The sequence below is a fragment of the Lacerta agilis genome, chromosome 5 (genome assembly GCF_009819535.1).
Source record: "Lacerta agilis isolate rLacAgi1 chromosome 5, rLacAgi1.pri, whole genome shotgun sequence".
NCBI lineage: Eukaryota > Metazoa > Chordata > Lepidosauria > Squamata > Lacertidae > Lacerta > Lacerta agilis.
The window spans coordinates 61,119,470-61,234,061 of NC_046316.1; the positions used below are offsets into that span (position 1 = coordinate 61,119,470).

Consider the following 114,592-nt stretch of genomic DNA (forward strand, 5'->3'; position numbering starts at 1 on the left):
TAATGGCTAGTGTGGAATCTCCCTTGGTTTCTTCAGAATAGTTTATTTCCTAGAACTCCAGAGTATTTGCTTTTCTCAAGCCAGCTTTATGATGCAGACTGTATAATTTTCTCATACACACCTTTGTTTCTCTGAGAATCATGATAAATAAGCTTTGGGTTGGCACCCAAAGCTATAGGATTTGAGAAGACGCCTTGGGTAAGCCAACATTTGATTCTGCTGCGCTTGGCAGCTGCCTCTGAAATAACCACAGTCATAAAAGGCACAGTTTGCTATTGCTATATTTGGTCTTCCCTTAAAAATGGGAAATGGTCTACCTCCCTGCAAATATGTATACTGTACTTGTTGCAAGGAGGTATTCCAGCCTGTAATTTGGACTTCATTGTGCTTGTTCCTCTACTGATCTTGATATTTTTGTGCTGCAGTCACAAAATAGTTAAAGTAGCATAACAGGTTTTGAAGTGGTAGATGCACAAGGAAATTGTGTGCTCAATTTTCTATGCTTTTCATAGAATGTCTCATGCCCTTCTGCCATTATAAAATGCATCAACTGTTCTCACATCTGGAATTTCTACATCACTTGGGATGTGCTTATGCTCAGACATGGGCTTCTGCTTCAGGTATTACACCCAAAGTGAGAAAAGCAGGTGTGTGATATATGCACACATTGGCTTCCTCCACTTGAGTGTCACAGTCAAAGCCACTATGAGACACAACAAGGGCTAAAAAAAAAAAAGAGAAAAATTGAAAATGATCCAAAATTGGGCTGACACTGATAGAACATGTTGGGCATTCCTGCTTCTACCATGTGTCTTTGGTGTATGATTTGAACTACAACTCCCATCAACCCCAGTCAGCCCAGCTGGGTTGGCTGTGGCTTAGAGGAGCTATGCTTCAAAACATGTAGAGGTAACCAGGTTGGGGTTGGGTGCTTTAGGGAACCCAGTCTACAGGTGGGAAAATAAGGGTCTGTGCTTATTTTTTTATTTTTTTATTTATCTATCTATCTGAAACCCTTTTAGCCTGTTCTTTGTTGCAAGAGACAATTTCATGGCAGCTCACAAGTAAAATATAATTTAACTATACATACATCACACTCAACTAGACAACTGTCTAGAGCAGGCACCCCCAAACTCGGCCCTCCATATGTTTTGGGACTACAACTCCCATTATCCCTAGTTAACAGGACCAGTGGTCAGGGATGATGGGAATTGTAGTCCCAAAACATATGGAGGGCCGAGTTTGGGGATACCTGGTCTAGAGGAACCCCAGACAATGGCAACGCCATGGCAATCTCATTCAGAACAGGCAAATCTGCCTGATGCCCAGACCTGAGAACTACCCAACCACAGGACTGCCATCTTGTCAGGGTTCAATTTCAACTTATTGACCCCTACTTAACCCACAATTGCTTCTAAACATCAGGATCTACGTAGCCTCACTTGGCACAGATAGTTAAAATTGGGGGTCATAAGCATATTGTGCATACTGGAATCACATCCGTGGACTTCTTAGTATGACTTGAACATTTTATTTCAATTTAATGATCTTACAAAAATATGCATGGAGAATGACGCTGTGTTATCACATGCAGAGTTGGTTGGAGCAACTTGGCAGAAACCTGGGAGAGTACGCATTCATTTCATCATGTGATGTTTGCTGGTTCCTAACTATAATAGTGCCCCAGGGGAACTAGCAAAGGCATTATTCCCCATTAGTAGTGCTTCATTAATAATGTGGCAAATTCCAGGCAGCTCCTGGTTAGTGCCAACAGAAGGCAATAAAAAAAACAACAATCCTGCATATATTACCTGCAGACAAAGTAGGCGGGACAATCCAGATACACGTCTCTAAGAAGAAAAGAAAAGCATATTTGCTTTATACTTTTGCCCATCTCAGAGCAACCTGGGTTGATTTTAGTGAAGAAGGTACTGTTTCTGTGCTCCATAAACCAAACCATGTGCAAACTTACAAGAACCTGGATCAAGTAAGTGCCTTTATCTTAATATTTTATTGCTGGGGGGGGGGGACAATCTAGCTATGGGAAAGGAGTAAACTTGTGCCATGTGCCTCTGACACAAAGTGCCGTTGTGTTGCATGCTGGTGGTAGAGAGAAACTTGGCGCCAAGCTATAAGAAAGGTTCAGATTGTGGGGGGAGGTTTGAACTGGAAACATTTTAGAGTGATTTCTCACTACAAGGGAGAAAATCTAGGAAGACTGTGAACAAATAAGGCCCAATAGGCTACTTCTCTGGATACATTTTTTTTACAAGCACAGCGAATCTTCCTTTTGGTTTATGGCCTCTGTTTCATTGATGAAAACCTCATCTTCATCACCAGACCCATAGACACTCTAGGTTTTCCTTAAAAAGTTTTTTAAAATAATTAATAATATGCAAGATGGGGAGAGAAAATAGATTGTGGTTTCTGGTGGACTACCTAGTTCCAGCTAGTTACCGGAATTCTTACAAAGAAGAAAAGAGCTGGATCTGACTGGATGCCACAAAGCATTTCTTTCACATTTTAAGCAAAATGCATTCTCACAATTCAGTGTGTGTTAAATATGAAAATATATTGTGTATGCACACATATGATTTGCAAATTAAAAGCATTCCATTAAGATTCTAGTGTAGGAAAAGTAGAACGCACAACCAACCAAGTAGAACATAGAACCAGAATGGGGTATAGGGCAGAGCTTTCCAAAATTTCCATGTTGGTGACACAGTGATTCGGTTTTACTAGCAAACTGGAGGTTAAGCCAACCCCTTTCCAACCCTGAGAGGAGCTCAGGGAGCATTCATGTGACACATATACACACGGCAGTCGACAAACTAACATGTTGTGACACACAGTTTGGAAAGCTCTGGTGCAGGGTGTTTTCTACAAAAGAATTGGTTCTCTCATTAAATAGAGTTTTACAGGGCACAGTAGGAGATCTTATTGCTGTTTCCTCCTGATTTCTGCAACTCATCCTTCCCTCAGCCTGTCTGTCAGTTATTATTTTTATTCTGTTCTGTTTAAGGTATTTGTACACTGATTTTCAGACAGACCTAACAGGTTTACATAAAATTATTGAAACAATAAGCATCGAACTGTTGTTAAAGAAGCTTCATCTGCTCTTTAAGAAGATCATCTGGTGGCTTCTGTGAGAGGGAGGGGCCACAGCTAGGAGCTAGGCATAGGCAAACTCAGCCCTCCAGATGTTTTGGGACTACAACTCCCATCATCCCTAGCTAACAGGACCAGTGGTCAGGGATGATGGGAGTTGTAGTCCCAAAACATATGGAGGGCTGAGTTAGCCTATGCCTGAGCTAGATAGTGGTTGCTTAGCAAGCTATTTCTCCTCTTCTCTAACAAAATGGTTAGCGATTTACAGCACAATCCTATATACATGTCCAGTGATTTTGTGAGAGGGAGACAGTACTTACTGTTAAGGAATACCATCACCTCTTTTTTTGCTGCCCATGGGAGCCATTTTGTACTGGCACCTACAACACTTTTATTACGATGTGAGTATTGCATTAGTAGTGGATTTACAGTGGACAGTGTGCGCATCATTGCACATTTAAAGTTGTTTTGTGATGCTTCTCCAATGCTATGGCATTATTGCTGTCAGGAGGGGCACTATGGCACAACAAAAGCTGGAGTGGGGAGACCCCAGAACACTGGTGATATGAAAAGTTACAGGATTGTTGTTGTTTTTTACAGAAAACTATTGCACACCAGGCAGTATGACTGCCCCACAACTTGTGCAGATGCAAATGGCATGATTGCATATAACTGCCCCAGCAACATAATGACCCCAAATCACAATGGATGCTCAATAAAAGACTGGAAGTCTGAAGGCTGCTACAGCAGCAGAGAAAGATGGTTCACTATGAAGTCATATAGTCCTGGTACACTGGGAAACTAAAGTTGACATAGCATATCTTGAATCCTATGTCCAAGCCACAGGACAGTCAACAGCATAACAATAGGTGTAGAAGCAAAAGTTATGTTAACCATACAGTGGTACCTTGGTTGCATGTCAATATCCCGACCCCTTCCGTGGTAAAATAAAGACACAGGACACAATAAGTAAGGTTAATGGGCATGAAAAAACCACAACTTTATTGGTTACGGATGTTGAGCAGTATTGGCTTAGGCATTGGACCTAACCGACTATATCTGACTCCAGTCCGTCGTGCTGGCAGTCCGGGAAGGGTTAACCACCAATGGGAGAGCCCTGCTGCTGCACATCAGCTAGGAACTCACCCTGGGGTCACCAGTAAGGGGTGTGCCTTAGGCCCTCACCTTCCACGGCTTTGGACAGGGCCATGCCCTCCCCGGACTCATTTAACGAAGTACCCTTCAGCATTTTGGGGGAGCTGATGGCCCAACCTCCCCCCCACCTTCAGCCTTCCTGAGATAGTCCAATGCCTAACCTCCCAGACCAAAGTTGTGACGAGTTGCTACGAGGTAGGCAAAAACCACCAGGCTGGAGCCAATTTGCCAAGTGGGAAAATTCCTACCAGGCCCCTCAATGGCGACCAACCGTGGTCCATAGCAAGGTCCAGAAAAAATGCTGCCTAAAGGGTGGGTGGGCGGGGAAAAACCGTATCAGCTGGGAGCAGGAAATGAGAGGCTGAGCCCTGGTCTGCTTAAATGTAGCAAGCCATGCCCACCGTCTGACCTGATTGGTCAGTCCGGGTAGGCACCGTGCCCAGGGCTCAGCCAATGGTGCCAGGGGGTGGCAGCCATCCCCTGAACACGTGAAGGGCTTGTGATGCCTGCAACCCTCCCTCCTTACTATGGGCAGAAGGGGCTTTGTCAAACTTAATCTGTTCCAGGATTCCATGTGACTCCCGGAACTGTTTGAAAACCAAGGCACTGCTTCCGATTGGCTGCAGAAGCTTCCTGCACTCAATCAGAAGCCGCGGAAGCTGCATCGGACATCCGGCTTCCAAAAAACATTCGCAAACACTCACTTCTGTGTTTGCGGCGTTCAGGAGCTAATTTGTTTGGGAGCCAAATCGTTTGACAACCAAGGTACCACTGGTACTGGCAAGATCTTCCCACCAGATCCCTGGCAACTCTACTACCACCCATCCACCACCAATTATGGCACTGTGCGCCAACAAGACACCCACATTTCTCAAGCACTCCAGGCACTTACGGTGACTGCAAAATGACCCAACCTAGTGCATACACACAATGCACATCCAGTCAAAAAGAGAGTCCATAGATTCTCCTCATGCACAGGGTCCTATGTGGAGAAGAGGGATGGCCTGCATGAAAAGCCTTTCCAAAGGGAAACGTTGAGTCTCAAGGTGAGAAAAATACAAACCAAGTCCACAACATAAGGTACACAGTGTTTCCATTGCTGCCTTTCCCTCAGGATATGCCTGAAGGAGAGTGGAAAGACCAGTGGGACGAAGCCCACAGCAGGAAAAACCATGACCCAACAATTAGCTCAATGGGAAAGGACAATGGAAAGGGATCTAGGAAATGACAGGAAGAGTCCAGTCTTGGGAAAATGTCAATGGGGCTTCAACAAGGCATAGCATGCTTTTGCTGGATCCTGCTGGCAACAATAACTTCAAATGGAAAGAGAGGCAATATTTTTATTTATTTACGTACCATGTTTATATCCTGCCCTTCCTCCAATGAAAGCACAGAGCATGGAAAATACAGTAGGAATTAGAGCTGAGGGAGAAATTTGATTCAGTTCAGGTTTAAAGGTGAAACTATATTACAGTGGTACTCTGGTTACGTACGCTTTGGGTTGTGTACTTTTCGGGTTACGAACTCCGCTAACCCAGAAGACAACCCGACACGCATGCGATTTGCACATGCGCAGAGCGTTTTTCACGGTTTTTTCCCGTTTTTTTCCGGGTTTTTCCGGTCTGTGCATGTGCAGAGTGAATTGTTCAGGTTATGTCCTTTTCGGGTTACGTACTGTAACCCGTAACAAATTAAGTACGTAACCCAGGGTACCACTGTATTTGCAGTTTCCAGACCAAACCACAGCTATGATTCAAAATTTGCACTTCTCCAAATTTTGCAGCCAAGCAATATGTGTATAATAGCTATGCATATAGGTGTTAAAATAACATACAAAAATGCATAATATTGCTTTGCAGAATTGCTTTGCAAAATATAAATATAAGACAAAAATGCACACAAAAAATCTGTATATTAGGATAGATTTGCACTGAATGATTGCATTTCCATGACGACTTAAAATAAAAAGCCAACAGATGTAAAAGGTGGAGAATTGAATTTAAGCCTGGAAAAATGAGAGACAAATTTGCATATTTGCCCATTCCTAGTTTAATCATGTGCTCTGCCACTGAGCTACTGCCTTTATCCCACAGTCATGCAATCTGCAAAGGAGCCCTGGGAAGACAAGTTTGGCACAGAAGCACAACCTCTCATGATGTCTTCTTTGTTTTTGTTTTATGGTTTTGCTACCCCAGGCAACACGTCTTGGGCCAGCCCTGGGTGCAATTCTTTCCCATGCAGAAAACCTAACTTGAGGCTATTATCATTCTCTCAGATGCTTTCCCAACTCTGTTTCAAAAAGTAAATCGAAATATGCACACTTAACCTTTGTTTAAACAGGCAAACAAAACTGCTTATTGAAATGTGAGATCAGGATGCTAATATTTCAGTTACAGATGATTCAGAGCCAATGCACACAATCCTTGTTGTACAGGACGAGCGTCATTTAAGAAACGATTTAAATGCAATCCAAGCACAAAAAGTGTGTTCATCTAAGCAGTTCATCCCAAGCACGAGACACAGTTTTGTATAACTACAGATCTTCATCCTCCAACAAACGTCTTATGTTCACTACAGCACAACACAATATTCAGGACTACAGTGTACCCTGTCTATCTGTATAAATCTATCTATTTATAATCTTAAAAATAAAGTTTTTTATTCAACTAACTGCTACTCAGAGTAGACACATTGAAATTAACTTCAGTGGGTCCACTGAGTAGGACTCGCATTGGATACAATTGAAAAATTATGCAAGTTATTAAAGGTTGTAGGGGCTGATGGGAGTTATAGTTTGAAACATCTGAAAGGCACTAAGTGGGTGAAGACAGCCTTAAAGACTAGCATATGTATCATGACATAACCATTTGTAGACTAAAGTCCACTTCATCCAATACAGAATTTTCAAGTGGGTGGAACTTGCTGCCCGTAGAAAAACACAGTGAGGACCCAAAACACATACAGTGGTACCTCGGGTTACAGACGCTTCAGGTTACAGACTCCGCTAACCCAGAAATAGCGCTCCAGGTTAAGAACTTTGCTTCAGGATAAGAACAGAAATCGTGCTCTGGCAGCGCAGCGGCAGCGGGAGGTCCCATTAGCTAAAGTGGTGCTTCAGGTTAAGAACGATTTCAGGTTAAGAACGGACCTCCGGAACGAATTAAGTACGTAACCAGAGGTACCACTGTACGGGTGGGGACTAGAAAGGCCTGGGACTTTCTTGCTAATGCAAATTGGGGCTGTTATCATAGGACAAAAACCAATCGTCCTTGACTGTGTGTAAACAGGGGTTCCCTTCTCCGAGTGTAACCTTTTGCTTACAGAAAGAAAGTGCACGAAAATAAACCCAACCTAAGCCTGCTTGACATTTGCTTTAAGTCCTGTCGTCTTCACTTAAACTTGTGCCCATTGCATAAAATGCAATTTTAAAAAAAAAATCAAAAGCCCAGATTATTAGGCTGATGTTTTTCCTTCCCTGCAGGAAATGGAAACTTTCATGTAACAACCAGCTGGGAAGACTCTGGGTTGCCCTTTTGCTCCTCTTCCTCCTCTGTATCATATTCCAAGTCGCAGAGAGGTTCCAATGTACCAGGTAGGCTCAGTGGGACCTGCACAGGATACCAAATGCTGTGTATATATATATATTTTCCAGGAATACAGACATGGACCTGCCCAGATACTGATGCTTGCTTGCTGCCACCAGTTCAGTTTCATTGGTGACACCATCAATGACACAGTGCCGGTTGGATAATTCCCTACCAGTGAAGAGAGCAACTTCAGTCTAAAGGTGTCATTTTTGTCAGGAACACAGCAGGCGAGTAAATGGTTTAATCTCCCCCAACCCTGTTGCAAATTTAAAAGCTTATGCCATAATAAATTGTTTAGTCTTTGAAGTGCCACAAGACCTTTTATCAGAATAAATGTAGACATTATACAATGTACAATGTAGACCTGTCATTATACAAAATGAGAGTAGCGTCAGTGTATGAGAGAGGGAGGACCCTTAGCTCTTGTCAAAGATTGATATCCAGGAAGAAATACAAATGTTCAGGGAAAATTGCATTGGTGACATCTGAAAAAAGAATTCCAAGCACAATTCAAAGTGTTGTTGTGCTGACCTTTTAAAGCCCTAAACAGCCTCAGTCCAGTATACCTGAAGGAGCGTCTCCACCCCCATCGTTCTGCCCGGACACTGAGGTCCAGTGCCGAGGGCCTTCTGGCTGTTCCCTCACTATGAGAAGCCAAGTTACAGGGAACCAGGCAGAGGGCCTTCTCGGTAGTGGCACCCGCCCTGTGGAACACCCTCCCACCAGATGTTAAAGAGAAAAACAACTACCAGACCTTTAGAAGACATCTGTGTTTTTTTTTAAACAGAGTTTATTAGCATTTTCATAATATAACACAAACCCAAACCCACACCTACAAATACAAAAACAAATACAAATACACATAATGCCAGGATTCTTCTTCTTGTTTGTATACCTTAGATAAAAAAATTTCTAGTTCTGAATCTTGACTTTTGACTTCCCCCGCCTTTTCACCTTCGGTTTTAAATCAATATACTACTTTCTTAACATCTTTTCTCTATAAAAAAAAAATTGACTTTAATTAAAAATAACACAATTATCTTAATCTTTCTATTATAACAGAAATCTTAACCAAATATTCTTATAAAAACTAAACTTATTTCTTCTGTCCTTTATCATGCTGCTTTTAACTTAAAATTCAATATCTCCTTATTTGTTTAAAATAAACTTGTAATTAACAGACTTCACTCTCCGATTTCAGATACCATGACAGACCATTTGGAATATACATTTAATACTTCAACCCACTCCCCCTCTGTCCATTGTCTTTCTCTGTCTTTCACCAGAACCGAATCTCCAGCTCTCTTCTTCTAAATGTCCACAGATCCAGGCAGCATTCACAACAAACCTTGCATCAAGCTTCAGGGTGTCCATCACTTCTTTTTCGGGCTCCTCCGTTTCTTTGTACCATACTTCTTCTTCTTGTAGAAATCTTAATTCCATGTCCCTTACCCCCGAGCTCCCACCTCGGGGTCTGGATATTATAAATTTTCCCGTTCCAGGGCTGCCACCCCCAGAAAACGGTTCCTTTTCCCGGAGTTGCCCAGCCATTTCAGACCATTCTTCAAGCACCCCTTCCAGCTCTTTGCCAAGGTTCGATTCCATTGTGTAAAACTTTTGAAAAGCCTCCTCTGTGGGAAGTAAATTCTTTTTATTTATAATCCCACTCAAGACTTGTAATTTCCGATCAAGCAGTTCCAGCTTCAAGACAGTGAGCATTTCCTCATCTTTTAAACCAGAGTTCAATACAAGTGCGAACACAAAGTCCAGCATTTTGGAAGGGAGGGTGAGTATCAAATTTCAACTCCTGTCTCTTCCTTCCTTTGTTTCAATTTTTTCCGACAGTCCAAATCGTCGCCATTTCTCCGAAGCCGGAGTGTAAAGACCAAAACTTCAAATGGAGATATTTTTTCCCCAGTTAATCCCCAAAGGGAAATCTCAGCAGTCTCAGTTTTCAAATTCCAGATACTTTCTATCGATTATTGTAGCAGCAGTCACTTAAACTGGTTAGTTTCTTTCATCTCCCGAAGGGAAGGGAGGCGGGCTGCCTTTCCTCTTTCCCCCAGATCGTTCCAAGATTAAAGAAAAAAAAAAGTCAGTCAAGTACTCACAACCACTGGGTTCTTATCAGCTCGTTAAAAACAGGTAGAACTTAGACGCTCATCACAGGCTTTGTCGCCGCATTTACATCCCGGTTGGGGCATGTCCCCTATAGCCCGGCTCCGTCGTCCCTTCACCCCCACTCCCCCTTTACAGGGGGAGCGGGGGAAGGGTTCGGAGCCACAACGGGCACAGCCGGGGAGCCCAGGGTGCGGGACGCTCTTCCCGCACCCCAACCGGAGCCCCGCTTTGCGGTAGCGGGGCTCCTAACCCCCGGGATGGACTGGGCGCTTCGCAGCCGAAGCAGCCCACGACCACCCGCAATGGCGTCGCCGCCGGAAGTCCCTTTAGAAGACATCTGAAGGCAGCCCTGTTTAGGAAGGCTTTTAATGTTTAATAGATGGTTGCATTTTAGTGTTCTGTTGGAAGCCGTGCAGAGTGGCTGGGGAAACCCAGCAAGATGGGTGGGGTATAAATATATTATTATTAGTAGTAGTATTAGTATTAGTATTAGTATTATTATTATTATCTACATTGCCTTAATTTAGAGGGCCCATAGATTTTGCAGTTGTGTGGTGGGGAAAGTCCCTACTGAACGTAAGAGTTTGCACAGAATTACTGCAATGGGTAATACATAGGGCTACCTCTGAAGACAAATAGGCTCGGAAACTTCAGCTGGTGCAGAATTCAGCAGCCAGGGTGCTCACCAGAGCAAGACGGTTTGAGCATATTACACCGATCCTGGTCCAACTGCACTGGCTACCAATTAGTTTTTGGGCCCAATTCAAAATTTTGACCTATAAAGCCTTAAACAGCACAGGACCGCAATACCTCAAGGACTGCCTCTTTCCATATGAACTTTTCCAGACCCTGAGATCATCTTCTGTGCCCCTTCTTTGTGTGCCTCCTCCTCCTCGAGAGGTCTGGAGGGTGGCAACACGAAAACGGGCCTTCTCTGCAGTGACTCCCCATCTGTGGAATGCTCTCCCCAGGGAAGTTCGCCTAGCACCTTCATTATACACCTTTAGGCGCCAGGCAAAAGCGTTCCTTTTTAACCAGCCCTTTGGTTGACCTGATCAACATCCTATACCCTTTTAAAATGTGGCTCTTTGGGGGGCAGTATTATTGGGTTATTGTTTTTATTTTTATTTTATATACTGTGATCTTTTTTGTGAACCGCCATGAGACCTCTGGGTATAGGGCGGCATATAAATTCAATAAACAACAACAACAACAATAGAATTTCAGCGGAAAATGCCAGCAATTATTCAAAACCATGCCCAGATGTGGGTAGCAAATGGGAAGGGAAGGCAGCCATCAGGAGCATAGTCCAGTGTCCCAGGGCTCCCGTGCAGTGGCAGTGCTGGCTTTCCTTTAGCCCCTTATTCCTGCTCACAATCTTGTTTTGCCTGTACACTGAGCCGCTTCACACCCAGCAACTCACAAGCCCAAAGCACACAGGGTGCTTCCTTTAAAAGAAAACAACCAAGTTTCACAGATCATTTACAAAATGCAAATAGCAGCCATGAGTGGTGGAGGTGGGGGAGTCATCAGGTATAGATAGGACCATGGGAAGGGGTAGTTTAATCCTTCTTCTCCCACCTCACCATCCAGCTGCCATAATGCTGACTTAACCCCCCCCCCCAAGCTGCTATTTGCATTGAGAAGGCAACATCCTGTGTATCTTGGCTCACAGTCAGTGGGTATAAACATTTGTATGTCAAGGAAAGCTGGAGAAGCTGTCTAGATTTGTTTATAATGGGGGTGGAGGATGCAAGAGAATCATGGCAGGAGATTATGGGACCAAAGTGTTCTGTCTGTATGGGGAGAATTATAATGTTACTGTGTGTACATAACAACCATGCTATTTTATTTTTAAAGAATGAAACACTTACCTGCAGTAGTGGCATTAGGGTCCATACAGAAAGGAAATGCATGTGAATTGGGTGGAGTGGAAGGGATCCAGGGAAAGCAAGCAATGGGAAGTGGTTTTTGGAAAGTGGACACAGAGGGCAGGAGATGTCATTGTCAACCCCATCTGAAGGATCTGATGTTTTTCCATAGCAATTGTAGATGCAATTTCAAACAGAATCAGCTTCCCCTTGAAGAAAACAGAGCCAGTGAGAATTCCATCCAGGTTCAAAGGAGCCCAACTTATGCTCAACTTCTGCGAAAAAGCACCCCACAAGAGAGGGAGCCCAGTCCCAACCCTGCAGAGAAAAAGAGGCTAGCCACAAAACTGAACATAGCCTTCAACAAAACCAAACTGCTGGCTGCCAGCTTGGGCAGCGAAGAAGAGTTCTGGCAAAAACCATTTGTGGAGGTTGATGAGAGGGTGAAGGCCCAGCATACAGCAAAATGGCTGAGGGACTGGTGGAACCACAGCACCCCAAAAGATCCTGGAGGAGACCAAGTAGTGGTGAACTTTGCTGATGATCAGACATCTGCTGCTGCAACAAAGGATGGAAGTTCCCTGATAAAGGTGGCAGAACCCACAACAAGGATTTCTGCAGAGGATCAAACAGCACATGTCAAAGACCCAGAAAGACGCCCCTTTCCAAAGCACACAACAATGACTCAATCAGAGGCCTTCAGTGCTGCAGGAGACAGAAGAACAGTTGGGATGGCATCAGCAAAACCACCAACCATGAAACCACCTCCACCAGAAAAAAATATTCTTCCCAAAGTTGGAACAGCAAAGGAGGGAGGGAGCACTTCCAGCCCCTCTCAAGGTTCAACATGCATGCCCAAGACCCATGTTGTTTTCCTCAAAGTGCACAAGAGTGCCAGCAGCACCGTCATGAACATCTTGTTTCGCTTTGGCGATACTCGCAACCTTTCTTTTGCCTTGCCGGGCAGTGGTGCCAGTCAATTGTACTATCCTCATTATTTCATGGCAGCAGCTGTGCAGGGGTTTTCTCCCAAAAAAGACCCCCAGTTTCACATTATGTGTCATCATATGAGGTTCTTTCAACCAGAGGTAAGAGCTGAGCAGCTTTTTTCTCTCTAAAATTATGGGTAGGAAACTGGTTATTTCTAGAGGTGGACAAGAATAGATTTTGTAAGGAGTGGGAGGGGAAGCTGAGTGGGGCAAGGGAGGGATGCTGGAAGTTGTGAGTGGGTGAGAAGAAGGACTAGGAGTGGGGCCACTTAGATGCAGAATATGCATCTTTCAATTTATGAAACTGTGACCAGCCTTAATCTACACTGAGCAGGATGGCATCGTAGCAATGTAAAATGTTAAAGGCCATCAGTCTCTGTTAGAAAAGACTGGTGATAAGTAACAGGATCATACTGAGTCTCCCATGCTGATTACAGGAGGGATCAACAAGGTGAAACACCAAAGCATCTGTAGGATAGGAGACAAATTCCTTAGAGCAGGGGTGGGCAGAAGCTAGGATGCAATGGAAAATCTCTGGGTGCTTTGTAGTAGGTTGGCAAGGATTTCCGAATCCTAATTGTTCCACAACAGCAAGAACAAAATGACGCACACACCTGATCTAGTGGCATATTTTGAAGTGCAGAAGCTCATCATGACAGCCCTGATATTCACAGCTGCAAGGAGAGTTTGAAATGCAGAAATCACACCCACATATCAAAGAACTTAGTTCTGACTGCATAGGTTCAACCTGGAGTTTATGGGGTGTTAGGTGAGGGGTAGTACCTCTGGTAAGGGAAAAGTTGTGTTCCTTCTGGGGTATTTTGTCCACCTTTGGTCCCCACCTTGCACTCAGCTCTCACCTGTGGCTCCTAGAAGCTGTCAACACCCTGGGAATGGGCTTGACTGGCTAGCTAAACCAGTCAAAGATTTTGTTGTTCATTTGTTCAGTCGTGTCCGACTCTTCGTGACCCCATGGACCAGAGCACGCCAGGCACGCCTATCCTTCACTGCCTCTCGCAGTTTGGCCAAACTCATGTTAGTAGCTTCGAGAACACTGTCCAACCATCTCATCCTCTGTCGTCCCCTTCTCCTTGTGCCCTCCATCTTTCCCAACATCAGGGTCTTTTCTAGGGAGTCTTCTCTTCTCATGAGGTGGCCAAAGTACTGGCGCCTCAACTTCAGGATCTGTCCTTCTAGTGAGCACTCAGGGCTGATTTCTTTGAGAATGGATAGGTTTGATCTTCTTGCAGTCCATGGGATTCTCAAGAGTCTCCTCCAGAACCATAATTCAAAAGCATCAACTCTTCGGCGATCAGCCTTCTTTATGTCAAAGATACCGGTAGTCAATGGGCCTCAAACCCTTGGTGAGTTAAGGACTGCATGTGAAGACAGGCTCTGGCGGGTTCAGCAGACAAGATCAATAGTGGGTTCAATGGTCAGGAAGGCAGTTTCCGCACATGCTGAAGAGGCTTGTCATCCTGTCAAGGTAGCCCATCTGAGAGAAGGAAAACTCTGGTCCTAAATCCCCCTAGTCTTGCGAGATATCTTCAGGAGAATAAAAGGCTAAGGAGTAACCCTATACAAATCTGGAGTGGCGTCTCTAAGAAGGTTGAATGGCACCATGTATTCCTCCTTCCAGCAACTGCTGCAGCCAAGCTGGTGCCAAACATATTGCTCTGCTTTCTTTTGGACCACATCAGGGAGGCCAAGAGTGGGGGTCTTGTTGTCTGGGCAGCCCAGGACCTCCATACGCACTGCCCAGGCTTGCCCCCCAAGGAGGTCACTTTGGTGTTGCTAACACAGCGTTTTGACTTCACCCCCGAAGACACACACCATTGTCTCTCGAGACAGATGGATGCCAACAATTAGGTTCAAATTGTAAAACACATTGAGCTAGCTCAAATGCAACCTTCAACTTTTAATTGGCAACACAAACAATCTTACAAGGAGTTGTTACCATTTAAACTGCTAGCAAGAAGAACTCTGGGCCCCTCCAGACATGCTTTTTATTGCACATTCTTTATGATTTGTGTTCATTATGCTATTGGGACAGTCACATGCAATCCTGCTTTCAGTACTGTTTATTATTTTATTTTCATTGTTCATTTCATTTCTATACCACTTTATATTTTTAAGGGGGGGAATCTCAAAGTGGTTTACAGCCTACATTAAATAAAACAATCCAGAAAAACATATTACAGAAAAAAGACAAATATTAAGTATACATTCAAAGCAACATACCGTATTTTTCGCTCCATAAGGCGCACTCTTTTCCTCCTAAAAAGTAAGGGGAAATGTCTGTGCATCTTATGGAGCGAATGCATGGTCCCTGGCGCTGAATTGCCCGGGGACCAAAAGAAGACCAAGCTTTTTCTTTTATAAATAGAGAAGGGGGTGTTGAAAGGCTGCCGCTTTACAGCTGATCAGCAAGAGATGGGGAGATAGATAAGGTCGCTGGCTCCCTTTCTGCAGAGGAGGCTGTTGGTTTCCCCAGCGACATGTAACTGGCTGATTAGATTATCTGTCTGGAAACTGTAGAAAGGGCTTTGAGCCGCTCCTTTTGCAAATGGGTCTTTTTTGCTTTGCAAAAGTAGCAGCACAACAACTTTGAGCTGCTCCTTTTGCAAATGGGGCTTTTCTTCTTCCAAAAGAAGATACACAACTTTGAACTGATCCTCAAAAAGGGGGGCTTTCCCCCCTCAAAAAATTAGGTGCCTCTTATGGAGCGAAAAATACAGTAATTAACAGGAAGCTAAAATATTGTCTTAAAGATTTCAAAATAAAATATTACAAATGAGGTCAAGTCCCTATGATGTCTGAGCCTGGAGAGTGGTTTGTTTATTAACTAGCTAGTCAGCACGAGTCAGCATCTGAGAAAACAGTTTGTTTGTTTGTATGTTTAATTAATTAATTAGTGGGAATAAGCCAGGATCAAACGACAGTTTCCTGAGTTCAGATATCACAGGGGGAAATGTGGTTAGTGTAAAACTGGGAACAGACAACCTTGGTTTCCTGAATCTTCTGGTGTATAAAAGAGAGGGGAAAGGGAAGTATGTAAGCCTGATGTTCAGTGCAGCTTGTTCACATTGTAGCAGGGAGTCAAGTTTTCTGTTATGGCGAAATCAGGCAAATATAGCCTTTGTTTCCCTTGTAGAGATCAGTAGGTCAGCTAGGCATGGGTATTACCATTATATGCTGAATGCCAGGAGTACATACCCTCCAACATGATGAAGTGAAAAACCGCAACACAGGGCCACACTCCTGCACGAGATCACAGCTCCAGAAAAAGCACCATTTGGGGGGCAAGATTGAATGAGATTGTGGCACCCAAAATGACTGCCAGGCTCTCACATGAAAAAACAGGATGTCCCTATTTTATCAGAACAGTTGAGGGCCACCCCATGCTGGAACTCGCCGGAACTCAGTTCTGGCACCTCTCAGGTGGGCACCATTGCTTTTATAAGAAAAGAAGGAAGGCATTCATGGTGAGTTCCGACACCTCTTTTTCTAGAAAAATGACACTGGTTTGAGGGGGATGGGAGCAGACAATGTAGTGCCTCCAGATGCCACAAGACTAAAACGCCCATAATCCCTGACCACTTGCTATGCTCGCTGGGGCTTCTGCTGTTTGTTCCTGCAAAAGTGTCAGGGTGGTCACACTGTTTCATTTCCAGTGTGCTTATCCTGCAACCTCCTGCTGAAATCCCACACATTTTTATACCACAACTATTCTGGTTTACTTTCTTTGTACTGCTTTTCTTGCACCATAGCTCTTCCAAACAGCAATCATGTGGCAGCATTGGGGAAGCTTCACAGAACAAAGTAAAGCAGAATAAATTCACCACTGATGTGCTATTATTGTGTCAGGATCAATAATAAGCTGCACAATACACCCACCATTAAAGTAGCCTGGCATAGCATATGGACCAAGGAGCTGTGACAAAAGTTCAATGAAAAACGTGATTTGGATTATTAATATTTTTTTTCAATGTTTCCTCTGCTTGCAATCCCAGGTTGCTCGAGTCATGCCAAACACAAGCTTTTACTTTTCTATCCTCCGGAATCCCATTCATCTCATGGAATCATCCTTCGCCTACTACAAAGGGGTCTCTGCCTTTGCCAAAGCCAAGAACTTAGAGGAGTTTCTCAACGACACCTCCAAGTTTTACAATGCCTCAACCAGTGATAGTCATTATGCCAAAAACCTAATGACGTTCGATTTTGGCTATAACCACAATGGGAACTTCTCGGCAAAGAATGTCCAGCTCATGCTCAGAGCCATTGAGGCACAATTTGACCTTCTCCTCATCTCAGAGTACTTTGACGAATCCATGGTGCTGCTGAAGGAGGCCTTGTGCTGGGACCTGGATGATGTGGTCTCCTTCCCTCTCAACAGCAGAGACAACAGCACAAAGTCCCACCTTTCCAAAGATACCATAGAGAAGATAAAAAGCTGGAACAAGCTGGACTGGGAACTCTATGTGCATTTCAACAGGACCTTTTGGGAGAAGATAGACGGTCACATGGGCAGGGAGCGCATGCAGCAGGAAGTGAGGGCACTGAAGCAGAAGCGGGAACAGCTGGCCAAGATTTGCCTTCAAGAAGGTGGCAGTGTCATCCCTAAGAAGATTGCAGACCCAGCACTGGCCCCGCTGCAGTATGGCAGAGCAAAAATCCTAGGCTATAACCTAAAGCCTGGGCTGGATAGGGCAACAAGGCAGATGTGCCGACATCTAGTGACACCTGAGCTTCAGTATAGTAGCCTTCTGTATAGGAAACAGTTTCCCCAGAAAACTTTGACACCCAGAAACCCAGCTCACTTGCCAAAGCTATACAACCGCAGAACAGTTTGAGAACAAATCTGTGAGACATGTAAGAACTAGGTTCTGATCCTCGTCCACATCAGGACTAAAACATGGTCTGAAGGATAAAAGGCCAGCTGCAAAATATGATAATGTCTAGCATAAGTCATCTATTACCAGGGCCTTTAAAAATGGTATTTTGATCCACATGGGAACCAAAATCCACATAGTCCTGTGCTGCCTCCCACCCTTCATCTGTAATACCAGAGTCCCTACAACTTCCCCTCTTCTAAAGAGCCAGTGTAGTGTTGCCGTTAGAGTACTAGACTAGGACCTGGGAGACCAGGGTTCAAATCCCCACTTGGGTGGTCTTGAGCCAATCACTGTTTCTCACTGTAACCTACCTCAAAGGGTTGTTTGGGGGGTTAAATGAGGAGGGGGGAGAACCATGTCAGCCACCTTGAGCTCTTTTGAGAAAAAAAACCGGGCAATAAATAAATAAATAAATAAATAAATAAATAAATAAGCAAGCTGATTGTAGGAAACAGCTATACAAATGTAAAAAAATACAAAATAAAAATGCTAGAAGTAACCAAGCAATAATCAATTCACATTAAGTTGAACTGTACATAAATCTATTTTATTAGCAATTGGCTTATCACCAAACATCAAGCACTGCCAATAGGGAAGGAATTTCTAAGAGATATAAATAATACCCCCAGCCCCAAATCCTGACAACCTACTTGAAATTTAGTTTTGTGTGGGTCAGTACATTACAGGATTTCTCATCATGTGTGGCCAACTCTACTCTGATGACTACTTCCCCATCTGCTATTAGAGTATTGGTTCTATTTGACACTTTCAATATGACCACAAGGTCTTTTTTAAACTATCACAAACATGTTCCTTGGGGGGCGGGGAGAGATAAAGCAAGCACAATATGGAAAGGACACTTTTCAAAGGCAAACTGATTTCAAGGAGACAGAGTTAAAAATGGATTTCCATAGATAATCAGGGCTTACTCCCAAAAAACCATGCATAGTAGGATTGTAGTCTTACAGAACAATCTTAACCATGCTTCATCAGAAGCAGAAATGAGCCCTATTGAATTCAGTGGGGCTTCTTGCCAAGTACGTGGAGTTAGGATTGCAGCCTTAGTGCTTAAAGTAATTTAGCTGGCTCATGTTTCTAATTTGTAATGACGGCAATCGGTTGGCATTTAAGCAATTGAACAAATTGTTTACCTTACTCATTGTTTACAGAGAGATATGTGCTTTCCCCATTGCAAATGACTTAATTCAGATCAGCTGATAAGAGCACATTGTTATGAGTTATGCAAGGAATATATTGAATGATTGTGTATTTATTATCCCTTATGTACTCAAGGATAGAGAAAGTGAGGATGCAAAAGGATACAAGGTAAGTTCAAGGTGCAACACAGGTGCAAGGGGCAAATTCCAGATGGAGGTTGATTGTGAATTGGGGCTGCTCACTGACACAAATTTTCAACGCTGTCCATGTGATGTCGCCATGCCTGTACTCTTCCCCCTGCCCAGATTGAATATGGATTTCTCTTTACCATAAAAAGCCATTAAGTCAATATTAGCTGACAATACAAAAGAAAGAAAAAAGTTTGTAATATGTATTGGCATTTTATGTGGATTTTTAAATTTTTAATAAAAATACCTTTTTTTTAAGCCAGTAAGTCAGCTGTTATACATCTGCTGTCACCACTGGAAGCTTATTAGCACATTTTGGGGTGAGGGCACCCAGTTCTCTTGACTGTGGTTTGTTTAAACTAATTTAAATATTGTGTTTTTAAATTGCTGTAACCCACCCTGAGACCTCATGGTAAAGGGGAGGTGAGAAATCTAATGAATAAGCAATTGCACACACACAAAAGCTGTTGCACACTTCCAGTGCATTACACAAGTGCAAAAAAAATACCTGTGCATATACCCAGGGCTTTTTTTCAGCCAGAACTCACCAGAACTCAGTTCCAGCAGCTCTCATATGAAATCATATGATTAATGTGAAATCAAATATATGATTTAAGTGTCAAACCCTTATTAATACATACAGAGGAATCCTCACTTACGCAGGGGTTCTATTCCTGGCTGCGATATGAGTCAGTGGGATGCATGTAAGTCCTTTCTGATCCAATCTGGTCCATTTTGCCCCCACCCTACCAAATTCTGGTCCCATTCTGGAAAACCCCCCCCCCCACCTTTCAGCACCAAAAACGTCGCACATGTGCATGGTCCCACACAACTTGAATGCGTGTGAGTTGCGAGTTGCCTGTACATTCAAGAATGCCAAAGATCCCACCATATTATATAATGGAGCTGGGGAACTTGGGACTACAGCTTCCATCATCCCTTCCCATTTCGCCACACTGGGTGGGGCTGATGGGAGCTTGGGTCCAACAACATACAGAGGGCCACAGGGTCCTCCCTTATTTATCCCATGTCACAGAACATAAAGATAGACAGTGCTTTTTTTTCTTAGGGGTACTCTCATTTTGACTCCAGAAAATAGTTCAAATCGGGGGAAATAAATACAGTAAATTGACAAAAGTACAAAGATTCATAAAATGTTTAGGGGTATGCATACCCCTGCGTACCCATAGAAAAAAAGCACTAAAGATAGCTAACTTTCTCTGGGTGGGGGCCACAAGATACTACATCATCCCACCCATTCAGAAGAATGCCACAGAATGAAAAATACCCAAACAGGGCACTAAGAAGATGACAACCTGAATGTATGGAATGTTAAGGGTCTTAACTTCTACAGACCTTTGCAATGACCTAGCTCACTGCAACACACTGGTGATATGGCAGCACATGAGAGATGACTTTTTGTCCCTCTTTCCAGCCAGAATGCACTACAAGTGACCTCAGGAACACAGAGAGATGCTCAAGGTCTTCTTCCTCATGCCAAATAATAATAACAACAATCAAAGACTGAAAGGACCCCCAGTGCCACCCACCAGTGCCTATCTCTTTCACTCTGTTCTGTCAGATGGTCCTGAGCAGCTGATCGCCTTCTGTGTTTTTGGCTGTCTTTGTTCAGCACCAGACACTGAAACTGCTTTTCCCTTGGGGATCCTGTATTTGCTCTTTTGACTGTACAGCAGGTTTGTCTGAAAGAGCCGCGGGATGTTCCCCCGATACACAAACAGAGCTACCAGCATCCCTGGAAGAGAGTCAATAACAAGGAAGACTTGATCAGTCTGCACAAAAAGTCTGATCAGCTTATTGCTAGAATTACCTTATAATACCTGCAGGGATTGCAACTATTTGTGAAAATACTCTGAGGCCTTCATACAAGGGCACCTACACTACAGGCAAGCTTGCTCCAGATTAGAAGAACCTAATGGGGCACCAAACACATCTTATCTTGAATTGGGGAAGAGAAATAAATCTTTCTGAACTGCCATCCATTTTGTCCCCATTCATTATTTATTTAATTAATTATATTAGTTTGCTTTTGTTTTAGAAAACAGTATGTTGATTTTGTCAAGGACTTTCTAAGACAACATTGCTGGCAAATAAGATAAGAACTATAAACTTGCAAAGACTTTAAAGGCAGAACAGAACAATGCTGTCTATGTTTAGTCAATAAGGGGAAGAGAGCAGAAGCTTGCAGGCTGGGGAAGAATGATGAAGATTCCTGGGTCATGGTCTGTTACATGTTCATGACTGTGGCTGCCTCATAACATATAGAATTTCATTCTCGGCTTTTGGAAGTCAGAATTTAGCTGGTAGGCAGCAGGATTTTAATTGTAACTTTTATGTTTTAACTTGTTTTAAAGCAGTAGTCTTCAAACCTTTGCTACCAAGGAGTGTGGTGGAGTCTCCTTCTTTGGAGGTCTTTAAGCGGAGGCTTGACAGCCATCTGTCAGGAATGCTTTGATGGTGTTTCCTGCTTGGCAGGGGGTTGGACTGGATGGCCCTTGTGGTCTCTTCCAACTCTATGATTCTATGAAACTTTTCAAAGCTATGTCCCATCTCTGGCACAAACACACCCCACTCCTCCCCAACTTTTTTAAAAAACCAAATCTTGTTTTTCTTGATCATTCCACCTCCTTAAATAAATAAACATAATACTTTTTTATGGCAACAAAACCAACTTTGTTTCATTTACTGCTTGCTAGTTTTTGTTAAGAGCAAGCCTATACACACACACACACACACACACACACACATCTTAATTTAATGTTTCCAAAGCAGTTGAAAAATTCCCATGTTCAGGGTCAGAAATTCACAAATTGCTGCAGAAGTGTGGAGGACTGAATTTAAATCTGGAAAAATTAAAAACTGACAGAACCAAAACTGATGGATCCATTCATTCCTACTACTAATGGAGTTTGTCTTTTCTTTCCCAGGGATTAGGGAGATGTATTTCAACAGATGCATTGCTAGCTTCCTAGAAATGTTCCAACTCATCCGATCTGACTGCTTGAGATGCATCTCCCAACTTCTTTCAATTTTTCTTCTCTTGCTACTTTGCCCCACCTCCCAAAATGTCTGCAGCCATTTAGAAAAAACTTCTTAAAAAAATTATAGTGATCCCCCACTAGTCTGCTTGAGACCCACTTGTTTCAGTGAGATAAATTACAGTCAGATATAAACTACCAACCCATGGCCTGGGATTTAGAATAACACCAAATAAATCAAAATAAAGCTAGTTTGCCAGAAGCGGCTTAGTCATGCTGGTCACATGACCCAGAAGCTGTACACTGGCTCCCTCGGCCAATAAAGCGAGATAAGCGCCACAACCCCAGAGTTGTCCGCAACCCCTGGACCTAATGGTTAGGGGTCACTTTACCTTTTAGGCATTATTCGTCTGTACTACAAAATTTTGTCAAAGCTGCAACCATAGTTGTATCTTCCACTGACTTGAAATCTGACTTACCTGCAGTGGGCCCCAACCAATACACTTGCATATACTCTGGTAAGCTGTTCCCAGAACAGGAAAAAGTCACAGCAAATGCCAGGGCAGGGTTAAAAAAGGCTCCTGTGAAAGGTGCAGCTGCAGAAAGAGAAATGCAAATAGTTTAATCCAACTAATCAAATTGGCTTACACACCAACATGTGCATGATAAGATCTATTAAACTGACATGATGAAAGGTGTTTAGTTTGAAACAAGAACAGAAGAATCTGAGAATTTAATCTGAAGTATTGAGTTGCAACTCTGCTAGGTAGCGATTCAAGAAAGCAATATGCCCTGGGCCAGTGCTGTCTCTCTCTGGGAACATCCATACCAGACAAGCACATGATGTCCCCCAAAGAATCTCAGGAATTGTAGTTCTCCCACCCCCAAAGAGCTGCAATTCCCAGCACCTTTAAACTACTTTAAGGATAAGATGGTCCTGCCGCACCCCATCACCATTTCCATGTACAGAAGCAGACAGCACTCATGCCCTCTAACATTCTTCAGATGAAAATAGGGATATTTCTCACTCCCTGTCCAATTGACCCTCTTCTACCCCACATTTTGTGTATCACCCCTGCCCAAGAGCCAGAGGTGTAGGAAGGTCAGGTGGTGCCCGGTGCGGAAAATTTCTTGTCACCCCCCTGCAAAAATGTTGTTTGCCCCAAAATGGAAAGAATAAGTCCTGACGAAAGAAGAATGGCTACAGAAATTTATGGATTATGTAGAAATGGCAAAACGTACCGGAAGAATAAGAAATCAAGACAACAAATTTTTTATAAGGGAATGGAAATGGTTTATTGAATATTTACAAACAAATTGTAAACAGATTAAGACATTGGCAGGATTACTGTAATAACTTGCAGTTTCAAAATCATATATGAAAACAGATTAATAAAAGAATAAGTTAAGATAATTTGGAATATGTAGGAAATGATGAAAATAAATTTAAGGAACCGCAGAAAGAGGAGGAAGTTGAGATTTGAAATGATAGAATTATTGTTGTTATTGTTATTATTAAAAATTATAAATAAAATTATATATATATTTTAAAAAAAAGTCACGCAAGCAAATGACCCTTATTTACTGCATGGCCAATTCCATTTATATACAAAAGCAGAGCACAGATTAAATTGTTTGGTTAAGTTTCTAAACATATAACATTGGGAAGAGGAGGAGACTAGCTTTGAATCCTTACCTGTGTAGGCCAAGGCAGTAACAGTGAGTGCAATGACAGGGGCTCTGTACATGGGAGAACTGGATCGGAACCTGAGAATCGCTACGTTGAAAAAAAATGAGCATGTGGCTTCCACAAAGATGCCATGGGAGATAGATGTGTTGAGCGATGAGCTTCAGTCTTGAGCCATTAAGTTTTGAATCATGTGGAAGTCTGTCAGTTCCCTGGACCAATATAGCTTGGTAAAGGCACCAGCTGCTATCATCCCCATAAACTGGACCAAGAGTTTGGCAACTGTGGCCACAAAAGAAGAATCCAAAGCTAAAAATTCCTGGAGTGAGATGGCAGGGTTGGCAGAAGCTCCATCAAAAGAAGCACCATGAACCAAGAAGAGGAGGAAGAGGAGTGTGAAGCTCACATCTGGGCCAAAGCCACCACCCCATGGGCCAATCTCCACAAGCATCTTTAGTTCAAGGCAGCAAGCACATAGCTGGAATGAGCTGGCCAGTTCGCTAGCAAAGCAAGAGTACAGCTTAGGTGGAAAAATTCTCTTGGAGAGCCTCCTGGTCACCTCACAAAGGGCGACAATGGAGAAGAAAAAGGCTATGGAGACGTTCAAACCAGCCATGCTGGAAGTCACACAGGAGATGGGAGGTGCCCAGTAACGCAAGGATCGACACTGCTTAAAAGAGGGGGAGGGATAAGGATTAGACCACATCTGCTGTTCTTCCACAGAAAGGCATTTTTAAGCAAACGTGGCAAAAGCTGACAGGTCAGTAGGGTCACAGAAATCTCTGGGAAAACCAACACATTTTGACACCATAGTGCAACTGCCTCGGACAGAGCTACTCCCTTATCACTGCCACATCAGCAATAGCCAGGATTTCATTTTTACTCTTCTATGATTACCACCAACCCAGTCAAAACACAAAGAAACTGGTTCGGAAAGCAGTAAAACCAGTAAGTAATTTAATATTTCAATCCAGCATAGTGACTCCAGGAGCACATTTGAAATCTTTGCTCTTGAAAACAAAGTTAATTTTTTACAGCTGAGGACGATATGCTCCTGGGGCTCATTTACCTTCATTCTTACTGCCTGGGTTATTGGCTAATATCACGTTACACATACACACAGCCCAGGCATTTAGGTTCAACTGTATTTAGGTTCTTTGGACTGTGGCTTTTATTTTTAGTTTGTCTCTGGTCACCTTCACAATGTTTTCTTCATACCAAACCACTAAGACACACAACTAAGCATGAAGAGTGAAGAAAGAGATGAAGTATGAACCCACAAAATTCAGGTCCTTGAGTAAACAGGAAAGCAACTCATGCCATGATTAGAGTGCCTGGCTGAGCAGGAAGATCCAGGTTCAAATACCTACTCTGATATGAAGCTCGCAGCTCACTGGGTGACCTTGTTCTATCTCACACTCTCTTCAGGAACCAACCACAAATGGTTATTTGGGGATTTATGTAGAGGGAACCACATAACAGGACCCTAGGCTCCTTGGATAAAAATGAAACACATGGAACAAAAATGAAATAAATATGTAGTAAGCAAGATGCAGCTCTGTAGAATTCGCCTGAAGGTGAGAAGCAAGACTAACTTCTAGTGATTGTTCCTCTACATGATTCAAACTCTGAAATTCTTCCCCACTTTTCGCACTTCATCCTTCTTATCCACCTCATTGGCAATTTATAGGTATTCACAGCAAGTACAGAACATGGGCCCCATAAAACTGCCCCCTCCAGTGCTTAGTATGTTGTAAACTGAGAGGACACCTTGTAAACATGACTTAAAAATAATGAATTGCTATTGCTACAATCTAGTATTTTATATGGTTGTGTTCTTTCCACTCTTCATTTCTCCTACCTCGATTAAAGTCAGTGGAGGAGGGCCTATTGGGGCAACAAAGGCTTAGCCCTCCCATGTAAATTATCACACAATTTTAAAGAGAATTTCCATCAAAATCTCAAAGCCAGTCTTCTGTGAATCTTCAGTTCTCTGGTCAATCAGTTTTCTGCATCACCCGGGGGGGGGGGGAGCATTGCTCCATTTATCTCCAAGCAGGAATAAAACATGATAGTAAATCTGTATAATTTTAAAAAATTGTCCAGCAGCACCTTAGAGACCAACTACGGTAAGTTTGTTCTGGGTATAAGCTTTCGTGTGCATGCACACTTCTTCAGATACCTTCAGATATTTGTATGTTGGAGCTACTAGCTCTTAGCCCCTAGTTGTGCAGTTCTCCCCTCCCTCCTATTGTCATGATGTCAATCGAGCCACATTAGCAGGTTACTTTCCTGGTAGATCCAGGAGCCAATGTTCTGAGCATGCTCAGAACTGTTTCCTTAAATGCTACACTTACACAGTAGCAAAGCTCAGAGCACCCAGCTTCCCATTTGATTCTTTATGGTCCTTTTCAGGATCTTGTTTGTAAAGCAATTAGATTAGTTTGTTAATTTTTTTACTTACGCTTTTTTTAATGGATGGGGATGGAGACAATTTACTTTTCAAAAAGTGTGTCTGCCACATTTCCTGTATCAGTTAACCTCATTAGAAGCTGATGGCGTTAAGATCACATAATAACACTAAAAAGAGGGGGAAGAGGATAGAAGGAAAAAGGCGGCAGGCAAGCTTGCTTTCTTCAGGTGCATGCTGGGATATTTATTTATTTATTTATTTATTTATTTATTTATTTATTTATTTAGCTTTCGCTGGATGCTGTGTCACTTGCAACTTTTTTGTAAAACTTGGACTGGAACTGCTCTAGGCTCTGGTGAAGTAGAACGCATAAAACACTGGATTCCCATAACATTACATGAATTCTCTTAACATTACAGTGACTACTATCTACTGGTGCTAGAAGCACTTGTTTGGGGGTGGTGTCCCTTGGCATTTTGGTAAAAGAATGGCAGTAACTCCGTGTATCACATGACTGACACAGGCAATGAAGGGCTGTATCTAAAGCGGATCCCAAGTTAGTCATGTTCAACAATTTCAGTGGGGCTACTGTAAGTAGGATAAGCATTGGATACAACCCAGTGAGTTTATATTTTAGACTGAAGTTGTCTGTGGTGGAATCATTTTATTAAATATAATCAGAATCCTCATTGGGAAGGCAAATGCACTCAGGGCAGGCCTGTTCAATTTATTTCTGAGGATCAACACAGTAGGAGCCATATCCAACTGTACAATCTCTGCACACTCATTTATGAATCAAGTAACTGGTGTTGGGATGCAGACCCATCCAGAGTAAATCCAGAAATGGGACAAAAGTCTAAGCAGGCCTGGGGTAATCACATGGTGCTTTATCTTTTCTGACATCTTGAGCTAGTCCCAGGGTACTAGATATAATGGACACTCCTGATTCTTAACAAAACTGACAGTATCCAGAGGCAAAGGTGTGTGGTTGACTCTGTGAACCATAACAATAGGATCATGCACAAAACATTGCAATCAAGTTATAATTTTAAGCACATCTTCAAAATATCTAAGTTGCCAAACAGAGGGCTAAAATTCATCTCCAGAAAGTATCCATTAAGGGCTTTTTATACAGATGCCGAAGAATCAATTTGATCCATCTACTTGTATAACAACCTTAACAGCACAAAAAACATGGAGCGAAATGTTCATGGCTGTTTTTTACAGAATTGCTTTGAAAACAGTGCTTAGTACAGAAAAGTTGCAGCTGCTCGCTGGGTGTTACAAAAGCTTTGAAGACAAATGATAACTAAGCTGCAAGTCTACATCAAATGAACCATCACATTATATAGTACGAAACAAAAATTATTCTCTGTCCCTATTAACAACTCAAGTAGGCCTCTGTATTTGGGGAGGGTGGGAGAGAGAATGAGAACCATCAAGCATTTTAGAAATGTTTATTTCTAGCCCTGAAAGAACAAAGTCATTAAACATAGTCAAATACAGTAGTTAATATTGCAGTAACAATTAAATAACAGAATGGGATTAAATTAAACAAAAGGCAACAAAATCTGAAGACAGGGTGGGAAACCCTGAAAGCTTGCACTACTTTCATTTCCATCTGATGAAGTGAGAGAAAGGGAACAAAGAGAAGGAAACAATTTCAAGATGATGTACTTAATTCCAGCTATGAAGACAAAGAAATTCTGTAACCCTTAACAGCAGAGTTTAATTGACTCCAAACTACTCCAGAGAACACATATGGTGATTGCTTAAGTTAATCAGTTATATTCTCAAGTTGTTACTGTCTCCATTCAAACCAGCAAATGCTAAACTTATTTGTGGTAAGTAGTCATGTCTATTTCAACTGGGTTTTTTTGCAGGGGTGGGGCAGAATTGGGAATTCATCATTCCAGGTAGCCTGCTTTCATGGAATGAGATACCCTTCTCTATCCTTCTCTCCTCCTTGTAGGTTCACACCAATAACCATAATGTTTTGCAAACCATTGCAAACATGCCCAACACTCAAAGACTGATTCAACCGAGTATTTGGGGAGGCCATTTTCAATACATGGTGATTTTTTGTAAGCTCAGACTGAATATTGAAGCTATGAAGTGGTTGCCCTGAACACTTCAATACATGCTCAGCTACGACTATTTCAAACTCTACAAAACAGTATTTTGCAGCAATGCATTGAATTGGGATCTGGTACCATGCTGGAGTATTCAGGATACTGTTTGAACAGCTTAACATCTAATCTAAGTCGACCATGTGAGTAAGCCGTAACTATGTGAATGGGATCAATATTTACTCACATTGGTGCCTGGAAATTTGGTTAAGGCATCTTTAGCAGGAAGAGCAGTTAGGAGTCAATAACCTATGCAATTTTATGCTAAGTGTTCTTACTCCTGTGCTCATAAACTATACTGAAGTGCCCAGAAGATACAATCTTGAACATTCAAACCAGAAATTAGAGGGGACGAGGAGAAAAGGACTGCCACTTTTCCACTTCTAAACCAAGCTTTTAAGACATTGGCAATACATGTTCAGTCCGTGTACCATACAAACCACATGCATCACTGCGCAATGATCAGGAACTTCCTGATGACTCACGTTACACAGAGTTCCCATTCAGTTCATGTCTGCTTCTATCCCTAACCCTTTATCGCAATAGTGGACAGGGAAATTAGATGAACGCACTGCCGTAGTACAAAGCTGCTATACTTAAGAGCACCCATGCAGGCATGCTGTGATAGTACTCATGATCATGACTGGCACAAGAGTTGCCAGTGGGTCCTGCTTCAGCAAGTCCTGAGCCAACCCAAATTGTAAGCAACTTTTAAAGGAGGATTTGAGAACCCTCATGACGAGGCAGTCACTACTCATTTAAGATAATTTTTAATCACATTAAAAATCAGTAAATGCTGTTTTTTGTTTATTTCAGAAGTGTTGCCTTTAATTGCTACCATAAAAACACCAACATACACTTATCTCACAGCAGGAGTCATGGGTTCCACATATTCTATTGCCAGCAACAGACGACAGCTCAAAGGTAAGAAAAGGTAACTGTAGAGAATCCTTTAAATCTCTTTGTTTGACTCACATAAATCAAATTTAAGAGCATGGCTATTCTATACTTTATAGTAACTGTATTGCAAGTTATGGCCAGAGGAAGAAAACCACCTAAAATACCACTCAGACCAGGACACCACATTTCTTGGACTAAACCAAAACACATTCAAAATGATCTGAAAGCAACTGGACTGCTTTGTTACAGTTTTCAAACGAATACTTCTCATAGGACACAGGACTGCAGGTTGGAGTATGGCACTGCTTTCATCAGCATTAATAAGGCATTTGTTGGTACAGAGCAGGGTGCAAGAAGCTCCAAGATCTGAGGGAATGGAGCCCTTTGCAATGCAATGACTCAGAACCCAGAATTTTGTAAACCTGTTCATAAAACCCAGCAGAAATGATGCTCTTATGTCAACACATATTAATATTGTTCACAGGTAAGAAACAGGCTTTTCATTGACCACCAGGCATTAAAGGAATTAAAGACTGCCTCTTAGCTAGGGTTTTAAAACGTTCTCCCAAGAATACCACATAGGAATGCGACAAAGCTATAGCACCAAATTAATAAGTCTGTTATGTTACTGTTTGGCACATCACTTAGCAATTCTTGATAAAGAGCTGCACATAAAACGCAGTGCTTCTAGAAGGCTGATGTGACTGAAGAATCCCCACGGTGCACCTGGCCACCTCAATCAGCTCCTCTACAGCTCCAATCACTTTCTTTCATTTAGGGAGGCACTTTATCTTGTGTTTGTCTTCAGCCATAACAGTTGGTAAGTCTTTCAAGAGAAAGGATCACCACGAGAAGGCAAGGTTCTGCAGCCACTCACAAGCCAATTCAAATAATGTTGAATCTAGACTACTTTGCCATCTCCAATTGTTTGTCTCCACAGAATAGCACTTTTGGTGTTCAGAAGATTCAGTTGGCTGAATTATACAAAAAAGTCTTGGATCTTCTATTTTCGGAAATCTGCTGGGTCTTTGTTAGTAGAAATGGTGAACATATACATTTTTATACATATAAAAAGGAAGAGAGCTCTAATACTTAATCCTGACAGCTCCAAAGTTGCTTTGGAGGGGAAATGTACAACATATACAAAAGGTACTTAAGACAAAGAAGAGCAATTTAAAAATTCAGAAGGCACCAGCATAAAGCCCAAAGCCCAAGTCAGAACATGGATACAACACTTTGCTATAAAACCACACACTTTCAAGACATCCCTTTAAAATGTTACCAACAAGCCTACACAGGCAAGGAAGGAATGGAAGACAAGTCACAGGGATGGAGTTCTCTCCCCAAGCCCAAGGGATGGTTTGAGCATTAACCAAGAAAAGAAAAGCAACACTTTTTTCCTCTTCCCCACATGTATTCAATCTCCTAAATTCAGAGGCATCATTCCCTTATGTTAAAAAGTCCATGCAACAAAATTCTGTATCAGACGTTGCTGAACCTTCTTCTTCCCCTCTACTCATGTTCTTCTGTCTTTAAGAACAGTCATTGGGAAAAAATTACAGTTCCTTGGTGGCTGGGTGGTTAATGCTACAATACAGTTATAGCTAAATTGTATGCTAAGAGATAGGTGAATAAGAGGAATTTTCACATTTCTACCATATCTGCCTTTTAGTAACTCAGAGGTTGCAATATTTTGAATGACTGACAAATGTAAGGGAGAGGGGGGAAGGTCAGCCGATCAAGGTAATGCCTCCCTCCAAAAGCTTGAATCTGTTGTTCAAGTATTGAAAGTGCCCAACAGAGCACAATGAATGGGATCTGGTACAGCAAAGTCATAAAAAACACCTCCCAGGCATAGCAAAATACATATGAGTTGTCTGCAAAAGTGGTGAAAAGGCCAGTGATTCAGTTCACAACTTCTTCCAGAAGAGTTCACTACTACCACCACCATTTTTTCTTCTCTTGTGTCTTCCAGGTGAGAGATCTTTTTTTTCCCTTTTGCAGACTTTCAACCTCCCTAACAAGAGCAACAATTTATATATTATGAAAAACTTTAAAAACAAAAAACAAAAATAAAAAAAAATGATGAAGGCCACAGCAGCAATGCTAACGGTTACTCTTCATTGCTTCTTTGGCTGCTAGGATCAACGGCGTCAAGCTTGACAAAGGTTTGGCCAGTTTCAGGAAAGGATGCTATCAGAAAAGAAAAGAAACAACCTTTTAATGAAAGAACACTTAAAAGGAAATTCCAGCAGCAGCAGCAGCAGCAGCAGCATTTTGAGTCACACACTTACCGGTAGCAAACAATGCAAAGGGAAGATGACCAGGGAGACAGGTTACCTACTGTGCTTAGGTCATACTGAAATAGGATCAGCATTAGTGGGTGGTATTCAGCAAAGTCTTACTCAGAGTAGCGCTATTAAAATTAACTTACCAATGGTCATTGCCTTCCACAGGTCTACTCTGAGTAAAACTTAGCTGAATCCTTAGTCAATCCTTTGCTATTACTACTACTACTACTTTCTTTTAAAAAGTTGTCCAGGGAACATGCATTGATCAGTGGTCATATAAATCTACTAATAAAATTTTAAGATGTGCAAAGATACTAGGTTGGATTCTGCTATCTCGGTGCACTAACAGAAGCCAATTAAAAGCCTCCTGCTGGCCCAACAGGACTCCCTCCCTTCTCCCAATGCACTCTATAGAGTCAGGAGAACCCCCAGAACAATGCAACAGGGCAAGGAGAAGGGAGATTCTTCCACCTGGCAAAGAGAAATGCTTGTGCTGACAGAACCACTGTGTTAGCATAATGTGGAATTTAACCATTCTTTTTTACCTTTATGTTCCCCGTTCTATCCCATTTTTTTCTGAATTTGCTGATCATATATCAGTCTTCCTTTACAGTAGCTTGACTTGTCAACAGAAAGCACTGTCTACAACTGATGCCATTTGCAAGATACCAGCGGCTTTACCTGTAACAGTTCTTTGGCTGACCCTCTTTTCTCTACATCCATTTCCAAACAACTATTTAGAAAGTCACGAAATATTGGGGACAATTTCTCTGGGTTCTGCAACTCTGGAGTGCCGTTTGTTGCTATTAAATATAATGCCTGCAAGAACAAATAAACAAACATTGGCATTATAAAAAACAAAAAATGTGGTTTTATGAGCATCTGAGTTTAAATCAGAACTGAAAAGGACCTGAAAAATCATTCAAAATTTGTGGGTTTTTACTGTGCTTTTGCTATGTTCCAGGGAATCGAAAGTTCTTGAAAACTTATGCCTTACCCTCAAAGGGTTTTCATTGAGATATGGGGGTTCGCCTTCAACCATTTCAATAGCCATGATACCCAGGGACCAGATATCCACTTTGGGGCCATAGGCCTTTCGTGTGACCACTTCAGGAGCCATCCAATAAGGTGTTCCAACCATAGTACTACGTTTGCTCTGTTCTGGAGTAATCTGTGCACAGAAACCAAAATCAGCTACAAAAAAGAAGAAGAAAAGAGTGTAGTTATTGGAAAGTTAAATTAGTAGTAAGTCCTACACTTTGGGGGACCCAGGTGGCGCTGTGGGTTAAACCACAGAGCCTAGGGCTTGCTGATCAGAAGGTCGGCAGTTCGAATCCCTGCCACGGGGTGAGCTCCCATTGCTCGGTCCCAGCTCCTGCCCACCTAGCAGTTTGAAAGCACATCAAAGTGCAAGTAGATGAATAGGGACCGCTCCAGCGGGAAGGTAAACGGCGTTTCCGTGCGCTGCTCTGGTTCGCCAGAAGCAGCTTTGTCATGCTGGCAACATGACCCGGAAGCTGTCTGCGGACAAACGCCGGCTCCCTTGGCCTATAGAGCGAGATGAGCGCCGCAACCCCAGAGTCGGACACGACTGGACCTGATGGTCAGGGGTCCCTTTACCTTTACCTTTACCTACACTTTGGGTGTATCCCTGTTACCCAATTATGCTTCCAGAAAAAGCTACAGATGTCTCAATGCTCACACGATGCTACTTCAACACACACACACACACACACACACACACCAGAAGGCATCCTTTTAGCAACGGAATCCACCACCAACAATGGTGCAGTTCATTCTACCACTTATTGCAACACGTGTAGCAGAATGAGGTGGTAGAGTGGACTGTACCACTTTAAATTGTGAGTAGCAGATTCCAGGTTTGAAATAGTCCCCTGCATTTTTTTTTCTTTTAAAGCCTAATACATTAAAGACACAGTAGCCCAGACCATTCTATGTGTGCTAGTTTGGCAGGGCCCTTCACAAACGTAACCTCCGCACACACCTGCAGTGAGAAATGGTTTGGCTCATTCTACCACTTCATAGATTTACCATCTTATTTATACCTCACACTATTGCACATTCAGCCCAGCTGCAACATGATGTGGTGAAGGAATTCAGAGCTCAGTTTATCAACTATTACAAAAGGCATGGGACTTGTGAAAAAGGATCTCATTTTAGTGCAAGCCCCCACCCTCAGTGAAGTTTTAAACTTATAAGACACAATTTTTAATGGAATCTGTGGAGTTATTGACTAAGCTCATAAATCTATGATACAGCGTATTTGTTTTACTAATCTATTATTGCAGTGCACAAGTTAAAATTACTGAAGGCAGCTGTTGCAGTATTTAATATTCTGTACTTCTGGTTTCTTAATTATCCCAATCTTGAGTCTTAGCTGTTTTACTCAAATCTAATTTTAAACTGAAGCGGAAGAGAAGAATGCTACCGGTACTGAGGACTCTGGCCAACTGAACAATTTCAAGGTTAGTCTAATCAAGACTGCCATCTGCTGGTTCAAAAAAATGCAAACTTGCAGAGTATGTGCAAAAGTTCCAGGGGCCAACAACCTTTTCCAGCAGGGGCCAGTCCACTGTCCCTCAGACCTTGGGGGGGGGGGCGGACTAAATTTTGAAAAAAATATATGAACGAATTCCTATGCCCCACAAATAACCCAGAGATGCATTTTAAATAAAAGCGAACAGATCTTTTGTTTAGTTTAAAGGCAAACAGGTTCTCTGCCATACCATCTACAGCTTTTACTCTTATCTAAATGGCACTAGAAGCCAGGAGTCAATAAAAATGCAATTAAATGCTTCCAAAGCCATATTGTGGGCATTGGAAGGAGTGTGTAAGCTCATGCATGTGGCACTAAACCATGGTTTAACATGATGTGTGAATCAGTCCATTGTGTCAGTTTCAAAACAAACCAATTTCAAAACATGGGTTATGAAGCTGACTTAGTTTAACCTATTTTATACTGCAATCTGATCTATACATGCAAAAATATTTATGTGGCTTGCGAATAATATATTCTCTCTGTCTTCTCAGCCACATAGCCACTCTAGTGGCAAAGACTTGTTGAGCCCAGAATTATATTTGTCACTGCAGCTATTACACTAAAATTCATACCGGTGAATTTTGCTGTGAAACTTCTGTGCAAAGTAACACCATTCAACTGTTCAGCCACATATTTCAAGTTTGGAAGTAACTGACATGCACTTACTCAGTTTAACTGATCCATCCATTCCCAATAGGACGTTGTCACTTTTAATATCTCTGTGGATAACCTGATTGGCATGTAGGAATTCCAATGCCTGCAAACACTGTATGGAAACAATGGGAGGGATATTGTCTAGACATGTTCAAAATTCACATTGGCTAGATAGAGACAGTTTAGTAACCTCAAACAATTCTTTACTTACTAGGTAATAGATTATTTGTATAGTCTAGCAATTTTAAAATTTATGTTCCATATTTACAATCTTAAGTTTAATACACACAATATGTCCATGATAGAAATCTTCACCCTTTTTTAATATCAAAGGAGTTTCCAGATAAAAACATCAAACAAAACCATTAATAAATATTGACATAATTATGGTCAATCCACTGTCTTTCAGTGAAAGATCTTTCATGTGCTTACTTCAGAAGGAAGCATGATCACAGTATAGAAAAATACGGTGCCTTTCCAGTGGTCTATAAAACAATGTGCACCCTCTATCTCAAAACTTGATTTATGCTGTCTTCCTTCTCTTTATCTAATACACTTTGTTATTTTTGTCAATTGTGCCATTTGCCATACTTTGCTTAGTCACTCTCTTATTTAAAAAGAATGAAAGAACTAATCGCCAGCTGAAATCTCTGCTAAACCTTCTCCGTAGTTTTTGCAGTTCATTAATCTTGCAACAGTAACCTAACAATAGCTGCATACACCAGAATCATCACCAAACTCTTCAAACTACTAACCTATGTTTTTATGGAGAGTGCTACTGCATCCAGTATGAGTTAAATCCCTACAACTGGATCAGCAGCTGCTCTTCTCCAACGTTGTTCTCTATGTGTTCAAATCTTTTTCTTCTGTGAAGAGCATTTCATTATATAAGCCCTCCCGTGGTCTGAACTGGTAGACTAGATACACGGATGCCACCTTGGTGAAAACTAGACAGTGTGTACTCTTAAAAAGTTGTGGTTTGTATCTCAGAAGATGAAAAGACATGCATGGCCACTGCTACTTCCCAAGGCTCAAACCCAAATGTGGACTACAGGCTTCCCACTCCCAGCCTTGATAAACCTGCCTCAATAATGTAAATGCAATTATAATAAAAGTCAATTAGCTAAGGGAAGCAAATTTTCTCTTTCTTCGATCAATCACCTACCTCTCGACAGACAGCGGCAATCTGTGCCTCATCCATGCAAGTCTCCGTAACGACATCTGTGAGGGATCCACCAGCCAGATATTCCATTATGACAAACAATTCATCTTCCATTAGGAAACTGAAGGTAGAAATTGATGAAGTTCAAACATAACAAATTATTGAGACAAGATAATTATTACTATTATTACAACTTTATGTATCACCATGTACAACACAATCTCAATGTGATTTACATCACAGAAAATATACAAAAATATTTATTGAAATTATTTATAATCAGCCCTTCACTTGAAGGTCTCAGGCTATCCAAACCAAAAACAAAATGATGAAAAACAAAATGCAAAATAGTTGGAAAGACCAGAGAAAATATACAGTGGAACCTCAGTTGTTGAACGTAATCCGTTCCGGAAGACCGTTCGACCGCCAAGACATTCGACAACCAAGGCTCAATTGCTGGTTAGCAAAATCCATTGGAAACATAGAGAAACACGCCTCAGAAGCCATTCGACTTCCAAGGCACGTTCAAAAATGGAAGCATTCACTTCCGGGTTGCCGGCATTCAAAAGCCGAAACGTTCGACTTTCGAAGTGTTCGCCAACCGAGGTTCCACTGTATATGGAAAAGATCCAAAATTGAAGCAGTATTTGCAGCAGGAAGGTCTGTGTGCATGTTTCCAGGAACATCAGTCTTGTATCAGACACTTCCCTTGTCTACAAAATATAGGTCTGGTAAATCCATGAAGTTATTAATATATAAAATGCCTCTATTATCTGGACTTCTTAAAAAGCTGAACTGATAACCTGACTTACGACAACAAATGATACAGGAAATAAGGAGTTATTTCAGGCTATATTACAAAAGTATCAGATATTTAAATGTGTTCTGTACCTTAGGAGAGAGACCAGTCTACTATGTATTGCATATTTATCCCACCCTACTTAGAAAGACTCAGAGGAGCACCCTGGTCTCTCAAAATTTGCAAGAGATGGAAAAAAGGCAAAAGCAATTTGTCCAAGGATGTGAACTTCACAACCTAGTAAGGCTTTGAACTTGGGTTTTCATGTCCAAACTGAACTTTCTAGCTGCTATAGCATGTGCTTCATTACCTGTCCAAAAAGTTGACTATGTTTGGGTTCTTCAACTCTTTCATTACCAGGATCTCATTGATAATTAACTCCTTCTTCGGTTGTTTCTGAAGATTTATCTGTTTAATAGCAACCTAAAAAGGTTGAAAAGGGATTCAACAGAAGTTTATATTCAAAGAAAGACAATTGTAGTATTAACATTTCCTAATGTTACAATAAAAAGGCAAATGGGTAGTTTCTTTGCACTCCTTTTCCCGAGACAACCATTTGGTTGCTGTTGACAGATCAACTGATCCAATTAACTAACATAATCCTCACAGACAAAAGTTGGCAGGATGTTTTGGCAGCAAAAGAAATGTTCACTAACAACAAAGTCTGAAACTACGAGAGCCAAGAATGTGCAGGGGTGGACATAAGGTAGTTCTATTGCATTCAGAAGAAGGAAATAAAAACAACAGCAACAAGTCTACACAATTAAGCCTGATAACATATAATGCTGTGGTTGGAAGTGTAATATTTGGAAGAAAGGGAGTATCTATGATGGATGTGTAATGAGCCAGGTACTAAAATTAGCTCTTATGGTTTGAATCTGAAACAAGGGCACCAGACAGCCAAAAAGAGGCATAGTGGTGTGTATCCATTTTTTCTCACCCAAAAAATGGGGTCTACAGTATTTGACACCAATTTTGATTCACATTTATATTCAATATTCAAGAAACTCAATTTTCCACAATTTAAAAGTCATTATTTCAGTTCTTACTAATTATGAACTAACAGTGACAGATAAGACTCTATTGCAAAAGAAAAAAGAAAGCACTAGCTCTCCCACAAACTTGGGAAAGGGGAAGCTCTCACAAACATCATAGTCACAAATGCTGGCAGCATAACGAATTATAAATTATAATTTAACTCTTTAAACAGAAGCAGCTTTCTATGATAAAAACATGGGAGAGTTTAACTAACAACTTAACTTTCTTTTGGAATTTCAAACAGCCTTCCCAAACGTGGTGCCCTCCAGATGTTATGGACCATAACCCCATCAGCCCTAGACAGCATTCTGGGATGATATGAGTTGTAGTCCAGAAGATTTGGAAGCCACTTGGTTGCAGAAGGGTGATTTAGAACCAATTTCATGCAATTGATTTTTTGCAAAATGTTATTTTAAAATTTATCATCTGATTCTACAGTACAAAGCAATTACTTCTGCACACAGCTATGAGGAATTAATTACTGGGAGATGAGTCTTTAAAAAAAAAAAAAAAACCAAAGCACAGTAACATTTGATTTGACCACTCTAAAAAGAAAATTCAAAGGTGGTAGAAGGTATATTGTTCCTACCTCCTGTCCTGTTGCTACATCAATGGCAATGAAAACTGTACCCGAAGCCCTATGAAAAGAAAATACACAATTCTATTAACATTCACATTTCTAATGCATATGTGCATGAGCAGGTAAAGAGGCTGCACTAACTTTCACTGTGCTTTGTTTTTATTCCAGCTCTAGGTTAAAAAATTCAACAGAATAAGATCAATGCCTATAAAATAAAAAATAGGAAAAGCAAGACTTTCCTTTTAACAGAGCATTTTGCAATATTATCTAGACACAGACTACTAGTCAGATAACTGATGCTTAAGATAAGTTAATTCCATACTCCACTGCCCCAGTAACAGCCCAAAGATAGACAGCAAATAAAGGGCAAGCTGACTGGAATTCTTTTTCAAATGTTCCTCCTCATCCCATAAAGTAAAGGATAAGTAGCAAAGCACTCAAAATAATTGTTTCAAAATTTAAACTTATGTTGGAGGTTGTTGTTATGTATACTAATCTATTGTTGACACTTCTGGTTTTGTAAACAAAAAACAAATACCAAATAAGACAAAGAAAATGGGTCTTCCACTAACTCATTTCATAGTCAGTACTCACCCCTGTCCTATTTTTTCGTATCTCGTATATTTTTTCTTGGGATCTCCTATACTCACAATAGTTCCTAAAAAGAAAATTCCATATGGAGTATTATAAACCAGCTAAGATGCACTATTGACTTTCGTTGGAAAGCTAATACATAACATTTCAACCAATACAACAGTCAACGCTGATTCAGTTCCTAAGTTTTTCCTTTGTTCAATTAAAGGGGGCAAGGACTTTTGTCAACTCCCTTTTCAACCTGATGCCTCCTGAGCCATCCCATATACCACACCATATTCCAAGGATACTCCAAACCTCAGGAGCAAACTTTCAAGAGGTACAGGAGGCAACAGAAGGAAGGAGGAAGCAGGAAAACCTTGTTCCATGAATGCAAAGTGTTCCGTTCACAGAAAGAAAGTTAAGTTTCCACACCATTTTATCTTCTTCAGTGATCTAAACCTTTACAAGAACCTCAATTGTACATATCACTCATGGCATATACTGCTTCATTATGATTAGCAGGTGTAATTATGAGCATTCGGAAGTCAGTTTTTGCTTACTTTACTTCTGACAATGGAATTTGTATGAGCAACATATACATGCCTGGAAGATTATTGAAATGCTGAAACTTCTATAACAGGGGTGGCCAACTCCCAAGAGACTGCGATCTACTCACAGTTAAAAACTGGCAGTGATCTACCCCCTTTTTGGGGTTCAGGTCAAAGTTGTTGAGCTTTTTTCAGGGAGAAGGTAAAGGTACCGCAGGCGTCCAGTGATCTACCGGTAGATCACGATCTACCTGTTGGACACGCCTGTTCTATAAGATCCCACAACTATTCTCATAAATCAAACTACTTCACGCAAGTTATTATTTTAAACAGACGAAGACTCTTCATGATCATCTCAAGCACACTGCTCTAAGCAGCTACCAAATGCAGCGTAACAAAATATTGATAAAAGCCTTTCTGTTAAATATTCACACTTTCAGAAGTGGATAGTAAAAGCAGTTTTCAATGTAGTACAGACAGCCACTTTTTCATTACTTTCTAAAACACTGTCATATCTTGTCCCTATCCTGGATAGGAAGAGCTGTACCTATACAGGTCTATTCATACAAAAATGTTTGCTTCCTGTGAAAAATAATGTGAGAACAGTGCAAACACAGGATATGCTCCTTAACAATACATCAGCTATAAGTTCCTGCTTCAGCATTTCCTTAACTCCTGGATTGCTAGCTAGCAATAACAATGCTGACACCATTCACACAATGCCTCTTTTCAGCAGAATCTGCTCACAATTCCTACAAAGGCGTGAAAAGATGCCAAAATAAGGTTAAATACAGTGTGTGACTAGAAGGGACAATTGCTGTACATATGACTTTGGGCTAATCATATACATATCCCTAGTAAAGTGCTGACTTAGAATTTCAACTTACGCAGCTTTTCCGTGATTTCTTCATCTGACATCTTAACTTTCTTTTTCTGCTTATCTGCCGATTTAGCAACTGTGTCACCTGTGTCACCAGAAGGTGCTGGGATGGGATCTATTACGGATCGCGTATAAATCTGCAAGGAAATATCAGTTATAAAGCCATTATATTCCTGTAACAAATCTCTTTTCAGGTTGAAACTGCCACAAATACTGAACATCTCTCATGAAAGATTTATGGCTATCCTTTTAGTCAATTACAGGTGGGTAGCCGTGTTGGTCTGCCATAGTCGAAACAAAATAGAAAATTCTTTCCAGTAGCACCTTAGAGACCAACTGAGTTTGTTCTTGGTATGAGCTTTCGTGTGCATGCACACTTCTTCGGATACACTGAAACAGAAGTCACCAGATCCTTAAATATAGTGAGGGAGTGGGGAGGGGTATTACCCAGAAGGGTGGTGGGAATGGGTGATCAGCTGATAGGTGTGGAAAATGTGGGAATGGGTGATCAGCTGATAGGTGTGGAAATGGGTGATCAGCTGATAGGTGACGACTCTTAACGGCTGCAATTAGTCTTGCAGGGAAAGGCAAGGGGTGAGATGGCTAAAGATGGCTTTGTTATGTATAATGAGATAAGAATCCAATGTCTTTGTTCAAACCAGGTTTCTCCATGGTTTTAAGTTTGGTGATTAGTTGTAATTCAGCCACTTCTCTTTCCAGTCTATTTCTGAAATTTCTTTGTATTAAGACAGCTATATTTAAGGATCTGGTGACTTCTGTTTCAGTGTATCTGAAGAAGTGTGCATGCACACGAAAGCTCAAACCAAGAACAAACTCAGTTGGTCTCTAAGGTGCTACTGGAAAGAATTTTCTATTTTGTTTCGACTTTTAGTCAATGTGGCTCCACGGCTACTACAGCCTATTGGCTGATATGAATATCTATAGGTTTTTGTAGCATTAGGGACTTAATTACAACAACTGACCCAACTGACTGCTGTATATTACAGTAGCATACAGTCATATGAATCCTTTATAGAACTAAGCTCTAAATGGAGCATGGTAGATAAGAACTTTCCTAAACAATTTTGCAAATTACAGTAACATTCCCTTGTATACAACTACTAAAACATTCTTTGCAAACTCAGAAACAACTATTCAAGCCAAGCTATCACTGCATAAGTTATGCTGTTTCAGAGTAAAAGCCAGTCGCCCCCTCTAATAGGAAACTCAAGTGGGGAGTACTAACAGGAGATGGAACCAAAGTGGAGGCACTGAACAACAAGAGGCAGGTATCAACATGCTCAGCGAAACAACCCCACCTCCCAGCTCAATGGAAGGAGAGAGGTAGAATGCTCAATTTGGAGGAAATGGCTGGCTGAAAGCCTCCACAAAGAGTACTGCTATTATGAGAAAGGATTCTACCACTACTTTATATATTTATGTAACATTGCTGCCTCCCTTCAAGAGCTTCATATATACCACATAGGTCAATATTATTTCCAAGCTATAGATTAGGACCACTGCTGAAATCTAGGGATTTTTTTTTCTGGCTAAAGGGAGATTTGAATACAAGACTCCCAAATCATGTTCCCATTGTACCTGGAGACTGGTACATTATGGACAGAAACTATTAGATGATCGCTTCTCGGCCTTTTGGCTAAGATCAAGTGTAGAAACTATTAGGTGAAATATAATGACTCACTGATTTTGTATGATCTGGTCGTGGGGCAATAACCGGAGGAGCCACTTCATCATCATCTTCCTCTTCAGGCGCTGCAGGCTCTGACCCTTTTGCATTGGGCTAGAAGTTTTGGGTTTTGTTTTTTTAAAAAAGAAAAAGAAAGAAGTAAAAGAAATTAAGCCCTAATATAGAACGTTTAGAAAGTTCATTATAATGAATTATACAAAACTATAATAACAGAATAGTATGGAGTGGGAAACTTTTTTTTGGGGGGGGAGGGTTGCATTGCCTCTGAACTAATCTATTGAGGGTGGCATACCTGCAGTAGGTGGGGCCAGAACCACCACTTCTCTCTTTTCTCCATTGCCCAACAGGCTGCTAGGAAAGAGGCAGATCACTCTTGCCAGGGGTCTGAACTGATTGCTTGCAGAGACATTTTAAAATTAGGCTAGGAGCTGCATGCAGCCCTATAGCCACAGTTTGTCTATCCCGATAATAGCATTTCAAGCAGTTCCTCACTGCTACTGCCTTTGCACTCCCTCCACCCACTCCCCAAGTTCTCTGTGGAGTGAATAAAGTATATGATCTCTCCCCCTTCCCTACAGGCTTTTGCAGGAGGCAGTAACAGCAGCACACGAAGCCAGCAAAAGCACTGGCCAAAGAAGCCCAACTTAAAAGGACAAAAAATAACCTCTCAACAGCCGAAATGAGGAAGGAAAGGAGAAGCAATGTTTTGATGCACACTGGACCGGGGGGGGGGGGGGTGAGTGGTTGGGTCTTTCAATTGGCAAGCAAGGGAGTGGATACATGGAACTTTGGTTTTGATACAACAGCAGCCTCTGAACTTGTCAACCATGTGACAAGTGATGTCATAAATTACAGGAGTGGACCAAGAAAGAATCCCATCTACTGATGTATCCAGCTTTAATTTAAAAAAAAAAAAAAAGTCAGGTGAAGTGTCTCTCTGGTGACTCATACCTCAAACCAGACTATACTTGAAAAAGCAAAGCTTGAAAGCTACTGTTTCTCACTAGGCTTGATTCACATCAAGAACTGCAATTAAGCAGTGTGAATACTTCTGAGAAATGTAAGGAATGTAATAATGCACACTTACTGCTGGTGCTCCTGAGGGGAATCCATCTTTGTCTAAAAAAAGAGAAATTTGAAAATTTAACCAACAGAAACACTGAAACATTTTAAAGCATTTTACAATAGGAGTAACAATGATAAATGAAAAGTATTGGGGTCTTTCTATAGGAGAGATTGAAATGTGAGTTAAGAACTCTATTCTTCTTTCATGCTCTCAGTAGAATAGGTTCACTTTTTTAAGAACCCAGCTTTCTAGATAAATGTGGATATAATTGGTGCCTAAAACATTTAGAGTCAGTTTTATTTTCTATTAAACAAAACCTCTACATAAACAGAAAGCCAATACCAAAACTGTTACATAAAAATAAGGATAATCTGTAATAGCAAAGTTTTATATGTGTAGGTAAACCGAACTTGTTGACCGTTAACCAATGTGAATTCAAACCCCAAATTAAGGGCAAGCCAAGTCTTCATCTCATTTTGGTATTATAAGCCTCGTTTGTCTGTTTTTTTTTTAAATTTACATGTTCACGTTTGATGTTAGTTCACAGCACTTTTGTGAGCCTATCTTAAAACTGTGTGATATCAAATTCATTAGTAATGTGAGAATATTCTAACTATTCTGAAAATCTGTCCTCATCAAATACAGAAAATACCTGAAAGTATCAAGTAGCATATGGGTTGTATCCAACTCAACAGAATCAGAGCAGAGTGAAATCCGTAAACTTGACTAACTGCACTGATTTTAATGGGTTAACATTGAGTATTACTTAGGGTTGTATCCAACTATGTCTGCCTGAAAGCTTAGCTAATGAGCTTTAGAATTTCAAGACACTTCCCCTTCAATATTGTACAAGGGCTCACTACAATTACCCATCCTACTATTAATGACAACATATCAAAATATAGAATGATTCCTGCAAGTTTTTTACAACCCTTCTTCTAAACCTCCATCCTTTGGGAATCAATTGTGTGTAACTCAGTTTAACTTTCTACTAAAAACGAAAAATTTAAGAATACCAAAATATGAATTGTAGACTCAAAAATGTTTAAGGAAATTAATGGATATTACTTATCCTTTCACAATCAAGTACTTCAAATAAACTTCTTCTAACTATTTAAACTAAAGGGACAGTAATGGATCTTATCCATCATTAGAACCTTGGCCTACTGAACACTGCCATTTCTCCAAAGCACTATACATTGAAGAGTTTCACTGCAGACTGCTTCTTCATTTTAGAAGCAAATTCTTTAATGCTTCTCAAGAGCAATCTGAGGCTCCCCCTGAATTTGCCCACAGTATTCTGAAGATTACCTGTAGCAGAAAAACTCAAATATTTCTGTCTTGCTGTGTCTTTAGAATCATAGAACTTCAGCACATCAAGGACAGCCTGAGGATTCTTCTTCTGTTCTAGCTTGGTGATATTTGACGTCTGTAGCAGCCGAGCCCACTGCTCTGGCATTCCCTAGGAAAAGAATACAAAATTACATCTAAAGTAGAAAATCCACAAACTTAAATAATTCATATGGACACAGGACAAAATCACTATTTCAAGATCGTACAGACAATACAATGAAACAAGTCAGCATAATCAAAATTTCATAGGGAGGTCCAATTTGTTGTTAAATTGAGAAACAGTAATTTGCAATATAACACCTCTTTTAAGTTAAATTTACCCCATTTCATTATTTCAATTTTCTACAGCTTTCCTATTGGTGCAACAGGAGAAATATGTATTGAGGATGTTTTTAGTGATGAAATACACTGATAACAACAGTGCTTAAAAAGAAAATATTCTATTTCTTATCAACCATAAGTTAGTACACAATGAACAGAGAGAAGCTTGGCATACTTACAGTGAATTCTCCTGTAACTGCATCAAAGCCAACATGAATGGTATGTTCAAAGTCTGATGGGGGAGAGATTTCAGGCCTTTCTTTTTCCTTTTTCCTACTCCCTACAAGAACAACAGAATATTCAGCCTAGGAAAACAGCTGTAAAACAGCTCTTTTAAAATTTTGTAAACCTAGCCAGCAAATATTCTTTAAACATAACTATTAGGTGCACAAATATGTCCCATGATTCTAGTAACCAGGAAATCTTGAAACAGACATGTACCAAATTTCAGCTAAGTCATGTAGAAGGAAACTCAAACACCCATCCTGGCACTCACTAAGCCCCCCAGACCCTCTCAATTTTTTATTTTAATTGAGGGCATTTTGTTGTTTTCAGGAGGGGGCTTCCTGCTTTTTTGGGGTCTGCTTTTCTTGCTTGGTAGGTTGAAGGCATTTTGCCTAGATTTTCCTGCATCTTTGTGTTTGCAATTCAAACTGGAAAGTGACCATTTGAAACTAGTTTCTGCATGTTGGCTCTATAACATTGTACATGTGTGAGCTAAGTACATTTGCAGCCTATATTTTTCACCTCAAGTCTAAGCTTACAATTAGGTGGGCAGTTAAAGGCTATAACGAAGATTAAGATGTAAGCATTTTCATTTTACCCAGCCATTTTCTCCAAAACATTTGTCTAATTTTCTCAAATCCTCCAAACTTTCAAAACATTAAAGCTGCACAAGTCTGTAACACAGCTCTACTAATTTTAGTCAAAAGTGGGCTTAGTGAAATTTACAAGACAATCCTAACCATGTCTACTCGGAGGTAGGTCTTATTAAATTCAATAGGGCTTGCTCCTAGACGAATGGGATTATGATTGCAGCTGTCAGTGACAGTAGGCAATGCTGAGCTAGATGGGCCTATAGTCTGACTTCATGTATTAAATTTGTTTTAACAAAAATGAATCCAGGGAGGATTGCCTCCTGCCAACTAGACAAGAGTGTACAGTATGTTCAGTTGTGTTGTAATTCTATAGGCTGCTTCTCTTCCCATCCCCTCATAAAAAGAAGGGTGATTCTCCATTTCATAGACTACATACCAGTCTGTTTCTCTCTGCCTCCCGGAGAAGGGGGAGGAAGAGAAAACAGGCATACGGTAGCTCCAATGTGCTGCCTCCAGCTAGACCTCTGTCACAGGACTCTATTTGGATCTACCCTGGCTGGAATGGCCTGCTTTTGGCCAATCTCTTCTTAGCAGGAAGAGGGACAGAGAGAAAACCTGCATGTACTCAACCGGATGATTTCCCCTACTCCTAGGGAGAGGGACCGACAGAAAGAGAACACAAACCCAAGGAGTCCCACAGCATTTGCCCAGCTGAGTAACAGTGAAGCTGGTTGCTAGTTTTTTGCGTGCCAGTGCAATCACTGAAATGAGATCCATGTTGCACTGTTCTGTAAGGCATGTGTTTCCTAGCTAAAAGAATGCATATGGCACAATTGAGTTGCAAAGGGAAGAATGTCTTGAACCCACACAATGCAGCATCTTACCTTTTTCAGTGCCAGAGAAAATAGAGATGATTTTGTTCCTAGGCTTTTTCTCTTCTGGAACAGAGGGCAGGGGTTTCAAGCTATGATTAGCAGATAAGGGATCTTTCCCTCCTGAACTGAAGATAGTGCTGCTCATCCGAACAGGTGGAGCTGGTGGCTTATCTTCGAGTTCTCCGTTGTCAGACATGATACTTAATGGCTAGTCAATGCACTGCAATTAAATAAACACACAGTCAGTAGAGATAGCAAAAGCATGTTACACCTTGTTTACTCTTCTTGAATTCCAAGTCTTACACACATTGTTAATATTCTCTATTGGGTAAAGAGATCTTATTAGAAATGTGCAACAGATTCAAATGAATCCTGAACAGAAGCATGGTGTTTCAGACAGATTCAGGGAAGTAGTATCTTCCTGAGGCATCTTAAACCAAATCAGGGACCTCTGAAGGAATCTGCGGCATCTTGGAAATTCAGACATTGAAAAAAGCACTGAAGATAGTACACCTGCAAAAAGTGAAACATTTATACCCAAGTTTGCACATAAGAAAAATACTTGGGCAGAGCGGGTGGGAGTAGGGGGGATACGGTATCTCTGTCACTGACAGTTCTAGTTTCTAATCAAAGATACTGAACTTAATTTATCAGGGTTCTCCAGTCACAGTGTTTTGGGGGTAGGACACTGAAGCAAGACATTACCTTGATCTTTTACCAATTCTGCTAGCTTGCTGCTTGTTTGAAAAATGTTGACTGCTCAAGTCCTTCTGCCTCTGTCACATGCCCTCACATCTACTACAGTCAAATCCATTTTGCACTTAAATTTCTATGCCTTTTGCTGCCAACTGAGCAAAGCCTATGCCTGAAGCTGGTTTTCTGCCCTTTCATATTGACAAAACCAGCCCTTCCACCTAGGCTTCTGAAATGTTAACATTATTTTCCTGGTGGCACCTTAATAAAGAATGCCATTTTCATACTAACATCACTGCCCACAAAGCCACAGAAAGAGAAAGAAATGCCTTTGAGTTATTCCAGCACCACAAAAGCATCAACTTTAAAGATGCATTGCACCACACACACTAAACAGAATCCAGATTTTATTCTGTATGTTGTAATCTCCCAAAGAGATTATTGATACATGATACAAAATTTGAGTACATTTTTTGGCAATAGAGGTATTTCTCACTGCAGCACTTCATACCTGCAATCCTCCAGTAATTCTGCAAAACAGCAGTGAGTAGAAACAAACAACTTTGATCATTCTGCAGCAAAAAGGTAATATGGCAGTAGACTCTGTGAAGTAAACAGGACTGAAAAGAGCCTAGGAAATGGCTTGCAATTAAGTCTCTTTCTATTTGCTTGATGGTGGTTTTCCAGTGCTTCGTTTTGGGTGGATATAACATGACCCCTCCAACAAGGAAAGGTGCTCTGTCACCCAATTAACATAGCCCATGAAATCTTCTTATTCTTTTCTTTTTAAAAAAAACACCAAACATTTATCTTGCTAAATGAACATCAGGCTGGATTCAAAATAAATGTGTATATATGTTTGTTTCAAACACTCTCAGATGAAGATGACAGGTAATTTGAAAGCCGTTTCCAGATGTAAGGATGCAAGGGAAGACTGGTCGATTTTTTGTTTTGTTCTGTTTCTGTTCTTTATCTGTTGTTTTTGTTGTTGTTGTTGTTTTTCTGTAAATGATTGAATGTTAGTTTACTTTGTTTGTAAAAATGAGTGAATGTAATAATGAGTGAATGTTAGTTTATTTTGTTTGTAATATGCGAATGTATTAATAGTTGTATTGGCGAATAATAAAATAAAGCTTTTTTTTTTTTAAAGAAAGCTGTTTCCAGCATTTGGGTCACTATTCTAAATTTTTTGTTTCAAATATAGAATCTCCCTTGCTGTCGTGGGCCTCGTTATTTCATTAAACTGCCTAATGGAAGTCACAGGTGCACAAATAATTACTACTCATCAAACAAGACTATTTTGATTAGAACGGTGACTTAATTCCTGCAACCAAATAGATACCAGGCAAGTTCAAATCAATGTGAATGAAATTCAGCACTCTGACACCACCCTGCCATCAGTAACAATAGATGCCAACAACTGGCATATTTCCCCTGTCAGGGTGTTAATGTAGCAAAACTATAGCCACCCCCCCTGACCCAGACTCTGCAGCCCTACAAACTCCCTTTACCTACAGTAAGGATAAAAATAATGATTTTGTAAAAATAAAAAAATAAAAAAGATTTCAAATCACATTTAACTATGTAGGTTTCTCATAAATATTAAGTTAATATAAGCATATTAACCTTGCAGTAACTCTCTAAACTGAATCAGTACATTGAATTGGTTCACATACCACATTAAAAACTAGCTTTTCAGCTATGGTTTAATGTGAATGAGCTGCATGCTGTCCCACACAGCAGAAATTGCAACTGCTTTGCTCTTCCCCTCTTCCTGTTACACTCCTGGAAAATAAGCTATGGTTTGGCTTGTTGAATCATGCAATTTAGGTTTGCAGTTTGTTTCCTCCAAACTACAAACTTTAAACAAAGACCAAACATTGGCTTCTGTTCTGGTTTGTTTGGAGAAAAACCAACCATGAGCCTGAATCCAGATGACATTTCTCAGCAGCACAACAGGAATGGGGATTAAGCTAATTGTCTGTTATTCTGCAGTGTGCACCAGCATGTTGCTCGCTCACATTAAACCACAGCTTATTTTAACTATGGTTTAATGTGAAGCATGAACCAGGCCATTGGGTTAAAGGAGCTTTTCTATGTAAATGAAGAACTAATTTGATCATTTCTAAAATGTGGGTAGTTACATTCTACCTACTAAACATAGGCAATTCATCTTCATTGGATGAAAAACACTTAGACTAAAGTCTAACCATTAGACTTTTTTGTTTGTTTGTTTGTTTAAAACTGCACTGGTTTAAATCCATTAATCAATCCACCTTGCTTGCAACTCCTGCTTTATCCTCCTGACTTTAGGCCCGATTTATAGTTTTGCCCAAGTCCAACTATCTTCCTTGGTCCTTCTAGTTAACCACACAGTTCTGCCACCCCATATTTGCTCAAATTCATGCTTTTCAGTCCACTGCCTATTTCCACCCTCCTTCCTCCAGGCACCCTGCTCTTTGGATTGACCCACATGCAGCTTTAACTCCAATCTATTCTCACTTCTTTCCACAGAAACTGGACTATAAACCATTTAGTTCACTGATCATTCCATCCCACCACACCACCTAATTCTGTCTATGCCAGAAGCTTCACTGTCATAAACATATCAGATTTTGTTTATTCACTGTCTAGAGGAGTTGGGACAGATTTAAGTGCCTTAAAAGGTCCCCAAATAAGAAATGTCATAACTAAAATACATTTACATTTTCTGTTCAACTTAGCATTTGTTAAAGAGTGCAACTGAAGTGCAATCTAGGCATGTCTACTCTGAAGTCAGTCCCACTGAGCTCAATGGGAGTTAAAAAATTGCAGCCTCAGTTTTCCTGTTAACAAAGGAGCAGCTTGTCCCTCCAGGCTACACACCTTTTAGTAATTCCATTCCACTCCTCCCATCTCAACCAGCAAAGAGCCAAGATGAAAGGTTACTTGATAGGAAGTCCTGAGCTACTTAAAAGGCACTCTGGCTTAGAGCAGGAAAGGTATTTCTTTTGTTACTGGCACTGGTGAGGATTTACTGAATAATGATACTTGCTTAGCATCATTTTTCTTTCTATTTTTATGCAAACCCATAACAGTTTTTTTAGCAAATAATGTACAACTTAAGAACGCCTTTGGTTCCTTTCCTCTCAAGTGTCTCTCCAGTAGATTTAATATGATGCAGATTTAATATGATGTTGAATTGTTAAAGGTAAAGGTAAAGATACCCCTGACCATTAGGTCCACTTGAGGACGACCTATAAGCCGAGGGAGACAGCTTCTGGGTCATGTAGCCAGCATGACTAAGTCGCTTCTGGCGAACCAGAGCAGCACAGGAAACGCCGTTTACCTTCCTGCCGAAGCAGCACCTATTTATCTACTTACACTTTGACGTGCTTTCAAACTGCTAGGTTGACAGGAGCTGGGACCAAACAACGGGAGCTCACCCCCGCCACGGGGATTCGAAATGCCAACCTTCCAATCGGCAAGCCCTAGACTTGGTGGTTTAGACCACAGCACCACCCAGAAAGTTAGAGCGGTAACTTATTATTATTATTATATAATATTATTATAATATTAACTGATTAATTGTAATGAATTCTTGTAAAAGCAAGAAGCATATTTTCTTCCATGAGTAGCAAAGCAGGAATCAGAAAAGAAAAGAAAAGAAAAGAAAAGAAAAGAAAAGAAAAGAAAAGAAAAGAAAAGAAACTTTACCTCCTATTTTAAAGGAAAGGGAGAATACTTTTTAAGATGTTTGCCACCTGCAAGGGGATGCTCCAGAGGCCTCTTTGTTGCAGAAACCTGAGGGTGGTCCTTCTCAGGCTGGTGGGATAGTGGGGTAGGAGAGCTGGGGGGGGGGGTCACATCTGGCAATCAATGTGCTCCTTTGGTTTCAGATAATACATGTATAGAGGAGTCTAAAAAGCCCAGGACACAAATTTTCATGGCCCTCTTGCAGTTATGGTGGCTCATTTACCAGAAGTAATGTATTTAGCATTAATTCTGGAACTGTATACTCTATATTCTGACCAAACTAAGCCCCAGGCTTTTTTGACTGGTGTATCCATGTGCTATCTGAAACCAAAGGGAGTACACTGGTTGCCAGTTGTGAATATATTGGCATTATTTTCAGCTCTCCTACCCCACTAGGAGAAGTACCAACTAGCTGCAAGATACACCAATACTGCCTGGTCAGTAGCCCTCCTGAAGCTTTTCAGGGACAGGTGTCTGCCTGGCCAAAGGGAGAGACGTGCTTCCCTGCTGTAGCACATGCACACAGTACTAACAGGGAGGAAGGAACACAATGAGGACCTTCAAATCAGCAAGTAGAGACAATTTATCAGGGATTTCTTCAATCAGTTGTGGCTCAGCTGGTGCTAGAGAAATAGTTTCTGCTTTTATCCAACAATGAGAGACATTTAAAAAAAGATTCTGAACATGACCATGCTGACCAAAACACAGGGCAAAATCAAACAAGGCTCCCATATTCTGTATATGTTTTGATGGAATAGCTGTTACTCCATTGACCTCAAACCTTCTCCCTTAAGGATACAAGGAGATCTAATTAGCATCACTCCAGTTTGTCTGGATTAAAATTTAATCTGTTCAGAATTGTGCAAACTACCCATAGCTTCCAGACGTGTTTTGTGCTGAAGAGTCACACTATAAACTGGGGGTTATAGTAACAGCAGCAGTCCTGTAATTTACAAGTAATTATCCAGTGACCAGAGCAAACAGACATTGAAACAAAGTGCACTGAACATTTAACAGAAAGAGAGTCACTCACATACTTCATACCCAATATGGAACTGTATTTCTGACTCGGCTTTGTGCCTGCAGTGAAATAGCAAATGATTGTTAACACTCATAGAAAAGCGAGTGATAATTAGCAGGGAAGGAAAGGGAGCGTTTGAGCCCATGGAACCCTCTAAAACCAACCATGTCAACCTAGAATTATACTTCCATTCCAACTTCATTTTTTGAGAACCAAATTACAATGAACCCAGACAAGGCAGAAACCTGGCCTGCTTTGAGCAAAGTTATCAGACAGTCTTGTTAAACTTGAGATATTGACTCAGCAAAGCATGTGCAAATTTGTAGTGACATAACCAGAGGATAAAAAGAAGCATCCAGGATTGATTAATTAAAGCAATGTTCATTCCTGGGAAATTAGATGAACAAACTGCGTAGAGTAATTTACAGGGAAGCCAGGTTTACATTAAGGGAGATTCTCATTAGCTTCCAGCACTTCCAATACACGTACCTGAGATCAATAAAGATATGGGCCTTGTCAAGTATAAAATTTACAGGCATTCTTTTCACCACATTCCCTTAAAAACATACACATAAAGGGGGAATATCCAACTACACATAGTCAAAGGAGAATCTGATCTATGATTCACTGGGGGGGAGCTGTAGTACACAACAACAAAAAGAGGATTGCTCCTTCTATTCAATATTATTGTATAAATATATAAAAACATTTATTTAACATCCCCTTTGGCTCTAAAAAAACAGCTTCCACATATTTTTACAACAGTAAAACAGTACTGTAATATACCTCAAGGACAACATTCAAGCCATAATTGTTCAAATAAACAAAACTGCAATTAGATCAAGTCAACAAACATTAAGGGTCTGGTGGAACAAAACTCCCCTAACTGCCCACCTAAAGGACATCAGCAAGTACCGGTAGCTGTTCTGTATTGCCATTTACCTTGTGCAAGAAAACTGGCAGACTATTTCAGGAACTCTAGTTTTCAGCTTCTCTATTAGTCATTGCTCAAGTATCTATTAGTCACTGCTTAAGTGATTATTCACAGGCAAGCTCTTATTTCAGATGGAAACAGAATGGTCCCAAGTTCCATAATAATACAGAACAGGGATGCGAACACAGTGAAGGCACATGTGAATCCAAGTTAGAGAGTTATTCTATGTGCATCTCTGCTCCAAAAACAAGTTCAGAGAAGTTCAACAACATTAACCATATCCCAGATATATTCCAGGTTCCAACTAAATTCTGTTTGTAATGGGTACCTACTTTTTTCCCCTTTTTGAAAGAACATGGAGAAAACCAGTTTTCATTAAGTACCAAAAATCTTAACAGCAGATAAAGTTGTTGGCATCCATCAGTCTCAAGAGACAATGGAGACGCGCATCTTTGCAGGTGAAGCCAAACAGCAAAGTAACCCTAACTCAAATTCTTCCCTCTTCAGTAACTATGCACAGAGCAAGGAAAATGACAAGAAAACCTGAACCAAAGCATTAATGCTGAAGTATAATGGCCTATGAGAACTGCAGTTTGCCCAGCTTACCCCATTCTCCTCCATTTTGGAGGTTCTATAGAGGTGAGCACACATGACCAATTCCAGCTACACGTGTCTTTCAGTTTCTCCACTGAACTCTACAGGCTATGTCCCTGGGGATATTTTAAAACAGTCTCTCAGTCTCAACCAGAAAGTGAGTGATCTACAATGAGATGGCACTTTCCACTTTTTTCATATCTGTGTGTCTTCTCCTTTCCTTGCCACTACTCTATTCAATTTCCCCTTCTATCCAGTTACCATTTCAGCCCCCCTCAGTCTCACAAGATTTCATGGCATAAGTTCTTATGTGACTGTTTGAGTTGCACCACCCACCACCTTTTATACTCCCCCTACAGCTTTTGAGAATGTGAAAACATTGGGGTAATGCTGAATCGACTGATTCCATCTCTTGTGCATGGGTTTTGGCTACTTAAATATGGGCACAAGAACACTTACCGGCTATGTGGTCCAGTATTAAAAAGAATTATGTTTCTTAAATTAACGAACTTTTAAAGTTACAGGTGGGTAGAACTTTTAAAGTGCAAGCAGATCTCCCCTAAGGAGGTTTGTGCAGCTGCTACATTAAGAGTGCATTATTTATTATTTCACTGAAGCTGTATGGCGAGCTAACTCCTTACTTTTCAGCAAGGACAGTTAAGCAATCTCTCTCCAAGCTCCACTTTCACTGTCTAATGGAGCACTGGAAGAAATAGCAACTTCTGCTTCCTGGTTGTCTACACTCTGGTTTCTTTAAGAGTACTATGCTTTTTTAAAAAAAGCCTTTAAAAAGCCCTGCATAAAACAAGCCAAACTGAAAAAAAGTGTTTCCCTTTCAGCTGCTAGGTTTGAGATATGAAGGTGTGTGGTCCACCAGTCTCCTTTTATTAAAATGGGAGCCTTACAGCATTTGTCTTGACTTTTGACAAATTGGAACCCTTGCTTTATGAATGCACTACTCAATATGTCCTTTACCAAGCTTGTTCATGGTGTAAGAGGAAATCCTCTTTTGTACTTTATAGTCATGTTAAAAACAGGAAGTGAATTACTGCAAGCCATTTCAAAAGCAAAACAGAGCTGAATTTTTGCACAAAGCATGGCAGCACTGATTAGGCATACAGACACAAGTTACAATATATCACAATTAGACAGCCACAGCAGAATATCTGGTTGTTTGTGTATTATTTGGCACCACACAGGCCAAAACAAGCACAAACATTCTCAAAAAAAGATGGGTCAAGAACAACAAAGAACTCCCCACCATTGTGCTGGAGAGGCTGCAAGAGGCTGGTATGTAAATTCATGGATATCAATGACTCTATTATTGAATAGACATACATTGATTTGTCAGAGACTGTAACACTCCAACAGAGGACTTCCAGCAAATATATATTTTCCACCAAAAGGTAAACAAACACCAAATCACATATTTCAACAGGCCTAGAAACCGGGGGGGGGGGGGGAGAACAGCAATGTTTTAGGTCAGCAATAGAGCATCCTGGGAGCAAAATGTTCTCCCACTGATAACTGCATTGATACAATCATAAACTGATGATCTGCCAGATTTGCGTCCTCTACTCTTTTCTGTAGACAATGACTTGTTTCTCATATACTGATAGTAGTAAGCATTGTTGGCAAATACTGTCACTTGCTATTTACATTTTCTTCTCTATGACCCACACATACATACATACATACCCCTGCAAACAATATATCACAAAAGTTAGTGATACATAAGCTGTTAGTTCATAAGGTGCTAAAAGGTTTTGCAGCAAAAATCATAACTATCTCTATGTAATTTAGAGACATGTTACTTCAGGAAACTTAAGTCTGGTTTCTTCTGGAGGCATGAAGTTATTCTGTCAACGATAGTGTTACACGTACATGTAAAAGATTAACAAATGTAAAATGTGAATGTGACAGAAATGTGACTGCAAACACACACATATCACGTGGCAGATAAATCAAGAAGCAGTAAAAAGACAATACACACAATAGGGAGCTTCAATCAATAGCAAGTCATGGTTTGCTTGTATGTAATATATGATGTAGCATATTTCATTAGTATATATTTCAGAAAAATTACAAGCAATTCAACAATCACAAGAAAGTGTTGCGGTCAATTTTCAAGGCACAAAGTCCCATCCTCACCCAAGAAGATCCCTCCATGCAGCCCCCATTGAATGTAGAGCACAGGCAACTCCCATTTTGCTGTGTTCAAGGCACGTGCAACCACTGACATGCATGCCATTTTCAGCCCTGTAAGGGGGTGGAATGGGTGCAGGCTAATGTGCACTCTGCTGACATACACTATGACCCGGAACGCAACCCCTGTGCAAATGGGGAGTTGCCTGTATGTTTCTTTTGCTTTACATAGTGGATAAAGCAAGATCAGTTTGGGGAGGGTGGAAGCATCCCTTATGTTCTCTTCAGGACCAGCACAACTGTTCACAGATAGATTCCAGAACAAATTACAGTAGCTAGAACAGCACTTCTATTTTGTATTCCAAAACGTCCCAACTTAGGTGCCTCAAGATGGAATATAAAAAGTGTCAGCATATTATACACAGAGCACTATTTCTAGCCTGCAGAATAGTTCCCATGATTCTGGCAGGAGTCAATTTTAACACAATTATGTTTACTGTTGACTCAAGGTAATGTCCAAGCTTCTATGACAAGATTATCATAGCAACTCTTTATTTGGCCTATTTTGGGTTGTATCCACTAACACAATGAGACTTCCATTCCTCCCCTTCCCCTGGTATGCCCCCAAAATCTGTTCTGGAGGGTCCCCAACCCGAGAGAAGAAGAAAAAGCTCTGTTCTGTGGACCAAAGTCCATTGAGTCAGTCCTTTGTTGTTTGAATACAGCCCTTTGTTTTTGCTGTTATTAAACACATGAAGTTGATGCAAGTATGCAAAGCCAACAGAAACTAGTCATCCTGCAAAATACACCATCCACTATTATTCAAGCAATTGTAACTTAAACCTCTTCAGTATTTCAAAGTAATAGATAAAAAGGAATTTTAAGCACTCCTCCAAAATCATATTTCAATCAAGTGTCTTAAGAAGAATTCTACCAATGTTTCTAAGTAGTAAATGAATCATCTGGAGATTATTTAACTTATGATCTATCCTTATTTTATGCCCTTCTAAGTCTTTCATCTTTATAAAATTGCTGCTTAACTCTGGAGATTTAACTGCAGATATTTGTTGCTCATGTCTGAAAGGCACTATATTTAGAAGGCTTCTAACATAAACATGAGCTAGTTACAATGGCTCCAGACACTAGATAATTAGTACTTAACCTGTATACAGTAACATAAGACTGATGTTTTGATATACAACTAGAAAGGGAAAACATTATTACACAGTAAGAAGCAACCCAAGAGGCAATGAAAATGAGAGGTGACTTCTTCCCCACGCTACAGCTACCAAAAGACCATAATATTCTTTATGGAAATACTTAGACAAAGCTCTCAATCATCAGTAGCAAGGCAAGAATTACTTCTACTATTACAGACACATAAGATTTATCTCCTTCCTACACCAGAGGACCACCTGTTCCCCAATACTACCCTTAGAATTTACAGGAACTTCCTCTTCCATCAGAAATGGTGAGCAGCTACTTATTTTCAAAACTTCAACACCTTTCCAAAAGTGCACAGTTTTCTTAAGGTATTTGTTTTATAATATGGCTACTGCAAATTCAGATTTGCCAGATTATCAGATCCATACTGCTAGGATCTTTCTGTACACCAAACAAGTCACAAGCATGACCACCCTGTTAAATTGAGATGATGATTAAAGGTAAAGGTAAAGGGACCCCTGACCATCAGGTCCAGTCGTGTCCTGACTCTGGGGTTGCGGCGCTCATCTTGCTCTATAGGCCAAGGGAGCCGGCGTTTGTCCACACTTTTCATTAAATAATGTTTCTATAAGCCAATCTATCAACAAAGCAGCATGTAAATCTTGTTCAATAAATAAGACACAGCACATGTAAAAAGAATTTAATTATGAAGACCTGAAATGAAAAGCCAGTCATTTAAACTATGAGAACAACCAACATCCTAGACCAGGGGTAGGCAACCTAAGGCCCGGGGGCCGGATGCGGCCCCAATCGCCTTCTAAATCCAGCCCACGGACGGTCCAGGAATCAGCATGTTTTACATTAGAATGTGTCCTTTATTTAAAATGCATCTCTGGGTTATTTGTGGGGCCTGCTTGGTGTTTTTTACATGAGTAGAATGTGTCCTTTTATTTAAAATGGCATCTCTGGGTTATTTGTGGGGCATAGGAATTCATTCATTTCCCCCTCCCCCCAATATATAGTCCGGCCCACACATGGTCTGAGGGACGGTGGACCGGCCCACAGCTAAAAAAAGGTTGCTGACCCCTGTCCTAGACTCTCTCAGCAATTTGGCTGACTTCTCCCGGGGGGGGGGGGGGAATTGCAAGCAACACTGATGAACTTTGAGGCTAGGAGTATTTTGTACTAGCTGTGCTTGTGAGAAGCTCTACTTGTTGAGATGACCAAAGCTTTTTCTCTTAGGTGAACACCAAGCAGCCACTGCTCATACCTTCATAAAGAATACTGAACTTTATGAAGCACTATCCTCGATAATATTTTGGAAACTTTAGCCTATTCCATGTTCAACTCAACATGCTGGCAATGACCCACAAAGCCCCAGAAAGGCTGGGACTGACACGTCCAAGAGGCCAGCCTGATCCTTATGGCAACATCGTAGACATGCTCAACCAACTGAGCTATCCATCAAGCTTAACATATTACTTGTCCAAGGCCCCTGAGATGGAGCAGGATACAAATATATTATCAAAGTAGCTTTGAATGCCATTTCTGCTACTGCTTACTGTATCCTGCAATATATGCTACTAATTGGCAGGTAAGATGACACAAACATCATGCCAACATTCAGAAGTGCTTCAGAATGTTACCAGAGTGAAAACTAGGGCCGGTCCAAGAAATTTTGCTGCCTGAGGTGAAGGACAAGATGGAACCTCCCCACACCTGCATCCCATATACTGAAGTCAACTGGATGGTAGCTGAATCTTACTACAGCACTGGTGACAGGTCAGCATTCTCCACCACAATGAGAGCAGCAGGCTAGCTTAGTGGGTTGCAGAGCATGCCAGGTGACACTCACAGCTCTGTTCTCCTGCACTGCACTGCTGCTGCTAACCACCCACCCCAGCAACTGTCACCTAAGAAGACTGCCTCACTCTGTCTTAATGATAGGACTGGCCGTGATGAAGCAACAGAACTGTGTAAAAAGAGAGAAAAACGGGAAATGCTGTGGGGGGGGGGCACACTTTAGCAATGGCTGGATGGTACAAGGCTGATGCTTCTTAAAAAAAACACACACACACCACACCCTGCTACTTGCATAGCAGAATAGCATTAACATAATTTTTTACAATATGTTTTAATAAAAATAAAGCACAGAGATGTTAATACAGAAGTAAAAAAGTTAATGTTTAAAAAGCACAAGTGGATGTAGGGAATAAACTCTCTATGCTTCCTGCTTAATAGTAGCTATTTCAGGAGGATGTCTATTGCAGATAGTTGTGAACATTTTTTCCTGGTTTCAGGTTTCTTCTTGCCTGTGGCTTCCTCTGAAGCATGCAGTAGCAGTCATTCCCTGAAGTAGCACTTGTGACTAAATCAGCTACAGATGATTAAACTATTGTGTCCTATTTAATTTCACATAATAGGTTGCCATGTCAGTCAACTGATTGGTCAAATATTGTCCACTGATCACCTGTTATCTGATTGTGGTCAAGTACTGTCAAATATTCCAAGACTGTCACAAAGTAGAGGGCAGCTTATTATTCTTTTAAAAAAATATGCTGTCATTTGTTAACAAGGGAAGGAGTGAAGACAGCTTTACCCCCAGCCCTGCAGCAGTGGGGAAAACCCAGTAATGCAGCAGAGCATCTCCCTCTAGCTACCTGCTATAACCTGTAAGCATCTCTAAAATGGAACACAAGCATGCATCATTGCAGAGGTCCCTGCCTAGGTGGTAGATAGTCCAGACTAGGACCAAAGGTACCCAGGTTGAATTCCTTCTTTAGCTATGAGGTTTAATAGGTGAAATGAAGCCGGTCCATACAGGTGAAACTTGAAAAATTAGAGTATCGTGGAAAGGTTCATTTCTTTCAGTAATTCAACTTAAAAGGTGAAACTGATATATGAGATAGACTCATGACATGCAAAGTGAGATATGTCAAGCCTTTATTTGTTATATTGTGATGATTATGGCGTACAAGCTGATTGAGAAACCCCAAATTAACAATTTCAACTTTGGGGTTTCATCAGCTGTACGCCATAATCATCACAATATAACAAACAAAGGCTTGACATATCTCGCTTTGCATGTCATGAGTCTATCTCATATATTAAACTCCAGTAGCTAGTGAAAACAATCGCTTACATAAATGGACTTTTCCACGATATTCTAATTTTCGAATTTCACCTGTACAGTACACTCAGTCCAACCTACCTCAGAATTGTTGTAAGATCAAATGGGTGAAGGACAAGGAGAGAGAAATGTATACTACACTGAGTACCTGGATTTGGGCGTGGAAAGGACCCATTTAAAATGTAATAAAACTAAGAATGAGAGTCAGTGTGGTGCAGTGGTTAGAATGTTGGACTAGGGTCCTGGGAGACCAGGGTTCAAAATCAAACAGCTCTGAAGCTCTCTGGCTGACTTTGAGCTCTGAGACAGAGAGATCTGTCTCTCAGGCTAATCTACCTCACGGCAATTGTGGTGAGGATAAAATGAAGAGGGAGAGAATAATGTATGCCATCTCGAGCTCCTTGGAGGAAAGGTAGGATATAAATGTCATAAACAAATACTTTATTATTTGACCAGTCAGTTAACCAAATACCTTTTGATAAGTCAAATGCCCATCACTAGGAAACATCACTTAAAATAAGAATCTCCCAGGTATTTGATGGACTATGATCCAACTGTGTCAAGGCTGTATGTTAATGTCCTCCAGATTGTTGATAATTATGTAATGATTTGTTGTTAAATGTTGATAGAAAATGGCTAAAAATAACACCTTTGTTTTAAACTTGATTGCAAGTTGCCTGGAAACAATATGGCAGTGTTTCTGATTAAATAATAATATAATAACATCAATATTACATGGACAATGCCACACCAATAGTCACCTAATCTCACTAAGATATAGGGGCAGTTCAGATTAATTATTTTAAAATTATTTTACCAATTTACTTCATCATGTCTCCCAATCACAAGTTACAGACATGCAATTACACTTCCAAAGAACTCGAGTTACTTCCATCCCTAATTTACTAGCAAGAAATTAAGGCAATTAGACACTGGTGGATATCTTGTTCAAAAACATACTTAACTAGCACAACAAGATAACCATAGTCACAATAATTCAGGGGGTGGGAGGGAAGAGGTGGGTCTTCAGCAGACAATCCAGCCTCAAGTTTAGAAACCAGTGTAATAAAGAATCAACGCTTGATAACCAACCAATCTTTTCACAGTATCAACAAGGCAATTATAAAACAAGCAGGTATGGTGCTATAGACCACAGAAGATATAAAAACAATTCAGTATGGAAATGATCACAGCAAGCAACAGTAGGTCATCCTGTAAGGTTATACAGGAGAGTATGCCATCTACCTGTTCTATTCACACAGTTTGGGCAATTATCTGTTGCAGTCTGTTTGCACAACAGACTTGTGATTGCACAAAGTGGATTTTGTTTTTCCTTCCTTCCCTCTACCTCTTCATGCTGGCAAATCTGCCCTAGAGAGTTTGGGGCTCTCTGGAATAGACAGGGGGGCATGGGCAGAGAAAAGGAGACCTTGCTTGCACTGGCACATTGCTTGCACTGGCACACAAAATCAAAGTTTGAAGTTGAAGTACTTACAATGACTTTAAAGTACTGGCTAAGATGTACAAAATGCTGTTGGAATGGAACTTAAAAGATGAAGAAGTGAAATCGGGTGATGATTCATTGGGCAAAAGATATTGGACATAACATTATGCTAGAAGACTGGGAAAAACTTGGAGGGAAGGAATGAAATTTACGGCATGTACGTCAATAAAGAAAATTATTGAAAATGATGTATAGATGGCATATTACCCCAGTTAAACTAGCTAAGATGTATAAGTCAGATAATAAGTGTTGGAAATGTAACAAAATGTCGGCACCTTTTTTCACATGTGGTGGGACTGTAAAAAGGTGAGAGTGTATTGGGATATGATATATCATGAGTTAAGGAAAATGGTGAGATATAATTTGTTAAGAAAACCCGAAGCTTTTTTGTTAGGTATTGTAGGTACAGACATTGAAAAAAAGGACATCAGACTTTTCCAATACGCAACGGCGGCAGCTAGAATCCTTCTAGCACAAAAATGGAAACAAGAAGAATTACCGACGAAAGAGGAATGGACAGTGAAATTGACTGAATACGCAGAAATGGACAAACTACCGGGAAGAATCCGAGAGCAGCGGGACCGAAATTCATCAAAGACTGGTTAAAGTTACGAACTATTGAAAGACAATTACATTTGAATACGTTAATAGGATTTCAAGAAGTTTTGTAGTGAATGTGTAGAACTATTATTGTAAGTAGGATAGTAAAGTAAGGGAAATTCTTTTTTTTGGAAAATGTAGCAATGGTTGATTAAGAAGTATAATATCAAGTTAAAATTCAGAAAACCATTTGAAGGGACTGACGGAAGTCACGGCTTGGTAGCCAAATGGAAAATATATAAAATGTTTGTTAAGGACTATTGTAGTATTTTAGTGTAAAATATAAAAATTATATATATAAAAAAAAAAAAACAGACAGTACTACTAAAATTGACAAAATGTGGAATTATTAAACATCAAATGCCTTGACAACTGTATTTATAAATGTAATAAATATCCAATACACCTTGCAAGCAAGAAAAATGCCAAGGAAGGGGACCAAAACTTTGATAGCGGGAAACAAACTGGATGATGGTTATCTAACGATCTTCTTTAAAAATATATATTATCCATAAATTAAAGATTTTCAAGCTGTGTAATAGGAAATTCTGAGGTCCTCAGAGAAAATAAGTGGTGGCGGACAAGTTTTGCTGAAGAACACTTAACTATGTTATAGGTTTCTCATCACAATACAAAGTCACTGCTGTATTCTAGAGCATGACATTAAGACAGACTAATCAGTGCTCGCCCACCACCATTGATAATGCACCTTATAGCATGCCACCGACTCCTCTGTAATGGGACTGAGAAGCATGAGTAATCAGGGATAATCTCTCTCCACTAGTTCTGCTATTCATCTCAGAAAGGTTGGACTTATCAGAAAGATGAGAACTGACCTGCAGTGTTCCACAAGGCTCAGTATTAGCCCCAGATAATGCTCAACATCTCTATGAAGCTGCAGAAAGAAACTGAGCTTTTGAGTTAGATGCCATCAGTATGCCAAAGACATATTTAACTAATTATGTGTCTAGGAAGAGGCTTCTAAGTCCTGAGCTAGTTAGTGTCTAGCAGTTTGTGAGCAAGTGAAAGAGTCAAACTGAAACTGAATCTAGACAAGGTAAAAATGATGCTACAGAGTAATTGCAATGCACAAGGGAGTTGTCATACCTGTTTTAGAGGTAGTGGTATTCACCCCATTGAAACAGCTTAAGAGCCTGGGGTGCTTTTGTCCCAATAAGCATGTACTGGCAATGGCCAGGAGTGAATTTTACAGCCGCACTTGTTGAACCAGCTCCATTCTTTTCTAAAGCTGTGAGATCAAGTCCTATTGATCTATGCTTTTGTAGATTCAAGATTGGCAGGAAGCTACCCTTGTAGAAGACTCAAAAGGTATAGCTGGCTCAGAAGCCACAGCTCACCTTCTGATGTGTAAGGAGGGATGAACTTGTACAATTAACTGTTTTAGCAACAGCACAGCTTCATGTGAATTTCTGGGCCTAATCCAAGGTGCCAGTGCTCATCTTTGAATCACACAATTTCCAGCATCTGCATAGACACGATTTCCGGCACTGTGGAAGTGAGTCCCCGCTCCACACCGGTTTAGTGCAGCGCACAGGGACTTGCCGAGCGGACAGCTCAGTTCGGGGGTGCTTGTGGGCCATTTAAACAAACCACGTGGGCCACCTGTGGCCCATGGGCCGCAGGTTGCCGACCCTTGATCTAGAGCTCACGTGGAAGAAGAACATGGAGAAGAGCTTCAGACAATAACCACAGGTTCTGGGCCTGTTCATGTGGGGAAATATGATTCTTGAGGTAGTGGGGTCGTGAGCACATACGGCTTTACAGGTAAAAAGTAGTTCTGGAGGTCTGTTCTTAAGCCGAAACCGTTCTTAACATGAGGCGCACTTTCGCTAATGGGGCCTTCCGCTGCTGCCGTGCAACTTCCGCTCACATCCCAGGGCAAAGTTCGCAACAAGAAGCATCTACTTCCAGGTTAGCGGAGTTCATTACCCGAAGCATTTGTAACGAGGACGGTACGTAACACGAGGTTCCATTGTAGTAAAATGAGGCTTGGAAAAAAAATGCTCTGATTTGTCGGGTCAATCAGGAAGTTGTTAGCAACATTTATGGTGCTGGATATATTTTTTCAAACTTTAATATGCATAGCAAATGGTTCACATATATCAGAAATTTCTGGGGCCAAATACCCTTTTAGGAACTAATTTGTTGTCTGACTTGGCTGCCCAAATTTCTATGCCACTCTTAATCTGAGGATCACAAAGAGGTTTGCAATATAAAAACACAAAAATACATACCAAAGTACAACTAAAACAATACCACCACAGTTTAAAATGCCATAGATAGTTTAATTACCAGAGTTTCTCGAACTTGTGTCTCCAGCTATAGTTGGACTACAACTCCCATCATCCCTGGCCACTGGTCCTCCTAGCTAGGAATTATGGGAGCTGTAGTCCAACAACAGCTGGAGACACAAATTTGAGAAACACTTAGCCAAAGGACTGGGAGAAGAGATTTTTTTTGCCTGGCATCTAAAGATATGTAACAAAGGAAGCGCCGCCTTGCCCTGTTCAGCTATACCTGCTGTTGCTGCCACTTCTCCACCACACCTTCCACCTCCACGGCTGGCAGAGAAGTGGTACCAGCATAGGCACTAATTTTGGCAAGTTCTCACCAACACTACAGATACCGTCCTGCTTCTGCTTCTGCACCAGCAGCAGGATACTCATGGGGATGCCAGCTAGGGTACTTCTGTTGTCTGAGGCAGCCCCTCAGTCTGCCTAACGGCTGAGCCAGTTCTGCCAACACACACTGCTAGTGTGTTCAAAATCAGAGAAGAACACCCTTCCCATTTGATAATCTGAGACCAGGAGCTGATGTGACACTCCCATTCTCTAGTGATAGGCTCTGTAAGCAACACCAACAAATTTCAGCATATGCAATGTAAAATTATGAGCAGTGGCCTTATTTTAATAAATAGGGATGTTGCAGATATTTGAATGGGAAAGAACCTCAGCAACATTCCTTTGTGTTGTCCCCACATTCAGTCCAATACTCATCATGCCACCAAGAGGGCAACACTCTCTATGGGCAGTGTGGTGGAGAGAATAATACTGAGAAATATGGAGGGGTCACCTGACATCTCAACCTGCTAAGCATCCTCTTTCTTCTTCATGATACTTCTCTCTGTGACTCCAACAATAGGAACAGTGCAGGGACAGAACTGGCAGAGGCAGCTGTTCATACAAAGCACAGCCACCTCACCTTCTTGCTCATTACTTGCCCTCTTCCTCTGCACAGTACAATGACAGAGATTACAACCCATCACTTAATACTCCCTACCATGCTAGAATACCCACAGAACAAGGGAACTAAGCAAGAGGTGGAAGATCCAGCAGTCTTCTTTCCCTCCTAGCAGAGCATGGAAGTTTGGGGAGGTGATGTTCTTCTCTAGAAGCCTCTACTTCCCTGTTAGCCATATTTTTTTCAGCAGAGTGACAAGAGGAGGATTGGACCCCGTGAGGCTGCAACCACATGTTCTGCTTTCTTGTCCTATATCACACTCACTCTGGATGGGGTAGTAGGAATGATTGGGCTTGCTGGGCCAATCCTTACTACTACACAACCCAAAGAAAGATCACAGAGAAGCCAAGCCAGAGGTTGGACAAATGTGCAAACAGCGAATTGCCCTCTTACACTCCTGTGTTGCTGAGAGCGACAAGAGGGGGAGAGAGCAGACAGGAAAGCGAACAGACAAGGGCTGTAGCCCAGGCTTTCTCCACCAGACAGTTAAGAGAGAAGATCAGCGAGGAGACAGGAGGTACTACTGAGCTCTCTGATTCTTCATAGGCTCTCCCTGGGCAGTAAAACTGGTTCCAGTTCTCCGTACTGAGTTTGAGGAGAGAGGGGTTGGGAAGGCAGAAGCAGGAACCGCGCCCGCCCCCTCTTGCTCGACCTTTACCCCAACACCTGCTGGAAGGAGCGGGCAGGTGAGTAGTTGGAGACAACGGCGGCAACAGCAGCAGCCCCGTACGTCACCTGCGCTTGAGGTGGGTGCGGTGGGAGACGGAAGCGCTGCTCTCAACTGTACAAGTAGGGACACCCAAGCGGCCTGGCCAAGAACTCAAAATCCCCTATGAGTGAAGCACCAAAGACCATGAGGAATTTGTCTGCCTGCTTCTGGGTGGATGGAGAGAGGAGTGGTTTTGAGCTCCCTTACTGAGGAACCCTGCGATTAAAAAACATCCTCCTCCCAAGCCCGTTTTAAAACCGCGAAAGCGCTAGGAAGGCGTAACCCCGAACCGGTTTGCGCTTTTCAACGTTACGGAAGATGATTCCTGTGCAGGGCGACCGCCCTTTGTCCGTCAGGTAATGGGGAGCTCCGCCGCGGCCTCCTCCCCGCCGCCCCGTCTCCTCGCCCACCTGCTCGCAGCGCCGCAAAGTGCAGGGGGAAAAAACCCCTTTGCCTTTCTTCCTCCCCGCGGCCGCTTCTCCACCGCCCCTCGGGCACTTCCTCCTCAGAGCTGTGGTGGGAGCCTCCGGGAAGCGCAGCCTCTGGGCCTGCGGAGCTCGCTCGCTCGCTCGCTCTTCCTCCTGCGAAGGCGAAGCGCCGACCACACTCGCTCACTCCGTCACACACACACAACACACACACGCCTCTCCCCCCCCCCTCCGCGCCTAGGTCTCCGCTCCTGCCCACCTTCTGCCAAGAGCTCCCGCAGCCCTCCAGGCCGCTTCGCACGCCTCAGGCACCAGCCGAGCTCGCCGCCGCCGCCGCCGCCGCCCCGTTGGCTCGCTGTCTCGAGATCTGCAGGGCAGGGCGCGGCCTCCTACAATGGCGGGAGGGCCACCGGGCGGCCAGAGGAGAAGCAAGCGGAACCGCCGCGCGTGGCCACAGCCCGGGAGAGGAAGGGGCGGAGCTGGCCAGGCGGCTCCTGGCGCAGACGGCGGCGCGAAAGGTGGGCAGGGCCGCCGAGCGGGCGTGGAAAGAACGGCGCTGAGACCACAACTCCCAGCATGCACCGGGGACGCAGCGGCGCCTCCGCTTCTCCCCCGGGCCGCCTGTCTAGAAGCAAGTCTTTTCGCAGGGAGAAGAGAAAGCTAGAAGGGGAGATGCGCTTGCCGGTGACTTGGGGCCCCTGGAGACAGCTTGCGGTTTGGGAAGAGCAGAATAACGGGTGTCTCTTCCCTCATAGAGTGTGTCTGTTGCTTTTAAACTGTGTTTCCTATTTAAAAAATAAATACCATGTTAATTTATTTATTTATTTATACTCGCTCTTGCCCATTTTAAATTTAGGACATTGCTGGATATTGTTCAGTAAGTAAGAATTGCAGTATATTCGGTGTAATTTTTAGTAGGAACTGGTCAGTGTAGCGTTTCCGTTTGGTTGTTCGGTTCTTGGGGAAAGGGGAGTACAGTATATGGGACGTTATTGCTGCTTAAATTAACTAGCATTCGTAATTATTACCTAAGTTGCTTGAAAGTTGCAACTTGAGCTTCTTTGTAAACTTCCCTAAAAATGTTACTAGGGAAGCAGGCAGGGGAAGACCTCAACATCAGACTTGTAAGGAACAGCGCTTGCTGAGCAGCTCTGTTTCTCTTTCAGGCTCAGGGCCATCTCCTCCATTGGGCTGGTGGCGCACTGCGCCAGGGCGCAATGGCCTTGAGGGCGCTGGTGGCAGCGACCGCCGGCAGCGCCCTCCGGCTGCCCACCTCTTCTCGGGCTGCACTCGGCAGGTGGCTGAACATCCGCGCCCGCCCAGAGGATTTTCCGCGCAGTGACCACGTGATGCGCGCCCCAATCCCTCCATGCGGGAGACGTGTCAGGCTTGTTTGGCAGCGGCAGCACACAGTGGCCCGCGCCGAGAGGCTGGTGGACGTAGCTGGGATCACCTGCCCACCTCACCTCTCCTCCTTGGTGCGTCCCGCCCGGCAGGGAATCCCCTCTGCCAGTCTGTCTTCCGCTCCCCGCAGCACCGCATTCCGGGGCGCCTCAGGGGCCGCTCGCTCTTTCGCGGCTCCAGAAGCCACTTGCTGGGCTCCCACCGCCCGCCGCCTCGCTCTCGGGCCGCCTTCCCCATGCTGCCCACTCTGCAGACTGTGCGATAGTCGCACAAGAGGTGTCCGGCGTGGGCCCTCGCCCTCAGTGCCTCCCCACAGCGGGGCTTGGAGGGGCTTACTTGCTGCCACCACCCGCCACACCACGCCACACTCTGGCTGCCCGCCGCGTCTGGCCCTGCCCAGTGGAGCACGAGGGGCGCTGGAGGGATCTTGGCGCCAGGGCGCTGAATATACTTAAGACGGCGCTGTTCAGGCTCTCTCCCTTGGCACAACTCCAGGGCAGCTTTTGATACAGGGACAACTTTATTAAACTCAACACATACAAACACTCAGTAGACTCCCTCTTGTGTTGACACAGATGACACAATCCCTCCTTGCTCTAACTGAATTGTCTGTATTATTATTAACTGTTCTTGCATCTGGCCCTTCCTCACGGAGCCCAGGATGGATAACAGACATAACATTAAGAACAAAGTTAAAATCATTATCTAAAAAGCAGTAATGTACTTAAAAACACAAAACCATCAGAATTTAGTTATACCAGTACAGTACTTTCATTCTTGCTAGGCACCCAAGGCTTGCACACACAGAAAAGTGTGTTTGCTGTTGCCTCTGCAAAAATGACCTGGGATCTGCAGATATCCACAAACCTAGACACAGTTCCTGCCTCCTTCCATCCTCCTAGCCCTCTGGTTTAGATAATGAGCTAGCTTCTGATCAGATCACAGCCAGCAATCACCAAACATTCAAGCATTCTCATGCCCTCCTTACCCATACAGTAGAGTATGAAAGACTTATCTTCAAAAATGAACACCTCAGTGTTATGTATTGAAGTTCTCACCCTAGGCCACTAGGGGTGTTGTGTATATAGTTTCACTCTGCCCACCGTGACTGCAGTTCTCACTCAGGTCCACATGCAAATGAAGGATTGAGAGTGCCGTTCACGGAATTGGGTAGCTAGAGAGTTATTGTTGCATGTTACTGAGTACTATATAAGCAGGCTGGCTCAGCCCTTCTGTTCAGTTCTGTTCCATCCTGAGAATTATGAGAGCTGCTTGGAGAATCACTGTGTCATCTGCTATGTCCACCCACTACTTAATACTCGGTATCACCATTTTTATTTAAAATACATGTATGTATCATTTTACTGTCTTTAAAGTCATTCACATCTGCTGAATGGAAAAGTATTAACCATAAACACAGAAGCCTGAAACAATGCTGCCAACATACCGTTAAATTCCAGATAAAATCAGTGATACACTTCAAAAACAACTGCAGCAGCCACAATGCCAAAGCAATTACTAAGTGATTGACTCAAACCAGACTGGAAAACAAATTAAACCCAACCCAGATCAACAGGAAAGAATTCCCCTAGTACCTGGAATACAGTCAAGGTAGTGCCAAATCAATCTCCTTTGGGAAGGAGTTCCATAACTGAGGATGCAACCACCTAAAATCTGCCCCTACAAAGCAACCAAGTGAATTTCAGTTCTAGATGAAAAACCAGATTGAAGTGGGTTTACAGTTTCATTCAAAACTTATGATGGTATAAGCTAAAGTGGATATTTTCATGTTTACTTAACACTTAGCCATTCTTTTAACAATACTGAGAAAGTCATGATGGGAAAAATAAAGGCCTAAAAGCCTGGCTCATTCCACATTTGGCATGTTTCTCTGGCCAATATCACTAGATGTACTGATTTCTGCAAGCCAAACCCAAAGAAAGTTAACAATGAATCACCCTCTAGGAATCAGAAAAAGCAGTGTGAACATACACCCTCCCTAGTGACTATACAACATGTAACACTAAAAAAACAGAACTCATAATACTGACACTGGTGCAGCGTCTCTTTGCTTATATAAACACCAAGGCCAGGCTGGCATAGAAAAAATATATCTGAGGGTACAAGAAATTTCCCATGGGACAAGTTCTATCTTGTATGATCAGCTAGAAAGAAAAAACAAGCAGAGAGCTTGCTTGCCCATTCAGCATTTCCAGCTCAAGGCAACAGCTAGTGCTGCCAGGGGGACTCTGCAGCAGCATATTATATTTCCCCCCCTCAGTTCCTTGTTTGTGGAAATATTAAGCAGAAACATCCATTCCTTTTTTTAAAATGTGCACGTTTTTATAAATTAAAAGTACACTGGTCCTTGAGAGAGATTGCATAGCGTTTTCTTTAAAAAGATCAGCCTCTTTGCGATAGATGGTATTTGGGAAATCTGAGCCACAGCTGGCTGCAGATACATCAAACTGGCTGCATGCTAACCACCCACCCAATATAGTTACCGATATACACATAACTTGTCACCTTCTTCCAAACAGCCCTTTTAATGTTATCACTTTAGCACTACAATTATGTTTTGAGTGGGTGGAGGAGAGAGATGTACAATAATTGAATGGGAGCCAGAGCAAAGAGTGCAAGCAACAACTTTATGTCTGCCTTCCAGCTCCTACAGAAATTGATGCTGACAGCTGGAATCCTTCTATTGACCTTTCATACTATTTACATATCCTGAGGCTTCGGCCTCTCACTTCACCTCCAGTTCCATACAACAGTTGTTTTTCCGTTAAACAAAACTAGCATCACCACCAAAAGACAAAGCTGTCTGCAAACCCTTAGATATCATTCCTAGATGTCCAGGCACTTTCCAGTAAGTGTAGAAAATAAACTAATTTCCGGTAAGTTTCATCCTGTCAAAATAATTTACACATTGAATAAGCCAAGCAACTTGTTTGTACACTGTACATGTATTCTCTGGACAGACTCAACACACAAATTCTGCCATTTTTCCAGGACACAAGCTATTCTGTGTTGGAAAATGTGCTCATAATTTAATGTTGATGCGCATTCATATGCTTTTTCTGCTGCAAATACACAGATCCAACTAGCAAGGTACTGAAGGACCTGTATTGGGAAATATAATTGTGCAGCACTTTTGAAAAGGATCTTTTGAATAAATCTATGACTTCATGGAGAACTATCTTCATGCTTTTTCTATACGATTTTGTTAGGCATGCTTCCATTTTGATTTTATCAATACAATTTTTTGCATGGAACTATTTCTATTCCATCATACCTAATGAACAAATCCAGACTTGCAGTTCAAAAGTCTTATGTATCAAATGCATCTAATCTTACCAAAAGGGGAAACATTTAAACATGAAACTTCTTGATGACATGATTAAGAGGACCAGCTTTGGATCCACAGTATGCAGTATAAAACTGTCAAGTTGACATTAAACCAAAAGGAAACAAGGATAAGATAAACAACTGAAGCTCACAGCTGTCCTCCCATTATGTGCTACAGCTGCTCATATATGGAAAGTGGAGAAACAAAAATAACCCATCTGCAATTGTTTTCTGCAGTGGCTCCCTTCCCCCAAACAGATGCAGAGCAATCTTCACAGAGAACCTGAGGTAGTAGCTGAAGTATTGCCTCAGCGATCATCATTCAGCACTTTGTGCGGGGAGAACAAAAGGCCAGTGTTAAAAGCATCTCATCAGCTAGCGAAAGATGCCACAGAACAAGTCTTTTATATAGTTTTAGTGGAGATCCAAAGAAAATTCTTGATAATTCAGAGAAAAGACCAGTACAGGTAAGAAACAACCAAATGACATAAATTCAGCCATAAACTGCAGCTGTACATTAAAGAAAGAGGCATTTTCTTTTATTTATGAATTGGTAAATATTTTATGCTGTCCACAAATATGGAAAATGGCACATCTTTCCCTTTGAACCTATTTTGCATACTAGCAGCCACTTGATGTGTGAAGTTTGTTGACAATAGAAAAGTTAAGAATCTTTGGAGCTGCTCACTTTTTCCATTAATGAAGCAATTTCCTCCCTGTATTTCCTTGTATTTTCAACGCTCATGATTTACATCCAGTGTTTTCTCAGAACTTGGAATAACTCCACCTGTTCTGTTATCTTCTGAGACATATTTATCCAGTTCATGGTTTAAAAATGAACATTTATGAACTTCCTTCCAAAGTATTATTGCCACTTATAATTGTTTCTATTTGTCTGATATGTATGATTGACTACACATGAAAAAAGAACCTGTGTTTGTTTGTTTTTAGAGATCAAAAAATTCTCCATTCCCCCCTTTTATTGGTGATATCAGAATTGTTAAGTTAGGCAAATTTCACTATTTCAAATTTTGATTACATGGCAATTTTGAAGGCACATATTTAACTGATACTAGATCAGCCTATTCAGGAAACATGTACAAAGTTGGGGGGAGGTGGGGAGGAGACTAGAACAGATCAAAAGCAATGCAGCCAAGCATATGATACTGCACAGTCAAGTAAGAGGCACTTGGCCTGCTCCCAGTCTGTGATGCTGGGCCAATTCTAAGCCTTTTCTTCTGTTCCTGTCTCTGGTTTGTCTGGTGTATTTAGAGAGTTTTTCCGTGATGATTCAATAACCTTGTTCGGTTTTACTGTGAGCTCTGAACAAAGGAGAAGCATCCATGCTTGAATAAAGCTGAAAGGATAAGACTGGAACACAATATTGTGGTAGCAAGAGTCACTGTGCATACCAACATGAGATGGTGTTTGAGCCCAACTGGTATCTGCAGTTTCTGTTCTTCGGTTACCTACAAAAGAAGAGTTGCACATTAGAAGTCAATTAAGGCCACTTTCATTCAAAATGTATATTCCATACATGTCATCACAATTTAACTGTAATCATTTCTCTTCCTATATTCTTATTCTTATTCAAGATTTTCTTGATTTACAAAAGTGTGTGCAATGCCTCTCTTATTCCCCCCCCCCATGTAACATTTTTACAAATCAGTTTTGGTTGTTGAGACATTAGGGAGAAAAGGGGGGAAGAGGTGGTTGGGATGGGGGGATGGGTGAGGTGGGGGGATGATGTTTCTATTTTCCTTAATATATGTAGGGTTTGCTGTCAGCGTTGTTTGTGTAGGTTCTCTGTTGTTCGCTCTTCCTATATTCTTTAATTTAAAATGTATTGCAATCCAGCCGTCCCATACCTTTCAGAGCCCGGGGCAGCTGCTCCTTGATTCCTTCAGAAGCAGGCAACATAGCCTTCTTGGTCTTGTCAGACCAGAGAAGAACTTCCTCACATCATCTATCTTACCACTCATTTCCAGTTATTTTATCCACAAGAGAAAATCTCTGCCTCTTTCCCCTTCCCATGATTCCTTCTGAGGTTTATTAGTCACCAGGAACAGTGTGGAAATTCCCACCTTATCAGCCCCACCCTTATCTACCTACAACCTATACTGGCTGCTTTCTGGTCAGGAGACTCACAAGCAAGCAGCTTATTAGCCTAGCAGTCTGTTTCAGCATCTTAAAAGTTGCCTTGCACCAACCAACTTTACAGAGCAATCCTACACATGACTATTCAGGAGCAAGTTCCAGGAAGTCCACTGGAGTTTCCTCCCATGTGCAGGGAAGGGATTGTAGCCTTAAATCATTTTTCCATATAGCAATGTGGTGAAAAATCTGAAGATTAGCATTTCCAGCCAAACAGCCTTCTCATCTGGAAACAGGAACTACAATCTTATGAACATTTAGGCTACTTAAAATCCCAGTGGAGCCTATTTACCAGGACCAAGCAGTGACAAAAAATTAAAACAGATGAATAAAAATTGTTACAGACAGATCTATTTCTAGAAAAACTAAGAGATGTAAGAAGTATGAACACACATCTTTGAACTTCATGCTATCCCAATGGCATGTGTGTGTATTCTTCTGAGAACATGGAGCTTCTATTTCAGTTTCTTTCAAACATTCCAGTGAAAGGAATACTAAAAGAGAGGGGGGAAACAGAACATAAACAATATTCAGGAAAGAGATCACTCATATTTTTCATGAAGTATGTCTCTCAATTCTGTATCTATCTTTACACATCACCTTAATGCTTCTATAAAAAATATAACATTTTATCCCCAAATTTTTAATGAATCTATATTGCCCTTTTTTATTCTTCTTCCAATTGTTCCCATTTTCATTCCCCAAAGAAGAAATCAGTCTTGCTTACATTTTTGGCAATGCATCAATAGATCTGGACTTTTCAGTACAGTAGAGATTTTCCCATCATTCTCTGCCGGCCGATGATACCGGCAGTGCAGAGGTAATAATGCTCTAAAACACGAAAAGCATTCAGGGTCAGGTCTCATATAAACGAGGACAGAAACGTCAGCAGCTAAGTACTCGGGAGCTTCCAAATCTATGTTATCTGCCATCATCAATGCCTGTAGAAAAAGTATAACAACATAATTAAAAGCAGGGCATTATTTCAGAATATAATCCCATTATAGGCAGTAGCACCACAGCTATCTTGCAGAGGAGCCCCAAGGCTGGTACCAGTGACATATTCATGTACAGTACTCGTCTGTTAGTAATGCAGTACAGTTGACTCCCCACTTATGCGAGAGTTACATTCTGTGAAATGTTACAGGTAGGTAGCCGTGTTGGTCTGCCATAGTCAAAACAAAGGATTTTTTTATTTTGTTTATTTTGTGAAATGTTCATAACTGGGGAGTCCTCTGCAGTACCTTTATACAGACACACATACATACACAAATTTTATTTATTTATTTAAAGTGTCCCCGGATTCATTGAAAAAAAATCTGGTAACCTTACTCATAACAGTTTGCTTCCAAGAAGGGACAGGTGCTTGTATGCCATTAGAAGCCTAACTTTATGTACATCTAGCTATTTTGTGCCCCATTAGCTTTCCCTGCCCACAAACGTCATCCCAAAAACCTTACCTCAGTGAGATTGTGCTTTTGTAAAGATGTCAATTCATAGGGGTCCACATATAGTCCTTTTGGTAAGTGTACCTTAGTTGCCACCATGCAGCTTCTGAGGCTTTCATCAGCTGTACTGATATTTACCTGAATCAGCAGGTTTCTAATATTTAAAACAAGAAGCTTTTACAAGGGAATGCCATCAAAACATACCAATCTCACTTGTGTATAAAGTACTTTTAAAAGACTGTGTTACTATATATTTTTAATCTGAAGGGTTTTTTTTCCTACAGCTACAGGGCCCCACATACTTGGGTGTGGGGAAACTGAGAATGTTTCTGAGAGATTTATCACCAACGTTCAATTTTATGTGTTTTAATTGTTTGGTTGTAAGTTGCTTTGTGTTGCCCTGGGCAAGTTAAAGCAACTAACTAACGAACCAACTAGTGTTTTAATTGTAGCTGTGTGTCTTTTTCCATATTTCTGCTCTGAGACCATTTTCTGGTATGTGGCAATAAATAAATGGTAATAAACCCCACTGAAACTTGGAAGAAACTCACAACATATAACTTTTTCATCTTTGTATTAATGGACAGTTGAAGCTGAGAAGTCTCAATCTAATTGGCTCTGCATCGCTTTAATTGCACTAAGATTCAATGCAACTAGGTATTGGTCTGAGTTTTCTATGAATCCATGTGACTTAAGATACACTGCAACTTTTATTAACAATTGTTCAATAGAGTACCAGCATCCCCCACCATCCATAAACATGCCACTAGTACATTTAGTTTAACATATCAGTTCACTTGACTACATACATACTGCCATGGTAAAGCAGATGCAAAAGTCTGAAGAATTCAGGTCTTAAGACACTAATAACAGAAGCACTAATCAATATCTGTTTGTCATAAACCCACCTGTGAAAGCCATCTTTCAAAAGCTGTTGCCTGACCTCAGGACACATGTTCTGTGCATCTATAAAAACAGAAAATACATGAGAAACTGACATATTTTAAAGCAATCTAAAACATCATTTCAACACAGTCAGAGTTTGTTCTTCTGTTCTTTAGGAGCGCCTTTTACAGGACAGAGGAACTGAAGTAATTTTGATCAATAAAAAGATTATTCTCTCTTGAAGCCATGGCAGACAACAGACTTTTAATCCAGTATTGCAATTAGTTGCTGACTAATAGCCTAAATAACTCAGTGGCAACCACACTAGCCTTTCCACTTCCCTACCACCAATTCTAGAAGGCACAGCTTACAGCTAAATAAAAACAAAGGATCTCTGTTTGCAGTGAGCCTCCCACTATAAAAAAAACTGAGCGTTCCAACAACCCGAACACTCCACTGTTTCTGACAGTGTTCCCTCTACGTCAGAGAAAGGAAAAGAAGCTAGCAACAATCAGAAATCATCATTGTGTTTCCCTGGGTAGAGAAGCAATGCATAAATCAATGGCTGTGGATTTCTCCTCAGGGTGGAGGAAGACATTCAAATGCAGCAGAAGAAGGGATGTGCTAGGAGTAGATATCAAAACACTTGTTTCTAATTAGGCAGTTTAAATATTGCCATCCAACCACTCACAATGGTCCACTCCTGTGGACTCAGTGGACTGCTCAACAATGTAAAATGATTGTACATAAAGGAAAAAGACATAAAACAAGCTTATTGAATGTGTTAGAATATAGCCAATAAAGCAATGAAGTGGATTTGCATACATGTATTAAAAATGCAAACACAATATCAATAAAGGACAGTTAAGCACTATGCAACACATATGGTATCCAATAAAAAGGATAATGTACAACGTTTTTTCACCAACTAGCTTCAGGAAAATAACGTGGATTTCAACTTACACAAGCATTTTGGTATGCACCCCCAAAAAATGATCCAAAATAAGTGGATACTCATGTGAAGAAGCACATTCTTTTCCTGCTGAAACATCTCAGAATAAAACTGCAAGGAAAAACAAATCACATTAAAGAATAGGAGCTTTTGTCCATGGCTTAGAACTTGAGACCAAACTGTGTGGAAGTAACAGTAACAATTAATTCACTCTAAGAGAAGTCTTTAAATGGAAATCCCCATGAAAGAAAATAAGCAAAGTGAAACATTATTGCTTTTAGGGTATGTGCATTTTTCCGGACCTTCTCAGGATTATATCACAGCGTGCTTTGACTCAAACTATGAATGTTTGTGTCCCAGTTACACTGAAAGCCTGAGATAAGGTAGAACTTTACAACAATGGAGGAATATAAGATATACATTGCCATGTCCATATGGGCCCTACAATTATCCATCTGAAGGGCATGTTTAAATCAATGTCATCCCCGCTTATATGTCTCTGAAACCCAGTGTCTCTAACAAAATTAACAAAAGTGTAACTTAGAATCACTTAACTCAGTCATGTGAATACTCTGATCATATATATATATATATATATATACTGTATACACACACACACACACACACACACATATATATATATATATATATATATATATATATATATATATATATATATATATATACCAACACACACACACACACACACACACACACTGCAACCAAGACTGGAAAGTTAGATTTCTGTATTTAACTTTTTAACTTATCTAGCCTAAACTGCATTAAAAATTTATTGTGTAGTATTTATTGTGTAGTTAAAAATTTATTGTGTAGTAGGTGTTCATGATAAGCAATGCACTCCCATCCATATCCTCAGACAAGAAAAAAGAATGTGGCAGGTGGGCTGGGTGGGGAAATGACTCCTGCTTGGAAGTGGAAATTGGCACTGTGGGAAGATAACCAAGGAAAATCAACACTCTATTCATGTCAAGATAATGGCACTGCGGCACCTAAGCCACATTGTGTCACAGAATCAGAGATCACAAGTGTATAGCCTGTGGGAAGATCTGTGTATTCCCCATTCTTTCCCTTTTTGGAAGAAAACCAGGGACAAAAAACCAGGGACATAACTACTCCACCCTACAGCCTTTTCCATCTACTGTTGTGAATGTTCTTTGAAGGTGCCTTGACAGATACTGTCCAATATGCGGACAGTATTCTACCATGTACAGTATATGGATTTATAAAGCCTTAATGTGGCCGAACAAATAATATGTATGTTACTTTGTATGTATTAATTATTATGTATGAACTGGCACTTTTACAAGTGCCACATGTTTGTTCCACACTTGCAAGAAACCAATACTCCAGTGTGACAGTGTTTATTCTATAGAACTCCCTCCCCACTGATATTAGGCAGGCACCTTCACTGTATTGTTTTTGGCATCTGCTAGATTTTTTTTAGGCAAGCTTACCTATACTTTATTTAATTATGTACATTGTTAAAAACTGCTGGTTTTACTTATATTTGCTCTTAACGTTCAGTTTTATCAATATCTTTGTTCCGTTTATCATTTATTTCACAAAATGTACATACCACTTGAATGTAACCACTTTGGGGTTATGCATGATTAAGCAGTATACAAATTCTGTTAAACAAATAATATAAATAATGTGTTTCCAATCTCATGCATGCTATATATTTACACCATCCATACAAGAGGGCTCCTGTTTTTGCCAACTACGTTCTCTTGGGAGCCTTGAGCTTCACAGCCAAGAAGCCTGCCCGAGCCATCAACAGACTTACAAGGAAATAAGCGCTAGTGAAATAATATATTTTTTTTCTCCGCATAGAATAGGAACCATATAAAAAAAGAAGAGCCTTTTACTTGTCGTGTTAAAGACGCTTCTGCCAACAGTTTGGAATCTTAATTTAAGCAAATTAAATTATTTTGCAAACTCGCACGAGGCAGGAACATTCAACCTTCCGAGGAATACCTATCTCAAGCATTTGGGGACACAAAGGGAGAGAGGGGGATCGATCCAAAAACTAGTTTGGATTTGGATTTAGTGAGGGCGAGTGCAACTTTCTGAAGCAGAAACCACCCAAGGCTCCCCCGGAGAGAAGATCTAGCGGTGCCCCAGGACGCAGCTCTTTCGCTTGGTCTACTCTAAATGTCACTCTAGGCGACGCTGCTAGGCGACCATTCCCACGGCCCCTGACCAGGGGCTCTGCGAGCGAAGGCTGGCGGTCCGCAGAGCCACTGAGCTCCCCCACCCGCTTTCCGAAAGCACCCAGTCGAGAGTATCCCCTCGGACATGTTCTTCTATTCTGCCTCCCGGGCTGAAGATACGAGGGCCGCGGGGTCTAAATCCCAGACAGCCCAAAGATGCCCCCTTACTTCATGCACGCGCCGCCTCTTCCGCCCACAACCAAGGTCCTCCTCCCTTCCAGAGCGTCCTCATGGGCGCCTGACTTGGAGAGCATAGTTGGACTGACATCCACCTAGCCAGGGCCTCCGCCTCCGCCTTTCTCAGGACCATAGAGAGAAGAAAAGGAAGCGAGGAAAAGCAAAGAGAAGCTCCTGAAGCGCCGCGGAACCTCTGCACAGACGTCTCTTAGCAGGCACGTTCATGGACGGCAATGCCGAAGGGGGCCTGAAGGAGCGGCGGCAGCGCCGCTGAGCCGTTGTCATGGTGACGAGTTGAATGCTGGGGCGCGTGCGCCGCGCTGTGGCTGTAGCAGATGCAGAGGAAAATAGGAAGCAGTGGGGTCCTTGGGGCCTCGGAAAAAGGAAGGAGCTGCGGTGCGTGCGCAGGCCGGGCAGAGGCTGGGATTCGGTTTCTCCTTCGCTTGCCTTAGTCGCCCTGCTCGCCTTTGGAAACAAACTGTTTTTTAAAAACTGAGGAGTCGCACCGCTGAATGGGGTCTAAGAGGGAACCTCTCCTAGGTGGTGAAATACGAGTTTCGCTATTCAATGCGCAGTGCCACTTAAGCTTGCCTTTGTGAAGTCACTGGCAGTCAGCTGGCAGTTTTTAATATCTGAAGTGGGATCCTGTTTCATAAGTCGTTTTAAACTTCTTGGTCCTTTTGAACACCGCTAACGTGTCTCAATATCTTATAAAAATAAAAAAGTTGGTTCACTGGGCATGAATGAATGTAGTGTCTTCTGACTGAGCCTGCAGCAGGATGTCTTACGTGGCAAAGAAATGTGGCATCAAATTAAACCCTCCCGCTATTGTTTTAATCTATGAAGATCAGCTCAGGAATAATATACGCAAGCGCATCATGCCTATCCGGAATTTCTCAAAGTTCTCAGGTATAGCATGCTTATTTTTCTAACCTATCGTCGGTCCCTTCCCCAAATAGGCAAGTTCAGATATTGCTGCCACCACAGGAGTTTGTCTAACACAACCATCACCAAACTGGTGCTGTCCAGATGCTTTGAACTACAGCTCCCATCAGCTCCAATGAGTGGCTGCTGGCTAAGGCTGATGGGAGTTGTAGTCCAAAACTTCTGAAGGGCACCAGGTTGATGAAGCCTGATTTAGCAGCTCAGCATTGGAGGTGGTGGACAATCCAATATGCAGGGGAAAAGGAATAATTCCTTAAGCACAGGTGGGAATACTGGCAACAAACTGTAAACTACACATTGTTTAGTTATTGAATGCACTTGACCACATTCAGGATTGTGTTTGAGAAAGGTACTGCTTCAGTCGTTTAGTTCTTAAGCTTTGATGTGTGTTATAGTGGAATTTGGCTTTTCACTCCACAGAAGTCTGCATCTCCCTCTGTTCCTCACACATAGGTGTGAAAGAGGTGGGAAATAGTCCTCAGAGACATATAGTTCCGGATTAGCTTTAGGAAAAACATTTTAAAATGCATATTTACAAATAAACAAAATTATGAATTTTTGTTACCTGGGCTTTTTGTCTTTTCATTGGTGCAGATTGCAGCAGGGCAGCAGAACAGCTAAAGAATAATCCTCGGCACAAGACTTATTTAGAAGGTGTCTCAATGGAACAGCTACAAAAATTACACAATTTGCTGAGATGCCAGTTGGGGGGACAAAATCTAACTCAGAGTCTGGAGCAAATTCAGCGGGAAGAAACAATTGACCCAGAAGAGGACCTGAACAAACTAGATGACAAGGAGCTAGCCAAAAGGAAAGAAATTATGGATGCACTGTTTGAAAAGAACAGGAAAAAGAAAGATGACCCTGATTTTGTCTACAATGTAGAGGTGAAGTTCCCACAAGAAGAGCTTGAAGCCTGTGAGTGGGATGATGAATCAGATGATGAGTTTTGATCCATAATCAAGCCGTGGATTGATAAGTCTTCTCATATTGGGAATATATATCGCATATATATCATATTTTAGCAACCAAACTTGAGTAATCAGTCAGCTGCTACATTTTATACTGTGAAATTAGATCAAGACTTACATTTTTTTTTAAAATGTAAACACGTTAATGAAAAAGTGTTCGGAGGTGCTTGATGAAAAAGATACAACCAGACTCAAAAGAGTTTTATATAGACTGTATGCTAGTTCTTTGCCATTGTAAATAAAACAATGGATGTACTTCAGTACTTCACATTGCAGCATTAACTTTGCAAAAAAATTAACTCTGCAAGTAATTGTTTTCTTATTTATTGTTTTGCAATGTTGTTTATTTACCAGAGGTGCCAATGTGTCCGTTCAACTTCCAAACTTTCAGTTACCTCTCTCACTTTTTTAAATTGCATCAGAATATGAGCTACAATATTTGATAGTTGCAATATTACTGTTTCACACTAAGGTGATAACATTATTATTATTATTATTATCTTAAATGCTTTTGGGGAATCACAATGAAACCATTTATGTTTAAATATGCAGTGCTGTGTTGAAACTAATGCTCTTAAGTTATTGTTAACAGGGGGTTTTTGGAGTGTGATAAAAAACGATTTAGAAGTCAAATTAACAAGCAGTCCTAAAGCCAACTGAGAGGCCATTAGAAACATTAAGCAGCATTCTGCTAGCAAAGAGGGAGTCCTTACTACACTAGCAGAAAGGACTGCTAGCATATAAAAGTAATAGCGGAGGAGGCGGGGGGGGGACTGCTCTCCCCGTTTCTACCATGATTGGAGCGAAGGAAGTGATTATTCCTTTGCCACAGAATCAAACAGACACTAACTTAGGATTGTTCTGTTTCAGTTAGTCTTTTATGTGGTGCTAATAATGGATGCTTCATTGTGATACTAAAATGATATGCTTTCTGTTTCCATTTTTATGTAGTCAGACCTGAAGAAACTGTCCAATATAGTAATTTTGAAAAGCTGAAAGAGTCGATAATGTTGACAGAATTAAATTATGTCTGATAACAAGAATGACAGGTGTATGAAATCATGGCAACAATAGACTGCTTTTTAGAAAAGGTTCTTGAGTCTGCCTAAAGAATGTGTTAGCCACTGTATTTTTTTCTAAGGGCCCTACAGGTGGGCTACTGAATAGTGTGCACAATAATGTGCACAAGTTTTCCCTTCTCAGTTTCACCTCCATAGCTGGGAGTGCAGCTAAAACAATGTGAAACTGATAAGGCACTTCTGATGCTTCCCCACTACAGTTCTCTTGTTTATTGACCCTGTTGTGGGTCCCATTCTGTAGAATTTTAATCAAATTTGGGAATGGGTGTGTGTATGTGCCAATGCAATTCTGGGCTGCATCAATAGGAGTATAGCATCTAGATCAAGGGAAGTTATAGTACCACTGTATTCCGCTCTGGTCAGACTTCACCTGGAATACTGTGTCCAGTTCTGGGCACCACAGTTCAAGAAGGATACTGACAAGCTGGAACGTGTCCAGAGGAGGGCAACCAAAATGGTCAAAGGCCTGGAAACGATGTCTTATGAGGAACGGCTTAGGGAGCTGGGTATGTTTAGCCTGGAGAAGAGAAGGTTAAGGGGTGATATGATAGCCATGTTCAAATATATAAAAGGATGTCATATTGAGGGAGAAAGGTTGTTTTCTGCTGCTCCAGAGAAGCGGACACGGAGCAATGGATTCAAACTACAAGAAAGAAGATTCCACCTAAACATTAGGAAGAACTTCCTGACAGTAAGAGCTGTTTGACAGTGGAATTTGTTGCCAAGGAGTGTGGTGGAGTCTTCTTCTTTGGAGGTCTTTAAGCGGAGGCTTGACAGCCATCTGTCAGGAATGCTTTGATGGTGTTTCCTGCTTGGCAGGGGGTTGGACTGGATGGCCCTTGTGGTCTCTTCCAACTCTATGATTCTATGAGTTGGGCTCAGAGAATACATGAAGACACCACAATATATATATATATATATAGATACATATGCAAATTCAAAAATGTACCCCAAGACACATGTATGCAAACTATTTCAAACATATAAAATTTGGTCTCCAGAGGGCAATGTTTTATTATTTAACTACTCACTTTTTGGCAAATTTCTTCACTTTGCTGGAATCTCAGAACATTTAAAAGTATCTCTCCAGGCACAGAGCAGTTTAGGAATACGTAAGTAGTATTGCTCCTTGGACACTGTACACTCTCTAGTGTTTGGAAAAGTATCAAATCTGATTAATTGAAATTATTTATTTTTATTTACTTTACAGGAGGCCTTTTTCAGTAAGACATATACTTGTGATAGAAAGTCTCTTTGTGAAGTCAATTACATTCTAACTGTGTAGGCTACAAGATGATAAAAGAAATGGTGAAGGAACACTAGATGCTAGACCTCCTTTTCAATTATCAAAAGAGTACATCTGGGAATGTCAGCTTCCTTCCTATTCTATGAGGCCAAAGTTTAAGTTATATTTAAAATGTCTAATAGCCAAATCAGAAGAAAGTCAAAGAGATCTTGTGAAATATCATTATTATTATTAACCCAATGTATGTATTGCAGTTACAGTCTCCAAGGTCATCCCTTGCATGTACTTCATTGAGATCGTTTTCCCATACCCAGATGTTTAAATTTTGGAACACCAATCAGCATGCAGCAATGGTCAGAAATGTTCCCACTTGGTCTGCCAGCCACAAAATTGCTAGGCTGCACTCAGATGAGGAACAAATGGAAGTAGGGTATGAGGATAAAGCCTGCTCAGCAAATTATCACCACAAACACAAAATGTGTTAACAAGCTTCTATACCTACAGTGATGTATAATAGATTACTTTATATATTAAAATTTTGAGTTTTCTGCAGTAAGGGGAAATCTGGATTAATTGTAAAAGATGTGTCAGCTGGCCTTTTGATGATGGTGTGTGGATGCTGCCAAAAATTGCATGCATAAAGAGTACCAATTTCTCAGTAAGCTGCAATCCATAGACTCCTTTACCCAATAATATTTGCAGCACAAATCCCGTTGTTTAGAGTAGGGACCTATGAATCTGCCAGTTTGTTGTCTTAAGTTTCTCATTTTTCCAAACTTAAATTTATTTCTCTACATTTCCACAGCAGTTTGAGATTTATTCCTTTAAAAAAATATCTCATGAACACTTACCAGCATTTTAGTGCACATTTCTCCTTATATACACATTTTGGAAGCAATTTCCCCTTATATAATGCAATTATATATGGTCTTTTGACTCATAAATAGATTTTTAGGCACATTTCCCCCAATATATGCATTTTCCCCATATTTTATTGGAGAACTGCATCACAAAATTTGGAGAAGTGTGAATTTCATAAGATAGTTGTGTTTTGCTTTGCATATTGGTTTGAATACAGTAGTAGGAATTAGATGGTTTTTCATGAAAATACAAATAAATTCTCCATCAGTTCAGAGGAGCAAGAAACTGACACGAGAGCAGCAATGAAGCAGAAACTGGAGATAAGAGGATGCGGAGTGGAGTGGAAGGTGGGTTTAAGGAAGCAAGTGGTCCAAATAAGGGATGTTTGGATAAGACCTCTCCTCATTCCAGAGGGGAGGAGTTGCAGGCGGTGACCGTTTCCCACGCTGGCAGGGGGGAGTGTTCGGCCCCCTGCCTTGTCCCCTCCTTCCTGCCGTGCCAAGCCCCATAGCCTGCCAATAGGGCTGGCTGGGGGGCGGGGTCTGGATTCAAACAGCCAGGGAAACGCCATTTCTACTCATTCTGCCCCCTGCGCGCATTGGATCTCCCTCCCTCCCTCCCTTTAGGTCTTGCTATACTTCTGACCTTGCTATGGACTTCGGTTGGTTGCCCAGGGGGCCTTGTAGGAATTTTTATCCATTTGGCAAATTGGCACTGGCCTCTTGGTTTTTCGCCTACCTCGTAGCAACCTGTCACAACTTTATGGTATTGGCGGTTAGGCATTGGAATATTCAATAGGTGATGTAATATGTGTTGTGTGTTGGAGGTCAGGTTGTGCCCATCACCTACCTCCTAGGGGTATCCCTTTAAAGGGATCCAGTGGACGTGGATCCTGTCCAATGCCATGCTAGTGGCTAGGGCCATGGCACAACCCCCGGTGACGTCAGGGGGGATGCTTCCAGTTGAATCTGCATCAACAAGCTCCTCCCACTGGTTGTTAACCCTCTTGTCCAATGCCTAAGCCAATACCACTCACACACCGTAACCAATAAAGTTGTGGCCTTACTTTGCCCATTAACCTAAAATATTGTGTCCGTGTGTTTTATTTACCCCACGCGGGTGGCGGGCCATCGAACCGCAAGACCATCCGAGAGGCCTAGGAATAGAATGCAGGTAACAAAAGTCAGAGAGAATGACTGGGAAGAGAAGCAAACTGGGGGGGGGGGGGAGTTTAACTCTCTACCTGCAGTTATCCTGACAAAACTTCTATCTTTGCATTTCAAGGGAAGCTCCCATTGCTGCCAATTAATGCATTCACACAATTAACAGGACATCTAGTTTGGTCCTAAGCCAGCAGGCAAAGGCTGGTTGTGGCAAAGAGGGATGAAGGAAAGGGAAAGGAGGGAGATCAGAGCTCACTGAGAACACAGAAAGGAAGCTTGGGCTGGTATTCAACCTGCTCACTCCTACAGCCCACATTATTGGCTACATTTCCATATGTATTCCCATCATTTGGTGTGCATTGCACTAGTGGCTAGAGGGTGGGACATGGGTATAAGTGTGGGTAAATAATTATTTTAGGAATTGGGTGCTGATAGGCATCTCTATATCACATTACAGAACTATCTAATGATTTTGTGGAATCCTCATCAATGAAAGTGTTTGGGGCAGGGAAAACTAGGCTGATCAAAAGCTGCCACAAATCATTTGGGATAAATCAATCTGTCTGTGAAACAGATGAAATGGGGGGGATTTGCCAGTTGAGCCACATTCTTCAATAGTATTTTAATCCCTTATTTATTTATTTTAAGTGCACTGCTTTTCCTTGAGGCACTCCAATCTCTGTTCCATGCCCCTCCTCTCACAAAGATTCTAGAAATGGACCACATAAAACAACAGCAAGCAAGCCTGTGGCAGAAAGAGAGTGCGGCAACATCATGCGGCAGAAGGGAAAAGCCACCGAAAGAGAATGTAAAGAAGCATTGAGGTAAAGGCAGTTGGAGGCTAGCCAAATACACGAGGGTAAGCTCAGCCGGCTGAATATTGTCGTTGCACAAAGCAGGGCAATGCATTGATGTGGGCCACACTGTAGGCACATGTTGAAAACCTAGACTCCATATCTGGGTTGCACACATACCATGCATTTAAAGTGCACGACTCCCCCTCCCAAACTATGTGGGGAACTGTAGTTCATTATGGGTGCTGGGAACTGTAGCTCTGTGGGAAGTAAACTACAGTTCCAATAATTCTTTTGGGGAAAGTCATGTGCTTTAAATGTATGGGTTATCAGCTGGCCATCAGGGCTTCTGTGCACACTGCGGTGCAAGAACAGCTCGCCTGACACCGCTGCAGCATCCAGTGATTGGCAGGTGGTGGAGACAAGGGTGGGGCCTGCCAGTTGGATCTAGCCCCTCCCACACACACACACACAATCTAGAGAACTGTAGGAAACAGGAGGTAGTAATATAAAGGCATGTTAAGAAAAATAAAAAAAATAAAGGCATGTTAAGGCTGTTAAGTAACTCTGTGAGGGGAAAACTACAGTGCCCAGAATTCTTTGAGAAAGAACGAATGTGTTTTGAGTGTACTTTAAAGGTGTAGTGTGTAGACAGTCAAACATGTGGAGCAACTTCAGACAAACATGTGGAGCAACTTCACTGAAAAGTGCTGTGTTTGAGGTTAGCAGAAATTTGTACCCATGGTGGTTGACTGCTGGTGCCTCATTAACACATGAAAGCTTTCAGTGAGCTGACCTCTAGGCTCAAAAAGTTCAAAAGGACTCAAAGGCTAGCCCATCTACACCAACTCCTTGTCAAAAACCTGGTCCATCCCACTCACTAGTCCCCTCACCCCAGATCAGGGTTTCAGTCTGAGCCACAAGCTTGGGACATGAGCCCAAGCCTTCAGATGATTCAGCTCCTGCCTTCACAGAACTTCTTTTAGCTTTCCTTGTAACTGATGTGGTTTCTCCATCAGTGTACTTTGATCAGAAAAAAACACAATGTTAATTCCTTTTTCTCCCTAACCACCTACCAATTTTCTGTTGGGCAACACCCGATGCCGATTCTGCTAACCACATCCTGAACTGAGTAATTTTTTCCCCCTCTAACAAAAGCAGAACCAGTTAATCTTCACTGATCGTACAACAGAGGAAGCTAAGACATCTGCCTAATACAGGAAAAGAGGCACAGTCATTTCTGGCATCTCCCAGCACATCAAAAATAACAGGGCATCTTGTACCACCATACTCAGTTTGTGGATAGCAAGGATGAAAACATTTGGAGGAACAGATGTCAGCAATTACAGTCTATCTCCTTTTCAAGGCACCTTTGCAGTTTAGTAAGAGTTTTAATTAATCTAACCAATCCAACAGTTAAACATCACAACCATAATGTTTCTATATCCAGGAGTCTGACTTGGCCCCCACAAAGCATTCCCCCCCCCTGGCACTCCCAAGACCCCACCCATTTTTGTAGTGGCAGGAAAATGAGAGGAGAATAAAGTTGGCATGGTACTGTGCTGGACAAAGACATTTAAACCTCTCTCTCCCGATGTTTGGCAGGGGGATGCTTGTCAGACTTTGTGTGTCTGTGTCCTGTATGGTTGTGCATGCGTATGTGCAAGAGTATTCATGCAATCGTGTGGGGTGACTACACGCATCACTGGCATGTGACCACTATTGGTCAAGGCTGAATGTGTCTCTCAGGCAAAAAATATTTAGCCACTCCTGTCTTAGAATTTGTTCACTATTTACGCTGCACGTAAAACAAGCAAGTCTCAGTCACAGTAGCCTAGTAGTGCCGCCTTGAAGACTGTGCTAATTATGCATGACTTTTCACAGGAAACAATATTCTTCTTCGTGAGGTATGTGAAGTGCACAGCTCTGCACATAATATTTAGGTTGCACTACCTTGTGATTGACATGAGGCCAAGTGAAACGCAAGCATCCGAAACTGTCCTGTTCTTTCATTTGAACAGTGCATTATTTATTGGTAACTGAAACCTGACCCTACGTTTCAGAACGAAAAGTCGACCAAGATGCACCCACACATCTGCAGGGTGTGCATGCATCAGATTCAGAACACAGCCTGAGGTTTTCGTAGCATGTGGTTTTCCTGCCTGTAAACCTCTACCACAGGGACGCCTCAAACAGCTAGCGCTGATCCACATACATACCAAAAACAAGCTGCTTACGAAGAGAATGCCAGTTTCCTCTGGTACAGCAGCCCTGCTCTTACCCTGTGGTGGCACCCACTTCCATTACATTGTTTTTCCTGTTGTCATTAGGATCACGTCTACACCTTGAATTTAAACCACACTTATACCATTTTAACTGTCATGGCTTCCCCTAAAGAATCCTGGGAATCTCAGACCACACATTAGTACAATTTGTCAAAGGCCTCCTAACAACTTTAGCAGGCCACACATTTTACACATCAAGTGGGGAATGATCTAGAAACCTTAAAAAAAAAAAGAAATTCTGAAGTATCTTCAGATGTTGCCAATCTCTTTGTGAACTGATGCATTTTACTATTGACAATGTTATCATAACCACCCTGACTTAATGCTCTGAGGGCAAAGCCAGACATACAGGGCAACCATGTCTATGCTGAAATGTGTTTGCCCCACTCACATATCAAATGGGTGTGTCTACTCTTTACATAATAATACTACTACTAATAATAATAATAATTTATACCCCGCCCATCTGGCTGGGCTTCCCCAGCCACTCTGGGCCGCTTCCAACAAAATATTGAAATACAATTAATTCAAGCTCTGGGAGGAAGACCCTTCATCGCATACAAACAGCCACCCAATCTCAAACAGCTCCTCACCCACAATAATACAAAAACAGGACTCAACATGGACACTGGTACCAGAGCCTGCAATAAACCCAGATGCCAACTTTGCTGCCACATAAACCCAGATAACACCATTACTGGTCCCAACAACATCAAACACACCATCTCAGGACTATTTAATTGCTCATCTTCCAACATTGTGTATGCAATCAAATGCCAACAGTGCCCTTCAGCTCTCTATATTGGACAAACAGGCCAAACCCTACGCCAAAGGATAAATGGACATAAATCTGATATCAGGAATCACAAGACAGAGAAACCAGTAGGAGAACACTTCAATCTCCCAGGACATTCTATAAAAGATCTCAAAGTAGCTGTCTTAATACAAAGAAATTTCAGAAATAGACTGGAAAGAGAAGTGGCTGAATTGCAACTAATCACCAAACTTAAAACCATGGAGAAACCTGGTTTGAACAAAGACATTGGATTCTTATCTCATTATACATAACAAAGCCATCTTTAGCCATCTCACCCCTTCCCTGCAAGACTAATTGCAGCCGTTTAGAGTCGTCAACAGGTTTTCCACACTTATCAGCCTATCACCCATTCCCACCACCCTTCTGAGTAATACCCCTCCCCACTCCCCCACTATATTTAAGGATCTGGTGACTTCTGTTTCAGTGTATCTGAAGAAGTGTGCATGCACACGAAAGCTCATACCAGGAACAAACTCAGTTGGTCTCTAAGGTGCTACTAGAAAGAATTTTCAATTAATTCATCAAACATTAAAAGCTTCCCTAAAGAGGGCTGCCTTCAGATGTCTTCTAAAAGTCTGGTGGTTGTTGTTCTCTTTGACATCTGGTGGGAGGGCATTCCACAGGGCGGGTGCCACTACCAATAAGGCCCTCTGCCTGGTTCCCTGTAACTTGGCTTCTCGCATTGAGGGAACCACCACAAGGCCCTCTGCGCTGGACCTCAGTGTCTGGGTGGATCGATGGGAGTGGAGACGCTCCTTCAGATATACTGGACCGAGGCCGTTTAGGGCTTTAAAGGTCAGCACCAACACTTTGAATTGTGCTCAGAAACGTACTGGGAGCCAATCTAGGTCTTTCAAGACTGGTGTAATGTGGTCTCGGTGGCCACTCCCAATCACCAGCCTAGCTGCCACATTCTGGATTAGTTGTAGTTTCCAGGTCACCTTCAAAGGTAGCCCTACATAGAGCAGATTGCAGTAATCCAGAGATAACCAGAGCATGCACCACTCTGGCGAGACAGTCCGCGGGCAGGTAGGGTCTCAGCCTGCGGAGCAGATGGAGCTGATAAACAGCTGCCCTGGACACAGAATTAACCTGCACCTCCATGGACAGCTGGAAGTCCAAAATGACTCCCAGGCTGCGCACCTGGTCCTTCAGGGGCACAGTTACCGCATTCAGGACCAGGGAGTCTTCCACACCTGCCCGCCTCCTGTCCCCCAAAAACAGTACTTCTGTCTTGTCAGGATTCAACCTCAATCTGTTAGCCGCCATCCATCCTCCAACTGCCTCCAGGTATTCACACAGGACCTTCACCACCTTCACTGGTTCTGATTTGAAAGAAGGTAGAGCTGGGTATCACCCGCATACTGATTAACACCCAGCCCAAACCCACCTGATGATCTATCCCAGCAGCTGCATGTAGATGTTGAAAAGCATGGGGGAGAGAGGAAAGAACCCTGAGACACCCTACAAGTGAGAGCCCACTCATCCCCCACCACCACTTTCTGAACATGGCCCAGGAGGAAGGAGTGGAACCACTGTATAACAGTGCCCCCAGCTCCCAACCCCTCTAGACGGTCTAGAAGGATGTGAAGGTCGATGGTGTCAATCAAAGGCCGCTGAGAGATCCAGCAGAACTAAGAAACAGCTCTCACCTTTGTCCCTAGTCCACTGGAGATCATCGACCAGTGCGACCAAGGCAGTTTCAGTCCCATGATGAGGCCTGAACCCCAACACAAAACGAAATAGGCTCTTACCCCACTGCACTTTGTAGCTCACTTCTGGCTTGAGAGATCAGTCAAAGGGGATGGACCATTGCAATGGAGCACAGCAGGGTAAGGGGACGAAGGGGTCCAGATTTTGCTCTGTTCTCCCCTTGCACTTCTTTGTGTGTGCAACCATAGCAATTTCAGCTAATGATCAAATAGCTGTCTTGGAGCATGTAGGCAGCAAGATGCTTGCATTGCCACCTGCATCTCTAGTGCAGCACAACACTTGGGGGTCAGCTGGGGTGAGAGATGCCAGGTTGGCAATCATTTCATACAGTCTTCCACATGCCATTCACATCTGCAGCGAAGTTATGGCTTCCTTATACTGCACCATTTCCAGTTTTATGAATTGCACCTCCTCGACATGTTGGGAAGCTGTGTTGTAGCTAACACTGCTGAGATGGCCTAGGAATGCCCCTCAGTGTTCCCTCCAACATTAGGTCTGTCCTATTTCAACTGGCATGTGGATAAAGCCCACAAGTGGCAGTGGGGGAAGTGTTGCTCCTGAAAGGAGGGGGGGGGATTAGTTAGTGCTTGGCCAAGAAGTTACACCTGTTTGGGAGCTGCATTTATTCAAACATCATGGTTGGTTCCCAGCATCAGTCCTTCTCACTTATGTTTCATGTTTATAAAGGCCTTTTTCTTCCTATTGTGAACATTAAACAGGATTACTCTCTTGCATTTGTCTCTGCACAGAACTGTGTGCTATGCCATCCCTGCCAACTACATACGAGGACATTTTATTACACACATTGGACAACTCCATATAAAGCATTGCCACACACTGTGGCTTCCTGGAGCCCCATTCATGGATGCATTATCACCCAATAGGATTTCCCCGCCCTACCTATGCCCTGTCTGGAGGGTCCGAGTGGCTGTTTTCTTCACACCATCCCAGAGTCAATAAGGGCTGGACCTTCTGTACCTGCTCTTCACCATTTGAAGAATTCTTTGCCTGAAAGTCAGAAAGATGATAACAAAGGCAACTAGCAGGGCCAAACAGGTAGGAAGAACAAGGACCAGATGCAGTAGAGTCATATCTGCCGTTAGCCACTTGCAATTCTGGATGACTGATTCAGGCAAATTTGCTACACGGATGAACTTAGAGGAAAAGTTGCAAGTGACTTGATTCCAGTCTATAATGCGTACAGTGTCACAGTCATGCAGGGCATCCCACCAACCCAGCTGGCAACAGTCATAGGGATTCTGGCTGAGGTAGATCTCATGTAAGCTCTTTCCAAGCTTCTGCATGGCACGCTGAGGTAGGGCATGGAGATGATTTCTCCTTAGATCCAGAATTTGCAGTTCCAGGCCTGTTAAAGATTCAGGGAAGTTGGCCAGAGAATTTTCAGATAGATCTAGGTTTACCAGCTTCTGAAAAGCAGAGAAGTCTATATTTGTCCTTGCAGCAGAAAGTCCAGTGTTCCTAAGATACAGCACCTGCAGTGATTGTGCAACATCTTTCAGGGGTCCTAAGCCATCAAGTAGTGACCTGGGATTGTCAGAAAGGTCTAAGTGTGTTATAGAAGTCCCCTGAAATATGTGGGTGTCCAGTATTTCTAGGTCACAGCCAGACAGGAAAAGATTTTTTATGGAGCCAGCATTACTGATATCTATGCAACTGGGACTTCCAGCAGCATGTGAGGCACAAAGCTTTATAGGGTTTTTACTGAGGTCAAGTGTAGTGATCTTTGTTGTGTGAGTAAAAATGTTAGCAGGCAAGCCACACAATCTGTTGGTGCTCAGACTCAATGTTCTGAGGTTGGCTAAACTGCTTCTATGGCCCAAGTTCATCTGCAGATGCTGAAGTTGGTTGTAGCTGAGATCCAAGTCAATGAGAGTGCTTAGCAGGTCACTCTCCTGTATCTGTAATGTCTCTAAGCAGTTGTGGTTGAGGTTCAGATGAGCAAGGGAAGACATGCCTTCAAAAAACCTTTCTGGAAGGTACCAGAGCTGGTTCCAACTCATGTCTAGGAACTGCAGGGAAGAGAGGTTGCTATGATGGTTTTCTGCCCAGAGGTCAAGGGTGGTGATGTTGGTGATGTTGCCATCCAGGAATAGCAGTTGCACTGTGCCCTCTGAGTCATTGAAAATATTGTTGTAGAAGTTCAATTGGTTGTGCACCAGCAGCAGAGTTTTCAGTTTATTTTGCTTGGGCAGCAGTGGGAAGAAGAGAAGCTGGTTGTAGGAAAGATCTAGTGTTTCTAGTTCAAAGGCAGCATCATTCTCTGCAGCCAAGAACCACTCGATGTGATTGTTGCTGACATTTAGCACCCGGAGTTGGGTCAGGTCAAACTCCACAATGCAAGGAATGTAGTTGTAGGCCAGATTAAGCTGCTGTAGCCATCGCAAACCATCAAAGGCGCCAGTCTCAATCTCAAATATGTAGTTCTGCTGCAAATCTAGGTGCTGCAGCCTGGGCAGATTTTTTAAGTGAGAGTCATCCAGCCTCATGATGGAGTTCCAGGCCAAGGACAAAGATTCTAGAGAGGACAAATCCTGGATCAGAGTGGCCATCATAGCTTCATTGAGCAGATTTCCAGATAGGTCCAGCTTCCTCAGGGCAGGCAAAGTCCCCAGAGCAGCTGCTGTTGCAGAATAGTTCACATAGAGGGCATTGTTGGCCAGAGATAGACTACTGAGGCTCCTGGTGCCAAGGAAAGCCCCAGGCTCAATGAGCTCCAACCCATTCTCACACAGACTGAGGCTCTGCAGGACTTGATACCGTACTAAAGATGCATTCTTCAGGGTCTGTATAACATTTGCATCCAGGAAGAGCTCCATTGTTCCAGGAGGCAAGTCTTGTGAGACAGAGCTCAGCCTTCTGCCTTTGCAGTCTGCAGTTCTCTCTTCCTGCAACAGAAAAAGAAAGAGATGCATGGAACAAAAAAAGGTGGGCCCAGCTACTAAAGCCATCCTGCACTTCAAATGAGCACAGTAAGCAAAGGGCTTAACTCAAGCCCTGTAGATTCTAAGTTAAAATGCTAGGGACTGAGCACATATTTGGCATGTAAAAGATCGCAGGTTCAGTCCCAGACATATCCTGTGAAGTATCTCAGGGAGCTGGGAGAGATCTTCGCCCGATATCTTGGAGAACTCCTGCCAATTGGAGTGGACAATATCGGGCAAAGATAGTTTAATGGATAAAACACTTTGACAGTAAATGTTTCCCATAACAATATTTTCAGAGCTGTATGTGCTCAAAACAAAACAGAACCTTCATTATGGTAACCTACCCAAATTTGCACGAAGAAAAACAAATTCTGGGAACTGATATTCACGATACGAATTTGCACATTTAATCTAATAAGGAAAGAGCTCTGATGTTTGTGGCAACACTGAAACCTGTCTCCTAACCATAGAAAATCTCGTTCAAGCCACGCTTCTAGCTTCTGAGTTTCTACCAGCCATTACCCACCTTTCAACGCTACCTTTCTTTCTCCAAGGGCTAGAAATCTTCTCTTTTAGAAATAAAAGCTGAGAGTCTCAGGTTCTGTAGTCAGAACCATTTCTACTATTTTTTCTTTGCCCATGCAGAATTTCTGAATACACAACAATCCTGACTTGTGATCTTTTAGAAACATTTCTAAGGATGATCTGGATGACTGCAGGGCCAGTTATAAAGTGACAAGGCTTTGCTTTCAAACAATACCGCCTGTCATGAACAGCACAAAGCAATCTATTTTTTATTTATTTATTTTTTTCATTTTTTATTTACAATACTTAATCTTACACTCGTCATACTGAATATAAAAAATAGAAATACAAAATCAAAGAAAAACAAAAACATAAACAACACAACAATAATGATATAACATAAAATACCAACCAAAAATAGCACCAATGACAACATTAGCACATAACAACATATAAAAAATTATATAAAACGACTAATCTATTATTTTATACACACCCACACCCACACCCACCAACTTTACAATTCTTCTTTACTTCTTGACTTAAACATAAGTTATTAACCTAAACTAAACCTTAATTTCATACTTAAATAAGCACACATATACACACATACAGACTTCCTGTCTTTCCTGATAAGCATTCCTTTTCTGCTCTTGAAAGTACATAACATTTTCATTTGTCCTTTATTTAATTCCAGAACCTTCTACAAAACCAAACACAGCTTCTTTTTCTGACTTAGGGTATTTTCCTCCAGGATCATTCAAAGGCCACCACGGCCTAATGCCATTTTGGATGCCTTGCAGGTATTTTGTATATCTCTCCCATTTTTTCACAAATACCTGTCTATTATTTCCTCTCAAGCTACTAGTCAGCTGAGCCATCTCGACATACTCTTGAAATTTATATTGCCATTCTTTTACTTTTGGTACGCTCTCCCCTTTCCAATTTGATGCTATCAGCGTTCTTGCAGCTGCCGCTCCATATAGAAAAATATCTTTTGAACTCTCTGGGATGTCATTCTTGATGATACTTAGAAGGAATGCCTCTGGCTTTTTAAGGAAAGATACTCCTAGAATTTTCTTAAGTTCTTCATATATTAAGTTCCAAAACTCCTTGATCTTTTTACAGGTCCACCACATGTGGTACATGTCTCCGTTGGCTTCTCCACAACGCCAACAGTTGTTAGCTAGATTTTTATACATTTTGGAGAGCCGTGACGGGGTCAGGTACCACCTATACTGCATTTTTAACATGTTTTCTTTAATGCTGTAACATGCAGTGAACTTCATTGTTGTTTTCCAAAGTTTTTCCCACTGGTGTAACATTATAGGGTGGCCAATATCTTGAGCCCATCTGACCATGACTTCTTTGACTTCCTCCTCTTGAACCTTCCATTCTAAAAGGATTTGATACATCTTAGATATTATCTTAGTTTTAGTGTTCAATATTTCTGTCTCAAATTTTGATGGTGTTTCGGCAAAGCCAGTTTTTTTTATCTTTTTTAAAAATTTCGTGTAACTGATAATAGTCAAGCCAGCTCGTAAGATGTTCTTTTAGTTCCTCATATTCTCTTAGGGCTATTTGATTGTCCTTTTCTTTTAGTAACTCGTACTTTAGCCAATTCCCTTTCATATTCTTCTTCTTTAATACAATAGCCTCTTCAGGGGAAATCCATTTAGGAGTTTTGGGTTCTAAAAGTCCTTTGTATCTTTCCCAAACTTTAAATAATGCATTTCTTATTATGTGCCCCCTAAAGCCTTTATGAACTCTTACTTTATCGTACTGTAAGTAGGCATGCCAACCATAACGGTTGTCATGCCCTTCTAAATCTAAGAGTTCCGTATTTTCCAGTTGGCACCAGTCTTTAATCCAAGAGAGGCACGCTGCCTCATAATATAATCTGAAATCTGGGAGCCCAAATCCTCCTCTGTTTTGTGATCTATTAAAAGAGTATGTTTAATTCTTGGTCTGTTTCCGGACCAGATAAATTTAGAGACTTCCTTCTGCCAGGCCTCAATACAACTTATATTCCCTATGATAGGGATAGATTGAAAAAGGAACAGTAGCTTGGGTAGAATATTCATTTTAACCACTGAGATACGTCCCCAAAAAGATAGTTTCAACTTGCTCCACGTTTCCATGTTCTTTTTAATATCAGTCCATACTTTCACATAGTTATCCTCATATAAATTTATGTTTTTTGTAGATATCCAAATTCCCAAATATTTTATCTTTTGACATACTTTAATTTTTGTTAATTTTTCAATTTCCTCTTTTTCTCCAGGTGACATGTTCTTAGCCATCAACTTGGTCTTACTTAAATTCAGTTTGAATCCCGCAACCTTTCCAAATGATTTTATTATTTCCAGCACTTTTATTAAACTTTCTTTAGGATCCTCAGTTGTTATAATCAGATCATCAGCAAATGCCCGTAGTTTGTAAGTATTTTTTCCTAGGGTTACTCCCTTGATGGTCTTTTCATCTCTTATTTTCCTGTTTAACACCTCCATAACCAAAATAAAGATAAGAGGAGAGAGAGGGCAACCCTGTCTGGTTCCCTTGTTTATTTCACAATCTTCTGTAATATTACCATTAATTATAATTTTTGCCCTCTGCCTAGTATAAATAGCTTGAATACCTTTACTAATTTCTTCCCCAAATTTCATTCTTCTTAATAAAGCTGTCATAAATCTCCACGAAACATTGTCGAATGCCTTCTCGGCATCGACCGCCATTATTATAGATGGTTTATCAATGTGCAAATCCAAATATTCCAAGATGTTAATAATACTCCTAATATTATTCTGCATAAGGCGGCCGGGAAGAAACCCCGCTTGGTCTTTATGTATAATTTTTTGTAGAGCTTTTTCCATTCTTTTAGCCAAAATATAAGCGTAGAGTTTGTAGTCATTATTAAGTAACGAAATGGGTCTATAATTAGTTATTGCCAACATGTCCGCTCCAGGTTTCGGAATCAATGTAATAAAACTTTCTTTCCAGGATTCGGGCAAATTACCTGTCTGCAGAGTATTGTTCATGACTCTTTTCAAAGGTTCCGACAGGGTGTCCTCCAGTTTTTTATAATAACTTGCTGGGAGCCCATCTGGTCCCGGCGTTTTCCCTACCTTAGCGTTCTTAATTGCCTGCTGTATCTCAAATGTTGTAATTGGCTCGTTTAACATCTTATTTTGATCTGGTGTAATTTCTGGAAGGTTGTCTTGATCCAAATATTCCTTTATGTCATCTAGGGTTTCGTCTCCCTCTCTATAAAGATTTCTGAAAAAGTTAACGAATCTCTTTCCTATTTCTTTCGGATCGGTTATTATCTTATCCTCTATTTTGATTCTGTTTATTATTCTGTCACTCTGTTGTTTTTTTAATTTCCACGCCAACAGTCTTCCTGGTTTGTTCGCGAACTCGAAGTTCTTCTGCTTTAGCAATTTAATTTTCCATTCGATCTCTCCATTCATTATCATTGCAAACTGTGATTGTAACAATTTAATATTTCTCTTAATGTCCTGATCCTCTGGTTTTTTATAAAGTTCCTTTTCGTTTTTAAGAATCTCATTTAAAATTTCTTGTTTTCTTTTTTCCTTTTGTTTATTTCGTAATATATTCTCTTTTATGAAAAAACCTCTAAGGACCGCCTTACCTGCGTCCCAGACCGTTTTTATATCAGTACCTTTATTTAGGTTTAACTCCCAAAATTCCTCCAATGTTTTTTTAGCTTTATTTAATATATTTTCATCATATAGTAAGGTCTCATTTAATTTCCATCTTCTGTTTCCCTTACCTTTTTCTTGTAGCCAAAGAAAGACTGCGTTGTGATCTGATATTGTTTTGGGTTGAATTTCAACCTTATTTATTTTTAATGCTAGATCTTTGGGTATCCAAATCGCATCGATTCTCCCTGCGGAGCAATTAGGATCTGAGAAATGAGTGTATTCTCTCTCCAGAGGGTGTCGTACTCTCCATGCATCGTTTAGGTTATGAATATCGCTAATTCTGAAAAAGGGGGATGGCAACTTAGATTGCTTGTTTCCTATGCTCTTTTTGGTTCTGTCAAGTTCCGGGGTGGTCACCCCATTAAAGTCTCCCAGCATTATGATCTTCTCTCCCACTAAGTCAATTAGTTTCTTTTCTAATGAATCGTAGAATTTCCTCCTATTCGTATTTGGGGCATAAATTCCCACCACCTTAATTTTTTCTCCCTGCACGCATATTTCTATTATCACTATTCTGCCTTCCGAATCTTTATCAATCAACTTTGGTTCCAAATTCGATCTTGCATATAATACAAAGCAATCTAAGGTATTTGCATTTTTGTGCCCATGGACAAACTACCAAAGAGAACATTTCTGCTACTTCCTTTATTGTAAACTCTATGGCCCGGCAAGAATTAGATTTTTCTCTCTCATTCTGAATAACCATGCAAGTTTGAATGCTGTGGAAAAAGTGATTGAGCTATTAACAGAGTATGGGAAATTTGTAACACTTGCTCTGCTACTAGGACCATATTTAGCATATGCACTGCCGGGGTGCAAAAAGATCCGCCCAGAGCCCCCAAATTTAGTTTAGCCGCCCCCAGATTTTTTTTTACCTTTTTGGGGGGGAGGAAAATTGGGGGAGGAAAATCGCTCACCTGTAACGACGCAGCAGAACTGACTGCTTTTGTTTCATAATGCTACGTAGTAACAGAGCGACAGAGCAGGGGAGCGGGGACTTTTGCTCCATTGCTTTTCACTGCCACTGGTAGAGAGGGTCCAGTATATAGTAGGTATACATTTGGCGTGCCCCCAAGTACATTTGGCGCCCCCCAGAATTTGGCACCCGAGTGCACCCCACCCCTTGCACCCCCGGGTTAAGATGGCCCTGTCTGCTATTGCACCAGAAGAAATCAGATATAGATTCAACCTGGCAACTGCAATTTATTGTGATTCTTAATATTGCCTTGATGGCAGAAAGTGAGGAGGAATGAAAGAACCTTTTAATGAGGGTAAAAGAGGAGAGCGCAAAATATGGTCTGAAGCTTAAAAAAACTAAGGTCATGGCCACTGGTCCCATCACCTCCTGGCAAATAGAAGGGGAAGAAATTGAGGCAATGAGAGATTTTACTTTCTTGCGTTCCATGATCACTGCAGATGGTGACAGCAGTCATGAAATTAAAATATGCCTGCTTCTTGGGAGAAAAGCAATGGCAAACCTAGACAGCGTCTTAAAAAGCAGAGACATCACCTTGGTGACAAAGGTCCGTATAGTTAAAGCTATGGTTTTCCCAGTAGTAATGTATGGAAGTGAGAGCTGGACCATAAAGAAGGCTGGTCGCTGAAGAATTGATGCTTTCAAATTATGGTGCTGGAGGAGACTCTTGAGAGTCCCATGGACTGCAAGAAGATCAAACCTATCCATTCTGAAGGAAATCAGCCACGAGTGCTCACTGGAAGGACAGATCCTGGAGCTGAGGCTCCAATACTTTGGCCACCTCATGAGAAGAGAAGAGATGAGATGAAAGAATCTTCAATGATGAATTATTTATAGTAAAGGTTAAAGAATTATTGAAAGAGTTTTTTGACAATAACGCTTCAGAGGAAGTAGACTTAACAACAGTTTGGGATTCAAGTAAAGCTTTCATCAGAGGTATATATATTCAGCAAAGAAGTAGAGTAAGGAAGGAAAGGGAAAGAAAGGTTGAAAAGATTAAAAAAGAAATAGAGGAGAAGGAGAGAGATTTAGCAAAAAATCTAAAGGACACAAAATTAGCAATGCAACTAAAAATTTTGCAAAAGGAATTAAATATTCTGGTGAGTCAGGAAATGGAAAACAAAATTAAATGGGCAAAACAAAGGACCTTTGAATCTGGAAGTAAGGTAGGGAAATATTTGGCATGGCAATTAAGGAAAAGACAAAGTGAAATGACAATTATGAGTATTAAAGAGGGGGGGGAAAGTTGGACAAACCTGGAAGATATACAAAAATGTTTTGTTAAATTCTATAAGAAATTATATAAAGGTAGGAAATTAAATGAGGTTAACTTAGAGAATTATTTTAAGAATCATAAGATAAGCCAGATCAATGATGAGGAAAGAGAATTATTAAATAAACCAGTGTCTAAACAAGAAATATATACAGCCATAGCCAAATTGAAACTAGGGAAGTCCCCAGGTACAGATGGCCTGTCAAGCCAGCATTATAAATTATTCAAGGAGGAACTAGTAGGAGTGTACCAACAACTGGTGAATAAAATTATGGAGGAAGGAATATACCCCAAAACATGGCAGGAGGCATTTATAATTTTAATCCCAAAAGGGAAAGCAGAGAATGATCAAGTGGAAAATTTCAGACCAATCTCCCTGCTGAATGTAGATTATAAAATCTTCGCTGAAATATTAGCTAATAGATTAAAAGGGGTCTTGAATAGGATTATAGGACAAGACCAACAGGGATTCTTGCCAAAAAGGAAAATGCCCAGGAATATAAGAATCCTCTTAGATTTGTTTGAATATTTGGATTGGCACCCGAGTGAAAAGGCGGTATTCATCTTTTTAGACGCCGAGAAGGCATTTGACAATCTACTTTGGGGGTTTTTGAAAAAAGCTCTGGAAAAAATAGGAGCAGTGGGGAAATTTCTGAAGGGAGTGAATGCAATCTATAGTAAACAAACAGCCAAATTAATTATAAATGGAGAAATAACAGAGGGATTTGAAATATCAAAAGGAACCCGACAAGGATGCCCGCTATCCCCTTTATTATTCATCTTATCGATAGAGTTCCTATTGAGAGAGATTAAGGAGGATGGAAATATTAAAGGAATAAGAGTAGGAAAAAATATTTATAAATATAAGGCCTTTGCAGATGATATTATCTTAATGTTAGAGGAACCAAGGGTATCAATAGATAATTTGAAAACTAAATTACAAGAGTATGGTGAATTGGCGGGATTTAAAGTAAATGGGAAGAAAACCAAAATACTTATTAAAAATATAAGGAAAAATGAATTGGAAAAACTTAAGTTAGATTTGGAATGGGAGATAGTTAATAAGATTAAATATTTGGGGATTTGGGTTACCCCAAGTAATATAAATTTGTTTGAAAACAATTATTCTAAATTATGGAAGGAAATTAAGGAAGAATTGGAAAGATGGAAGAGGTTAAATCTGACTTTATCAGGGAGAATAGCGGCATTAAAAATGGCTGTATTACCGAGAATCCTGTTTCTATTTCAAATGTTGCCAATTATGGTGAAAAAAGAAACATTTGAGTTGTGGAGAAGGGATTTTAGTAATTTCATTTGGATGGGGAGAAAGCCGAGAATCCAATATAAAGTGTTAATGGATGTAAAGGAAAGGGGCGGTTGGGGAGTTCCAAACCTTAAATTATATCATGCTGCCGCCTGTCTATGCTGGCTGAAAGACTGGATCCTATTAGAAGATCAAGAATTACTAGAAGTAGAAGGTTTTAGGAATGTAGGAGGATGGCATTCATATCTATTAGAGGAAAAGAAAGGAAATAGTAAGAATTTTAGAGATCATATATTTAAAAAATCATTATTTAATATTTGGGTGGAGTATAAAAATTTATTGGAGACCAAATTTCCGTGGTGGGCATCGCCAATAGAAATGACATCAATTAACAGCAGGAGTAAGGAAGGAAGATGGCTAACATACAGAGATTTGCTAATGAAAGAGAATGATCAATTTGTATTAAAACCATACCATCTAATTAAATGCCATTGTGATAGCTGGTTGCAATATTATCAAATTCAAAGTCTATTTCGGAAGCACAAGGAACTAGGAATTAGAGAAGAGAAGTCTAAATTACAAGAGTTATTGATTGAGAATTCTAATAAGATATTAGGAAAAATCTATAAATTTTTATTAGAATGGGATTTAAAAGAGGAAGAGGTTAAAAGTGTTTGGATAAAATGGGCACAGGATTTTGGAAGAACAATTTATAGAATCCAGTGGGATAGGTTGTGGAAGGTAAACATGAAATTCACTGCTTGCATGGGAATTAGAGAAAATATGATGAAGCTAGTATACAGGTGGCATCTGACACCAGAAAAACTAGCAAAAATCTATAAAAACAATTCGGATAAATGTTGGAAATGTCAGGAGAAGGTAGGTAGTTATTTCCACTGTTGGTGGAAATGTATTAAGGTTGCTAAATTCTGGAGCGAGGTGTATGACAAAATGAAAAAAATGTTGAAGGTGACGTTTGAGAAAAAGCCAGAAGCCTTCCTTTTAAGCTTGATCCCTGAGAATATCCCGGAAGATAGGAGAAATGTATTTCTATATGCATGTGCAGCGGCGAGGATGTTGATTGCTCAAAATTGGAAAGGGGAGAAGATCCCAACAATTGAGGATTGGCAGATTAAATTAGTAGAATATATGAATTTAGCAAAGATAACAGCAGCAATTAGAAATGTCCCAAAACAAAAAATCAAAAGTGAGTGGAAATATGTGGAGGATTACTTGATTAAAGAAGGTATGAAAACAGAATTGGTGATTTGTCTAGAATGAGACACATAAGGGAATATATAGATGGATAGTATATTATATGACAGATTGATGCATTTGCTAGATGGTGGTATTGTATTGTATTGTATGGTGAGGAAAAGTAAGAAATGTTACAACGTAGAGGGAAACGATATACAAATGACGGGGAGTCATTGTTTTTAATTTTTTTTCATTGTTTTTTCGTTTTTTGGGGGGGGTTATTGGTTATCTTTTTTGTGATTGTGTTTGTAATGTATGATTTGCATTTTCTTTGTTGTATATTTGTGTGTGAATGTATTCTTTTAAAATATTTTGAAATAAAGATTAAAAAGAGGAGGGAAAAAAAAAGAGAAGAGAAGACTCCCTGGAAAAGACCCTGATGTTGGGAAAGATGTAGGGCACAAGGAGAAGGGGATGACAGAGGATGAGATGGTTGAACAGTGTTCTCGAAGCTACCAACATGAGTCTGACCAAACTGCGGGAGGCAGTGGAAGACAGGAGTGCCTGGTGTGCTCTGGTCCATGGGGTCACGAAGAGTCGGACACGACTAAACGACCAAACAACAACAACAACAAGTGGGGGAACAGAGGTTGCCAGGGCAATGCAGACGTGATCTGTGACACATATTTACACCTACAGCCACCAGAGTGGCTGAGGCAACCTACACAGATGGGTGGGGTGCAAATAATAAAAGTTTTATTCAATATTATTAATTAGTTGTTGTGGTTGTTAAAACATAGAAAGATCAATCATTAAATACCATTAAACATTGATAGAATTAAAACTATATACATATATAGAATCTATAACAATAATTACAATAAAAAACAGGATAATATTGAGTTGTATCCAATGAAATTGTGCAGTTGGCACAAGGACTTCTAGATGCACAACGGGACTTCCTCTCACTGCATGTCCCCCATGCCTCCAAAATCTTCTTGGGAGGGTTGGGGAAACCCCCAAAACAGATTTGTGGGATGGATAGGGGACATGCAGGGAGAAAAGAGGGAGAAGAAGTCATTTTGCACAGGTGGAAATCCTTGTACTAATGGGAAAAGCTTGGTGGATACAACCCATTGTCATTTGTGGACCCCTGGAGTTGCTGACACATGGTTCAAAATAAATGAAGAAAAGAAAGTTGATAGAAGACAGACTCACCAGTCTGCAAAGACTGTGATAGGCTGCAGGTTTGCTTCCCCATCCTGTTACTAGGAAAGCTATCCACACGAAGATACTCAGGGCTATTAGTGCCATTTCAACAGCAGGACTCCTGCAAAGAGACACAAAGCAGGGCAAATATGTGTTTTAAAAGGCAGTATTGACAGTTTGTTGTATTTTGTATTACAGAAAGAACCAGATGCTTACTAGAAAGCAATCATCCCAAGGCTTCTTCCATGTAATCTATGCCATATGCATATTTGCTCTCACACTTTTCATAAAACCAAAATCTGTTAATTTCTTTGTTCAACGCACATGTCTTCCCCACATCTGACCCTCTGGTGTGCAAGCACGCTTTTCAAATCACATTGGCTATTCTTAATCAGTTTTTGTGCACAAGTGGGTAGGTTCTTGCTTTGATCAGGAATGACTGCAAAGGCCCTTCCTTATAAACCACGAGTTGCCAATGAGGCACACACGCACATGCAGTGACCTTCCCTGGTGCCTAGGAGCCCCTACCCTGCCTCTCCTCCTTGGGTTTGAAAGGAATCTTGTATTGTAGCCAGTAGAAGACTTTTTAGAAACCTAATTGCTTGTGGGCAGTGAGTAAGTGAGTGTTGGTTGCAGTGTGTGTGGAGTTGTGGTATGTGCATGGTGCCCACAGGCCCAGAAAGATTAACCATAAACAGCTTGGGGCTGGAACATTTATTTTATTTTATTTTTATTTATTCCCCCACAATAATTTTTATTAATTTTTTCCAAATATCTTAAACACAATACAGCTTAACAATATTATTCTCCTTTAAATCTATATCTTATCCGAATTAACTTCCCTCCACCCCTCTTCTGGCTTCTCTACATTGCTCTTACTTAAGCATGTTTACTATATATACATTCTTTAAATGTCTATAATTCCTTAATAAATTTTTGTATTATACTTTTGTATTACACTTTAAACATACATTCTTTATTATATTACAACATTACATTGCATTAATTTTAAAGAATGCTGTATATGCGTTGCTATTTACTTTGGCTCCAGTACACTCCCGCTGTTGCCGTTTGAATCCGAGTACACGTAATGCTAGCCACAATCCATATGTCTCCTGTAGCTTCTAGAGAAACACTGTTGTTTTCCCCCCAAACCAGATTCCATCCGATTTGAAAACATAAGCCACAGCTAAACTAAGGTGTGCACATTTCAGACAGCAATTGCACATGCGCAGGTAGGTGGAAGCTTCGCTGAATAGGAGTTTGGCAGGGGAAACAAATCAGGTAATGTGCATCTGGTGTGTACCACAATGTAAAAAAGCACTAGAAGCACAGCAGGGGGAAATGACCTCACTACATTTCAAGCCGCTAATGTGTGCGTAACCCAAGTTAAAGGTGATTTGAAGGAGCCTTCTCTTCCCAACATTATGCAGACCAGCACCAACACCCACTGTTCTAAGGCATTTGCTGGGACCCATATGCTGCTAACGCCATCAGCAAAGCTGGCAAATGAGTGGGGGGTGGCTGATTGTGGCAGCACCGTGGCCAGAGGAGGCAGGGTGACATAGCAGCAGGTTCTGGGCAACAGGTCCAGTCAGCACTGGGTGCTACTAAGGGCAGCCTGCCCAGCGTCCCCCCCCCCCCAAATCTGAAGCTGGATCTGATGAGGTGCACATATATTTTGTCTAGCCAGCTGTCACTTCTGGTCAAGCATGCTTTGCAAAACCTGTTTACTAAAGGCAAAAGTGGGGCACAATCTGTGAATGCTTAGCTTTCTGGAAATGATCTTGCCTCCAAGTGGAAGCGTAGGGCCAAACCCCATTTGACATTAGAGATCCATGATTGGATTTGACATGTTTTATTTTACTGAAAGGTAGCTGTGGGTGGAGGGGCTGCTTGGTGGATCAGAGCAGTGCTGCTGAGGGAGGGGGGATTAACCCTTTGTTCTCATCATGCCATTTCCTCCATCATATTTGCCCCAGTCCTGAAAGTACTCATAGTCCTATAAGAGGAAAAGCAAGACTGATTTAATGTCATAGTAAGGAGATTTATTTCTGAGACTATATATTAGTTAGGCATGAAGCTTTTTTAATTTTAAAAAGTGGATTGACTGTCAAAGCAGGGATCCCCAACTTACTTTCTCACCTTGCCAGTGGCTAGCAAAGTTATTGACCCCAAGTTCCTCCCCTGCTTAATGACTCTTTTTTCTTTGCTATCACAAAGGTGTTTAAGGACTTCACTCACCATCTGTCCTGCCTTCTCAGTTTGGTCCTTGTGCTCTCGATGCCCTGTAACTCTTCAAAGACGTTGAGTGGCAGATGCCTCGGAGTGAGTCTGGAGAGTTCTCAGCAACCACCTTGCTGCCTTATCTCTCCTTCATATATCTATTTTATGAAACACCTCTGTATTACAGAACCCTCCACCGTGTACTCCCAGAACCACACCACATGGAACTGATACACGTTCTTGGTGAGCTCTACCACGCCGCAAAACGACGACTGCCTTTTTGCAGTGTAGGTGTTCAGAATGAAACAGCAGCTGTTGAATGGTTCCCTTTGGTTACCATCACCCACCCACACCCTTCACCCCTCTTAAGGCAAAGAATGGAGGCAAGTCTTGAGGTTGCTACTCACCGGGGGTAGGAGCAATACGCTCAGTTCTGGGACGTTCATTCTGCTCCAGGCCGTGCCCTCTTTTCTCTCTGTATCTCTACATATAATATTAAAATTAGCTGTTTGCCCTCTCACTTAATATCAGATTATTTTAGAACTTGCGGAAGGAACTAAGCAACGGAAACTGCAGTCACATGGATCACAGAGCCAGTTGCTTCACCCAGCAACCCCCAGCCAGAGCTCAGCAGTTGCACACTGAAAGGTCGAGGCTGTGCAAGCCACTCGAAAATGAGAAGGAGCTGAGAAGAAGGGAAATGAGAGGAAGGAAGCTGTGCAGGGCAAATCTTTGAACCCATTAGCAACTGCTGCTTTGTTATCGATATAGAAAGAAAAATAAGAGTCCTGTGGCACTTAAAGACTAACAAATTCATTGTGGCATAAGGATTTGTGGACTAGGGACTACTTCTGCAGACAAAATTTTGCTGTAATATATTTTATGGCATAATAATTCATGTGCGAGGGCTACACACACACCTTACATTTAAAGCACATTTAAAGAGCACAGGCCCCAATAATCCTAGGAACTGTAATTTGTCATGGGTGCTGAGAATTGTAGCTCTGTGAGGGGTAAATTAGTTTTCAGGGTTCTTTTGTGCGAGAGAGTAAAATTTTTTTTCAATATGTGCTGTGTTGCATGCAGCCTTTAAGGTGCAATCAGGTTCTTCGTTGTTGTTTTTCCTATCAGTGTTGGTTGGGAAGACTGGAGGAGGACAAAAAGTGTTGCCAGAGTTCCAAAAACATAATTAGGTGGTGTCTCCAGGAAGCTGTAAAACCCTGACCCAAAGGAACGGCCCCTGTAATCATACACACCGTAAGTTGAATGTAGCCACTCTTTGAACATCAATATGATGTTCCTCAGTGTGTATAGTAGAACCTGAAAAGACACTACCTCATCTTTTATTTTATTCAGATTTTGTCCCCAGGGATAAAATACACCAGCTAAGAATAGCACAAGCATATTTTACAGTAACATTGCCACTTTCCCCCTCCCCTCAGCAAAATCCACAAAAGCAGATTCCTTATCCTTTCCCACTTGCTGCTTCTGTGGATTTTACCAAGCAAAACACCATTCTTCATAGTTAAGAAGATTTGCAAGGATGTCCATCCCAGAGCACAAAATGGGAACCGAGACTCAGCCCTCAGAGAGAACGTGCCCATGAGAGAGTGACCTCTCTCCACCTACTGAGAAACGGCAAGCATGACTTCAAGACAGAACAAAATCCTAGCACCTCTCATTTAGAAATTAAGTTAGCGGAAGGGCCCACAAAGGAAGGGTGGGGAGGTCAAAGGGTGTGAAGTAGTTGTTTCAGAACATACAACCCATCCTAGTAAAGAGAGACACAGATAAACATGACATGTTTGGCATTGCATAGTTTCTGTTTCTTAGCTTTATTAACAGAAGCAACTATTCTTATGAGCCTCCAAAGACTCATACCCTCTTCTTGGGAAGGTGGCAAAGAGTGTTGTGGTGAGGCAGCTGCAAGTACTCTTGAATGACAAAGATTATTTAAAACTGCTCCACTCTGGCTTCAGTCCTGGCCATGGGACTGAGTTGGGTTTGGTCGCCCTAAGAATGGGACAAAAGGAGTGTGACCTTGCTCTGGCTTCTCCATCTGTTTTGGTACCATTCCCCATGGCATCCTCCTGGACTGGCTCTGTTGGGTACTGTGTTATACTGTAGAGGGCCTGGTCTACCCTGCAGGACAGTGTCCAGACAGTAGCACTGGAGTAGTGTTTTGGGGCTCTCTAGTGGTTAGGCTGTGGAGTGCTGCAGGATACTATTCTATCCTCAATGTTATTTAATATCTACATGAAGCCGCTGGGAGAGGTCATTAGGAGGAGCTTTGGGGCAAGGTGCCTTGAGTACACTGATGACACTCAGCCAGTGCCAGATTTACATATAAGCTAAACAAGCTATAGCTTAGGGTCCCACTCTCTTGGGGGCCACCAAAAAATTAAAGGGGGGAAAAACTGGATGTACATTTCCAAAATATAAGATTAAAAAAAACAAATAAAATAAAACCTACATACAGAAATAGTGTTTTGTGTTGTGTAGGCTCCTATGATATAAGTAATGGGCCCCATCTGCTAGCCTGCTCCCTAAAATATCACTGGTTTCTTCATTTCCAGGCGGGTATAAATAAATTATTATTATTATTATCATCATCATTATTATATAGGGTGCCTACATTGTGCGTGGACTGGTTGCATGGCAATATGTGCAAATGGCTTTAGATACCTATTATGTCCATAAATTACCATATAGCATATATTCAACACAAAAAACAGCGACAATTTGTTGTTGACAAAGGACAGCTGGACATATAAAGGTCCCCTTTACCTTCAGTAGCTTAGGGCCGCATCAAACCTAAATCTGACCCTGCACTCAGCTCTACTCCTCCATAACCTTTGAATCAAGAAATGCTCTGCGGGCCCTGGTCACCTGGATGCAGTGGTGGGATGGGTGAGAAAAAATAAGCTGAGCTTTAATCCTGGCAACACGGAGGCACTGTAAGTGATTCCAGTGTCTGAGACATCAGTCAACTGCTCAGAGATCTGCGCCGTTTGCCTATTTGCTACTGGGCCACATTACCTTGAGGCCAGTTTACACCTTAGCCCATTCATGCCTACTTGATTGCTTCAATCTGCAGAATGGGCACTATTTTGGAAGTCACATAATACTTGTTCTGCCATTGTAAAAAACCAATGTCTTAGTGTAGCACTGCAGCCCTACATTTTGGAAGCCCTACATTAGTGTAGCACTGCAGCCCTACATTATAGGCATCAGGCAGGCATCTTCACTGTAGTCTTTTCAGTGCCTGGTTAAAACATTTTTGTTTAGAAAAGCCTAGCCAGACATGCAAAAGTTACATCTTGTTATTTTAGCTACTTGTATATTTTAATAATCTTTTGAATATTTTTGATACCCATTTTAACGGTTTTATTTATCATTTTAATATTTTTTAATATTTAATATTTATGTTATGTTATTGTAAATCACTTGCCTTTCTTTTAAACAGGTATATAAATTTTGTTAAATAAATACCACACTATGGAAGTGGTAAACTCACTTTCTACAACACTTTGAGAATTGTGCTTTCTTTAAGTACCGTTTACGGAGTAGCTAAACAGGACTGTTCTGCCTGTAAGTTGCAATTGGAGATGGCCTATTTTGAGTTCTCTAGTTGTTTCCTTAAAATTCAGTTAAAAATGGTGGGGGATTAAACCACACTACACATTCATGCAATTTTTAAAGGGAACTCATATGCACTCAAAGATAAGAACAAGACATGCATCAGTTGCTGGAAACCACAAGAGGGGAGAGAGTGTTCTTGTGCTCGGGGTTTTCCCACAGGCATCTGGTTGGCCACTGAGAACAGGATGTTGGACTTGATGGGCCATTGGCCTGATCCAGCAGATCCTCCTTATGTACATCAAGGTTTTTAAGACATCACACACAAAAATATCCTTGCTTCTGAGTGCATGTAGATTTTCCTATTTCAAAAATTATTCAGCCTCTCAAAAACAGTAACACTTACTTCCCTAAAACAGAAACCATTATTTTGGTTCATGTTTTGCAATTAGAATCCTTGCAAGTTGTTGGCTGCCTATGAAAGACTCCACCTCCTCCCCTGCCCACCAAAGCAAAGGAGTTAGCTTTATAGGTGGGCTGAGGAAAAAATAACCCATATCCTGCTCAATGGAGCAGACTCAGAGTATGGACCCACCCGGGTTTGAGCAGCATATTAAACTTGTTTCAATCTGGTGTGTTGTTTTTTTTTTGCATTCTGCTGTCCCACCACATTCAACTGAATACATGTTCAGCCAAACCCTCCTCCCTCCCAGCTTGATGAAAAATATTAAAGCCATTTTGCTGAGTGTTCTTACGGAGGCTTGCAATGACTACTCAGTGCTTGAAAGGTACTTTGCACATGCTCAGATGTTATTACTTCATGTTTCCAGAACCAAGCCATAAGGCGATGAAAATACGTTCGTTCTAACAAGCTCTGTACAAAACTTTGTGCTGCATCTTCTAACAGGAGTGCTCTTGTTCAGAGTTCCGGCGGTCAGCCAGTCAGATCCTCTTTCAGCAGGTTTTTCCATCTGTTTCTGTTTTTCATTTCCAACCACCGTTCAACTTTCTATCAGCATGCTCAGTCCTCAGGTGTTACCATGACTTGTTATTTCTTTATAAAACAAATTATACAACTTTTTATTTACAAGTGTTTATATATCTGCTAATGAAAGAGAAATCACGCTGCTTTAAATTTGAGGATATTTGGTTACTCTGTAGGCCCTACTATGCTTAAGGTTTCATTTGGCCTTTCTGCAGCAAACTGCTGTCCCCTGCTGTTAGGAAATTAGGGCTGCTTTCCTTCTTCTCAATATTCACACCCCAAACACATAGTGATTAGCTTTTCTTTCTTCTTCTTTTTACATAGCTGTTGTTAGCACATTTCTCTGGCAGAGGCACACACATTAAATCGCTTTCTTCCTTCCAGGAATTCACATCTTCCACCCTAATCCGAGTAGTTTACAAAGAATCACAATTACACAAACAATTTTAAAACATAAACCTTGAAAGCAGCACGATGTAAAATAATAGTATAAAAAGTAAGTAACACTAACTCTTTGGAAAAGGATAAATTGTTATTCACCTTCACAATTTCAAAAACTCCAGATGACAAATAAGAGATCACTGGAGACATATTCTATATTCGTAAAACTTGTTTTACTTACAAATATACCACTACAGCATATTGGAAGCAAACAAGCACTCATCCAAGCAGACACCACAGTTGACAGTCCTGTATCAGTTTTCCAAAGAAATCTTGTGAACTCCAGTGATGCTCCAACCAACACACAGCTCTTTCTAGCTTTCCAAGTTCAAGGTGTTTCTCCCAGTGTCCATTTCTCCAAGTCGGGAATGTGGGAGAGAGGTGGTGTGTCTGCAATACCACAGCTCAGATTGGAGGCTCATGTAGGAGTGAGAGGCATCACACCTTCCCATTCAGGCCCTGATGCAGACAGGTGCCTCCATTTGCTTCCCCCTCCTTCTGAGTAGCCTCATGTGCAGCTAGGCAAGCACAACAGCAGTGGCTCTGAAACCAGGCTTCCTCAACCTCAGCCCTCCAGATGTTTTTGGCCTACAACTCCCATGATCCCTAGCTAGCAGGACCAGTGGTCAGGGGTGCTGGGAAATGTAGTCTCAAAACATCTGGAGGGCCGAGGTTGAGGAAGCCTGCAGTCTGAAACTCTTGCCTGCCTCTATGTATTCTGCTCCTGAGACCCTGGGAGAGATTGGGGGGGGGGGTTCAAAGTTAGCCAGAAGCCCAGGCAGCTCCAGTCATAGGCCAGGGATATCTGGATGAAATGTTTTTTCAGGGTCACTTGCAGTGTGGAAATCTACTGGAGGGTTCTGCTCCCCTCAGGTACAATGTCTGGGCAGGCAGAACCCTGACACATTTACTGGAGGGTGTCATACAGTATTTCCAAACTGTGCTGGGTATTACATTCAAAATCAGAACAGAGATTCTCAGGCTGCCAGGTGCACATCTCCCATCATTCACTTTCACTGAAACATGAATTTAAAATAAAAACACAACACAAAGACTTTGTGTGCAGACTTGCTAATACAGCCTTTTGACACTCCTGCCGAATTGTACTTCTCTTGCACTGAAGGTAATGAGGATGCACAAACATTATATAATCAACCCCCCTGAGCATTTCCATTGTCAGCATATTCTAGTTCCATGAGGACAAGAACTTTCTCTCTTGGGTCTCTACATTGCCCTCATGTGACATATGAGGTAGCAGCTCCACCATGTAGAATTGTTTATAATTTTCCTACTTCTTGCCTAGCATAGGCTTTCTACATTATAAAAGGCAAATTAAATGGACTTCCACCGTCATTTACACCTACTAGATTAGGCAGAACGCTTTGAACGAACCTAGTTTGTTATCAATAGACAAACCTCAGATGAAGCTGGACACAACTGGAATCTTACAGTTAAACACACATCAGTTCCAATTTTCTTCATGAGGCCTACTTCCCAATCTACTCTAGATTGCAGCATGCCTGCTTACTTCAGTGGAGCTGGGGCTTCAATCCTATCAGTATTTGCGCTGTGGTCTGAACCACTGAGCCTAGGGCTTACCGATCAGGTCGGCAGTTTGAATCTCTGCGACAGGGTGAGCTCCCGTTGCTCGGTCCCTGCTCCTGCCAACCTAGCAGTTCGAAAGCACATCAAGTGCAAGTAGATAAATAGGTACCGCTCCAGCAGGAAGGTAAACGGTGTTTCCGTGCGCCACATAACCCGGAAGCTGTCTGCGGACAAATGCCGGCTCCCTCGGCCTATAGAGCGAGATGAGTGCCACAACCCCAGAGTCGACCACGAGTGGACCTAATAGTCAGGGGTACCTTTACCTTTTAAGCCTTTGTGCTAGAGTCAGCCTCTCACAACAGAATGCAACCGTAATCCTTTTTGGCAATTTGCTGCCTGCTTGTAATTTGAAGTTGCTGCTTTGTTGTTTTTAAACCTGACCTTAATCCACAATTGTTATACATATTACACTTGGAATTTAATTCTCCTTTCCCTCTCTTGTTTTCATCATGGCCATCACCCTCATGCAACACAGAATTAGAGAACCATCAGGAATAATGTAAACCTACACTAATACTTCTGTTTAAGGGCACTTTGAACCATTCTCCGAGTCCACTAGTGAAATGACATACAAGTCACTCATATGCATGAAAGGGAAAGCCCAGCAACCAGAGCATGATAGCTCTCTGCTCTTAAACTTGCATCACAAAACAGTGCTTCTGCTGAAAGAACTCCAAGCACTTCCTTTCAAGAGGAATCCTGTCCCTGTTGCATGTGGCATATGGAGACTTGATCAGCTGTAGTCACCACATTATAGTCTCAGTTGATATTTCCTTTATGAATTACCACGTCTCACCATCCACCCACAACTGAAGTTGCAAAGCAACTCATTTAGAATGTATTAATAATAGTAGTTCATTTTCCAAGCATGTACACTTTTACGACAGTTAACAATTGCAGTTCCCATGTGCCCTCTGGAAGTATCCAAGAGTTTCATCTGAAGGCCACTTCACACACTTAATGTTTAAGGAATACTCTCAAGATGGTTTGTGTCTGCACCTCAAAATATAAAAAATCAGTGCAGGTGATGTATGTGTTATACTTATTAGGGAGCTGCAGTTTACTGGTGCTTTCCACTGAGTGTGTTCTGTTGGGGAGATGGACAGGATTTGTATCTGTACAGTTTTGTGAAATAGCCCTCCCCAAGTAAGCTGTCTTCAGTTTCTGCTCCACCCCAGAATCTGAGGGCTGAGATCCAGTTAAACACTCCTCATAGACCTTGAACAAACTCCCAGGCAGCCTGCCTCTGCAAAAATTCTGAGACATCGTACCTGTGTGAAATGTGTATTTTGCAACAAGGCTTCTACGAAAAGAAAACAGGAAAACTAATACTACCATTTCCATCAGGGAGAGTTTACACATACAGTAGTCCAGCTTATCAAAGGGGTTTACATATTTATCTCCAGGGAAAGTTCACAATTTGACATTAGTCGATCACATAAATATTGTAAAAATTTTCTGTATTCCAGTCAAACAGAAAATCACCCGGTACTAATAAGACTCAATTATAACACACAATAATACAGAGTAGTATATTTTTGTTTTAACAATTTATTTCAGTTGTTTGTACAGCTAGGAGTTGGTCTTCAGGTAATAAGTTATAAGAGGTTTATATACATATTTGTCCCCTGTGCCCCAAGGAATTTTTGACCACTTGGCACAAGCAGAATGCTATGCCACATGTAAGGGTAAAGCGAGCAAGACATCTTGTATAAATGGAAGTAAAACCTAGCAAAAATTTCCCTGACACAGTTCTTAGGACCAGCTCTCTCTACTCAAAAGTCCATAAATAGGTGCAGAGGGTAATCCATCCGAGACT

General features: G+C 41.4%; 6 protein-coding genes and 1 pseudogene across 10 annotated transcripts; 3 read left to right on the forward strand and 4 right to left on the reverse strand.

The window, feature by feature from the left end:
* The first annotated feature begins 1,832 nt into the window (after window positions 1–1,832).
* On the forward strand, window positions 1,833–17,813 carry LOC117047236 (galactose-3-O-sulfotransferase 2-like). 2 transcript variants are annotated; one of them, XM_033150147.1, is made up of 4 exons: window positions 1,833–1,987; window positions 7,745–7,855; window positions 12,015–12,930; window positions 16,845–17,813. In XM_033150147.1, the coding sequence occupies exons 1-4, from the start codon at window positions 1,959–1,961 to the stop codon at window positions 17,682–17,684; spliced, it is 1,896 nt and encodes a 631-aa protein (XP_033006038.1). In that variant the 5' UTR covers window positions 1,833–1,958; the 3' UTR covers window positions 17,685–17,813. The 2 variants fall into 2 exon arrangements, with proteins under 2 accessions (XP_033006038.1, XP_033006039.1); XM_033150148.1 differs by lacking the exon at window positions 7,745–7,855.
* Window positions 17,814–19,919: 2,106 nt separating this feature from the next.
* On the reverse strand, window positions 19,920–24,680 carry LOC117047237 (aquaporin-12A-like). Its single transcript, XM_033150150.1, has 3 exons — window positions 23,768–24,680; window positions 22,551–22,667; window positions 19,920–20,828 (listed from the first exon to the last, which is right to left on the reverse strand). Exons 1-3 carry the CDS (start codon window positions 23,817–23,819, stop codon window positions 20,638–20,640), a joined length of 360 nt encoding a protein of 119 aa, XP_033006041.1. The 5' UTR covers window positions 23,820–24,680; the 3' UTR covers window positions 19,920–20,637.
* Window positions 24,681–30,241: 5,561 nt separating this feature from the next.
* On the reverse strand, window positions 30,242–66,847 carry PAK2 (p21 (RAC1) activated kinase 2). Its single transcript, XM_033150151.1, has 15 exons — window positions 66,607–66,847; window positions 46,439–46,649; window positions 44,916–45,016; window positions 44,374–44,524; window positions 43,084–43,115; window positions 41,991–42,089; window positions 40,296–40,425; window positions 38,879–38,942; window positions 38,294–38,342; window positions 36,977–37,089; window positions 35,871–35,988; window positions 34,718–34,817; window positions 32,489–32,685; window positions 32,173–32,310; window positions 30,242–31,393 (listed from the first exon to the last, which is right to left on the reverse strand). Exons 2-15 carry the CDS (start codon window positions 46,623–46,625, stop codon window positions 31,307–31,309), a joined length of 1,566 nt encoding a protein of 521 aa, XP_033006042.1. The 5' UTR covers window positions 46,626–46,649; window positions 66,607–66,847; the 3' UTR covers window positions 30,242–31,306.
* Window positions 41,926–41,991, forward strand: LOC117047699 (annotated as a pseudogene).
* A 5,550-nt stretch (window positions 66,848–72,397) lies between the features above and the next one.
* Window positions 72,398–79,056, reverse strand: PIGX (phosphatidylinositol glycan anchor biosynthesis class X). 3 transcript variants are annotated; one of them, XM_033150154.1, is made up of 7 exons: window positions 79,039–79,056; window positions 76,550–76,649; window positions 75,610–75,667; window positions 74,714–74,855; window positions 73,981–74,194; window positions 73,647–73,747; window positions 72,398–72,568 (listed from the first exon to the last, which is right to left on the reverse strand). In XM_033150154.1, the coding sequence occupies exons 2-7, from the start codon at window positions 76,635–76,637 to the stop codon at window positions 72,410–72,412; spliced, it is 762 nt and encodes a 253-aa protein (XP_033006045.1). In that variant the 5' UTR covers window positions 76,638–76,649; window positions 79,039–79,056; the 3' UTR covers window positions 72,398–72,409. The 3 variants fall into 3 exon arrangements, with proteins under 3 accessions (XP_033006045.1, XP_033006043.1, XP_033006044.1); XM_033150152.1 differs by lacking the exon at window positions 79,039–79,056 and adding an exon at window positions 78,941–79,037; XM_033150153.1 differs by lacking the exon at window positions 79,039–79,056 and having other exon boundaries at window positions 76,550–76,717.
* A 592-nt stretch (window positions 79,057–79,648) lies between these two features.
* Window positions 79,649–80,897, forward strand: CEP19 (centrosomal protein 19). The gene is made up of 2 exons (XM_033150155.1): window positions 79,649–79,858; window positions 80,489–80,897. Exons 1-2 carry the CDS (start codon window positions 79,729–79,731, stop codon window positions 80,845–80,847), a joined length of 489 nt encoding a protein of 162 aa, XP_033006046.1. The 5' UTR covers window positions 79,649–79,728; the 3' UTR covers window positions 80,848–80,897.
* Window positions 80,898–91,422: 10,525 nt separating this feature from the next.
* On the reverse strand, window positions 91,423–107,068 carry NRROS (negative regulator of reactive oxygen species). Of its 2 annotated transcripts, none has more exons than XM_033150156.1 (3): window positions 106,571–107,068; window positions 103,947–104,058; window positions 91,423–93,729 (listed from the first exon to the last, which is right to left on the reverse strand). In XM_033150156.1, exons 2-3 carry the CDS (start codon window positions 104,040–104,042, stop codon window positions 91,777–91,779), a joined length of 2,049 nt encoding a protein of 682 aa, XP_033006047.1. In that variant the 5' UTR covers window positions 104,043–104,058; window positions 106,571–107,068; the 3' UTR covers window positions 91,423–91,776. The 2 variants fall into 2 exon arrangements, with proteins under 2 accessions (XP_033006047.1, XP_033006049.1); XM_033150158.1 differs by lacking the exon at window positions 106,571–107,068 and adding an exon at window positions 106,182–106,459.
* Between the last annotated feature and the right edge of the window lie 7,524 nt (window positions 107,069–114,592).

Bases quoted from the DNA above. Each gene is read 5' to 3' on its own strand.
- LOC117047236 (XM_033150147.1), top strand. From the start codon at position 1,959: ATGTGCAAACTTACAAGAACCTGGATCAA. The intron at 1,988-7,744 runs GTAAGTGCCTTT...CCTTCCCTGCAG, and splicing joins CTTACAAGAACCTGGATCAA to GAAATGGAAACTTTCATGTA. The intron at 7,856-12,014 runs GTAGGCTCAGTG...GTTTTTCCATAG, and splicing joins GAGAGGTTCCAATGTACCAG to CAATTGTAGATGCAATTTCA.
- LOC117047237 (XM_033150150.1), bottom strand. From the start codon at position 23,819: ATGTACAGAGCCCCTGTCATTGCACTCACTGTTACTGCCTTGGCCTAC. The intron at 22,668-23,767 runs GTAAGGATTCAA...CTCTTTCTGCAG, and splicing joins TACTGCCTTGGCCTACACAG to CTGCACCTTTCACAGGAGCC. The intron at 20,829-22,550 runs GTAAGTCAGATT...ACTCTCTTCCAG, and splicing joins TTGGTTGGGGCCCACTGCAG to GGATGCTGGTAGCTCTGTTT.
- PAK2 (XM_033150151.1), bottom strand. From the start codon at position 46,625: ATGTCTGACAACGGAGAACTCGAAGATAAGCCACCAGCTCCACCTGTT. The intron at 38,943-40,295 runs GTAAGTTGAAAT...TTTTCTTTTTAG, and splicing joins AGAAATCACGGAAAAGCTGC to GAACTATTGTGAGTATAGGA. The intron at 37,090-38,293 runs GTAGGAACAATA...CAACCTTTTTAG, and splicing joins ATGTAGCAACAGGACAGGAG to GTTGCTATTAAACAGATAAA.
- PIGX (XM_033150154.1), bottom strand. From the start codon at position 76,637: ATGTTTCAGCAGGAAAAGAATGTGCTTCTTCACATGAGTATCCACTTA. The intron at 75,668-76,549 runs GTAAGTTGAAAT...CTGTTTTTATAG, and splicing joins GTGCATACCAAAATGCTTGT to ATGCACAGAACATGTGTCCT. The intron at 72,569-73,646 runs GTGTGTTCATAC...CTTCTTTTGTAG, and splicing joins ATAGCATGAAGTTCAAAGAT to GTAACCGAAGAACAGAAACT.
- CEP19 (XM_033150155.1), top strand. From the start codon at position 79,729: ATGTCTTACGTGGCAAAGAAATGTGGCATCAAATTAAACCCTCCCGCT. The intron at 79,859-80,488 runs GTATAGCATGCT...TCATTGGTGCAG, and splicing joins GAATTTCTCAAAGTTCTCAG to ATTGCAGCAGGGCAGCAGAA.
- NRROS (XM_033150156.1), bottom strand. From the start codon at position 104,042: ATGGCACTAATAGCCCTGAGTATCTTCGTGTGGATAGCTTTCCTAGTA. The intron at 93,730-103,946 runs GTGAGTCTGTCT...TTTCTGTTGCAG, and splicing joins ATCACAGTCTTTGCAGACTG to GAAGAGAGAACTGCAGACTG.